General features: G+C 36.7%; 1 protein-coding gene across 11 annotated transcripts; it reads right to left on the reverse strand.

Moving 5' to 3' along the window:
• Window positions 1-11,552: 11,552 nt before the first annotated feature.
• On the reverse strand, window positions 11,553-99,671 carry Pum2 (pumilio RNA binding family member 2). 11 transcript variants are annotated; one of them, XM_058578379.1, is made up of 23 exons: window positions 99,319-99,388; window positions 77,453-77,521; window positions 76,378-76,502; window positions 75,447-75,517; window positions 70,405-70,513; window positions 66,848-67,035; window positions 66,167-66,336; window positions 62,144-62,414; window positions 61,813-61,906; window positions 55,131-55,256; window positions 51,267-51,409; window positions 49,540-49,672; window positions 43,360-43,503; window positions 42,963-43,253; window positions 38,447-38,683; window positions 22,511-22,778; window positions 21,641-21,770; window positions 20,147-20,281; window positions 18,483-18,620; window positions 17,785-17,910; window positions 17,456-17,577; window positions 16,284-16,476; window positions 11,553-14,535 (listed from the first exon to the last, which is right to left on the reverse strand). In XM_058578379.1, exons 6-23 carry the CDS (start codon window positions 67,025-67,027, stop codon window positions 14,404-14,406), a joined length of 3,033 nt encoding a protein of 1,010 aa, XP_058434362.1. In that variant the 5' UTR covers window positions 67,028-67,035; window positions 70,405-70,513; window positions 75,447-75,517; window positions 76,378-76,502; window positions 77,453-77,521; window positions 99,319-99,388; the 3' UTR covers window positions 11,553-14,403. The 11 variants fall into 11 exon arrangements, with proteins under 11 accessions (XP_058434362.1, XP_046297281.1, XP_058434359.1 ...); XM_046441325.2 differs by lacking the exon at window positions 75,447-75,517; XM_058578376.1 differs by lacking the exons at window positions 75,447-75,517; window positions 76,378-76,502; window positions 99,319-99,388 and adding an exon at window positions 99,624-99,671.
• Window positions 99,672-135,044: the final 35,373 nt, after the last annotated feature.

Raw genomic sequence — 135,044 nt, forward strand, 5'->3', positions numbered from 1 at the left:
GGTAAGTACAACTCCTTTGCAATTTAATTTGACCCTCTGAATAGGGGAAGGGTTAGTACCACCCTCAGAGATTTGAGGAGTGGGTGAGGCACACCGGCTAAGGAGGTAGTAGCTATCCACAGTGGGAGGTGGGGGTGTGTGCATCTCAGCCACACTGCCCTTTCTCCCTGTGACCTTGAGCAAATTCCTGAAGCATCTGAATGCATTCTGCATCATGCATGGAAATTGCTTTGCATTGTACCCCGCATAAGGTGGGACCTAGAAATAACAGAGAGAAGTGTTTTAAAGCCCGTCAGGGGTCAGGGGATATGAAGTGGGTTCTAAAAGGATTCCTGGGCTCACCAGCTGGGTTGTATAAGTTCTAGTGTTTTTTTGGTGCATGTACCTGTTTGTAGCACAGGTGTGCACATCTTTACTTATACATCAGGTGTGCCTCACCTCCAGCCCCAGGATGCACATACAAATTTACATAACACATAAGTGACTGAGATCCTCCAACCTAAGGTGACTGTATATTTCATTGATGAGACCATAGGGGGCAGAGGTTTCAAAGTGACAGCTCTCAAAGCTACATTTGTCTATAGGAGTGTTTTTCCCTTACAGTGATAAAAAATAGAAGGTGACGTGGGGGGCGTATTTCCATATAGGAATTGCACATGAAAATCCAGACTTCTGCTAGTCATGGTGGTGCAGGCCTATAATTCCAGTTACTAAGAAGTTGAAGCAGAACATCATAAGATAGAGGTTTGTGAGACAATTTAAAGAGACCTTGTCTCAAAATAAAATGTAAAAGGGGATGTAGCTCAGTGATAGAGTGCTTGCCTAGCATGTATGAGGCCCTGGGTTCAATCCCCAGTGCAAAAAAAAAAAAAAAAAGAATCCAGACTTCTAACTGTTGTCTAGCAGAATCAGGAGAACTAGCACACTGGACCACATCTTACCGTGGCAAGGATGAGCTGAAGTCACGAGTCATTAGCTCATCACTACTTCCTGGGCCCTCAGGGATGAGTCCCAGAGCCTGGAACCACAATTAAGTGTGCTGGCTCTGGCAGCAGACTGTCTGGCCCTGCCATCGAGTCATACAACCTTGTTAAAGATCACATGACTCACAGAGTTGTAATAGGAGTGGTCTGAGTCCATTTTTTGCTACTATGACAGAACACCACAGGCTCAATAATTTATAAAGAACAGAAATTTATTTGGTTCATGGTTCTGGAGGCTGGGAAGTCCAAGATGGAGGGGCAACATCTAGTAAGCATCTTGCTGTGTCCTCCATAGTAGAAGGCAAGAGGGGAGAGAGAGAAGAGAGGACCCAGCTTGTCCTTTTATAAAGAGATAAAAGACTTTATCCCATGCGTGAGTACGGTACCCCGATGACCTTTGCACCTACAAAGGTCGCACCTCCCAATGCCTTCACGCCATGGATCAAGTCTCCAGCATAAGAACTGTGGGGACACAGTCAAAGCACAGCCAGGGTGAACAGGATTGAATAGGAACAGTACTCAGTGTCTGCACTTATGACGTATTCTATATATTTATTCTATCTGAATTTATTATTATTTTATCTTGTTTATTTTTGCTCTTATATTGAAGGGTGCAAGGAACCTTCCTCAGCTGGCTCAGCTTGTCCTCCCCCAGGTCTTCCTCTGTTGGCTGATAATCCCTGAAGACCACAGTGGGTGCTGGAAGTCTCTCCTGGGTCCTGATGTCTCCCCTTGGCTGGATGCTGACCACCAACACACCCATGCTCGCAGGCCCGATGGGGAGCAGTGCCATCGCTGACACAGAGCCCCTGTGAGCTCTTATGGGCACCAGACTTGGTCATCTTCCCATCCTCCTTTTGGAATCCTGTGGCATGGAGTGTTGGTGAAGCTGGAAGGGAATTGCTTTGGGTGTGATGACTCAGCTGCAGGGATGCTGGACCAGGAGATAGCCTCTGCCCTCCACCTTCTATGTGAGACACGCTGCTTAGGCAGACAGAACCTCATTCAAGATACTGGGCCCAATTGGTGCCAGCAATCAGGCCAGGTGAGTTCAGAGGGGGCCTTCAAGAAGTGGGGAGACTCCGATGACTTGTCCAGTAGAACAGAGAAGGAAGGGCACTCTGGGCAGAGGGCACAGCATGAGCAGCACAGGGAGGCTGGCAGCAGGCATGCTTCACTGGCCACCTGTTGTTGGACCCCTTCTGGGAAGGTGGCGTGAGCTGGGGTCACACAGGGCTGTAAAGGCCATCTCTGGGTGGGGACCACTCCCATAGGCAGTAGGGAGAAGGGCAGTGATGGTCTCCTGACTGAGCTGGGGTGGCCCAGCCGCCTTCCACTCCTCTAGACAAACTCTCCTGTCTGGGGAGAAGCGCAGGGGGAGAGCCGGAGCCCCTGCAGAATGGTCTCCTCATCTCCATCTCATTCATCCGCCCGTTCACTCACTCAGTCCTCAAAACTTTCTTTAGAAAATAGGCCCATTGTTTTAAGAACAAGATTAACATTTGCTTATCATAAATCCAAACAGTACCAAAGTATATAAAATAAAACTTGAAAGTTCCTTTCCCCCAAGTTCACTCCTCAGGGTGACCACTGCTGTCAGGTTATTTGAGGTCTTCCAAATTGCTTTCTTCTTTTTCCTTTTCCTCTTCCTTTTCTTCTCCTTCTCCTTCCTCTTCCTCTCCTTCCTCCTCCTCCTTTTTTTTTGGGGGGGTGGGGTACTGGGATTGAACCCAGAGATACTTAATCACTGAGCCACACCCCCTGCCCTTTTTAAAAAATATATATATTTTTAGAGACAAGTCCTTTCTAAGTTGCTTAGGGCCTCACTAAGTTTCTGAGTCTGGCTCTGAATTTGCAATCCTCCTGCCTCAGCCTCCTGAGTCACTGGAATTACAGGCATGTGCCACTGTGTCCTATTGGTGGAGGTTTATTTAGACTTTTTTCTCTGCATTTATATATATCAATGGTACCAATGTGAATGTACTATTGTGTGTGTTTTAGTGTCTTCTGCAATTTGTGTTTTTGACTTAGTAACATGTCTTAGAAACATCTGTCATCTATAGGCCAGAGCTAAATATGTTAACGGCTGCTTGGGAGTTTGGGCTATTTGGGCTGTTTCTTGATTTATTTAGCCTTTCCCTTCTGATGGAAGTCTGTGTGTGTGTGTGTGTGTGTGTGTGTGTGAACTTTTTATTTCCATGCACCTAGGAATACACAAAAGTAGATGATATGATGATTCTCCATATATCCATCACTCACATCAACAATTATTCATGGTCAACCTTATCTATATATAGTTTTTACTCTTCCTCATCGTATTTTGGAGTGAATCCCCTTGACTGTATGATTTTATCCATAAAATAGGTCACTAAGTATCTCATTAACAAGAATAAAATGCCCAGTAGGTGTTTAAATTTCCAGTCGCTTCATACTGTCACACTTTTAAAATTATAACCATCCACACATGGAAACCAGTTGACATTTTTCTTGTCTCTTAATCTATAGTCTTTTCGAGTCTTTTTCCCCCCATGTAATTTATTTGCTAGACACAATGGGTTGTTTGTCCTGTACAGTTTTCCACGCCTTGGATCTTGCTGAGCGTATCTCTAACATATGATCTAGCATGTTCCTTTTTCTCTGCATTTCCTGTATTAAATCTAGGCATGTGATCAATTCAACTTCTTTTTTTTTTTTTTTTTTTTTTTTTGTGGGAAGCACTGTTTCCTGGATGATTCCTGGTGTTTTTCAGTATCAACTTCATAGAAATCTAACTTCCTTTCACCTATTACTTAACCACTCAGTGATACAATTTGTATAGAAATGAGGATAAACATGATTCTTTTTCTTCATTCACTCATTTACAAAATAACAAACTGTCTTACTTGTATCTTCTAATGGTAACTAATCACTGTGGTTCCCCTCCCCCCTTTAAGTTTCATTCTGATCTCATGCCTTTAAACATATTTGATGTGTTTCACCCTCTGCAGTTATTATCCTTATGAATGCTGGGATTGTTTCATCTTGGGCCTCTGGGGGGCATCCACAGGGTGGTTTTTACATGACCCAGGTCCTCTGAAAGCTTCCTTGCTTTCTGGTATGACCAGATGTTCATTACCCATCTTGTAGGTTTTCTACTCAAGATCTGCCATCAGCCATTTCTCCCAGACTATCTTTTAAGTAGGAAATTGTTTATCAAGATCATAATCTGGTACTAGAGGCGCTAGTTGCTCCTGGCTTTGATTCTAGGCCTCTTCTGGGATGAGATCTCATATTTGGAGGATTTTGAACCTCCTCTCTTCTTACACGTGTATCTGCTTACTTACTCCCACACAGGGTGTCCAGTTGTTAATGACCCCATAGGCCAGCTTCCCCGCCTCCTCATTATATCCAGAATGGACCCAACCCTCCCAGCACTGCCGCCATCTTCCCACCCCTGCCCCATCATTTTTAAATGTTTTGGTATCAAAACAATGCTGCAAAACATTCTCATGTGAACTCCTGCCTACGGCGAACAAAACGTTCTAGGGCAAAATAGACAGGTTGCATTGGAGGAGATTCTGAGAACTCTGCTAATGCTCTCTCAAAAGGCTGTGCTTTTAAATTGTTCCAAGTGCCTGTTCTGAGCCAGGTCCCGGAGGTGCACCATGACTCAAGCAGAGCCCTGCCTGGAAGGGCTCGTGGCTGAGAAGAGAGGTCACCAGGTGATGTAGGGGGATTCAGGAGGTGGGGCCCAACACTGGGGGAGGAGGGAGCTCAGGGAAGGCTTCTGGGAGGAACCAGTATCCAGGTAGAAACCTGACTGCAGAGGAGCAACTGGCCAGGCAGAGGAGCAAGTGGGAAAGGACGTGCCAGGTGGACGAGGGTCAGCTATCCAGGGCCCTGCAAGGGCCAGGACCATCCACTCACTGCTGAGTCACAGTGTCCCCCTAATGCTTAAGGCCAGGGAGAGTGGCACAGCAGAGAGTGAGATTGATGTGGTAAAGGGCCTTCAATGCCAAGCTAAGGCATTGTCACCTGTGAATGTCACTGTAGCAGGCTGTTAGAGACAATGGCTGCTCATATTCAGTTGAGGAAGTCTGAACCAGGAGTGGGGTGGAGAGAGGGTAGGTGCTGGTGGGTGGTGTCAGGAACTCATACCGGGCAAGTGCCCACCAGGAACTTGGCCCTGTTTGAGGAGGGGTACTCCTCCCTTTCTCCCTTCCTTCCTTCCTTCCTTCCTTCCTTCCTTCCTTCCTTCCTTCCTTCCTTCCTTAATTAATAGGCTAATTTTTTAAAGAACACTTTTAAGTTTTTAGAAATATTGAACTGAAGGTACAGTGAGTGTCCCCTAACCTCTCCCCTAACACAGTTTCTCCTTTTTGGGGGGGATGGGATCTTGCTGTGTTGCCTGGACTGTTTGAGGGTATGGTCAAACTATGGCAGCTGCTATAAACAGTATATGTCATTTTTACATGGCTACAAATTTTCAGTTTATTTGGATGAATACCAAGAAGCAGAATTATGGGGTCACATGGTACGATCCCCTTTTCATTTCATAATATGTGAATGCATTTGCATTGTAAAAGGTCCAACAGTGGAACTACTGCCTTGGCCCCACCCCCAATCTCATACTAACCATATTTTACAAGGAAAATGTGTGACCTGGAAATATAAGTTACTTCCTTCAGGCTCCACACCAGGAAGATGGGGAACAACTACCCGCCTTCCAAGTCCTTGGAAGGGAGATTCAAAATGCTTACCTGACCACAGGTGTGTGGGGGGGGACCAGGTGAGACAGAGGAAGTACATAGACAGGGAACCTCAGCTTTGGGGTTGCATTGACTTCTGGAAGTAACACCTCACTCTGAGACATGTCTGTGGGTAAGGTGTGTGCTCTCGGCAGAGAGCCCTGGATAGGAGATTCAGGTTTGAGGGGACCTTGCCTGGTGGCCCTCAGGAGTGGAACCCTCAGGCAGAGGAGATGGAGGAGACACAGCTCAAGGGTATGCAGGACATAGGCTGAGTGCAGAGCTGAGCATATTGGGGACACAGGGAGAGGCTGAGGGCAGAGGGCTCAGGAGAGCCAGCCCTGGCCTAAAGTAACATCCTACCTGGGGCCTGACTGTCCCACGATGGTGGTCCAGGTGCTGGTCAGTATATCTTTCCCACATGATCTAAGTCAATAAATTGGGAGGTGAAATGACCTATTTAAATGAAGCCTGTGGACGCCAGGCCAGTCGGTTTAAAATCCAGTTAGAATGGTGGTCAGTGGTCAGAGTTGGGGAGATGTAAAACGAGTCTCACTACAAAAATCCTCCTTTTTAACTTGTACCCTGTTGTTGGGATGAGTTAGGAGCCTGACCTGCTGTCACCTGTGTGGCTGAGAGGGATGCCTTTTAGTCTGACATCTCTCCAACCCAACCCAGGAATGCTGACCCCTCAGAAGACCCTGAGAGACATCAGGGAAAAGTAATAGCCTGAAAGGTGGGTGAGAGGTTTTCCCTCACTCCCCAGGCTGTGCTGGCCAGAACCCAGGCCTGACCCTGGGCCCCTATACCATGCAGGGAGGGCACTGACGAACGAATAGAGACAATGAAGGAATGGACTGAGAGGGGCCTGTCACTTATTAGGTGATAATGTACATTTGTCCTTTGACCAATAACTGGAAATTAAGGACAAGTTTTATCTCATCCAGACCACTCATTCATTCACTCACTCAACAAATATTTATTAATATTTAGCCCTGTCTTCACATGGCTTTCTGTGCATGTTTGTCTTTGTGTTCAAATTTCCTCTTATAAGAACATTAGTTGTATTGGATTTAGGGACCACCCTAATACAGTGTGATCTCACTACAAAAATCCTGCTTCCAAAGGGCTGGGCACTGTGGCATATGCATGCAATCCCAGTGGCTCCGGAGGCTGAGGCAGAAGGATCTTGAGTTCAAAGCCAGCCTCAGCAACAGTGAAGCGCTAAGCAACTCAGTGAGACCCTGTCTCTAAATAAAATATAAAATAGGGCTGGGGATGTGGCTCAGTGGTCAAGTGCCCCTGAGTTCAACCCCCGGTCCAAAAAAAAAAAAAAATCCTACTTCTAAATAAGATATGATTTACAGGTTCAAAGTGAACATCAGTTGTGGGGCAGAGGCACCCAAAATTCAACCCAACACACCATGAATCACATTTACTATTATCATGAGAGGATACTATTATTCCTTCTTCACTCATTATTTGGAATACTTCTATAAAGAGAACTTATCAACTCTTTGGTTTCTTTGAGTTACAGTCTATACTAGAAAGTCTGGTCTAAATGTTTGCTCTTTCCTTATTTAATTATTTTACAAGTAATTAATTGGTTCTCAAGCATCTCTAAAAATGATCCATTAAAACAAAAATCTTGATGAACTCATGGACTTTTGATGTGTTTCAATCTATTTGCAGTGATTATTTGGTGATTAATAATCTTAACAGTGGCCAAAAGTTCCTAGTTTTGGCCAGTGGTACTCCTTCAGTTTATATTCTGGGTTCTTTTGACATGACCCACAGAGTTCTTAATAGTTGAAATTTTCCAAAGTTGGATATACGAATATATCCTATTCCACTTGCTTTTCTAACAACATGTAATTGCCAACCCTCCATCCAGAGGTGCAGTCTATATTCCCTCCCCTTTTAGTGCACTTTAGTGACTCTCCCTACTGAGGCTGTGTGACTTTGGAGACTAAGCCAAAACAGGCAATTCAGTTTCTGCTTAGTCTTTGCCCCCTCCACCTATCTTGTTCCCTCCACCTTTAGAACCTAGGTCCCATGAATTGGGAAACCCCAGGTTACATAGAGAGGCCATTCTGACTGACAGCTCTCACTTAAGTCCCACCTGATGGTCAACATCAAATGCTGGACATATGATGGTGAGCTGTCAGATGATTCTAGCCACTTTGTGTGTGAGTGTGTTCATTTGTTTCGATGGTCCTAGGGATTGAACCCAGGGACACTCTACCACTGAGCTACACCCCCCCAGCTCTTTTTCTTTTGAGGCAGGATCTGGGTAAGTTGTCCAGGCTGGCTTTGAAAACTTGCCATCGTCCTGCTTTAGTTTCTCGAGTTGCTGGGATTACAGGTATGTGCCACCATGCTTGGCTCTAGTAGTTTCTTGAGTTCATTTATCTTCAGATTTCTTCAGACTTCCTTGGCTAAACGTTTTTCTCTGAATAGCTTTTGGGCTGAATCCTTCAGGTTTTGATATATAAGACTCTCGCTGTTATTAATTTTGAAATTATATTTATTCCAGATTAGATGAGTTCTTTAATTTATGAGTTATTAAGAAGGCTATTTTAAAAATTTCTAAGCTATTTTTCTAATTCATTCTAAAATATAGACTTTTCTAATAGATACAGTTCTCTCTCTAGAATATAGTTTTGATCCCCTTAATTCTACTGTATTCTACTCAGTGAATGTGTCCTGTATGATTTCAGCTTTTTGGAATTTATTAGCCTTTTCATTATGGCCTAATAAATACACTGAAAAAGACTTGGAAGTTACATTGTTAGCAGCTGTTAGCAGTGAGTGGGGGAGTGGAACTGAAGGGTAGTGGAGGTAAGGGGAGGGTTTTTTGTACTTTGTGTGGTTTTGATTGAATTTTTTTTAACCATAAGAATTCATTCAAGCAAAACATATTTTTTTTTTTTTTTTTTTTTTTAGTGCCGGGGATGAAGCCTAGGGCCTTATGCATGCTAGGCAAATGCTCTATCATTGAGTCACACTCCCAGCCCAGTGTAGACCATTGAGCAGAGCAGCTGATGAATCCCATAATGGCCCTTGATTGAGACAGACCACTTAAACCTGGCATTCTTGACTTTGGCTCTTTCTTTTGGGGAGCATTTCCTAAGTACCTAACAGCAGGGTTCAGGCAGAGAGAAAAGCATCTAGTCTGGATTTCCAGAGGTTCAATCTGGCTGGAGAAACCCACAAAAACAAGGGATTGCAGTATTTAGCCATCAGAGAATCAACACATTTTACCTGAAGTCATGATCCCCTGTATCTGTCTAAAGAAGTCTCCAGGGACTTCCAGGGATGATTTAGAAGAGTGGGGCAAATTGGCTCATCAGAGTGAGAGAGAGGCAGTAGGGTTCCAGATTAGCAAATGAAGGCACGGACACACAGTTAAATTACAGGTACATTTTTCAGTATTACTATATCCCATGTAATATTGAGGAGATACTTATAATAATAAAATTAGTTGTCCACCTATGGCTTTAGGTGCCAATTAATCCAGGAAGGAAAGAGGATGAGGAAAAGAGGGTTAAGAAGACGGGTTCAGTTTGGGACATATTTGGGGAAGATGCAGTTGGAGATGTTGGATTTTTAAGACTTCAGGGTCTGGGTCCTAGGAAAGAGATTTGGGTTGGCTAAGGTATGACTGCTAGGATATAAGATGGCGTTGGGGGCAGTCATGAAATTACTGTTGAAGCCACTGAGTTGGTGGGTGGGGATTCTTTCCTTGTGCAGGGAGGTACGTGTATGTAGTGCCCAGGAGCGATCAGCTATAAGTAATTAAAGGAAGAACACTTCTGGAGCTTGAGAGACTACCCAAGGTGCAGGGCAACTCGACTTTGGGAAGCCCCCCCCAACCCCCAGCAGGATGGTGGGAGGGCAATGCATGCAGCTCAGGCCCGGCCGGCCGGGGGCGCCTCCACTTGGGCAGACTGCCGAGTCAGGCCTGATGAGTAAACTGAAATCCCAAGGGTTGAGGGTGTCTAAGGCGACTTGCACCCGGCTGTGGGGGAGCGGGATTCTGGGTCACCTGGAGACAGCCCTTTCCTGACAGCTTGGACCTCCAGGTCCCTTCTTTGTTCTGCACCCTACCCGGAAAGGGAGTGGAATTGGCATAAAGTCATCCTCCCATTCCAGGTGGCGACCCTCTTCCTCCTCAGATCTCAGGTACCCTCCACACCCCACTCCCAACCCCAGACCAGAACCATTTTGAAAGGCGTGGAACAGAGCCGCTCTCAAACATCCCTTTCTTCTCCAGGAGGACCCCGTCCCTGGTGTAGGAGAGGCCCAGCAGGTGCTTTTCAAGGCTTCCTCCCCTAAGAGGCCTGCACGGGTGATTCACAGTGCCAACTATGCGGTCATCCCTGTCTTCCAAATTCTGTTGCTTTACCCACCCTGTTGGTGGGTTCTTTGCAGCACTGCACCCTTCACTCCCCTGCTCAAGAACCTGGGATGCCTCCCTATTGCCAACTACAGACTTGCTTATATTCCAGAACTTCATTCTGTTTCTTCCCCAGAGCTGCATGCTGCATGCTCTGGAGCTGTATCAAAGCATCTAGAATACCACCTGACACAAAGTAAGTGCTCAATAAACCTACCCCAGCCTCCCGGTTGTCTCATCCTAGTTGATTTCTATAGCTCCACCTAGCTTTCACCCTGAGCTGCACTGCCTACAGTGAAGGCAAGGCCCTACCCAGATTTTCAGCAGCTTTCCAGTCACTGCTGGGGACCCAGGCCACTCCTGTAACATGTGTGAGCAAATCACCTCAAGCAGCCCTTGACTTGCCATAGAAGTCACTGATGGTTGGGCCCTAAGGAATTAGTAGGCAACATTCTTTAATATCTTCTGACTCAGAAGGTGACACCTGTGATTTTTAAGTATATCTTCACTTTGTTCAGGCAGATGCTGAGAAGGAATGGCTCAGGCAGATCTTTCTCAATTCAGTGCTTGTTTTGCCTAGAAGTCAAATTAGCATAACTTTTTTGAGCATTGTTATTGTGGTTTACTTCAGGTGGATGGACACACACTGAAGGTTGTTCTTCACTTAGCTATAAACCTGTGGCTCAACTCTGCAAACACATTAATGAATCATCAGAGATAGCTCTTCACACTCAGGAAACACTGATTTGAATGAAAGGCTTCCTTGGTGAACATAAAATTTATGCTGCAATGTTAACCAAGGAACTGGAGAAATGCCCTATGGAGGTACTCAAGTTCACTACCACACACCAGCACTGGGTTCCCCAGGGTCGAGTCCTCGCCAGCTCTGAGGTCTGTGCACAGCAGCCAGGCTCCAGGCTCTTCCTCAGCATGACAGAAAACGTCCTGACTCAACTACCTAGGACACTAGGAAAGTGGACAGTATCTTTCTTAGGTCGGTAAGCTAGGGTAGAAAGAAGGGGTAGTTAAGAATAAACCCCAATCAAGATAAAACTAAACTTGGGAAGAACCCAACTTGTATTTTCTTTAACCTCTGCCCCAGGTTCATGGGGAAAGGAAGCACATACCTGTGTGTGGAGGTATGGGATTTAATTTTCAAAATACGCTTTAAGATGTATCATTTCCCTAATCAGGAAACAGGCTCTGTTTCATCCTATGAAGAATGTAACTAATTATTGCATGCAATTATAGTCAGGTCTAATATATTAATCAAAAGATGGGATTAACACCACCAGAAGGATGTGACCCCAGAACACCATCCACTGGATAAAAATATTGTTTTCTTTAAGTCGGAATAAACTTGAATGGGCAATCTTAATTATAACTGAGATGCAGAGGGTTATGCAGAGGGTTATTTTATCTAGAGAAAAACACAAGACCAGGTTTATTTCATACAATGTTATTCACACATTTTTCATTTTCTAATTTATACATAATATACAAAGAAGTGAAGATAACATTTCAAATGAACCAATAAGAGCCAGGACTTAGACAAACTGGTCCAGAAACAACCTATATCAAAAGGAGACAAAGAGTTGTGGTTCTGCCCAGTTAATTTCTTTATTCTGAAATGTCAGACTTTACTAAAATTCCATGCCAACATAGTAAAAGGTAGAATAGGGAATTGGGGTGGGCAGCAAAAATGGCAGACCATAAAATTTCCACAAGAACAGGAATTTTTCTAGAATATACTTAAGTATTGGGAGGGTTGAGTTGTTAGCACTGGGAAACATGGAAACAACAGGACCCCTAGAGGAGGGTTGTTTCCCAATGTAACATTCTCTAGGACTTGGAATTTTTTAAAACTGCAGCGATAACTGCCTGTGCCAACAGAGTATGGTAAGGATAAAGGCAAACTAGGAATAACTGTATTAATACAGGAAAGTCAGTACCAATCTCCAACAAGGAAAGCTTTGATCCTGAGACCAGGGACTGAAAGTGGAAAGAAAGGTTTGACACGGGGTCGAGACTCTTGAGGCTGGCAAAACAAAATTAGGAAAGGATGGAGAGAGCAGCTTTTTAAGGGACTGAGGAATACTGATAACTATGAAAAGGACATGCTGATGAGCCAGTGTGACTGAGAAGGAACAGTGAATAACAAGTGGTTGGATTTAATGGCCTCACCAAGGAATGTCAGGTTAGAAAACTAGAACAACAACATCCAACATAAAAGGTATTCCTGGCACCCCAATGTTTATGTTATTTTTTTAAGGTTCAAGATATGAATGGCTAAGTGATAAAATCTTTAAATTCAATAATATTGTGCTCAGAAGATTGCTTTTCTTCTGCAGACCTCTAGTAAAAAAAATCCTTTCCATGTTCAACTCATGACAGAGATAGCATGTTCATTTTAGTTTTCAGCATTAAACATAAATGGGTCAACATAAATGTTTATACAAAATACTGACTTCAACAAAATACAAAGCACTTTCTTTATCTTTCAGAAACTGAATATACAAAGCAAGTTTTTTTCCAAAATATTTTCATAGGCAAAGGATTAAAAACGATTTTAATTATACACATATGGTCACAATTTTGCCTTAAAAAGATTGTTGGGAAATGTACATAAGGCCGCTTGTAAATGTACATCATGTTACTGTTATAATGTCTTATGTCCAGAGAAAAAAACGTTATCATACAGATTTGCTCTTACTTGGGAGTAGGCTATTCAAAAATACAGTACTCTTCTGTACAAAGAAAAAAAATCACATCACATTTTAATAAGATGGAAAAAGCATTGGCTTCCTTGGTAAGCAAATATCTCAGTCCAATACTTTCTATTATGCACAATACCCTGACTTCAATTGAAAATGATCCAAATCCAAGCATGTCCGTATTAACAGAGTCAACAACTATGTTATAAAACAAAATGTTTCTCACAATAATAAAAAGAAAGGTGGTTCATACATCTGAAACCATATAAAGATAAAAAATTTTTAAAAAATCACTCTCAATTTGGAGAAATAAATTTACATTATACAACACTATATTGCCAGGTCAAAGAGGGCAGGGACATAAATGTACACTAAAATGCAAATGTTTCCCAAAGAGATAAAACAAATTCCATTTACAGCATGAAGGTTTACAAATGTACACCTGTACAACCAAGGAAAGTGTCACTACTAAATTAGCAAGGCTTTTATAATAAACATTGAAACAAGATTTCCTTTTAAAGTGTAAACTTACATCTATTACTACACACACAATGCATATATTTATAGGAAGCAAAAAAAGCTATCTGAATATGTAATCATGCTTAAATGTTGAGCTATCAAATTCACTTTTCAGTGGCCCCTTTTCACCTCTGTTTCCTACTTTCTGCATCTACTAGGAAAAAGCAAAATAAAGCTCAACACGTCCTCAACATGTCTGTAATTCTATAAGAAAAACAAAATACAAATTTCCACTCTTTCTCATTGCAAACCAAACTGAAAAGTTAATGTGAAACTTCTCATTTAGTGCACTTAACTGGATGGAAGTGTCACCATGATTTTTTTTTCTCCTCTGTTTCCTAACTCTTACAACAATTACATATGTAAGTATATACAATACTTCTGTACATTGCCAGAGACATTATAGGGCAGTATTTGTATTAAAAACCACATCAACCGTAAATAATGTTAAGTTCCTTTTATCTCAAATCATTTTATTCTTGTCTTACTTGCTGAGTTTTTATTTGCATGATAGTTTGTGAATTATCAAAATACAACTTAACTTTCTCTTTTTAAAATATTAATAATATTTATGCAGTTGATTGATAAATCTGTTATAAAAGGCTTCACGCAAAGGAAAAAAAAAAGGACTATAATTCTATATACATCTCTATAAACCTGTTGTGCTGTGGGGTTGTAGACCTACCAGACTGCAAGCCAGTTTTTTAAAAGAATACTGTACTTTTTCCTTTAAAAACTATTTTTGTGACTTTACAAGGTAAAAATTTACAAAATATGTGACAACTTTTTTTTTTTTGATACAGTTACATCATATACAGGCATTCTGTGCTTTGCCAGCAATCCAATCTGATAGGTCTCCATTCAGGGCTGAATATAATTTATAATTCACCACCCCCACCCCCCAAATATACACAAGAACCTTAAAAAATTTACAAATGGATGAATAAAGTCAATAAATAGTTTTGCATTAAAAAAAATTGAAGATTCATAGTTGTGTTTTGATAATTCACAAAAGAAATATTCTTCTCACATAGTTAAATCATCTTCTTTCTTTTTTCCTTTTACAGCATTCCATTTGGTGGTCCTCCAATAGGCCCTAGATCTGGGCTATTTTTCAAATAATATTTTTCCAACTTGGCCAGTATATGCTTCCCATATGTGTATTTGCGCAAAGTAGTAATGTGAGGTCGAATCTGAAAAACAAAATATCTGCTTAGGAAATCTAAGTTATTTTAGGTTCTTAGTTGTTCTTGTTGTTGTTCTTTAAAAAAAATATACATATATATATAATAAATATATATATTAAAAAATATATATATATAGTTGTAGTTGGACACAATATCTTTATTTGTTTTTATGTGGTGTTGAGGATTGAAACCCAGTGACTCGCATGTGGTAGGCAAGTGTTCTACCACCGAGCCACAACCTCAAATTTGGGTAATTCATAGAAATAATCACAATTTATAATTTTAAATTCAAAACAGTTCTGATCCATTCAATTTCTCCAAATATCTGCTCTCAAAACTGTTAAACGAATAAACAAACCACTACTTTTTAAAACGATGTCACATGCAAATAGAGAAATACACAATACAGTGGGAAAGTATCGTGAGGGAGTAATAACATTCTTTAAAATCCCTATCTCTTATCTTTCCTTCCAGATTGGCAAGGCTAAAAATAAATAATACCTGGATTAATGAGCATAGTATAGTAAAATAGGCACTCTTCTCACATACTAGATAGGCAGACACATAACTTGCATGAGATTTTTTGAGTGCAACTTGGCAGTATCTATTAAAATGTAAAATGTTTACATGCTTTGACCTAATCACTCCATATCCAGAAATCTACAATACCCAAACATTTAATTATGCAAGTTTTTTATATAAATACTTATAATCTGAGTTTTTAAACATGATGTTGGCTTATAAAGCACCAATAAAATTTATGCAAAAAAGAGACAAAAATAAATAAATACATACTTATACTAAATAATCTGAGTTTTTAAATATGATGTTAGCTTAATAAATTATGTAGCTGTTAAAAATAAGATCAAAAAGAAATGCAGGAAAAAGAAAAAAAAAAGATCAAAATTTTATTTGTACAATTTTAAGCAGAAACACTGAAGTAAAAAAACAGGAACTTTAGTAGAAGTTAAAGGATAGTTTTTAAAAACTGGCACTATAATTAGCAGTAATTAATTATTGTATATTAGCTAGTAATTGATCCCCAAACACTTTTATGGCAGGAAGGGATCTAAAGCCTTTAAGTCCCAAGTTTTCAATTCCATGAACATAATAATCATTTCAAAGTTATCACGGCAGTATGTTTGTTGCTCAATTAAGGTTTTTATAGGTGCTCTGCATCTGAGATAATGGAACAAAATGGGTTAAGAGATCATTTCCCCTCTATATGATGAAATCCAAAGAGGATATAAAATTTGCTTCTGTTTCCTAAAGAAATAAATTTAGAAAAAGTTCCAGAGCATTGAATTATTATTTCTTCTTCTTTTTTTAAAAGTTAAGTTTTCCTATAGCCATTAACAATTTCTTAAACAGTCATTAGATTCTAGGGAGAAAACAACCTCAGAAAGTATTAGGAGGTATTACTACATGAGGTGAAAAATCATATTAACCCAAAATTCTCTTTGGAAAGACTTGACCAGTTAGTAGGAAAACCTAATTACATTTTTAAAGATCAATGTTCAGTTCATGACTATGAACTAAATAAGAAAGGGGAGGTAAAGAATAATGTTAAACATAGGTAACAGCATTCATGTGGATTTTACTGAACAGGTTACCTTAAGAATTTAATAAAAAGAAAATCAACTGTGGAAGGTTATCCATGGTTTTTTTTTCCCTCTCCAGTTATAGCACATACAAAGAAATTATACCTAGGCAAGTTTAAACATGTAGCCAAAGCCACACAAACTATGTATTACCTTGTGCATGATTATCTTTCTCTGAGCAGGTTCAGCCATGTCAATCATCTTCTGAACCACATAATTGGCATACTGATCCTTCATCATGGTGTATAAGGCACTGTGAGGACCATCGTTCTGGCAGCAAACTTCATCAATCAGTAAAGCTCTCTCAGCACGGGAGGCGTGAGTAACACACTTTTCTACGACATTGCTAGAAACACAATGACCTTGTTATTTTTTTTTTCTTTATAGCAAGATGTCTATGACTTTACAAAGAATTTGCTCCAACATATTAGAAAACAGAAGAGGCATTAAGATGGGGTTTTCTTGTTTTACAATTACTTTAAAAACAGGAATTTGGGCTGGGCCATGTGGTGCACACCTATTTTAGGCTGAAGCACGGCCACAAGCTCCAGGCCAGCCTGGGCAACACAGCAAGACCCTGTCCCAAAACAAAATAAAGTACAAATTAGCACACGTGAGGCAATGGGTTTGATTCTCAGAACCATGTAAAAATAAGTAAATAAAATATAGGTATTGTGTCCATCTACAACTAAAAATATTTTTAAAAACACACACACAAAAAAGGCTGAAATGTAGCTCAGAGTAGAGCACTTGCCTGACATCATGAGGTCCTGGGTTTGATCCTGGGCACCAAAACCCAAAACACCCCACCCCTTTGCTACCATCAAGAAAATGGCACCATAGAATAACCCACCTTTTGACATTTGCAAATTTAATTATGAGTGTTAAAATTATAATCCAAAAAAGAAAACCACATTGATAATAAAGTCTGACTTTCAAAAACATGCACTGAATACATCTGCATTTTCTTACTGGTCTTGGGGATCAATATTTTCTAAATACAGATTCAAAAGTGGAATAAATGTGGATAAAAGCAATTAGTTATGTGTGTTTAAGAAGGGGAGAGAGAGAAAAAAAAAAAAGAATGTTCTGTATGTACGTTTTCTTTTGAGAGTTGTATTTTGCTATGTTGCCAAGGCTAGTTTCAAGCTTATGAGAGTTCTATCCACTGTCCTGTTCCAACATTCTGAGCAACTTTGTCTATAGGTATATGCCACCATGCCTGCCTTTATGTTCTTCTAAAAGTCACCAAGAGATGATCCTTCAATGATATATACTTTATGCATTCCTGTTGAAAAAACTGAAATTAGAAAATATTACAATACCTGGCAAATTTGTGTTGACTCAGAGCTAACACCTTTCCTCTGATTTCAGAAACAATTTTGCTCTTGTCTTCAGGCCGACCATGTTCTAGTACATGCTGAATAACATAATTGCCATACTGATCCTACAGACAGATATTTAAAAATTATTTCCTATTAGCTGTTTCTTTAGAATAATTATGATTCCTTAAAAAGATGTTAAACATTTGTCCCCAAATCTAGAGGATCAAGAACACAATAAATTCATTTTACTATTTAATAATAAATTATATTTCTTAAAAAAAAATTTTCCAAGAACATACACACACTTCAAATTATTAAAGAATTCATACCTGTACTAACTGCTCTGTATGTTGGTGAAGTTCTTCCAAGATGGGTAAGGTCTGTTCTGCAGTACAATGCTCTAGAATACGTTGAATTACTCTGCAGCCATAAGGATGGGTTGAAAGCACAAATACCTTAAAACAAAATAACTAAAAATTAAACTTCTGATATTTTTTAACTGTTTTAAAAGGTAGACAGATTTCTGATTCACGTTTACTACAACCTCTACCATGACAGCAAAGACTGGGAGGTTGTGGGAGAGTACTGAATTTATAGATAAAGATATTCTGACTGAAAGGAACTTAACCAGAAGATTGAGGGTATGTGATATTGTTGAAGAATGGAGGAAGGGTAGTTTAGAGCTGAGTGTGTACCTTCTTATTAAAACCATTGAGACTTCTCCTTAACTCCCTCTCCCCAGGAAATTTGGAAAACATCGTGCTTTATAATTTTAATAGTGATTATCTTAACTTCTTAAAATAATACTACCAAACTACTAAGTTTTTCAACTTGTGTGTGTGGGGGGCAGCGAGAAACACTATCTAATGACTACAAAAGAGGCAGAAATTAATGTACATCTACTGTCTTGTCTCTTTATTTTTATATGCACATGCTGGTAATATCTTGAGACTCAAGAAAAAAATGTTAATATTCAAAATCTAAAATAATGCCCCACTAACAAATTAGAAGCCAAAAGCAATCTTACTTGTCCTTTGAAAGCATCAATGATGAACTGCAGTGACTGTGGCTGAACACATTCAATACATTTTTGTACAACGTGGTTTCCGTTCTGATCTTTCACACATTTGAGTACATGACCATCTAGCTCCTTTACCATTTCACTCTGCAAAGATGATGCCATTTAAAATTAACTAATCAAACAACATAACAAGATTAGAAATACTTCGGTGAGTAAAACATTATACTCAAAAATATTTCCTGTTTGTTAATTTTTTTAATATATGAAAAATAAAAAATATTCCCTGAAGTATAATTAGAAGAAACCATTGAAACTGAGAATTATTAAAACATACTGGAGGACTGTAATGCTGATGATACATGTTGAAATATAACCTAATAATGCTGAATTTGCATGGCAGACAAACTACTATCTTCACTGTATACACCTTCCACTAATCTTTCTTAGCTGGTAAAAACACACTCTTAGAATTCTAAAGTTCTGTCCTACTTAGCCTCTCTGCAGTCCTCAAAAAGGAATTATTATTATTATTTGTGGTGGTACTGGAGATGAACCCAGGGACACTTTACATGGAGCTACATTCTCAGTCCTTTTTGAGACAGGTCTTGCCTTAGCAACTTATTGCCCAGGCTAGTCTTGAACTTTATATCCCCTTGCCTCATTCTCCCAAGTACCTGGGATTACAGGTGTGATCTACCAAACCTGGCTTTCTTACGTATTTTCAATGTTGGTATTTGTGTACACATACTCACACACACCCATTTATCCATATTATTTTTGATTCTAAAATTTATTTTTATTACATGACACAAAAATTATTTTTTAAACTTACTAACATTACCTTCTAAGAAAAAAATTTCCTTAACTATGTTTTCACTGTAATATAGAAATCATTTATACATAAGAGAGTTTGTGGCAATTAATGTCATAGTAAAAGTATGTTTAATCTCATAAGAATCCCACTCAGGGTCACTTCATAGGGTACACATGCATATATGTACAAAAACACACATACTTAAAATTTTGTTACTGGTGCATCATAATTATACATAATAGTGGGATTCACTTACATATTCCTCTACATGCACATAACAATATAATTTGGTCAGTTTTGTCCCCCAGTACCCCCCTTTCCTTTTCCTCCTCCTTTCACAGTACGTATTTTAAAATTCGGAGAATCAGCATTTATCCTTATTCCCTACTTTCAATATTCTTGTCTATTTCAAATAATTTTTAAACATTATTTTGATGTTTACAATAAAAGTACCAGGAGTATGTGACTAGACTTGCATTAACACTTATTTACATTTTCCACCCATTTCCTCATTTAATTTATATGTGTTTTCTTTAACATATCATGGGCTGGCACTGTAGTTCAGTGATAGAGTGTTTGCCTAGAACACGGAAGGCCCTGGGTTCAATCATAAGTAGCAACTATGACAAGCAAAAAAACATGCGTCATTTAACATTATTCTTGTACATAGTAAGCACTCAAATACCTTCAATGAAAGATGGAAAGATATAGAAGGGAATGGATGGAGAGACCAAAGATCTGCTCTGTAACTTTTAGAGAGTAAGGAGTTATTTTAGACTTATCAAAAAAATTTAGTCTAATTTTAGAAATATCTAAAAATTGAGTAAAATATTACAAAATTTTTTTCTTAACTTACAATTACCTGCTGGTCAGAAGAAATAGACTCTAATGCTTTTTGAATAACACGGCAGCCATACATCTGTAAGGCTAAAGGCAGAACATGACCACGAATTCGAGTAGCCAAGGCTAGTTTTTGATCCAAACTTCCAAACTGACAGAAAAGAAAGTATCATTAATATAAAGTGACCATATTAATTTATTAAACCTGAATAAGATGCTTTGAAATCTGTTCAATCTGTTTTTAAAATATACCTGTTTTTTATTAGTCTTTAATAGTCTTTATTAAAGTTACGCATCTTCATTTCTAACACACCCCCAACATCTTTAATACATGAACTTTGGAGCCATTCATTCAGACCACTAAAATTTTCTTATCCAGGTAATTTTCAAATAGTATTCTGATACAATTGAAGAGAAAAACCTGTTAAGCTGTTCTACAACAGATGTTTTAGGTAAATTACCAAATAGAACACACAAATTCAAATAAAGAATACAGTGGTATTCACTAACTGGTTCACCTAAGACTTATTCCTAAGATTTTACAATCCTAGGAATTAACAAACTTTAAAGTAGGTCCAAATGTATAAAATTTAAAAAACTAACACATACACACACATCTACACCCAGCCCATAAAGTACACCATTTTAATGTGTATAATTCAGTGGTATTAATTATACTCACTCTGTTGTACAACCATCAATCATTCTGTCCAAATCTTTTGAATATCTTCAAATGGAACTGCCTTACCCATTCAACAATAACTTTCCATATTTCCCTTTCCTCCCAACCCTCATCTACTATATGTTCCTATGAATGTGCTTTTGTAGATTTTCATGTAGGTGGAACCCTATGTTTGTCCTTTTGTGTCTGGTTTATTTTTAGCTTAACGCTTTCAAGGATCTTCCATGCTGTACCATGTACCAGAAGTTCTTTCCTTTTTATGGATGAATAATATTCTGTTGTTTTGTATATAAAATTTTGTTTATCCATTTATCTTGCTGATGGATAGTGGATCATTTCCTAACTTTGGGCTACTGTAAATAATGGTACAACGAACACTACTGTTCAAGTTCCTGTTTTCAATTTATTGCATCATTTTATATTCCTATCAACAATGTATGAGTGTTACTTCTCGACATCCTTACCCATACTTGATATTTTCCTTTCTTTTTAAAAAAATTATAGCCATTTTAGTAGGTATAAAGTAGCATCACATTGTGGTTTTGATGTACATATCCCCAGTAATTAAGAATGTTTAGGCATCTTTTCATGGGTTAATGGCTATTGGTATTTTCTGTGGAGAAATGTCTATTCAAGTCCTTTATTCATTTTTCAACTGGGTTGTCCTTTTTGTAGGACTTCTTTATATTATATTTAGATATAAAATCATTATTAAATATATGACTTGCAAATATTATTGTATAAAAGTGACTGTTATCTATGTTCAGAGCTTTTCTCAGCTTTAAGTATGTGGATTATAATTGAGTACAAATATGTATGCAGGCTTACCTCAAAAAATTTCTGTATAACATAGTTGCCAAAAACATCTGTCATTAATTGATAGGCTGCTTGTAAAATTTCATTAAATACCATCTGTCGCTCGGCTGGAGTAGCTCTCTCTAACTTCTGCTGTATGAACCTATGTTGGGAAAAATTTTAAACATCACGACAATGAATTGAAAATAAGCTCAGCAAAATCTATTTCTTGAGTATTATACTTCCCTCCAATCATTTTCAGAAATATCAACACACTTTATATGTATATAGCTTAGCTTGTAACAAAATATAAATATTATGAAGTGTCTCTTTATAACATCTTAAAAAAACTATTAGATTAATAAAAAATGAACTTAAAATAATCTTTGTTTAGTTCTTTTATAGTAACATATTTTAGAATATAAAGAAAACCTTAGAAATAAAATTCAAACACAAATGAATTACTAAGTTAGTCACTGTAGGTGAACCTTGTAACTTAAGAACTTTCAGTTACAGGGAGATAAAATTTGTATGCAACTATCTAAAATTACTTGTTTAAGGGCTGGGGCAGCGGCTCAGCAGCAGAATGTTTGCCTGGCATGCCTGAGGCACTGGGTTCGATCCTCAGCACCACATAAAAATAAAATAAAGCCATTCTGTCCATCTACAACTACAAAAAAATTAACTAAACAGAACAAAAAGCAACAAAAGTATTTAACTACATATATATTTTTATAATTTATCCTAATGTGAAAAGAAAAAATATAATCCATGTTGGTTTTAAGAGCTTCCATTGTCAATGCAGGTTAGCTAAGCCAAGACAAGAAAAATTTACACTTTTATAAGATAGTAATTTTCAAAGCAAAAATAAAGCAGGAAGTATCACGAATTATAAATACCTACCTAGAACCATGCTGGTCTTGAGAAAACTCAACTATATGTCCAATCAAGTCTCTAAGTTGAAGGTTTGGGAAGCGGTTGTTTCTGAAATCTTCCAATAATCTACTGCGGCCAGAAGGCATAATATCAGACCTATTATACCGAAGCCGAGAAGGAGGAAAGAGCTGGCTGCTGGAACTAAATAGACTGGAAGTGCTTGAAGCACTTCGATATTTTGCTTCTGCTCCAGGTGCTGCAGAGATATATCGTCCACTACCATTTGTCAGACCTCCTACAACAAAGCAGCTGGTCAGCAGATATTTTTGACAAAGTTATTTCTCAAATAAAAGTTACTTTTGTAATAAGCTAGCAAACAGATTAAAGTATTGAAGTATTAACGGAATAACACTGAGTGTTAAGTCTGTACTCTTTGAGAAAACATTAAAAATACATTGTCATATATACTTCTAGTAAAGACAAAACACCTTTTGTTAACTCAATGTTTGGAGCTTAAAAAAAAAAAAAGCCACACAATATTAAGTAATGATTCAAAGTATACACAATTTTAAGAGATTATTACATTTTAATTTAAATATACTCTCCATAAAATACTATTCTTTTGCAGACAAATAGTAGTAAAAAAACAGCAGTTATTCCCAGAGCTTTAATCACTTATGATGAATAAAAAAGCTGGTAACTGATGTCCTAGTCAACATAATAAAATTAAAAGGCAGTCAATAGAAACAAAAACAAATACAAGAGGGAAATTATTTTTATTATAAACAATTTATAAGTACTTGACAGTGTCCTTTTAAAAATGAAAATGCAAAGGCCATTGCAAAATGCAGATTTTAGTAGTTCAGAAAAATCAAATCCACCATCACCTGTTATTATATACCAACTCTGTTTAGAGTACAGCCATATAGTCAGTCAGTTGGAACCATGGGGAAAAGATGTTCCTAAGGACACACTGTCAGTGCAAAGCCATACAGAAACATTAAAGGCCAAAGGAATTATGAAGGTAGGGAGCAAATAGGAGTTTAAATCCGAGAACAAATAGGGTTAGAGTACTCTTATTTGACTCTCTGTTCTTACTGCCCTAGCTTTAATTTTTTCTACAGCATATTATACATTTGTTTATTAGAATCAACTCCTCCAATGTTAAGTGGCATCAAATTACATCGATCAACAGGTTATATAACCTGGCATGTAGAACAATGTCTAACATATAGCAAGTGGGTGCAAAATATTTCCTGAATGACAACTAGAAGCATAAATATTTTATGTAGCATGGACTGCCTAAGGTTTCATTGTAGCATATCTTGTTTAAAATGTGTGTAATGAACAGTTCATCTTATACAACAACATCTTTAAATAACAAATTCTTGTTTTTTCTTTCTTCTACATGCTAGCCTCAGTAACCAGATGAAATATGCAACTAAGAGTTCAGTGTTTGAATATCAATTTTATCACTACTTCCGACTCTTCCAGTCCCCATTACTTGCTTACATAATTTCATGAAATGTTCGTAACAATAAATAATAACTAGCCCACCTGATCATTTAACAATGCAATTAGCATGACATTTAAAAACCCTACTTTAATCTGGTCTTTATCACATCCCATGTCACCGGGTTTGCGCTAGCATCCTGGCCCTTTTTGTAGGGAAGAGTAGTTTACTTTCCAATGTTTTTACACACATCAATTTTATTTCTCTTTCAAAGGCTATTTTGAAGATATGGTAAAAAATCTACAGCATCCTGTTGAACATATCCTCAAATCAAGTTTTCAAATCTATTTCAAACCTATTTCTCATACAAATTTCCTTGTAATACACTATTTCCTTGTTGTACACTAACTGTTCACTTTCACCCCCTCCCCAACCCCACTAGGTATTGAACTCGGAGGCACTTAACTGCCTGAGCCACATCCTCAGCCCTTTCTGTACTTTTTTTTTAGAGACAAGGTCTCACTGAGTTGCTTAGGGCTTTGTTAAGTTGCTGAGGCTGGCTTTGAACTCACAATCCTCCTGCCTCAGCCTCCTGAGCCATTAGGATTACAGGTGTGTGCCTGGCATACCTTATTCTTTACTAAGATTTTCAATACCAAATTAAGAAATGCATACTTACCCCAAGAAATGACCAAACCAATTTTATTTGGTATCTTTCAAATATCTACCAGGAATGTCTCCCATATCTATATTTCTTTAATTCTGTTCTATCAGCTCCTAACACCTAACTCCTGATGTAATCTTTACAAGGCGATTGTTTAATAAAGCTAAAGCTGCCTTGAGTTTTAAAAACCTTAGACTTTCAGGTCTAGAAAAATTAGCCTCAATTATAAAATAAGAAAAATTATTTTACCCAGTAGGATACCTGCCTTACGTTAATTTTTACTCAGCATTTAAAACCCAATTTATAATATTCATTAAACATTTTAAATATGGTAGTTTAAGCATTGAAAAAAGGTCATCTAAAACCTTGGGGTTAAGGAACATTCTAACAAAACAATGGACTATACCATGTTCTTCAAAAACAAAAAACAAACAAACAAAAAAAAAAAACAAAAAAAGGGAAGGTATAAAAGACTAAAACAGTTCAAGATTGGAGAACCATGAAAAATAAATGTAATACAAAATCACTTAGGGATTTTGGTTGATTGGATAACAGGCTCCCAAATCAATCTCCCTCCCTCTCTTTATAACAGACATTGGTAATGCACTGGCAACACTGCATTAAAACTGGCTGATTTGATAGTAGTACTGTTCACATCAATCTCCAGACTGTGATAACTGTGGTTACACGAAAGACTATCCTCATTTTCAGGAAATATATACTGATGAATTTATAAATACAGAACTTTATGTCTGCATCTTCAAAGAATCAGAAAAATACAATTTGTGTTTTGTGTGGAGGGGATAGGGAGATGATGATAAAATGAACATGGTAACATGATAACTTTTGGAGAATATGAATGAAGGATATCCTGGGATTTTTAAAACACAAGTTGTGTACTTTTCCCATGATGCTGAAATTATCCCCAAATTAAAAACACACAAACCGGTCACCCATATTTATACTTCTGATGTTCGTAGTCTAAAAGAAGGTTATGTTCTGTACCAGATGTGCTAGAGGGATAACAGGTCCTTTCATCATTTAGTCTCTGCCACTACTTACTACTTCTTGATCACTATGTGAGTAAGAGTGTACAGGACACAAAGAACAGTACTACAAAGATGAGATCACTAGGGTGCAAAAGTAACAAGACATGTAGCTAGTCAGCTAAGACTTCCAGGTGAGCACTCATCGCACAATAGTGTGCTGCCCATTACATACCATTTACATAGGTATCTTTCAAGTTCACTCATGATAATTTGTTGACAGTAAACACTTCACATTTTTACTAGTAGAAATAATAAGACATAGTTTTTCATTAATTTCTTTGAGAGATCTACTGTTTTAGAATCTTTCCCTATTAAACACCAGAAGCCAAAAATATTTAAAAATATAGGGAAAAACATGGGAGAAAAGCAATGCAACAACTGAGAAACAAAAAGAATCTGATTAGCCTTTGTATTCTAACCTCTTGGGATTGCAAAGGCAGGTCCTCAATCTGTGCGACAAATCATTATATTCTTTTTAACAACCAATTGATGATAAATAGGAAAACAGACTTCTGAGTCTTAGAATTACCTTTCTTAGTTTAAAAAGAAATCTACCTGATGGCTATTCTGATAGAAGAATCTGAAGAACAATGAATTAGATCAAAATAATTTATTTAAAGGCTAATTTTACAACATGTTTTACTACTAATTTGAAATAAAAATGGCTATTCAAGTAGATTTGGAGTCCTGCACAAGGCACAACTCCATATAGGCCAAAAGGGAGAGTATGTTTCATAAGGCAAGGCTCTGGAATTCTTCATAAATAAAAAGATAATAATGCAACATAACTAGTTTAGTTGCAATAAGCAAAGAATCAATGACACAAAATGGATAGCTGGGGGAAAATAACCCTAAAAGTAGTCTACTTTATGGCATTAACTTCATGCCTAGCCTGTAGAGGTCCATTTAGGGCTTTTAGTTCAGTATTTTTTCTCTAATCAATTTTCAAAAGAAGTATTTGAAACATTTAAAGTAGACTTCAACAACCATGGATAATCTGACTTTCTGCTACATCTGTCTGCATGTTGCTTGGTTTTAGTGGTAAAACTCAAAGTTGAGGAGTGGGGGGAAAAAAAGACTCCATAGCAGTATTTCTCAATATGCACACAAATGACTTTGGGATCATGGTAACATATTTCTAAATACTCATAGTTTATAGTATAAAGTAGACCTTGGGCCCAAAGCATATAGTAATTTATTACTTTGTTGAGAAAGAAAAAATTATTACTTTGTTGTGAAAAAAAACTATTTAGAGTATAATTCAATATACTCCCTGGACATTATACATGGCCTTTTTATCCTTCTGTACATAATTGTTTTAAAGAGGCAGCTACCACTTACTTAATATTCTCTATAAGACTGTGATGTTCTTCTACCTTCTATCCATTACCCAGTTGGCTAAGAGTTTGTTGGTGGAATAGAGGGCCAACTCCATAGTGTTGTTTTGTCCCTCCTCTAAAATATGTTCGTTTAAGTTCGAATCCCTTATACCTGTAAATGAGATATTATTTGGAAACAAGGTCTTTGCAGGTGTTACCAAGTTAAAATGAGGTTATACTTGACTAGTATGGGTTCTATCCAATGACTGGTGTTCTTACAAAACAGAGACACAGAGAGAGAATACTATGTGCTAATGGAGGGGAAGTGATTTATCTACAAACCATAGAAAAGAGAATTGCCAGTAACCACCAAAAGCTGGAAAAAGGCAAGAAAAGATTTATTCTCCAGAGCCTTTTAGAGCATGGTTATACCTATCATTGATTTTAGACTTCTAGACTTCGGAATTGTGAAATAAATTTCTGCTATTTGAAGCCACCCAATTATAGTATTTGTCACAATAGCCCTATAAAAGTAATACAAATGCCATTTTTTTCAATTAAAAAAAATCATATATTAGCTTGAATACTTAATGTTAAGAATATTTATAATACAATACAAATGCTTAAATGAAGATACTGAAGTCATTATGATTGATTAAAGTTAAAACAAAGATAGTATTTCTTTCCAGATTAATATACAAATGACTCAAGCATATGGTTCCCCCCCCCATTTTTCAACACTCAAAAAAATTTTATGTATTGCATTTAAAAGTATAAAATTATTTTTATGTTTCTCTAAACTGGCAAGTATTGGTAATATTATTTTATGATACTTTAAGGTAACACTGCTATACAAGAATGTCATTCTCCTAATAAACCTGAGACAAATGTATCTCCATTTTACATGTGTGACAACATACTTAAGCTGAATAACTCATTCAAGGAAGCATTATGTAGTAGATTGAAAATTATTTACTTTCCTTTTTTGAAGTACTGGGGATTGAACCCAAGGGTTCTCCATCATTGAGCTAAAATTCCAGCCCTTTTCATTTTGAGACAGGTTCTTATTAAAGTCACCCAGGTTGCCCTTGAACGTGTGTAATCCTCCTACCTCAGCCTCCCAAATAGCTGGGATTTCAGGCAGGCCCTATCATACCTGGACTACACTAACAATTTTTAAATGTCTGAATGATTCACTCCGCTGTATTTAATGAAAAATATTTAATGTCATATGCCACCCTTGGAAAATGCTTAGAGATATATTTTAAATATTGTTACCTAGATATTTTCCACATAGAAACCAAAATTTTATTTTGTTTTTGGTACTGCAGATTGAACTGAGGTATTTAACCACTGAGTTATAACCTTAGCCCTTTCTATTTACTTTTATTTTGAGAAGAGTCTCCTAAGTTGCTTAGGGCCTTGATAAATTGCTGAGGCTGGCCTCAAACTTGTGATCCTCCTGCCTCAGCCTCTTGAGTTGTAGGTAGTATAGGTGTGCACCACTGTTCCTGTCAAGAAACCAAAATTTTATTCAGGGAAAGGCTGAGGGTACAGCCTTCAAAAAACAAAGTAATCCTCGTGCAAAGTATAATCTTTCATATCATTTTAATAGGCTACTATTAAAAGCATAAACATGTCATTAAGATATAAACTTAATGACAATATATAAGCAAACATAAGATATAAACTATAAACCAGAGTTCAAAATAAAAATCTATTGCTTCTATTCTTATTATGATTCTCTTCTAAAAACAATTAAGAAACCTTACCTTACAGTCTCAAATAGTTGAACTTAAGCACAAAAACAAAGGTAAAGGGTGATCGTCATCACAGAAGATACTTAATATACTCTTCCCTCATTCATCAAAGATCATATTTAACAGATCCAGTTTTAATATAAAAACAATATAGTCTTCAGTCTAGTACTATATCATTTCCATCAATAACTTTCCTTGCCAATTTCCATTATTCTGTCAAAAGGGGTAGAGTTTTCTATGGTTTTAAAAATTGTCTGGATTTTATAATTTTTGTGACTGATGAACATGAGAACACTTTAAAAACCTAACCTCACCACTTGACAAAAGAGTAAGTACTGGGTAAGCTTCTACTAGCTGCCTAATATGGGCACATGGATAAAAGTTATTTCAGCCTTTCAGATTCACTGGACTTTTCTTTGGTTAAAACACTGGGTAATAGTTAATAAACCATTAAATTTTATCTGTATTTTCTTTTAAATACTGCTACTGAGACTGCCTTTCCTGGTTGGGGAATAAGAAAATTGTAAAAGCTGGGAGTTTTCTCTTAAATCATGACTAATAAGGACTTCAGCCATTTTAATTAAAGTTCCCTTCATAAATTAGGACTACTGGGAAGAATAATTTAGATCCTAGACAAACACTGGCACATTTATTTCTTGATAGGGTTGTTATGATGGGAAGAGGGTTGAACTGGGAAGATACTATGAAAAATCTTAAAAACCAAGAAACACACTACAAACACACACACACACAGACACTTCCACCACTGTCACAAAACTTCATTTTCTTAAGTGCAACAGTTCAATATCCCTAATAAAAAACCAGAAATCTGAAGTCCAAAACAGTGCCAAAATCATGCCACAAGTGGAAAATTTTTGTATTTCCACTTGGGACTGCATATGAAGGGTCTCAGTTAAAATGCAGACACTAAAAATAATATATAAAAGTATCGTCAAAAAGCATGCAAAAGGTACATAGATTCCATCCCCAAGATCTTTCACTATGTCTAAGTAAATATGCTAAAATCTGAAAGAAAAAAAAAATCAAGAATGTTATCTGAAGAATATGGTCTGACATACTTTGAGAGAAAGTATATTGATTGAGAACCAATAATCCATTAATGTAAAAACAAAAGTAGCCATTGTTTTTGATAAAAAACAGATGTGTTAATAAAACAATGAAACAAAACCACCTGAATTCAACTACCTGAACATTCATTAAGATCTGACTACTCTTGAAGTTGCAGAGAAAGGTCTGGGACTTCTGGTTTCGAACCTGGCAAAAAATAAATAAATCTAGAACAATTCTAATGTAATTCAATTGGCAGTAAATTTGCTACAAAAACCATGAAAGACAATAATTTTATGGAAAGAATTACTGATATTAAAGTATACTTTATATACTATACTGTAGCTGTTGTTTTTGTATATGCTACCAAATTACAAACTTGATCATAATACATAAGAATAGTGCTTTCTCTTTCTAGTCAAGCAGAGAGGTTGGCATGCAGGCATTTGATATTGGTTGAATTAATAAGTAAAAACTTTGATCATACATAAAAGTTTTAAAAAGGTAGGCAATAAACCACATAAAAGATGAATACATTAAACAGCAATGAGTCTCAGTAATTATGAATAAAACTTGCTATTTAGATTCTATTTAACAATATTTTAAAAAATCACATAAAGGTCATCATCTTTAAGAAAAATTTGAAATCTGAAATCCAAAATAATTTAAAAATTATACTTAAAGAGCTCTTAAAATACTTTTTAAGGTTAAAAAAACCCATTTATATATATTCTGGATTAAGGGTTAATTATTAGCAAGTAAAAAAACAAGAAGACAACACACCAACATTCAAACTCACTTCTTGCATCAGGTCACAAGAGGTTAAATTATATTTTACTACAATGTTATAAAAAGTTCAGAAAGATTCTAAAATTAGGAAATAAGATTATTTTAATTCATTCAGACAGATATTAGACTGAAACAAAACCATCCTTCAAGAAACAGAAAGGCACCTGGAATAAGAAAGATTGGCTTGGGCTCACAATTTTTGTTTTGCCTCTCAATAATTTCATGATCATAATAAGCAAGTCACTTCCTTTAAGAATGAACTCTGTGTATATATGTGATACTTTGTAGTGAGAAACAGAAGCTAAGGTTCATTTTCTCTCATCTGGACACCAACTGCTCCAGCCCAACGTGCTTTTCAGACCACATTTTTCATATACACTGGAGTGGGACCTGGGTTACAAAACAGGTAATTAAATGAGCAGATCTATTTCTAGATCCTCTTTTTGTTCCTCTGGTCTATTTATCTATCCTTGAATCAATACCATAATCTTAGTTACCATAGTTTCATAGGCTTTGGTATTTGCCAATATTAACTTCCCTAAGTTGAACATTCAAGATTTTCTTGATTATTCTTGGTTTAGCTTTTCCATTTACATCTTTTAATTATTTTTGTTAAATGGTATTAGGGATTGAACCCTGGTGTGCTCAAACTCTCAGCTACAATCCCTGCAATCTCCAGCCCATTAAATTTTTTATTTTGAGACAGGGTCTTTGATAACTTGTCAAGGCTATTCTTGAACTTGCATTCCTCCTGCCTCAGTCTCTGAAGTAGGTGGGATTACAGGCATATGTTAGTTACAACGCCCAACTTCCACTTATATTTTTAAAAATCAGCTTGTTAGTTTTTCTTTTTAATACCTGAAAAAATTTTGAGGCAATACTAAATATATATATATATTGACTAGAAGAAATCTGGAATCTTTATAACACTAGTCTTTCAACCCATACATATGGCGAGTCCTTCCATTTAAATCTTCTTAAAGTTTACAGTGTAAAGAATTTGCCCTTCTTCAACTGGATGTATTCCTAGGTACATCACAAAGAAACAATCTTATGTGAATATATTCTCTACAAATAAGATACAATTTTCAATGTCATCTCAGGACACATGCTGTTTTCATTTTAAAAAGTTACTTGCTGAGGCTACAAATCCCTTATGAAGCAAACCCACTTTTTTTAAAATGGAGTTACTTTTTGGTCCTGTGTTTGCTTGGTGTACATTAAGTACAGAGCAATGATATAAACTGGTCTGTGAATTGTTGGTAGATTAAAAAAAAAAAAAAATCAGTTCTTAGAAGTCATAAATTTTTAACATAAACCTGTATGTAAGAATCATATTTTTGAAAAGACTCATATAATCAAATTTATAGTTTGTACCTAAGGTATGTAACAAAATGTAAAATTTTGCAAAAATTGATAAAAAATGGTAAATCACAAAGTTAAAATTTTCCATGTAAGATATATAGATTTACTTCACAGCTTAGTGAAAGTATAAAAAGTTGAGAAGATGAAATGCAAATGTAAACAATAAAATGACAGTTAATGGTATAGAACTGAGGTCAGCAAAATTTAAGAAAAAGTTCCAATTTGCAAAATATATACTGGAGGCAACATTTCAAAGCACACATAAAAGGAGGTTGCACTTTTTAAATTTTCTACCTTTCATCGCATAAACTACACCCTGTCCCTATTTAAAATATGCAGTGGTACACAGATTTCATGTTAATGGAAGGCAGGAAGGAAGAAAGAAAAAACATTAGGGAGATGTTGGAGAACAAAGTCAGAGACTCATATAAAATACATGGGATTCTGAACTTTCAGGCTAAACAGCAAGTCAGACACTGGAGTCAAGTTGTATGTAAATTATGATTTTTTTTCATTTGGTATCTTTTCATGTGACAATCTTTTTTTTTTCCTGTATTATGAAAAGTGTAGCTTTAGGTGGGCATTTCATTCCAACAAAATGCACAAAATCACTATGACAAGCAAAAGTTATTGCTACACAATTACAAACGGTTCACTTCCTTTTGATATCTATATAAAAGAATATCCCCTCACCCTAAATGCCTAGGACTAGAAATGTTTCAGATTTCTGAGTTTTTATATTTTGGAATATCTGTATGGAATTTACTGTTTGATCATCCCAAATCTGAAAACTTGAATGAAATACTCCAATATTAGAAAATTTTTGAGTGTCACTTCAGTGCTCAAAACATGACTCTGATGCCAAACTACAGGGTTAGCCCAAGTATTTTCTAGTCTTTAAGTTTGTGATTAGCTTAATTAAATTACTGGTGACAACATTCTTAGACACTGAACCACAGAGTCAGATAATGAGATTAAAGGGCAACAACAACAACAAAAAACCCACAAGGGTAAAAAGTAATCACTGTTAATCACTGGCAGAAAACCAATCATCAAAAATTCCTCCATTCAAGAAATAATTCAATTTCTTCATAACATATTTCCTACTAATCAGTAAATAAATGACTGTTAGATCTATCAAAGAATTGCAGTAGTGTTTTAATTTGTGGAAACCTATAAACAATAATCTGTTAAGATGTGGATGTGCCAATCTCTGAGCTGCCCATTTCAGATGAACAAATATTTGGACTTCAAAGGTGCTCAGATAAGAACTTTTACATAAATCTCTAGAATTAAATTTAGAAATAGACATAGTAGCCTAGCAATTATATATATACTTTAAGAATAACTTAGGCTACAAGAAAATAAATGGTTTCTGAAAGGCTGGTTAGAATATATTACTTATGTGCTTGGTAAAATTGTTCAATTCCTTATAGAATAGCATAATAGAAAAAGTGAAGATAATATCAGGAGCCAGAAATGCAAGCTACCCTCAATTTTGTCTGAGCAAGTCCCTTAGGCTCTGATTTTTGATCCCATCACTGAGACAATCTATGTCCACACTAGGATGAAATGAATACGAAGGTATTTCAGAAAACTACCATGTGCTCGGGAGTTATAGGAAATCTGACCTGAAGGACAACAGCATTTTCAGTGATAACTTCAAAATAATTTATATTGTTCTTTGCTTTCATTAACAAACATACATAGAACAGAAAAACAGCACATGGACTTATAACCAAGTTGGTCACAAGGCCAGCATTTTAACAAATAACAAAATTTTTTAACAGAAAAAGTGATACTAAGATTTAACATTCTATTTTTAATATAAAATATTCTGATTAGGATTAAAAACGGGTTACAAAATTTTCCAATCTATAGCAAATTTAAACACACTATTTATTTACTGTATGTATGACATTATCTTCTGAACTGACAGTGACCTTTCAATAAATGAATCTCATTGAGTTCAAAACTCACATTACACTTTTATACATCTTTTTCTTAAGAAAAAAAGCCAGTTGAAAAATGTGTATTAGAGGAAAAAGCCAAAACCTAAGTTCAGAATGCTACTTTGTATCTAAAAAGTTCCATATCAATCTAATTACTATGAGAACAAAAATCAGGGCAAATCAGAAATCATCAATTACATAAAGAAGAAAAAGCTGGCTAGTTACAGACAGAATTTTTAAAAAATACTGGAAATACTCAATATTCTTCATAAAAAGTACAGATGTTCCTTGACTTATAATGCGGTTACATCCCAACAAACCGATCATAAACTGAAAATACTAAGTCCATAATACATTTGAACACACAGGTTATGTGAACACCCTAGCTTAGCCTCGCTCATGCTAAATGTACTCAGAACACTTACACTGGCCTACATTTGGGCAATATCAACTAACATAAAGCTGACTTCATAATAAAGTATTGAATATCTCATGTATATACTGAAAGCAAAAAACAGAATGGAAGTATGGGTAGGCACACTTTTGTACCGCTAGAAGATGACTAATAAAACAACTTCAGGCAGAAAATTTCTCAATCTCTTGTGTTCAATATAACACGAGAAGAAAACAATTCATTTAATGTTGAATGTTAAACCTAAAGCCCAGAATTTTACATTGCCTTGTGCATTTCAGGTTAAATCACTGAAGTTCTGTTTCTTTATGCTTCTTTCCTGACCTCCAGTAAGTTAAGTGCTGTTTTTTAAAAAGTAGTCAACATGGGAATCATTCAGAAGGGGCTCAAGTGGCCAAAGATGGTATAATTTTAGGGTGTTTCTCAGAACACAATGGACTAAAACAATTTCCTCCAAAACTATTAATCTGTAGGTAGCAATAAGGATAAACACCCATGAGTCATCTTTAGAGACTGCCAGAACATCGACTATTATTCTGAAAGTTAAAAAATAAGGGAAAAGAATCAAACATTATCCTCAGTCCTGTATGAATTGTCTTTCAGGTTAAGCTCATAATTAATAAGAAAATTTTTTAATTTTTCAAAATTTGCAGATACTAAGTGCAAAAGAAATACAAAATTAAGAGTATAACCAATTTGCAAGCTCTGAAGAAATATTTAGGGAATGATCAGAAGTTGCTAAAATGATCAGAAGATTTGGCTGGCAATTTTACAATGGACACAAACAAATGTGTAAGAGAGAACGCACACAGAACCACATCTTGCCAAAATAAACCAACCAACCATGTTACCAAGTCTCTAGATCAAATCTCACTTACAGAAAATATAGACCGACAGGCACATGTTAAACACCACCAGTGGGAAGCAGTCATCAAACTCAAAAATGTGGGAAACTCAACAGGACAAAGTTTTTAATTTTTTCCCTAATAAATAAATGGAAAGAAAAAAAGGAGAAACAATTGCAGATTAAAAAAAAAAAATCAAATAAATGCAATGTATATACTTTATTTGGACTCTGATGCAAACAAAACAACTCTAGAAAAAATACATTTAAGTAAATTAGGAAAATCAGATAGTAAATTAGGAAAATCAGAGAGTTAATGAGAAATTAATTTTAAAAGGTATATTTTTTTAAAGTAGAAGACTAGAATTATTTTTTAATACTTCAATACATTAGAAAACAGGGTTGCCAAATGCTGAATGTTTTCTCTGATATAAGGAGGCTGATCAATAGTGGGGTTGAGAGGAGGAGCACGGGAGGATTAGTTGAACTCTAGATAGGGCAAAGGGGTGGGAGGGAAAGAGAGAAGGCATGGGGGTAAAAAAGATGGTGGAGTGCAATATCATTACCCTAAGTACATGTATGAAGACACCAATGGTGTGAGTATACTTTATGTATAACCACAGATATAAAAAATTGTACTCTGTACATGTAATATGAATTGTAATGCATTCTGCTGCCATATATAACAAATTAGAATTGAAAAAAAAAAAACAGGGTTGCAAATCTCAACAGAAATGTTCTAGGTTATTATAAAAAATTAACACTCAAAACTTATAAGCTAAATAATTGTTCCTCAATCAAAAAATGACTACTAGTCTTCCCGCAAATAACATATGTTGAAAATACCTACGCTTTGGGAAAAAATGAATCATCTATTTTGTAAAGTCAGACAGAATGTTGCTATTAGAAATTTCTATGAATTTCAAAAAACTGACAATCAAAGGGAGGGCTGGGTTAAAAAAAAAAGTTTCATTATATACTTTGGGAATACAGATCTCAAGGCCTACTGATAATTATAATGATTATAATGTTCATCTCTTAAAATACAATCTCATAAGAGAAAGTACTAGAATTCCAACCAATTCTAATGAGACAGATAACTTATCTATATTGTATGCATGTCATACATATGTAGGCTGAGTAAAATGATTTACAAAAATGAATGTGAATTCATTTCTAGTATAATTTTATGTCTCAGAATTTTTGAAGACTTGACTCAAAAAGTCATCAGTTTAAGACTTGTCTCAAAAAGAAATCCCTTTCAAGGATATAAAATTTAAATAGATATTTTTTAGATTAGGGAGTGTGGACGCCTTCTATCATGAACAGTATGAAAAGAGAAAATTTATGAAATCTGAATTATTTTTAAATTGACAAACTATTCTTTGTTAATAACATTGTCAGCTGTATTACAACTAAAGCAAAGGAAAATTAGAAGATTACAAAGGAAAATAAATAATACAGATAATTATTATTTGAATCAGAGCTGTGTGTTTGAATACTGAATTTCAAGATGAAGGTAAACTAAGGAGTTTAACTATGGATATAAAAAGTACTAATCTGTAATAAAGAACTGATGGTTCAAGTGATTATTTCCCCAAACTAACTAGAATTCCTTTCTAGGCAAATAGTAGGCTAGATTCTTTAGAGAAAAGGAGAGAAGCACTTATCTAGATTCAGCTTGATCTAACGAGGTATCTAAAAAAAAATTTATATCCAATTTCCAAGCTCGCTATATAGAACAATGCCATTTACAGAGGCTCTGAAGCACAACATAAGCATTAACAGTCGAATGGGAATCTGATCTGAAACCTATCTATGAAAAGATGACAGGACATGACAAATATAATCTTAACAATAAAACACAAAACTAGTATGAAGATCTATTCTTAGATTTCCTGTGCTCCAAATTTTTGGTCCATTTTAAAGGCATGTATTATGGGATGAGTAGGAGTGTCTCAGTAGTAATAATAGGAGCAGAGACTGAGCAACTCCAGTGACTAAGAAGAACAGATGATAAGATATTAGGCTAAAAACCAGTCATATTTGGTTAAGTCCATATAAATAGTATAGCAAAGATGATTTAGGACTCCATCTCAATAAATTAATTCATTGTATATATTCAATATCTCCAAAAGAACAAAGATCCAAAATTGGGAAAGAAGAACCATAGCCTAAAAAAAGAAAAAAAGGAAGGAAGAAAGCAAGGACCGAATGAACCTATCTCACTGTGCAATAATATAAACTTAAATGATGATTATGGTAACATATAACTTTATTATATGGACATTTACTGCATTAAGAGCTTAAGGAAAAAAAAAGTTATACCCATATGATTGGGAGTGGCGGGTTCAACTGACTTTCTAACTTAGATTCTATCTGCTTAAAACAGCAACATTATTTCTGAAACCATAAGCTAATTTAAATCTTTCAAAGCACATAAAACTCAGCAACAGAATCTTTCAGTTTCAGTTGAGGTAATTAGAGTTAAAAAAAAAGAATTTAAAATCTAATTTTTTTTTCATGAGGGAGAGATTCATACAGAGCCTCTCATGTCCAAAAACCCTTCAAAATACATTGTTATCTAAACAGATAAACACTTCCCAAAGAGGGATAAAAGGTAACTGTAAACTTGATAATCTGGGAGTGGGGACAATTTAAAAATAGAAAGTTCTATATATTCCAGTTTCAGGGGTATAACAAGCCTAAAACTTTTTTTTTTTCTTTAACATACTGAAAGTAAGAGAAGTACATGGCCCAGGTCCATCAACTTCTCTAACAAACAAACATACTAAAATCAAATCCCTTGATGTAACTCTTTAGAAAAATGGTTGAGCATTTAAGGGACAAAGCAAAAACCACTGCACTAAACTAAATTATTTAAGTTTAATTTCTGTGTGAAGTAGTTCAATTACTACTTTTCTTATGGTGTGCAAAACCTTTGATAGTGAAATTTCTCTTTCACTATCATGTAGAAACAACTCCTCAGATGCTCTAAAACACACAAATCAAAATCACAGACAAGGAAAAAAAAAAAAAAAAAACCACACCATTGTACTCTGTAAAAGGAACATAAGATACAACAGGGGGTCTTTACCTTACTGTACATTAGACCCTCATTTTGGATTTTCAGGAAAGTAGAACTTTTTCAAAAGGCTAATATCTAAAAGCAAAAGCAATTTGGCATGTTTTATCCAACATCAAATATTTCACATATATTATAAACACACACACAAACACACATACATGTATACATACAAATAAAAAGGGTTTTGGTTTTTTTTTTACCTAAATGCAAACTGGATGAGGATCCATGTGATGAAAGTGATGGCGGTGGCGTAAGTGAATGTCCTGGAGTTTGGCTTGGCAGAGGCATGCCTATTGGACTTGGAGAGGAGGAAAATCCCAGACTATTGTAAAATGGTTGCCCTATGGGTGCTAGGCTGCTACTAGATCTTTTGTACAAGTCAGAGCTAGTAGATAGAGACTCTCTCCTTGTGGCACTACTACTTGCAGAACTGCCAACTGAAGAAGAAATAAAAAAAACCCTAATTACATACAGTGTTAACTGAATAAAACCTATCCCCAACTCTTGCTGGGCAATAACAGATGTGATCACAATAATTATTTTTAGAAACATTCTGGAGAAGATAATTACTGTGATAACGATATGCTAAGTTATTAATCATAAAAGGGTATAAATGCACCCCAATAAAGTAACCAAATACTTAACAGAGCAGTAATGTTTCATTATTTCACACATTCAGCACTGACATGTACGATTACTGTGCTTTAATACCCTGGTATGATTTATAAACCCTGAAATTGCAAGTTGTTTGCTTTAGGACACACTAAAGAATAAACTCAAATAAGGTTTAACTTTTGGTATTATCCTAATCTATGGAACCTGGTTCTTACACTTTAACTCAATGCCAAGAAAAGATTATGCTAACAAAAGGAATATTAATACATTTCCTTCACCATTTACATTTGATTTGGCTGCTGCGTTCGAAACATAGCTCTTTATAAGCCCATATTGGCCCGAATATTAGTCAGTGTGTAATACAGATGGGAGCTAACTCCTGAGTACTATTCATACTATACATTCTCCGTATTCTTCAACAACTAATATTACAGTATATATATGAAACTGCTAAACATTCTCTTGGGAAATTAACAATTCTCATGACTGTCACCAAACCAAAGACATGCTTTCACTTCCAGGACTCATCATTCCTAAGGGTCTACCTAGTACTGGCCTCTTTGAGTCCCTTACTCAAAAAATTCTGCTTTTTTTCGTGTTTTTTCTTTTTTTTTTAATAAGATGAAATACAATTTATTGTATCTCATATTCCTTATTACATTACATGCCAAATTCTTTTACTTCTATTAACCTAATTTTCTTCCTTTTTCCATTCCACCAAAAAAAAAAAAAAAAAAAAAATCGCAATAGAACCACAAATCACCCTACCACATAGGCGGTTGGTAAGCTATGCACACTCAGAAGATCAACCCCAAATCTGACTGTTAATCAACATATATTTGGATAATCAATTTCTTTAGCAGGTGTGTTTGAGGGCTGTTCCAAACTTCCAATTTTCAAGTTCTCTTTAGAGTCCATTATTTAAGTATACCTTCCTTCCTCTTTCTATGCACTCGCTTCTTTTAACTCAATGTCTTTTACATCTAAAGAATTTCTTATTATACTTCTTAACCTGCCAAATAAGGTTCTAAAAGGACAAGCTCTATATTCGGACCAATATGGCAATTCTTTTCAAGGAATTGTAAGTTTCTATTAAATCTTGGATTTCTAATCACAAGTCATACATGTCATACAGACTATGAATTAAAGAAAACAATTAGCCGAGTACATGATGGGTAAACCAAGTTAAAGCTTATAACATAGATAGGAACCAAAATTACATTGGTTTTGCCAAATTTAAAATTCTACAATGGACAAAGGAAAAAACAAAACAAAAAAACAAAACCCAAAACAACAACAAAAAACCAGGCTTGTGCTACCTACCATATTAGGCACAAGAATATAATGCTATTCAACCTTTTATATCAGCTAATGCAGTCTCTGCAAAACAGATCGTGCTTTAATATAGCTTTTCTGGAGTTGGTTTTGACAAAATTGGCAATGTATGATACATTAACTATGCTAATTTAAAAGGACACTGTCAAAGCAATTTTTCAAAAACATTTGTATTAAATACTATATTTTAAATTCCTATTTATTTCAAAAAATAATTTAACTGATGAGGAAAAAGATATCAGCTCTCTAATGAGAGCATCAGCATTATCATTCCTCTGGCAACTAACGAAAGAAACCAGTTTGACATGTGCAGTATTTCTTTCTTCCAGAAGGGAAAAGTCAAGCCAAGCATTCAAAAAATAATTTGAAAATTACTTTAAACATTAAAAAATTGGCTCTTCAGGCTTTATTATGTGTAAAATATCTGCAACTTCATTACATAAGAAACAAAATCTACCTAAAATATCTAAGGTTAGACAGATGATGGAAATTTTAATCATTCATTAACTATGTATAAGACATTAAATTACAAACTTTTGATTATTAATAGTAATTTAAAAATAAAGGTCACAGGATGATGATTTAATTCATATATTAGAATGGCTAAGCTTCCTGGTCAATTATATTACAAACTTGGGAACACTGTTCAACAATATTTCATCATATAGGTAAAAAAATGATTGTGTGTGTACATATGCACACAACTCTATTATATTTTAGCTTTCAAAAAGTAAATTTACAATTGCTGCAATGTGAAATGGCAGTGGACTTATCATAAGGGGACATATGTGCAGCACTTAAATGAACTCTCAGAAAAAAATCCAAGAGAAAGGAGAAGATGATACACAGCATACTAAGTGACTATTAGGGGTGGCAACTGCTTAAGCCCTCTTCAAACAAGATACAATGCATCTTTCGGGACCTGGACACTGGAACTGAGTAAGCAATGCTTACAAATCAGGAAGGCATGAAAGTTAAGTTTTTGGAAAAGAGGCAACTGAAGGGGACAAAATGTTCATGCCAAACAGTTCCAAAGCATAGAGGAAAAATTGAATAGGGGACCTTCAAACCTATACCAGACCATCAGTGACATACTAATAAGAAAGGGAACAGAGCTTTTAACAGCGCTTTACCCCCTGGACTATTTTGGTTCAACAAACTCAAGTTTAGGAAATAGTTATTTCCACAAAGTTATTTATTTATTTATTGAAGTTATATGTTCTTTCCGTTTTCATCAGAATATTTAGAATTCTTTGGGGAAAACATATCAATTGTGTTACAATGAGTTTTATAGGAATGTTCAAGCTGTACTGCTAAACTCCAAAAGGAACAAAAAAGTAGAAAAATTAAAAGAACAAAGAGCCTCCAAGTTCTTATGCCCACTCTTTAGAAAATTTTTTGTCAGGCCAAGTATGACCATATTTCCTTAATGTTTTATTATTAGAGAGTAAGCATTCTGTACCTATAAGTTTACAGATGTTCTAGGCCACCTCTCCTGTAAATATGAAAGATAAAAGAGCTCAGAAGACACTTCCTCAAGCATCTGATGACTGACATTATAGTTTGTCATTTTCCACACCAGAGAACAATGTAAATTTGATGTGGTAGGAATACAGATAAGAAATAGATATTAAAGATTCTAGGACATGTGGTTGTAGCTCAGCAGTAGAGCGCTTGCCTAGCATAAGTGGGGCACTAGGTTCAATTCTCAGCACCACATAAAAATAAATAAATAAAGGTATTTTTAAAAGGGGAGGGGAGCTTGGAATGTAGCCCAGTGGTAAAGTGTCCCTTTACCTGGGTTCAAGCCTCAGTACAAAAAAAATAAAAAAATAAAAAAATTCTACGACATGATGTTACAGAAATAGAAAATCTTTGAAGGTCCAAATTTAATCTCTCTGCCTTGTGAAGGCTGTCAATTTTAAGGGTAAACTGTTTTTTCCTTATGTGAAGACATTTAAAATTATAATTTCTTGAGCGTTATTTAAAGCCAAAAGATACAGTTTTAAATAAATAAATATTTAGTGACAAATGCCAACTTTTAATTTAAAATAAAGGTAAGTACACTGGTAGTTTGCTTGATTCTTTTCTTTTGCAGCAGTGGGGCATATATCCCTGAGCTACATCCCCATTCCTTTTGCAAAAATTTGAGATAGGGTCTCCCAAAGTTGCTTAGGCTGGCCTCCGTTTGTGATCCTTCTGCCTCAGTCTCCCAAGTAGCCGGGATTACAAATGTGTACCACCATGCCCAGCTCACTGTTAACTTTCTAGGGGCTTATTTAGAATGTTTCACTATATCAAATATATTTTAGGCATTATGCCAAATAAAGTAAACCACATGAATCTCAAGCATTTAGAAGGAATCATTTCATAAACACACAATTATTATTTTTATAACTCAAATTTTAAGATGGTAAAGTATTTCCTCAAATATTAACATTACATGGAGAATAAGGAAGAGTAATAATTAGCATGTAACACCATTTGAAACAAACCTTACTAAAATGAAAAATACAGTAATAAATTCTTAAAGCTGTGGGAAAAGGAAATGTATTATATTTGAATGAAGGATGTGCTGCTAGAAATGAGCTAAACACTCATGGCATTTAAAAGCCGTGCAGCAGACATTTTTCTTTTATAAAATCAAATCAATAATCAAATACTTTGTGTCCTTCCTATACTATATGCTATTATTGCTTATCTTAATATTAAAAACACAAATACCTCATGTCTACTTAGCAGAGCAAACTCATCTTACAAACTTACCTGATGAACCAAATCCACTGAGAGCTGAGCCTATAGCAGCACCCAAAGAACTACCACTTCCAAATCCAAGAGATGTACTTCCAGGTTGACCAGGTCCATGAGAAAACAAAGAACTGCTCTGGGAGCTATTAGTCAAAGAACTGCTCCCGTAAAATGAATTAGACTGCAGATTAGTGCTTGGCTGCTGCTGCTGCTGCTGCTGAGGTGGCTGTGTGCCAATTGGCCGAAACAGACCATTTGTACTGCCTGTAAGACTGTTTGCAGTTCCTCCAGCTGCTGCTGCTGCTGCTGCTGTAAAACAAATTTCCAAAAAACTACTTAGAAAATCATTCTTTTAAAAAATCATATCTCGAACAACCAGAAAACGATTATCCTTCAAGATGTTAGTTATACTTACCAGCCTGTGCTGCTGCTGAACTAATTAAAACAGGTGTTGGAGCCATTAATCGAACTGGAGCTCCAAGGCCAGTTCTTGCTCCAGGGCCAACCACTAAGGCACCGGTCTGATCATAATAGGCAGTTGGAGCTAGTACTTGATAACCTAGATAACATAAAGTAAATGTTTACTAATAAAAACACTTACTATAGAAAACATACGTTTATTTTCCCCTGCATTTCTGTTTTTTTGTCAACCACAACAGCTATTTTGTATTATCAGTATAAAACCCTTAAATACCTACCATACGAAAAACAACACATTTAAGAAGGTGTTACTAAAGAAAATTACTAGAATGTAATTAAACCTTTTTTCTCTAAATTTTTAAGAGCTACCTTCAGCAAAAATGCCTTTCACTTATGAACCACAAAAAAGAATTATTTTCCTTAATACAGAAACTATAGGCTATCAAGGGTTGACAGTAGAAAAATATAACCATTTAGTCACTTGTGATAGCATAGGTAGGAAGAGTAAAGCAACACTACAAAAATGTTTATTATGAAATTTCAGAAAAGTTCTAAACTAACTTCCTCACTGCGAACATTCCCTTAGATTTTCATTTGTAAGCATCTCTCCAAAAACCTAAAATACAAACTGACAAGATACCTTAAAAATCGTAATTGTTAGCGGGCACAGTGGTGCACACCTGTAATCCCAGCAGCTTGAGAGGCTGAGGCAAGTTCAAGCCAATCTCAGGAAAAAAATGAGGCACTAAGCGACTCAGTGAGACCCTGTCTCTAAATAAAACACAAAATAGGGCTGGGGACATGGCTCAGTGGTCGAGTGCCCCAGAGTTCAATCCCCAGTACCCCCTCATCATAAGTCTATATGTAAAGGTTCTCAACTGAAGTTTGAATAAAATCATACATGTATTAGTTCCGTTGTAGGCTTGAGCACAAGGCAGGTAACAATTCTCATTATTCAGAACTACAGGAGAGTCAATTTTACCTCCTAGCAGCCCTTCTCACAGAAATCCCTCCTCTGAACCCAAGATTATTCAAGTAACTATTTTGTAAGTACACTACAAGTAGAGCTCTAGAGGAGCTATAAATAATGATGGCTACTTTATGGGGAATAAAGCTTATTTCTCTCCTGGAATTCAGGTTGAAAAAGGGCGCCTTACACAGTAATAATAATTCACACCTGTCTGACAACTATTTGTGAGAATGTATTGGCAATTTCTAATAAAAGTTTTCAAAAACAGAATATACTCAATTATACTCTAACACCAATTCTTGAATTTTATTTTGTGAACACTATGCTGAAGCAAGTCACTGTAAAATTATAGTTATAAGGCAGTATGAAAATGTATTCAAACACAGTGGGATAAGTTCAATTCAATAATAATAAACTGTGCTGGGATAAACACTGCACTAAGGTTGACATTTTCATATGCATTTTAAGTAAATATAGCAATTCTGACCAAGTATAAAGCATTAGCACAATGCTAATAAAATATCCACATTACTAGTAATCTCACACTGTAGATGCCAATTGATAGTTTTAAGGGGTACACGTGTCCTAGTCCTAAATTCACGACATACAGAAAATAACTTCTGTTCAAAAATATCATTGTTTATTAAATCCTAATTAAAAAATAAAAGTTAATCCATACGAACATTTGACTGCAAATAATCTACTGAAAAATTAAACAGCATATAAATCATGCTTAACAAGGTAGTATAAATTCTCAAACAAAGGAATTTGCCTGTAGTCCCTAAGTTTATTTGACCTCCTCAATCTTTCTCAAACCCATTCATTCTATTGCCACTACCCTATACAACTAGATCCATGTGGTCTATTCATGCTCTTTTGCCCCAATTCTATCCCCCATTCTCCAGAGTGATCGTCCCCCCCCCCATATTTTTAATTGGTGCTTTAGAGTTGAAAATAATGGTGGGATCTGATGTTATGTTATAACAATATAATCCTGGCCAATATCATTCCCTAGTACTTTCCCTCTTCTCCCTCTCCCTGTTCCCTTTCCTCTACTGATTTTCCTTCAATTTTCATGACACCCTGCCCCCACCTTTTTTCTTCCCCCTTTTCCCTATCTAGCTTCCAAATGAGAAAACAATATGCCCCTCGACCTTCTGAGTCTGGCTTATTTTGCTTAACACAATGTTCTACAGTTGCATCCATTTTCCTGCAAATGAAAATTTCATTTTTCTTTATGGCTGAATAAGACTCCATTGTGTACATATACCGGTAACATTTTCTTTATCCATTCCTCTGTTGATTGTGGAGACCTAGGCTGACTCCACAGTTTGGCTACTGTGAACTGTGCAGCTATGATCATGAGTATATAAGTATCGCTATATAATGACTTTAAGATGTTGTCTTTCCCTCTCCCATTCCCAACTTAGCTTAATTTATTGTTTATACATCCATTCACTTGCAAAATATTTATCAAGTAGCTACCAAATGCCAGGGAGTCTTCTGAGTATTGGGATATAGCAAGGAACAATAAAGAGAAATGTCTTTACTCTTGATATTACTTTCTACTGCAAACAGACCAAAAGAAAAAAAAAAGTCAAGAGTATGTTAAGTATTACAGAAAATCAGATAGGGAGAGTGGAAACGAAGTACTGAGTAGTCATAGAAGTTCTGATAATTTTAAACTGGGGGTAAAGAAGAACCTCTATAACAAAATTATTTATGAAGAAAAATTGGAGAAGAGAGAACATAAGCCAGTATGGCTGAAACAGAGTGATAGAAGACGATTAATCAAAATGACTGATCAGGGGACAATATGAAATAGGAGAACCTGAACAGAAAGCTAATCCAGGTGAGAGATGTAATGGTGACCAGATTAGAGAAGAGGGAAGAGTTAGATTGTGAGACCCAGCAGCTAGATATGAGACTAGACTTGCAGTGTTAGGAAAAAAAGGAATGAACTGTTCTTCCTATGTTTGGCCTAAGTTTTAAAACAATGGAGTTGCTATTTACTATGCAGTGGAGATGGGCAACACAAGGCATTTACCCAGTCTACATTTTTGTAATTTATTAATGAGATTCTGCCTAGTATCTTATGATTATTTAATCTTCCTGATACTAGTTACTTATGGCTTCTGTCATCCCACCGCCCCCTTACCCAAGTACTGAGACTGAACCCAGCAGCTCCCTGTAAGATATAGCTCAGTACACAACTGAACTATATCCCCAAGCCTTCTTTTTGATGAGCCGTTCAGAGGCTTACAACTCTGAGTCTTTTGAAAGAAATAGTTTTGAGATAATTGATCCTTTTGATTGCATGTGTGCTATTTCATTCACATCAGCATCTCTTTATTATGCTCTTCTTTATGTTCTTTGGCTTTATTCTCCTCTTTTTAGTTTTCTAATGGATACACAGTTCACTGATTTCTAGTCTGACATATGCTTTAAATCTAGACATTTCCCTTTTATGTAGTTTCAGTTGCACTCCACAAGTTTAAATTTTAATAATTTACTGTAATTCAATTCAAAAGTTTCTAATTTCCACTGTATTATCCTTTTGTAACTGTGATTGTATGAGTGGTAAGGAAAGGGAAGAAGAGATCAAAGAGGGATAATACAGATGGCACAAACAATTAAGCAGAAAGATTAAATACAAGACAATGATCAGAATGTGAAAGATAAATGCAAAAGATAGAAGGTAGAAGAGTTAAGAATAAGACTTGAAGAAATATCAATTTTCTCCAGTGAGCTCTTTTTAATAGCTTTATACTGTGTAGATGAATATGGAAAGCTGGAGATACTTCATGAGGAATGGAAATATAGAAGGCATTAAAGAAAGGCTTTGAGTGTGGGAATCATGTGAACAGCCCACAAGGTACTGAGACATACAAACACTAAATCTAGTAAGGTTTCTCATGATTTTTATATTCTTATTTCTAAAAAGGCTAAATGTGGTAGGCCAAAAGGTTAAGTAAAATAATTTACTGTAAAGACATATCCTACAAGTTTTACCAACTTTTATCACTACTCCAAAAAGATAACAGTATTAAAAGAATGTTTTCTTCTAGAATTACAACAGAGTTCACTGTGGAACAAAACAAAACAAAAACAAAAAATAAAGCAGAGGCTGAGAATATAGCTTTTGTCCAGCATGAATGAAACACTGGGTTTGATCCTCACACTACCAAAAGAAAAGTTAACAATAAAGAGGTTTCTCACAGAATAGAAAGAATAAAAGTGAATATAAAAATAAATTCTAAGATTAAAGTTGATAAAATATAACAGAAATAATAAGTAAATAAGAAATAATAAATAAATAAGAGAAGAAATAAGATTGGAGCTGGGGTTATGGCTCAGGGGTAAAGAGCTTGCCTAGCATGTGTGAGGCACTTGGTTCGATTCTCAGCACCATATGTATACAAATAAAGATCCATCAATAACTAATAAAAATTTTAAAAAAAGAAAAGAAATAAAGACTATCAGCTAGCTGAATATGAAGAAAAAAGAACAAAGACATTTATAAGAAATAAATATAGGACCAGCATCAAGAACCTAGAATGATTAGTAATAGTTTACAGGCAGCAGCAAATATACATAGGACAGAAGCATGTTCTGAATTCCAGGATCCACTGAGAACCTAGTTAGACAGGAAGCTCTATTGTCCTCCATGACTCCCCTATCTATGGGTAGTTAAAATCTAAGAAGAACCATAGTAGTCTTAGTTTTAATAGCTTTCAAAAACTCCTGACTCACTTCTTTTAAGCCCTGACTCCAGATGCCTATAATAATGTCAGCTTCACAGTCCATTTCCCAATAGGTTGCTTATGCCAAGGTTTCTAATCTACAACGGCTCCACAACAGTAGCTTCCCAGGAAGGAAATATGTATAGCTGTGGTAAAAGAATAAAATTCAAGAATGCCCCCTAGTCTACTATTATTGGTACTTCAGGGATAAAAGTATGAAACTATCTTTTATCCAGAGAACTAGACGAGATGTTAGACTCAGACCTTAGAATTAGAGAACAGAATAAATGCAAATTACTATATACATCCTTAAAATAACACATAGAAATACGTGTCTGCATAAAAGAAACTTTTGATGTTATTAAAGATCTTTTCCAACACACTGAACACATTTTCTAAATGATCTGAAGAGAAAATGTCATAATCTTACAATTAATGGAAATTGGAATCCACATTTCATTAATAAGTAATCCCTAACACAGAAGTAACCACTCATATGTCAAAAGTGAAAATTAGAACACTTACTGATATTCAAATGTGGCCTTTAAATTTTACCTTTACAACTAATAAAAGGGTTGGAGATGTACCTTAATAATAGTGAATGAGCCCCTGACCTGTAGCAACTAAAAAACAAACAACCCCCCCAATAAAACAAGGGGTACAATCCCCAGGATCCCCCCCCCAAATTAACCACAGTATTAACAAAACATCCTGATTATGCATTTTGGTCTAAAGAAAACATTTCCTTCCTCCACTATTATTACAGTAATCTATCTATCTAGTTTCACCAAAAACAAATCAAAAACAAACCACTCTAATTGCCCTTTTAGAAAAGTTGTACAGCGGCAATAGACAGAAATTTTATAGTGTGATTTTCTATACATTAGGTCTTCATAAGCATATTAGAGACAATGTTGCTATCAGATTATAAATAACAATAGTTTAAATGGGTATAAATAGGTTAAACATGATCGGACAATGCTGAAATTAGAAATATTAGTTGCAAACATTTCAATATTGACCAATTAAATGACTATTCCCACAAGGTAGGAATGGCAAATAGATTTTTTGTCTTATATGCCAACTCTAACCAACTGGTTTTAATTTCTAAGCATTATACCAAAAATTCTGGGCTAGGTTCAGTTGAAAAGATGCTGTGGTTCATGTTACAGAGAAAAAGAATTTGATATACATATCTGCTATTCAAGTCACTGAGTCTCATGACCTCAGTATTGATTTCAACTATTAGCATGTGAGTTCTAAATAATCTTTTAGAAGGTAGGTAAGACTTCAAAGACACTTCTGATTTATTCACTCTTCAGGATGGACAGACCACAAATATCATTTTAAATCTATTCAAATATCTACAAATTCCAGCACCCTGCAAAAAACCAAAAAAAAAAAAAAAAAAAAAAAACAAAAAACCCAAAAACCAAAAAACTACAATTAACCAATTATATACCTGGCATGCCTGTAGCAAGACCCTGACCAAATGCCAAAGCTGGATTTGCAGCTGCTGCAAGTGATTCTGCTTGCTGCCCTTGCTGACCCTGATTGGGAGTAAGAGGACGCTGGCCTGCTCCAGCACGAAGAACCTATAAAGGACAGATGGCTTTCTTTAAAGCATTATCATATAGTAAAAATTTACCATAGACAATTATGTGAACACATTTCATACAATGAAATTTATATTTAGCATGAAAATTACACAATACTTCACATAAAAAATATCACTGGCTCTTGACAACTTTAACAATCAATAAAGCAACATGGAGGTTCTAGAAGGTCTGAGGGTAAAAATTGTTTCTAATATCAATATTCTTACCAAGGTGGTGGTGGGGGGGAGATATGGATATTTGAGATTTGAGAGCGGGGAGGAATGAAAATGAATGAGTAAGACTAAAAAAAATTAAATTTATTTTCTAAGATTGAAACTGAAACACAGGAAGCTTATAGGAAGAAACTCTGATGATCTGTTATGAGATTATGATACAGAGCAAAAAATTCAAATCAAGTTTTCAAAATTCACAAACACAAAACAAAACAAAAAACTAACAGCTGCTTTTTAAACATAAGTTAAAACTTAAGTGGAAAAAAAAAACCCACCAAGATAACATCAAAACAAAGTGAAAAGTTCTGGAGGCAGGTCAAGTTTTACTACTTTGCTTCGCACAGCTGTTTTAGTGCTGATACACAAGCATGATGAGCTTAATCATAAAGTTCACAAACAATTCAGGACAGAGTAGATAAGTAGATTCACTGTAAATTTACCACATTCGTCAGCAATACACACAGGTGTGTTAAGTAATGACAGGTTAAAAATAATGTATTAAATAATGCTGTGATATGATGTACAAGGACTAACCCAACAGAGCATCAATACAGTATTAAAATATAGTAAAGAAAATTCCGAATAAAAAACTAACAGTCAAGTAAGCAATGCCATTGTATTAAGTTGCTTCTTTGATACAAATATGATGAATGTTAACAGTCAGAATTGTGATATTTACCAAATAGTTTGTTTGCATTTATCTAAGAAAGGGGTTGATATAAAAAATCTCATGATAAACATTTTCTTTCTGTTTTAAGAAATTAAGGATGAGGCAGAAAGATAGCAATTTGAGGCCAGCCAGTGATACTTATTAGCAAAACTATCTCACAATAAAAAGGGATAGGAGGGGCTGGGGCTATAGCTCAGTGGCAAAGGGCTTGCTATTTACAAATAAAATAAAGGCATTCATTCTGTCCATCTACAACTACAAAAGAAAAAAAAAAAAAAGGGCTAAGGATATAGTGGTAGAACATCCATGGGTTCAATCCCCGGTATGGTGGGGGGAAAATAATAATAATGTACCTAATAATCTAATTTTACATTGGAAACATACTAATATTTAAACTTGTAATTTAAATACCTGGATAAAAATGAAGGTGTAATTATTTTGATAGTAACATTATTACTGCACTTTTAAGTGATGAAACTTAAAAATTGCTAGATATTTTAATAACAGAAATAAAATATAACCAACTCTTTGAATTCATATAATACTAATCAGAAAAATATGCAATAAATAGTTGTATACCAACTATACGACAGCTACTATGTTTCACAGAGGAAAAAAGAGAGAGAGAGGAAAAAACACCTTTAACACCAAAGAATTCTCAGATATTATTTAATGAAGGAAGGCTTACCTGTTGCTGTCCAGGCTGAGCTTGTGAGGCTGCTTGCTGATTGGCTGTATTGTTTGCTGCAGCTGCAGCTTGTTGCTGAAATAAGTTGGCTGGATACACCCCCCATGGAACACCATAATACTGAGGTGGAACCACGGCTGGACCTAAACCCCATCCAAACAAAACAACAAAAAAACCCAACAACTAGATTTTATATTACCACTGGATTATAAAAGGGGACAGGTATAAAACTTAAGAGCAGAACATGTCCTTAGACTCTTCTACCCACTTACATGAGCTATATCCTTTCTCTTTTTTCTGATTCTATTAAGAAGCAAATATCATTCAGGTTCGGATTATTAAGAGAGGAAAGTATTCAAGAATGACAGCTATGGTTTTTAATGGAGATATGCACAGCTAAATACTACCAATAAACTGACAGGACACTTAGTCTTATATTCAACATATATATACTGCCAGTTATGGCCTGATACAGACGAACACAGATAACACATTCAGGGAACATTGGACAACAAAACTTGTTAGACTTTCTTATGGTCAATTTGTTACTTCTCTGAAAAAGAATACTTTCTGATAACTGAAATGAATTACATTCCCCCGCCTTTTGCTTTTCCAAATATAACATAAAACTAGGGTATATTTGGGTACCAAGCTTGCTACAAAAGTATCTGAATTGCAAGCATTCAATTTAAAAATATTTTCATATTTGAAACAGAATTAGCCAAAATTCTCACAAAGAAATAGCAAATTATGTGAAAACAAATGAGACATCCATGTTTATGTAGTTAGAAAAATGAGACTAGTGAGTCAAGACAAAAACTAGATACAAGCTCAGAGAAAACCTGAGGTAAGAAAGCAAATTAGAAAATACAAAAGAAATTGTTCCTGTTCTAGTACTTTGTTCAAGATATTTGATTTGTGAAGAGCGAACAGAATTAATTATATGCATAATAATGAATTTTTTGGGCTTTCAAAGATATCATTAAAATGAATAAAATATCATGATTTCTAATTTATACAACACTCTAAAATTTTATTAGTCAAAATTTAGAACATTTGCTTTGTATATATTAAAAAGTCAAATTCTCAGTTTCCCTTTGTTATAGAAGAAAATGAAGCCAAATAGTACTGACCAAATAAACTAACATGAAAAATTATGTAAACTTAAATGCAAAAAGTATTTCTAAAGAACACAACCTATAGCATGGAGTATTAAAACATTAAAAAAAAAAAAATCTTAAGTTTCAAAATCCTCAAACTCCTAAGAAAAAAAAGTACACATTGTAAAAACAATAGAGTCACACATCTACCTAGATCCTCACTCGCTAACATGGCCAGAAGCCACTTGTGGGTACTGAACATTTTAAAGACAGAAAAGACCAACCAAGATGAGCTTTAAGAGTATAAACTTACACAAGATTTTGAAGACAGCATGAAAAAAAATCTATTATTAAAAAATATTCATTATATGCTCAAATATATCTCAGATCTATTGACCTAAATCAAATGTATTATTGAGATACATTTCACCTATTCTGTACTTTTACAGTGTGGCTACCAGAAAATTTTAAAGTTCATTTTCTGGCTTACACTGCATTTCATTGTATAGCACTGCTGCCTGAGCCCAGAATGTGTAGTATGCCTATTCCCAAACTAAATGACCTCTTAAAGTTGTTACTTTCAGTTCCATAAGTAAATGGTTTTCTGTATGGCATTATACCAGCACTTTATGTACTAACATCCAGTTAAACGGTACTAGAAAAGATCACATTATTGAACTGCTCACATTATTGAACTGATATATATTTCTACACCAAAGTCACTGACTACGAGAAGTTTTAGTCTACTAGTTAAGTATCGAGCAAGATTTTGAAATTAATATATTTTGCTCACTTTTTAAAAAAGATCTTGAGTTTGAAACTTCAACATCCCAGGAAAAGTAGACTGTTCAACAGGCATGATAACAAATAAATAAATACCTGGTATTATATTAAAAACATCAGGTTGATAAGTGATAATCACTTCAGAGATGATATCTTTGAAAGACAAAAAAAAAAAAAAAATAGCCCCAGTCTCAAGTTTTAGAATATAGCCCATCAGCAGACTCATTCCAACAAACACATTTCTAAGGCCAACAGCAACCCATTCTTGCCTTTAAAAACAACGTAAACCATGCCTAACTCATTTCTGTCTTTGTAGTCATTTTAACCTAAAACAAACATTTCCCAACAACCTTACATAAAATCACAAATAGCACTGCTCACTAAGACTGTGTCTGAGCACCTCACAACTCTTCCTCACTGAAATAAGCAACAAATACATTAGGGGTGAGTATGTGTGTGTGCGTGTATGTATGTGCGTGCGCTAAGGATTGAACCCAGGGCCCTTGTGCACGTGAGGCAAGCACTCTACCAATTGTATCCCCATCCTCAATACACTAGTTTTCATGTCAGGTTTTTAAAATTTTTAAAATTTTAATGTTATATATGACAACAGAATGCACTACAATTTTACATTACGCATAGAGCACAATTTTTCATATCTCTGGTTGTACACAAAGTAGAGTCACATCCTTCATGTCTTTATACATGTACTTAGGGTAATTAAATTAAACCCCTATCTCTCACCATGCATAAAACTTAAGTGGAACAAGGACCTAGAAATTAAACCAGAGACACTGCGTCTATTAGAAGAAAAAGTAGGCCCAAATCTCCATCATGTCGGATTAGGCCCCAAATTCATTAATAAAACTTTTATAGCACAAGAATTAATAACAAGAATCAATAAATGGGATGGATTTAAACTAAAAAGCTTCTTCTCAGCAAAAGCAGCAATCAGTGAGGTGAATAGAGCGCCTACTAATTGGGAACAAATTCTTACCACACACATGTCAGACAGAGCACTAATCTCTAGAATAAATAATCTCTAGAATAAAGAACTCAAAAATTTTAACACCAAAACAACAAATGACCCAATCAATAAATGGGCCAAGGAACTGAACAGACACTTCTCAGAAGATATACAGTCAATCAAAAAATTTATGTCAGATTTTGAGTGGTAATCTTGGGCTTTGAAAACTTTCAGGAAGTTCGTTTTCAACTCCATCCTACCTTTTCCCCTTCCTTCTGGTACTGGGAACTGAACCCAGAGAGGTGCTTTACCATCAAGCTATACCCCCAACCTTTAAAAAAGATTTTTAAAAAAATTTTAAGATAGGGTCTTGCCAAGTTGTTGGAATTACAGTTGTGTGCCACAGCTCCCAGCTCTGTCCGACACTTTTTTCCCAGCTGGCTTGCACATTTTAACATTACTCAAGAAACTTTAAGATCTATATTCTTTCAAGGCTTCTAAAGATCTTATACTACCCCTGACTCAGATATTCACACTACCTACCTCTAATACGTTACTTTCCATTGTCTCTGTAGGTATTAAAATGGAGATGCACAATCAACAATGGAAGATTTCTAAAATTAAAAAATGAAAATGCAAAACAACTACATAAAGGAAAGAAAAATAAAAGGGTTATTGCTTAGGACTTTCCATGACATTACAATTGAATAAAAATAAACTCCCAGAGGGGCTGAAGCTGTGGTTCAGTGGTAGAGAGCTTGCCTAGCATGTGAGAGGCACTGGATTCGATTCTCAGCACAGCATACAAATAAATGAATAAAAAAATAAAGGTCTATCAACATATATATAAAAAAAATTAAAAACAAAAACAAAAAACTCACTGAAAATTTCAATCCATTCTGGATGTTTCAGTTTTTCTTAGGAATCGCAAATTGCCAAAATAGATAAAAATAAAGCTTAATCCAAAATTAAAACTAAATTCATAACAAACAACAAAGATGAACGATAAATTACCTGCTAATGTTGCTGCTGCAGCCAATCCTGCTGCAGTATATGGATCGGTCCCCGGAGGAGCAGCACTAATAATATATGGATTTGGCACAAATGCAGCTGGAGCAAGGCCTGCTGAGAACACACCAGCTACATTTAAAAGGAGGAGAAATAATGAATAAAAATGCAAAGTATATTTTCTTCATTAAGTAAAAACATTTCTATTCTGAATCTGGGAGGGGGAAGCAAAGCAGCAATATAATGGTTCAATTTTTTACTAAGTGACCCTGGGTATGTAACAGTAACTGATTCTAAAGTTTTTTGTTTAAGATGCCGGTATACCTTCAGTTACCCTGTATGATTTTTTGTGAGAATTAATTCCACTCCTTGGAATACCCAGGAGTACTACAAGTGTATGTTCACATTTTTTTGCTTGTTTGTTTTTAGCCTTTACTAAATATAAAAGTGAACTTAAAGTCACTTTTTTAAAAAAAAACTCTTCTTTATTTCCCTATTAACTTGAGGACAAAGTCAAAACCACTTAGTATGAATCAGGAAGTTTGGCAGACTTCATTCTGGTTATAACACCAGTTTTATTTCATTTTATTCTACAGCTCATTCATCCCATCAACCCTTTCCCAAATTTAATATCCCTCCTCTCTATGTCCATAGGACTTTCTATACTGTTTTCTAATTGGTAATTGACTTTTATTGATGGATAGAGTGCTTTGTCAGGACAGATCGAATCCTCCTTCCTTGTGTTGAATTCCTAAGCCACAGTATAGCTTACTAAAGACTGAATGAGAAACTACTACTGAACAGTAGTAGTTTTAGCTTTAAACACTTACTATGTCCTACTACCCTACAGAACTTTTAAATTCTTTGAAAATGTGTTGTCCGGGTTTTCTCTTCTGGAAAGTAACTGAGATAAGTGAATAGTAAGGGAATAGTGAATAAGGATGTATTTAAAGCTTAAGGAGATCAAGTTTGTTCAAGTTTAAAAGATAATGGGGGATTATAGGTATAAGTAGATGAATGTAAACTAATTTTACTCAAAGGGGAAAAAAATGTAAAATATATCTTATCTAGGCCTTAAAAAAAAAAAATCAAGATTCTGAAACTACTTTAAAACCTTATTAGCTTTCAAAGTGTCCGACTACGATCCACAAAACAAAATACATTTAAGATCAACTTATACATAGAGAATAATGCCACAAACAAGTCCAGCAGAAAAGATTTTACTGGGATTGAAGATGAGACTCAGCCGTAAAGTGCTTGCTTGCCTAGCACACGGAAGGCCGAGGGTACAATTCCCAACACCCACAAAAATTACCTTTTGCAATTCCAATACTCTATATTGTGCAGCTCTTAATTTATTACTTTCCACATTATCTGTTTGATTTTTTTAAAAATATAGGCCACAACCCACAATAGTGACTTCATGTACAAGTACAAACAGCCATTTTCAAGATGTTTTATAAAGGAATTAAAAATTATAGTGTGGGCTCAGTAAAATCCCCTTCATTTGCTCAGTCATATTCTTATTCTCATCTGTCAGGAATTTCTTTATCATAAGAATAGAGAATTCTATATTAGTAAAAACTAATACTAAAAAAAATTCTACAAGCTAGGCCATCCTTGATGGAAAAATATTCTATGGTTTACCATAAAAAAAACATTATTTTAAAGCATTAAAATTACTATTGGAATCTATCAATTACAAAATAATTGGCTTATACCCTTCTCAATTTTTAACATTTGATATTATAGTCTATAATATTTTAATATGCTTTTTCCACTTGCCAAATAATCATAGATCTTTAAGTCATAGACCATATCTAGCTCATTTATTTAATGGCCACAAAGTATTTATGCTATTGTATAGAAGAAACATAAATAGTCTACTACAAAAATACATTTTGATGGTTCATAATCTCTTACTATAAATAGTTTTTTTTTTAAACTATGTGGGTCTCTATAGTATCATAGTCTTATGAAAATTCATTTAAATGGGCAAAAACACATAAATTCTTAATCCATTTCCAGACTATCCTCCAGGAAATTGTACCAATTTACATTTCTATTAAGAATATTGGTGGATGCCACTCACACTCTTGCCAAAATAAGACCAAAATAAACTTTTTAAACAATTTCCAACCTGATACGTAAAGTAAAACATTAAAATAAACAAAAGCAACCATTTTGTTTTAATTTGTGGTTCTGATTCTCAATAAAGTTTTTTTTAATATTTTTTTCTCATTTAAATTTCCAATCCAAAAGGAATGAGGCTCAATTATCCTACCAAGCTATTTTCCAAATAAACATTCTTTATTTATTGATTTGAAATGTCAAATCAGATTAAAATTCATGCCACCACAATACTCTACACACACAAACACCCACACCCACATATACACATACACACAAAATTAAGATTGTTTTTGTTCACTAAACTACTCGTATATTCTTAGGCTAATACATTGTTTTAATCACGGTAAATAACAATAAGCAAGTCCTGCTCCTAAATTTTAGCTTTCCATTAATTTTCTAACACAAACATCAAATTTCTAAGTTTCAAACAAACAAAATATCCTGTTGGAATTCTGACTAAGCATTCATTAAATGTACAACCAGAGATATGAAAAACTGTGCTCTATTTGTATAATATGAATTGAATTGCATTCTGCTGTCATATATAACAAATTAGAATAAATAAAAATAAGAGTCAATTTTGGGAGAAGTGACATTTTTACAATGATGATGCTGAGTTTTCCCCCAAAAGCCTGTGTCTCCATTTTTTCAAGAGTTCTAGAAAAGTTTGTAGTTTTCCTTACAAATGCCTGATGTATCTTTAGTTATTCCCTATTTCACTCTATAGCTTGTCATTTTCATATCCTTATTACTATGCAATGATTCAGTGTTCTGGAAGATTTTTAAAATTTTACTTCCTAGTTCATTTTGTCTTAAATAATAACAGCCAGGCAGTTATGCAGTCTACATAGAACTATTTTTTTTCAATAGTTTTTACTTCCAAGATCCAGAAATGGTTCATTTTGCATCATTTTCTGATGTGAAGACCTCTAAGGATGTTTGACAGCTTAAGGCTTTTTTATTTTTTAATGTTCTGAATGTTTTCAAAGTTCTTTTTAAAACTTAAAGTCCCTTTATTTTTATACCTCGAGTGTGAACTCTGTTGCATGACTGTTGTAGCCGACCTTCCTTATTTATTATTATTTTGTTTGAAACACTATCTTTTGTGAATTTTTCCTGCATTCACCTGTCCATATTTGGTATCAAAAGAGCCTCAACTATATCCTAGAAACTAACCTCCAAATCAAGCATTCTATTAATAGTTTGGGATTCTTAATTTATATAATTAGCATTACTCAAACTCTAATCCTGGTAGTTTATTTCTCTTGTAGGTCTTCACAGGCTTTATTGCCAATTACTGCTATCAGTTTTCATTCAATGTCCTGTGTTGTAAAAATTCCCAGCTGTCTACAAAACCTTATCTTTTTCTTTGAGCTCACAAGCAGATGAGCAGAGTGTCAATGTCTGTTTTAAAAATATATTGCATCTATTATCACCTTTTGGCCCACTCTATGGGCTAAGTGCGCCCTGTTAATCCCTTAATTTTTTCCTTCTTTTACAAATTAGCTAAGAACAGTCTGAACATATTTAAATGGTTGAGGAAAAAAATCGCTAAAAGGAAAGTATATGAAATTCGAATTTTAGTGCCAATAAATGATACTCATTCATGAAACATTTATGGCCACTTTCATGCTACAATAGCACAATGTAGTAGTTGTGACTGAAATCATATTGCCTACAGAGCTAAAAATAGTTACCAACCCCTTAATATATGAAAAAGTTTTATCAACCCCCATCCTAGCATAATCTTTACAGTTGCACTGACAAATGTGGCAGTTACTAGCCCATATAATCCCTGGGCATTTCAAGTGTAGTGTAACTTGAGATTAGCTCTAAGTAGGATAATGCATACCTGATTTCAAACACTTAATATGAAGAAAACAAAATTTCTCATTTATAAGCTTTCTACTGATTATTTTTTGAAATAATAGATATAATGGGTTAAAATAATCCATTAGTAACAAACAACTCATATTAATTTTATGTATTTTTAGATTTTAAAATCTGACTACTAAATAACTAAAACTACATATTATATTTCTATTGGATAATGCTAAATGAGCCATTAGCCAGCCAAGATATGACTGAGCAAACTTTGATAAAATGTATTAATTTTTACAATCAGTCCTTTTTAACAGTGGAACTAAGATGTGGTGGTCTTCTTAGATAAGTTATGCTTTCTTAGAATAATTCTATCTCAGTCAGGTTTTCAAATTCATTTGAATTATCTATATGGTTTCAGAGTTCTTTTGCCACATCTTTGAAGGTCATGTAAGTCTAATATTACTTAATGTATTACATGATTTTAAAAAATAGAATATCTCTAGAAATTCTTTTTATGAAGCAGTATGTTGATTCAAAACTTAAAAAAAAACCCAGCAAAAATAGAGACTAAAGTCACTTTAATAATGATGCAAAAGGGGCTGAGGATGTGGCTCAAGTGGTAACGTGCTTGCCTAGCATGCGTGAAGCATTGGGTTCGATTCTCAGCACCACAGAAAAATAAAATAAAAGATATTGTGTTCACCTAAAACTAAAACTAAAGAAAATAAAACAAATGATGCAAAAATCTTAAATAAAATATTAGAAATTGAAAAAGAAAGCTAAAACAACAAATGAATGCATACAAGTCATTTTTATTTTAATGAAAGCATGATTTAATTTTAGAAAATACCATTCATTAAATCTAATATGATATTCAAGATCTTTCATGCATGCTTAATGAATGACAGGAGGTTATTTGATGGCAAAATAAAATATTAAGAATAAATATTTAAACTTATATGACAAACTTTAAAGCACTCATGAACAACACTAAAGCAGACCTGAATAATCAAGTAAAGAGACATTATGCCCTGGATAAGAATACTTAATATAAGGATACTAATTCTCCATAAGTTAATTAAAAAACTTAATCTGATCTTCTATAAGTAGATAAGTTGATTCTGAAGTTGTTATGGGGGGAAAAAAACCCCACAATGGTAAATTGGCAAATGATGAAAAAAAGTTTTAAGATTCCAAAGAGCAACATTAAAACATATCATAAAGCCTCAAGTAATATAAACTGTGTGTTGCATGAACATACAGCAACCAGTACATTTTTAACATTATGAGAAGAAAGGATTAAGTACATGGATAAAAGGAATTTAGGAAAAAAGACAAAAGAAAACAAGGCCTGGGTGGATGTTGCTATTAAAGGTCAACTACAAATGTGGACACCTTTGATTACAAACAAAAGTGAAATGTGGGACCTAGGAAACCTTATTGCACTGATACAAAACAATAAGAAATTAAGGGAAGAGAACAAACTTAGCATTATTTACCCTTCCTTCCACAGATTCTGATAGAGTATTCACAAGTTCTTTAACTAGAAAATAACTGAAGTTTAGTTAAAGTCAGATAAAATAAATAAGGTTCCACAACATCTACACATGTAATAAAATGACTAAATTATATACAGTACCAGTGTCACATTACTGGTTTTGATACTGTGCTGTAATTAAGATGTAACCATTAAGGGAAACTAAACAAAGGAGTACGGGATCCTTTGCACTCTCTTTGTAAATTCCCTGTGAATTTATAACTATTTAAAAATAAAAAGGAAAATCCCCTACTAGCAAGGTTTATATGCAGTTACAAGATTTATATGTATTAATAAGCAATAAAGATTTGTACTTGATGGGAGGATGGAGTAAGGAGAACAACAAAAAACCCAATATAAACAATAATATGTGCCAAGCTTGAACTCTAGTAGGTTGCAAATAAATAATTCACAAATCTAAAGGTCAGAGATCATATAACTTAATGAAAGAAAATATTTTGAGAAATTTTCTTGGAATTCCTATTTCTAAACAATTTTTAAAATGAACACTTTTACATGAAAGTGAATACAAATAACCACACTTGAATGTCCACACATTTAACTCTAGCCTTCACATGGAGAGTGGGGGTAGGAGGACAACACAACACTTAAGCACTGATAACTTTTATCAAGTTTGAGATCTTTATTTAACCAATGATGAAAATAATCAGAGTAGGGCTTGGGGATGCACACTGGTAATTCCACATACTTGGGAGTCTGAGGCAGGGAAATCACAAGTTTCAGGCCAGCATGGGTAACTCAGTGAGACCCTGTCTCAAAATTAAAAATAAGCCAGGTACAGTGGTATGCACCTATAATTCCAGCAGCTCAAGAGGCTAAGACAGGAGGATCACAATTCAAGGCCAGCATCAGCAACTTATTAAGGCTCTATGCAACCTAGTGAGACCCTGTCTCAAAATAAAATAAAAAGGGCTGGGATGTAGCTCAGTGGTAGAGCACCAGGGGTTCCATCCATGGTAATGCCAAACAAAAACAAACTAGAAATAATTCTTCCTCTAATTAATACTCTTGCCATATAATCTATTACTGTTGATCTCAACAGGATGATGGGATGTTTCAAAAATAAACAAAATAGCACCAACTGTTAAATGGGAAAATAAAGAGTAACAGTCTAATAACTTTAAACAAGATTTTTCTAACACTGTAGTCAAAAAAAGCAATTTACAGACTCACCTATATGTGGCTGCTGAGCTGCTGCTAATGCATACTGCTGCTGTTGAGCTGCAGTTAACTGCTGAACTGTTAGTGCATTAGTTCTCTGAAAGAGCTATTAGGAAAAATATTTAATACAAATATTAATTTCAAAATATTTCACATCTAATTAGAACGCTGTGAATAAAATATTTTAAACACGTATCAGAAGCACTCAAATGCAAGAACATTTTAATCAATAAAACATTAAATGTTCAAGAAACTCCACCATTCATATCAATGCCTCATACTACATTGGTTATATACCAGTATATAGTTACAAGGACTTTCTTAAAGAAGGTGTATGATTTACCTGCTGCTGGGAATTGTACTCAAAGAGGCCTACAGTAGCTCCTGAAGAGTCCATGGGTACCTGGTTACCAGGATAGTCAAACTGTAAGGAATCCAGACCAACTTGTTCCATGGCATCCAGATTCTGAGTTTCAGGATTTGAAAATTCCTCAACAAGTGGCTTATTAGCTGTAGGATTAGGAAGAGGACCCAATCCTTCTGGGGGATTAGTATTGGGGCCGAGGCGCTCAACTACTTCAGTTGGAGAGGCTTGACGACTTCCAGGAGTACGACTGGAAAAAAGAAGAAGAAAAGCATTATGTGTAAATATAAGTCAAAAGGTAAAATGAGAAAGTAATGAAAATAATGAAAAACAAATAGTTATAAAATATGAAAGCAAATAAGGCATTCTGAGTCACTAATCATTTCATATCTCAGGTCCACTTCCTTATCGAGGAAAGATGATAAGGAATGATGATAAATAAAGGACCTGGTGGTTCCAACTAACAACTAACATTCTACTCTTTCCCATTTTCCCCCTAATATAACTTGAGAGGTGACATGGTTTCAGCCGGGTATGGTGAGATTTTCTATAATCCCAGCTATTTGGGAGGCTAAGGCAAGAGAATCACAAATTCAAGGTCAGCATGAGCAAGGTAGTAAGACCTTGTTTCAAAAAATAAAGAGTGCTAGGGATGTAACTCAGTCATAAGAGCACCCCGAAGTTCTATTCCCACTGCCCACCACCCAAAAAAAGATGACATGGTTTTAGTAGTTTTTATATTATTAATAATCACTCTCCTCAGTTTCAATATTCTAATGACCAACTCAATTTTACTGGTAGGAAAAACTACATAGAATTATGATCTAGGCTAATACAATCTGAAACCTTTGCCTCAAATCACAGACAAAATGAATGGTAGGTATGAAAATAAAACTATTATGTAGCAAATGTGGGAAAATTCAAAATCAAAATCCATCCATCATTCTGCTATCCTGCCCACCAGCATGTAATTTTGTCATAACATCTTGCTTACTATTATTTAGAGGAAAAAAAATTGGCCATAGATCATTATGGTCTTCATGACTTAAGAGGGTGAAACTTGCTAGACAACAGAAAATGAAACCAAATGAAGACCAAAAAGGCTGACTCTTGACTCTTTTAAATATGACTTTTGAGTAAATCATTTCATATCTCAAGTCCATTTCTCTATCAAAAAAAGATGATGAGAAATGATGATAAATAATGGACCTGGTGGTTCCAAATAACAATAAAAGAAACGGTTTATGAAAGTCCTCTATGACAGGTATCCAGAGACCATCTTTATCATACCAAATTGTTTCAGTCTAAATCACCAGAAAGAAATGTAAATGTATAACATATGTATCAAAAATTAAGGCAGGGCACACAGTAGAACATGCCTATAATCCCACAGACTCAGAAGTCTGAGGCAGGAGGATTCCAAGTTCAAGATCAGACCCAGCAACTTATCAAGACACTGTCTCAAAATTAAAAAAAAAAAAAAAAAAAAAAGACAAAAACAAAAAACTAAAAAACACCACTGGGGCTGTAGCTCAGTGTTGGAAGGCCCCCTGGGTTCAACCCTCATTATCCCCCTACAAACTCTTTTGCTGGGCATGGTGGTACACACCTGTTAACCCCAGCAACTCTGGAGGCTGTGGCAGGAGGTCTGAAAGTTCAAAGTCAATCTGAGTTTCAAAAAAGGGCTGGATATATAGCTTAATGCTAGAAAACTATGGGTTCAAACCCTATCATAAAAAAAAATTTAAAATAAAAATACAAAACCTTTCTCTACTATACTATGGCCTCTTTAATTTTCTCCAAGAAATTCAAGTTAGAAACAAATTAAACATCAGTTTCTTTGCAAAAACACTCTTCACAGTCTCAATTCTATCCTTACCTTTTTCTAATCCTCATTTATAGTCTGTATTTTCTTCATAAATATTTATACAGAACCCTTTCACTTACAAAAAAGAATCAGTTTACTGTTCTGAGAACCATGCATTCATGGTATGTTCAAACATAAATATAATTAAGTTAATGGCAATAAGTATTTTACCTGGCTTTTAATGCGAGTTGTTATGTCCATCTAACTCTGTCCCTAAATTCAGGTGCTCCACAATGACGTAAATATGCTAGCATGCAGAGAGCAGTTTGCAAAGCCAATACCCAACTATAAGAACTCTTCTCCAGATAGTTAACTGAATATACATTTTATTTAATAATCAGGCATTGTCCTTGCAATATTAGATGATTTTAAACTCCTTTCCTCTTTAGCCATATCCACTTGCATGGGAAAATTTCAAAGTTTCGTTTTTTCATTTGGACCATACCAGAAAAAAAAAAAAAAAAGAAAGGATTTTGTTTAAAACCAGCCAATTAAAAAACAAAACAAAACAAGTTTCCTTGGGTCTTTCATTCATTTCAGTTCTACTATAGGAATGTGTACGTTGATATGTCACTTAACATACAGATTCATGACATGCTGACATAGTGATCGTGATGGCCACAGCTATTTTTTGAAACATTTTTTATATTGCCAAGTAATGATTAATATTGTATTTAAATTAATTAATGGTTTTAAACACATATCCAAAATAAAATTTGAATGCTTATAAATTTGGTATTAATATTTTAAGGGGAAAAGTAAAAACTTCCACACAAAATAACTCAAATACCAAAAGCAGAGGGCATTTAAAAAAAAAAAATCATTGTACTATCAGTGGTGCTCTTGCTATAGTTAGTGGTGTATTAACACTTCAATTATAAATGTTTAATCTGAAGGGTTTATAATTAACTGAATATTAAGTGCACACTGTTTACTAAAACTTAGGAAAAGAGCAAAATCAGAAAATGAAAAGGTTTTAAACAGCACAAAATTTCGCATTAAAGAGGTTTATAGGTTTTGGATGCTTTTTTGCACTCTGAGCAGATAGAAACACTGCTGCTTTTAAGAAGTAATGTTATTCTGCTTTGGTAATTTAAGGTAATAAATGCAACCCACCGTGCACCTAAACGCTTGTTATCTAGCATTCTATGGTTCACAAGATCACAAAGGAACTGTTCATTTTCAGGTAAAGTCTTCAAAATATCTGATTACTATAGTGTAAAAGTATATGAAATCGGTATAAAGTAACAATTCCCTAAGATATAAAGATATACTGTCTAATTTAGTGTCAAAGGTTAAAGAAGTACTAAATGCCTAAAGACAACTACAGCTGGATATGGTGGCACATGCCTATAATATCCCAGCTAGTAGGGAAACTGAGGCAGGAGGATCACAAGTTCAAGGCCAATCTTGGCATATACGCAAAATCCTGTCTCAAAAGCAAAATTTTAAAAAGGGGTGGGAATGTAGCTCAGTGATAGAGCACTTGCCTAGCATTTGGCCCTGGGTTCAACCCTTAGTACCATGCACGAGAGAGAGAGAGAGAGAGAGAGAGAGAGAGAGAGAGAGAACACTAAAAAAGTGTTAAGAATTCTGAGTTTGAAGCTAACTTTAAAAAATATTTTTTAATATTGTAGATAGATATAACAACTTTATGTGTATATATACACATAAAAATATATGTATATACATATAGAATTTATATACATAAATATACATTATATATAAATGCAGTGTTGAGAATCAATCCCAGTGCCTCACATGTGCTAGGCAAGCACTCTACCACTGAGCCACAACCCCAGCCCAGAGCTAACTTTTGAAGTCTCTCAAGTCTCGCTAAATTCTAACAGAGGAAAAAGTTCAAATTTAGACTATATCAGCAGAAAATTAACAGCAGCTTCTGATACTAATCCTTCAATAGAATATACTGCTTTAGATCATGTTTTGAAGATGTATTTTTAATTGTTCATAATCATTAACTATTTTTTCTTATGAAAAAATAATTGTCCAGATTAACACCAGGTACAAAGGAAATCAACAGAAGTTGGAAAAATATCAAAATCAGTCACATCAACTAATTGTAATAATCCTTAAAAAGAGATAACCTTTTCTTCTCAAAAAAGTTAAAATCTTACTTAAAATCTTTGCAATCGGCATCCATTCCATTTGGCAAACCTCTGCCATTTATTTTAGAATCATCATCATCTCCTTGTTTAAGATCTCTGTTTTGGTCCTCCTCAAATGGAGAAGCCTTGCCTTTTTGATCTCCTTTCTCAGGTCCATCTGTTTCAGCATCTCTAGTGCCCTGAGGAAAAAGAATCTGTTTGATTCTGAATACTTAATAGAACACACAAAAAAAGGCACCATTTGGTGACCTAAAACTACACTATCGTGCATGTAAACAAGAGAAAGCATTGAAACTTATTTTAAGTTCATAGTCAATTATTTTAGCAAACGCAAAAAATTTGAGTACAACTAGTGATTTATAACAGAAGGGCTAAGGCAACCTTAACTATAGCGGTGCTAGAAAAGCAGTAACACCACAAACTAGATTAAAATATTTAATGCATAGGCAATATTATTAGTTACTTCCAGATCAAGAAATAAGTTTTAATTTGTGCAAAATGTTTTAAAATTAACGTGATTTTTGTAAAATGGTTAAGATTCATGAAGTAGACAAGTGAAGAAAACAAGGGTCCAAACAGCTAATAAAATTTCCTTTAACTTTAAGAAGGCAGGGAAAAATAAACTGACTTAAAAATAAAATATAACCAAATAACAAACATTAAAAAAAAGTCTTTATTCAAAATACTTACAAAAGTTCCTTTCCTGAAACGAGAATCCAATTTATCAGCAGGAGAAGAACTTAGTACATATTCTACCATGCTCACGCCAAGGCCTCCACTTTCTGATCGCGGAGACAATATTGCATTTACTTCACTGTTTCCATGAAAACCCTGTCCAGATCTTCTCTGTACCATAATAGGCTGGGACATTGAATGATCTGTTTTGGAATAAAGATTAGAATTATATATTTGTACTTTCAAGTTAAACAAAACAGAGTTTCACAAGTATACTAAAGAAAGAAAAATCAGCACTTCATTTTATTTTGAAGATTATTATTATTATAATCTTGTAAACAGCTTTTCATTCTGTTAAGAGTCAGTGGCTGGGGCACATCTCTTGAAAATACAAATGAAAAGAACAATTTAGAAAAAAATAGGAAAAGCCTATAGAAAGAAAAATCAAACCAAAAAGGTTAATGGAAGTAGAAATATTAATCTGAAAGCAAAGTTGCTTATAAGCACTATGTCAAAAAGTTAATATTCTTTTGGTGAGTCCTATGAAATCAGTTTTTTAAGGGAAAAAACAGAAAACACCTTCCAAACTGGCAGCATTTTCATAGTTCATACTGCTGTCACATTAGAAACATGAATGAGTTGGGAAAAACCAATAATACCACAGTATTTCCTTGGTGAAAAGGCTAAATACCACCTTAAGCTTTTATTTAAAAAACACCTCTTTTGACAGTCAGGGCTTGGGGAAGCCTATAATCCCAGCAGCTTGGGAGGCTGAGGCAGGAGAATCAAGAGTTCAAAGCCAGCCTCAGCAACAGCAGGCGCTAAAGCAACTCAGTAAGACCCTGAAATAGGGCTGGGGATGTAGCTCAGTGGTTGAGAGCCCCTGAGTTCAAGCTCAGATACCCCCAACCCACCCCCAAAATAATTTTCTAGCTGGGCGCAGGGGCAGATGCCTATAATCTCACTGATGGGAGGCAGAGGCAGGAGAATCACTAATTTGAGGCCAGTCTCAGCAACAAAACACTCCTCGGTCATTCCCTGGTAATTCTCAAAACAAAATTATTCACCTGATACAAATTCTATTTTTACATATTTTTATGATGAAAGGAAAATAAAATAAATACAAATAAAATTAACACATGGGAGGCAACATTCAAATAGTTTTTGCTGAAATCTTTTGAAAGGAACCAGTAAGTTACTAGTTACTTCTGGTTCACTCACAAACAGGTACAATACTGGATGTTATGTCTTGCCCTTCAACTATCCAGGTTGAGCATCACTGTGGTATTCAATTACCATTTCATTTAACTATAATTCATAACTTTGAATGATTGCTACTTTTGTTGAACTATATTAAAACATTTCTATTTCACTATGTATATACAGGAGAGATTAGCCATTATATCCTTTCATTCAAACATTAATCCACAGTTTAAAATACTGATTTACTGACCCTTGTACGCTAAGCATTATGCTACATTCGGAAAATTCAACAAACAAGATAATCTCTGTCCTCAAAGAGCACAGATTTAATAGAAAGCAATCATAATAGGATAAAAGTGCTTCAATAAAAATAATCTAGGATATTATGGCAATAGAAAAGATGGAGCTTTGATTCTTCCCAGTCTTTGAGTGAATCCCAAAGGAAGTTATATTTAAGCCAAATATGAAGGGTAAAGAGTTTAAAGTGTGGGGGAAAGTGAGAGCAATTCAGTTACAGAAATCCACTTTTCAAAGGCCTGAAAGTACCAGGAGGACACTCTGAAACTGATAATCACAAGTATATTGATTTAGCTGATATTATGGTTTGGATGTAAGGCGTCCCCCAAAAGTTCACATGTGAGGCAATGAAACAAAGTTCAAAGGAGAAATGATTGGTCTACAATCTTAACCTAATCAGTGAATTACTCCCTGATGGGATTCACTGAGTGATAACTGGAGGCAGGTGGGGTGTGGTTATGGGGTTTATATTTTTATCTGGAAAGTGGAGACCTCTGCTTTCTGATCACCATGTGATCTGTTTCCCTTGCCACATTCTTTCACCATGATGTTCTACCTCACCTGCAGCCCCAAGGAATGGAGCCTCTGAAAAACTATAAGCCTCCAAATAAACCTTTCCTCCTCTAAAGTTGTTCTGGTCGGGTTCTTTAGTTGCAGCAGAGAATCAGCTGACTAAAATAGCAAACAATGAGTATGGTATACGAGTAGGTCTCCTGCACCCATTGAAAATCTTAGAATGACAAATCCTTTAGAACAAGGAATGTATTATTCATATTTGTATGTGCTTGAAATCTAATAAATGTTTGTTAAGTAAATAAAATTCCATTCATTTCTAGTTTTCTCATGTTTTTTGGTAAAAGACTAATATTCATCATCAAAATTTTAATCTATGCAACTAAAACTTGGGAGAAGTGATAGAAGAACTGACTAAAGTGATAAATTTGATATTTCTTCTATCTTCCATCCTGAAAATAATTTTTCATTTCCATGTTCTGCTCAGGATGCTTTGCATGTGAATACTTTATGGGTCTAATATGTTTCTGTTCCCCAAACCTGGCATATTACCTGTTTGTTATCACTAAACTGAAAGAAAATTTCCAATATTTTAAGGAAATACCAACCTAAATTAGCTATTACCAAAAGTTTTTGATCTATTTGATTGAAAATGAAATTAAAACTTCTTTTAGATCTCCCTAACCTTTGGGTTTTAGCTTTTAGGCAATAGTTTTATTGGGGAATTTGGTTTTTTATTACTTTGGGCATTTTGCATAGGTAAAGCAAGCTGCATTAAACTCAGCAATAAAAAGAGAAAACTTATTTGTAAAATGTATGTTAACAGTTCTGTCTGTACAACTCTCAAATTTTACTAATCAAGAACATTTCCAAAATATAATGGTTTACAACTGTGTTTTTCAATTTACCAATAAATACTGACACTCCTATAAGTTATATTCCTTACATGCCAGTACCTTTTCTCCTTAAGAGTTTCTTAGATCAAACTGTCTCCTCACTCCTTTTGGAAATCAAAAACATTCATCTGCTCTTTTCTAGGAGTTTTATGTCACTAAGACAATTAACTTCCTTTCTGGGTGTGGCCAATGTCTAATAAGGCTTAACTGAGCAACAACTAGATAAATCAGTCATTGTCATACAAGACCATTTAAAAGTAAAACTTCTTATGGTTCAACAAATAGGTCCTCTATTTTAGTGGTAACTCAGAATTTTATAACCAGAGTGAATTAAAAAAAAAACAAACCAACAAAAACCTTAAGAAGGCCTTAATGTGATAAACACATCTAATCAATTAACTGTACTAATCAAGTAAGTATGCCACAGACAAGGGTTAACTGCCACAAGAAAATGTGAATTATAATGACTTACAAGATCCTATTTTTCTCTGAATACTATTTAGGGATAGGCAAGGCTTTAAAAAACAACAAAAAACACTGAGGTAGAGGGCTGTGGGGGAAAGGCAAGTGACACCCTAGGGCCAGGGCCAGGGTGGGGACTGGAAAAACACAAAACAAACATTAAGTTTATTCATAATTCTCATGCATACAACAATAACTTACGAGAAGTTCCCCATGCAGTCTCTCTCCATTCATCATCCCCAAGAAATATGCCTTTTTGTCCATCTTTTGTTGAATCATCAGGTTCCCAAAACTTTTTGGTAGGCAAAAGCTATTTGGGAGGAAAAATTTACATTTAAATTTTATTCTAATTACAAAGAATACAAAGGGAATAACAAACATATCACTAATAGTACACATTAGTTTTTGATGCTAACAAAAATGAGAATGATGTTTTCTAAATTTTCTATTAACAGTAAAATAACTCCCTGTTTATGTTTATGTACTGGTTCTAATAATTCTGAATCTAAACAATAAATCAAAGTCCACTTCTGACTACTGTTTTTCAAACATTTTTCTTATGTGGTTTTCTTTATATGTAAATTTCTTCAAAATGCCTATTAAACTTCTTACTCAAAAAGAGATCATTAAAAGAATGATTAACATTTTTCTTTTACTTTCAAGAACTGCCTTTGGACAACCTCCTATCCTATCCTACAACATCCAGGATAGAGAATATTTTTTCTTTCTTACTTCAGTCATTCAATGACAGTGAATTTCACAATTCTTACTAGCTCCTGAATACTATGAATCCACCAATTCCAAATCAGAAAGCTATAGATAGAAAACACACACAGAAAAAAACCTACAGATACTTTTGAAATAACAATCTTAAGGCCCTATGCTAGATAGTCTACATGGTGACATACACACCATGTAAAAATTGAGTTGATAAACCATTCACTGATTAATCAAAATGTATAATTCCTAGCTATTCTTTAATATCCATTCAGGTCTTTCCTTGCTACTATACCTGATGCTCAGGAGACAGCTTGGCATATCTGTTTGAATATACAATCTTTCTGAGACATACATTTGATATTTTAAATAAGCATTCATAAATAAGACACTCTCAGCCCATAATTAGGTGCCCAGTCCTTCAGTGCTAATAATCAAACCTGTATATACTTCTAGTAAAATACATATCATACTAAATTGCCTATGTGTGCCTCTTTAAGGGCATGCTCATCTCATCTTCAGAGCTCATAAACATATAGGCTATAATATAACTAATACTTGAATTGAGGTCTGAGAGAGAATATACTGGGGGGGGGGCACTAGAGGTTGAAAGTGGGAAGGCAAGGTAAGGAAAAAAAGCATAAATAAAATACAGTCAAGCACAAACAAAGGCAAAACTTTAGAAAATGTAACATGTGGAGAACAGCATATAAGAGAAACAGATGTTGGAAGGCCAAGACTTAATACTGGTAAAGCTAACCAGGTCAATTATGAGGACTCTTAGGAGACATGTTAAGTAAATTGGATGTTATACTTAAGTAACAAGAGAAATCAAGACAGGGTGGCAAGATAGCTGTTTTGAAAAACAACTCAAGTTGTAAGGAATAAGAGATAGAAGGGGAAAGACTGGAGACAAAGAGACCAGTTTAGGAAAATTACAATAGAGTCAAAGCAGCAAGAACTGAAATAGGGTACTACTAACAGAAAGAACTGAGAAAATAAAATGGATCTGAGAAGCATTCTAGACAGTCAAATTTGGACCTGAATATGGATAATGGGAAAAGGTGTACAAAAGGGATACAACCTTAGTAGTTGGATTAAAAAGATAATGATAGGTGTCATTTACTAAAGTTAGGGGGGTGGAGGAGTTTGTGGTGATGTTTGGAGTAGATCAGGAGAAGCAGCTCTGAAGATAGGGGGATAATATCAATTTAGCCTTGTTCCCATTTCACAGATCTTTTGCTAAATAAGCAAATTTTTAAAGGAAACAAAATTCTGTTTTTTTAAAATAGAAAAGTTTTTGCATTTAGGATCTTCTTGGCTATGAATAATTATAGATATTTTACACAATCATCTACTCTTACCAAAGTTCACAGTAACTAAACTACAATAGCTCCATTCCTTCAATTAAAAAAAAAATCACTATAAAAGATTCACATAAATATTCAAACAAAATAAAAAGCTGATAATACTAATATTACAGCATCATTTGATATATTTAAATAAACATTTATTCATAGGAAAACCCAAATTAATCTCTTAAAAACATTGCATAAGCAAGTCATTTCAGAAGGATGAAAACTATCCCCGAAATAAAGAATTGTTTTGCCCATACTTCATGAAGAAAAACATTTCAGTGTCAAAACAAGAATAACAAATAAGGAATCCAAAATAGGTATAAAAAACAGAAACATGGGGGAAAAATCTGTTAACACTTACCAAGTGTGAATATTTTTGCAAAGCACTATACTATGACTCTCTTGTTAACACAATTTATCGTGCATAGGAAACAAATTTAGTAGTTAAACTTAATACTTCTACCAAAGATCTAAACATTCTAGAACTTGCTTTCTGTGGCAATTTAGACAGTGATTCAAATACTTTTCGAGAAACCACTATCTTCTGACCAGGAACAGGTTAAAATGGACTAAATCTAAGAGCAGGCAACAATTCAGAAAAAAAGATCAGTTAAAAAAGTTTTTAGAGGTTAAACAATAAATTGATGTAAATTTGCCCCCAGAGATTTTTCTTTACTATAGTAGAAATATAGAAAACAAGGCTTAAAATCCTTAAATATCTGTAAAATACATTATTCACTACCACTTTTTATTTATTCCCTAATTCACAGAAACTCTAAAGTAAGGTCAGTATACTCAGTATTTCTTGTCAACCTGACCTATCCTTCATCTCAGATACGACTGAGTGTACATACAATGTTCTTTACTTCAAAAGTATTTATGGCTTGCCTTCCCCACTAAAAAAAAAAAAAAAAAAAAGCACCCCAGCACATTGTATCAAAAATAAAATTAAATCACATTCCTGCACTAATAAGAGAAAAAAATTCCCACTTTAGCATTTACTGAATTACACTTATACATCAGAGTTCTCTAATATAAACAGTTACATAAAATCCTAAGACAGCCAAATAAAGATAATCCAAGGACTTAGAAGAATTTAAAACTAAATGCCCACATTATTGTTTTAAACTAAGTGCTCATATAACATCATCCAAACTAGGACACTTTTGAAAAAAGGGATGCTATTATAATAATTATATCGTAACAGATATGTAACTGGATTATCCTGGGCAAATCATGATGAAAGGTCTCTCTACTTAAAATACAAGTTCATAAAAGACAAAAACAGATGCTAAAACCCAAGTTGTACAGAGAACGAAAAACAGAAAGCAATTTCCTAAAACCTAAGAATGGTGCTTTTCTGGATTTCATTTATTTTATGGATATAATATTTTAATATTTTTAATTTTTTCAATTCATATCACTTCCCCATCTTCTCCATTCCCAATATCCCTTAATACTAACCAACTAACAACAAATATAGACATTTCCAAAGGAAAATAGCATTATAAATAGTCAAGACAGGCAGGAGTTCAAACTGCATTCAGGTATTATTATGTGGTGTGGCCTTGGGCCAGTTAATTATTCTTTCTGAACTTGTTTCCTTATCTCTAAAGGAAAGATAATAAGCTCTGGTCATAAAAGTTATAAAACTAGAATGAAATAACATAAGTAAACCACTTAACACAACCAACACACAGCAGTTACATAAATATTAGAAGCTTTTACAAACCTCAAAATAGAAATCTTTTAATATTATGAGACAACCACTCGTCTGCAACATTAAACTGGCTGATTATTTCAAAGAATTATATTATTCATTATAAAGATTTTGTCTAAGAGCTGTATGCCTTCTTTTTTTCTTGAGTCAGTTTGACTATTCTAGGGGGGAGTTAAAACCCTATTATTTAGGAAAGACAGTTGCTATAGTTACATTCTGCATAAGAAAAAAAGAGTCAAAAGTTAAATTGATCAAGGTTATACATATAATTAGTAAATGGCAGCAATCGGATTGGAAACCCTGTATCTGTTTAATTCTAAGGTCTTTCTCTTTACATTTAACTACCACAGAGTTCTTTTCAATTATAGTCTAATTCATTGATATTTCTGAAAATTTCCACTAGTTAAAAATGAAAGCAGTTTAAGATACTGTGATATTCTTCCTGTTATCATGGACAAACTTTCAGTATAGAATTACTGAGACAGGATTTATATAAACTATGATCAACTTTTTAAACACTATCCCTAAAAGCTATCCATAACTGCTCAAAGTTAGAGCATTTGAGAGATGTATGTGACTCATACAACACATTATTTCTATTTGTGCTTCAAAATAAGTCAATCTTACTCAAGCTCACAGCCCTAGTGAGAGATCTGAGAAAAGAGAAGTTTCATTACTACCCTATCTAATGTTTTACACTTTACCATACCTAGGATCTTGATGCAAAAATTTACTTTAAAAATTACTGTATCAGAAAAAGGAAAGAGCATTATTTATCATACTAAGCTATGAAAATATTCTCAAAATTAAACATACTAATTCAATGATTTTAAAGTTAAACTCTGGATTCCCTAAAGAAATTTCAGGCAGGGTCCTTTTTTCCATTATGTAAAAAATAAACAAGTACCCAGTCTAATAGCCTCGAGATGACAATAGGAATGTGCCTCTGAAGTGCACTACGTATATTAACAATGCTGAATATCTCCTATGCATGCTTTGCTCTTTTTAATCCATGTGACATAATGCAAATCAGCAGAACTTTAGACAAAATTTGCTATTAGGCTTTTAAAAAAGAAAGGACAAGCATGAATAGATGAATACAAATCTATTTCTATTTCTGGATGAACAACCAAGAGATCGTCCTTCTGATGATGACTTGTAAAGCTACTGTGATCTACAAAAAACAGTACATTTGAAATGAATCCTATATGTAGATGCAGTGCTTTGTACATTAGAAATTTACAACACTTAAAATATAGTAAGCAAAACTTTATCATAAAAAGAATAGAACAATCCATTAAAAAAAGGATTTTGCATTACCATTAAAAAAAAAAAAAAAAAAAACCAAACAAGCAATTTTAGAAAACACAAGAGCCAGAAACTCAAGGCTGCTTTTATTTATTCCAATGAATGAATTCTGGGATAAAACAAAACCAAAAAAACCTCACCTGTCAGGAAAGGAGAAGACTGGTGAGAGAGAGACAGGCAAAGAAGGAAATCCCAGAAGGTTCCCTGCTGCCTGTGAGATGAGGAAAGATAGAAAGGCTTGTGGGAGAAAACCCAGAGACAGAAATCTGAGGTTTCTTAGTTATCTTTTAGAGGTAACAACAGTAATTGGTAAACTATTATGAAAAAAAAAAATTCATAAAAACAGTTTATTTAAGAGTACATTTTTACTGGCTAAAGGTCACAGATACACTGACTGGTTGCTATCCAACAGGTAGTAAAAGCAATCTACACCTAAGTGACTCCACTTTTGTTCTGCATATCTGACATGTCCATTAATAAAGTCTGGATTTAAGTTTATATAACATACATTCAAACTAGCTCCTCTTTTTCTAAAACCTTTTTGCATCCCCAAATACTCTTTTAACTACCGTTTCTAATGATGACACGTTTTGGGATTATAAAGCTCTTTAGATTTATCAAATATTAGTTAGAAAAGGGGAAAAAGAATCTATTTGTAAACACATAAACAATATACATTTGGTAAGTTAAGTATAAGTATCAGAATTAATGTAGGAATGTGACTTTACTTGCTCTTAAGAAAGAAGTTCAAGTCTGTCACAGATTAAAAGGCTGAAACACTGCTCAAACCTGCTTTTAAGATACATCATTCTATTTTTCTAAAGACCACAGAAACAAGTGGCAAAGAAAGAATATAAGACCTTTCTGCCTCTTTTGTTTCCCATAATGTAAATAATGCCTAAGCAGGTCACTGTGTTGCAGTGAAGGTATAGATTTTTTAAACAAACAAACAACAAAAAAAAAAAACCTTATTTCCTCTTTCAAATTTATCTTAGGGCCCAGAATTTTACCTTGTGCACTGGACTAACAAATTTATTTTGGTAATACTTAAGCTTAAGCACCTTAACTCACCCTTAAATCAGTCCTCTGAAAATGACAAACTCTTTGGAAAACGCTGTTCTGAAGAAAGGGAGGGTTAGCTAGCTGCAGGGTGCCCTCTTGTGGCCCAAAGGAGTGACTGGACTCTTTTTCTGCATCTGAAGAGCACAGCATTGGATGGAGTGAGTCTCATGGCGGTCTCTAATCTACCAAAGTAAAATAATCTCCAGGTGCAAGCAGTTAATTACACATCTTAGGTCTGTTTACTGTTATTTTCTATTACCAAAGTCCACACTACGTTAGTATAGTATAGAACATGACAAAAATAAAGATGACCACAAGAGTTTCCATAATCAAAATGTTCTAAAATTTCATTAGGTGTTTGGAAAACTAAGTATTTTAGCTGACTTAAAATATGTAATGGTGAGGTTAAATTGATGCCTCAAAGAAAATCACAGATTAACAGGAATGATAAAATTAATTTTAAAATGTGGAGTACCTATTATGCTAGGCATTCAAAGCTAGCAATTTACAGGAGAGACAAATATAAAACAAACTGTAACCAGTAATATAATAAAAGTATTTATAAAGATCTAGGGAAAGTCAGATGAGAAAATAATTCATTCTACTATAGATAGCAATGGGACAATAGTAAGTCTTTTCAGTAGAGTCCTGTCAAGAATTTAGAAGTTTATTAAGCAAACAGTTTTGGTGAACAAGAGAGATTTTGGGAAGGGAGAATAATGAACAATAAGCAAACACAGCATACATACATAAAACGGCAGAACAAGGATAAAGGAAGTTTTTCTTCTGAGTAAAGCTAATGATGTATGATTCATTACCAAAATATAATACATCTATCCAAGTGAATCAAATCACACTAAATAAATCACTGAAAATTACTTGCTATAGGTTTAAAAACAAAGCAGCTGAAAAATCACAACTACACAATTACACACAACCAGAGATTTAAAATAATAAAATAAAACCCATAAAGTTTAGAAAATATAACCACTATTTTTTCAAGATTACAGTTTAAAAAAAATGAGTCTTAACAGCTCAAATAATTAAAGGGAGGTATAAGTTCTTGGTATTAGTAAATATTTACCTCTCCCATTCCCCGAGATTCTAGTGCAAGAGCTTGAAAATCATGATTCATTTCATCCACAGATCAAACCTGTTGAATAACAAAACCAAAAATTAGAAAGAAAATTTTTAACAAAGTATAATTGTTTTTACATTATATTGCTGCTATTACTAATATTAGCATGTGATGGGCAAGAACAGATTTCTCTGTGACAGGTTTTCCTATATAGAGTACATGAGAGTAATCTACTTTAAAACTATGAGGTCAAGAGTTCTTGAATTATTCTGCATGCTAACAGAAAACTTTATTCTTGAGCAAGAGATGAAATCTGGGTGTGGTGAAGCACAACTATAATTCCAGCAGCTTGGGAGGCCACAGTAGGAGGATCCTAAACTCAAAGCCAGGCATAGCAACTTATCAAGATCCGGTCTCAAAAAAAAAAAGGGGGGGGGGGCGGGGGATATGTGTGGTTCAGTGGTTAAGCATCCCTGAGTTCAATCCCTGAAGAGATGGAAACAAAGAAAAAGCAAGCTCAAACATTGAAATTGGTGTATTTTTATGTTTTCCTTTATATTATTATTTTGTATTACTTAATCCTTTTAAGATTTTCCAAAAATTCTCTGCTTTTTATTATTTGTACCAATATTAAAATTAGTTCACTCAATATTTAAGTAGCAAAATACACTCAATCAATAGATTGCTTTAAGTGTTGCTTTAAGATCTAATTCTAAACGAAACATATAAATTATTGTGCGAGTAGTTGTAGTATGAGTACTACAACTTAAGAATAATTCTTTCCCGTTATCTTCAAACTAAAGCCTCTTTCTATATCTTTCCATTCCTGAGAGTCTAAAAAGTGTTTTCTACCTTTTATATGTGATAGTGTTGAGTCAGTGGCTCCTTGACTCCCACATTAATAATGCTGAGGGTGGGAAGACCACTGAAGACTAAACCACCACAAATTTATAGCTTTCAAATTCTACTGGGAAAATCCTCTAATTTTTCCCAGTCAATTCTTTCACTCTTAAAAACTCTAGTGTTTGATATATGAAAGCACGCCTCCCTTCCATTAGTACTACTCTCTGTTCCTACTTTGTCTATTATGACAACTATTCTTTTTAATTTCCTAGGTCTCCAGTTGCTTCTTATCAAACTCCTACTTGTCTCCTCACTCTTTAAATGCTACTGTTCCTCAGTATGCTGCTTAAGATACTCTCTTCTCTACCCTTTGAGAAATATCTCATTTACCACCAATGCTTTGAGAGCTATCTACATGTTAGCCCCTAACCATTTGTATCTCTCAAATCTCTCTTCTCTTCAAAATTTCTAATTATCTATTCTTCCGTTCCCTAGATATCACAGGAAATTTCAATTTTATTATTCTTTCTTCGCATTTTTAATTATTTCCTTTCTTACACTTAATGTCCAATCATTTACCAAATTCTGCTAAGTCAAACTCCTACCTCACTTAAATCTATCCATAATTTATCTAGCAAGTATGGTTGTTGAGACCTCAATCTTTACCTAAATCAATGCAAATCCTCTTCCCATCTTTCCATCCTACAATCTAATTTCCAAAAATGTCATCAGTCATCTTTCTAAATTGTACTCTGAACAAGTGACTCCCATATTTTAATCTTTCACTAAAGATAAGGCTCAAATTCCTTATTATGGTTATAAGAGATAGAACTGGATTCAAACTGTATTTCTGATACCTGGAAGTTCTACAATTCTGGACAAGTAATCTAAATTTTTTTTTTCTCAACTTCCTCTAATGAAGACAACAGCAGCAGCCACCATATAGACTTGACTTGCTTTAACAATTAAGTAGATAACAAAACACGTAAAATTTTGACTGGCACCTAAGTATTCAAAAGTCAGCTATTAAAAAGAGCTTTCTTCTATTCATCATACAGTGTTGGGATAGTAAGATATAAACATACAAAACCATTTTTTTTACCTTACACCTTAACATAAAAATTAGTCAAAATGAATCACATGCCCAAATATAAAGCCTAAAATTACAAAACTTCTAAAACACACAAGAGAAAAAGCTGGGTGACATTATAATGAATATATCAATATCAAAAGCAAAGTCCATAAATAAAAAACCACATTGGACATCATTAAAATTAAAACTACTATCTACAAAAGACACTGTTAAAATAAGAAGACAACATCCTAGAAGAAAAATATCTGCAAATTATATATCTAATAAAGGACTTATGTCTAGAACATACAAAGAAATTTTTAAAAAGAGGAAAGAACAGAATCAAAAAATTGGCAAAAGATCAGAACTGATATAATAACAAAGTAGATATGTAGATAGAAAGTAAGCTACTCTTTTCTCATGAACTTGCTGGAAAAGCTCTTTAACAGATCTAACAAAGTAAACATTTCATTCATTCTTCCATTATTTAGTAAGCTTTCACCAAGCACTTTCAAGCAAGATCTTAGAGAAGAAAATGAACTCAAACAGGATCACTGTTCGGAAAGAGTTTATGTAGTTTCCTACATTGCCTGGTAATGGTAAAGTAGCTTGCATCAGACCAAAACTATCTACTAACTATAAATTTTAGAAACAAAATAAAAACAAACCAATAGAAAGCAATGGGAAACAAGTACTAAAAAACAGAAAATGGAAGACAGTTCACTTAAAACAAAGAATGGGTACTAAGGTTTTTTTATAGCCTTTTTTTTTTTTTTTTTTGTGGTGCTGGTGCTGGTGATTAAACCCAGGGCCTCATGCGTGCAAGGCAAGCACTCTACCAACAGAGCTGTATCCCCAGCTCCAAGGTTTTCTGTTTGTTTTTTAATGTTTTGTTCTGTTTTTTTTTTTTTTTTTTTGGTCTGAGGCCATGTCTGGGTATGGAAGTGGGCCCTAACTTAGCACAATTGGTTTTACCCATTCAGATGTTAAAGAAAGTGAATAGTAGAGAAAATGTGGGCTGTATTTGATTTTCTTAACCACCAGAATAACTATATACAGATAAGGAGATAACTTGAACATCTCCATAGTTTTTTACTAGTACTGTCACTGTAATTTACTAGCTGACTGTTGATAAGAAAGGGTCAGTGAACTTGGACAAGGTTAAAAGATAAATCTTACAAGTAACTGGAATTCTAGAAAGAAAAGAGAATAAGAGAAACAAAACAAAACCCTGAAAAAACAATTTAAGAAGTAAATTTACAAATTCAAGAAACTCAGTGAATTCCTGGCAAAATTAAAAAAAAAAAAAGGAAAGAAAAAAAATCGCACATGTATGCCTGTAAAAAGCAAAGAGAACAGAAAATCTTGAAAGCAGTCAGAGGGAAAACAACATAATTACATAAAAGGGAACAATAATTTGAGCGACAGCTAACTTCACACCAGAAAAATGGGGCCTAGATTATACAGAACAAAACTTTAAAGTGCGAAAAGAAAAAAATGCAAGTCCAGAATTTTCTATCTGGTGAAAATATTCTCCAAGAATAAAGACAGTGATAATCATGTGTCACTTAATGATGGGTATATGTTCTGAAAAAAATAAGTCGCTGAGTGATATCATTGTGGGAAGATCACAGAATATACACAAACCTAAACGGTACAGCCTCCTACTCTTAGGCTACAAACCTGTAAGTGTAATGAATAATGCAGCCAACTGTGATACAATGGTAAGTATCTATGTATCAGAAATACCAAAATATAAGAAAGGTATAATAAAAGTATGGTATCAAAGATAAAAAAAAAAAGATGCATCTATATAAGGTACATAACTACAGAGAGAGCTTGTGGACTGAAAGATGCTGGGTAAGTGGTGAGTTAATGTGGAAGCCTTACAATATTGGAGACATTACAAACAAAATTAACTTGGGCTGCACTAAATGCCCTTTCCTTTCTTCAATAAGAAATTAAACTAAGCTTACTATAACTAATAAAAGTTTCCTCTTTAAAATTTAGTTTAAAACAAAAACATTATACAGCTGTACAAAAATAATTTATGTCCTATTCTATAAGCTTTCTTCAGTTTTCCTTTCTCTTTTTAACATTTTAAACATTTGATTAAAAACTATGACATAAACACACATTACCCTAGGATGATCAATACTGTTAGTGAAGAAAAATCTAAATAAAGCTTTGTTTTTAGTTGACTTTAAAAACCACTAATTTTGGAGGTCATGCAGCTGAGTAATATATCATTAGCCTCCCACTAACTTGGCCATAGATGACTGTAAATGACACCTCTGACTGGAGCAGCCTGAAAGGTTAAATCTGTTGCCTTTCGCTACCTCCTCCCCAAAACAACTGACTGCAAAATTAGGTATTTCTTTGAAAAACTAAATGATACCAATCATAAAATTTACTTATCTGCAACTTTTCTGTAGATTTATAGAATTTAAAATACCTGGTGGTCTTCAGTTTTGTTTTTGTGGTACTGGGGATTGAACCCAAGGGCACTCTACTATTGAGCTACATACACACCCAAATCCATTTTTTTATTTTGAGACAGGGTGTAAATTGCAGAGACTGGCCTCAAAATTGAGATTCTTCCTCCTTCAACCTCCTGAGTCACTATGATTACAGGCATGAGCCACCAAGCTCAGCTGAGGGTCTTCAGATTTTAACATCAAAGTATGAGCCAAGAATTAGCTAATCTTATTTCCTAAATAAAATCATTTTAGTTGGTATGCAGGCGCACACCTATAATTCCAACAGCTCAGGAGGCTGAGACAGGAGGATCTAGAGTTCAAAGCTAGCCTCAGCAAAAGCAAGACACTAAGCAACTCAGTGAGACCCTGTCTATAAATAAAATACAAAATAGGGCTGGGGATGTGTCTCAGTGGTAAAGTGCCCGTGAGTTCAATCCCCAGTATCCCCCTAAAAAGAAAAAAAAAAATCACTGTATATATAGTGCAACACTACATCGTGTGCCCAGAAATGAAAAGTTGTACTGTAATTGTGTACAATGAATCAAAATGCATTCTGTTATCATATACACCTAATTAAAATATATAAATATATATAAATTTATATATAAATATATATATAAATTTTAAAAAGAAAAAAAAATCATCTTTAACTTTGCAGGACAATCATGTGTACTAAAAAATTATAGGAGACAGAAACTGATCATTATCACAAGGATATTCTAGAAGAGAAAACACAAGCCGCCCTGGATGACTTAGACCCTGTTCAGTACTTGGCTTTCCTGCCCATTGCCCCCACCCCCCAAAAGCCCTTTGTGCCCCCAGAGTTCCCTAAGAAGGCCTAATTAAGACCCCATTTTTGTTGCTGTACATAATCATGAGATTCACTGGTTTGCTAGCTTTCTAAAAAGCCTTTTTTCTTGCCCCAACAACTTGTCATCAAGTCACTGGCCTTTTTCAAAGTGGTTAGTAAAAGAACCCAGGTTCAGTTACAATACCAGAGTCTTCCACCTCTTGTCCCATTGGTGTGTCGAAGGGGCAGTAACACTCGCAGAGTTGTTATTTCCTATGGTAAGAATGCTTTCTTCTAGACTAATTCCCAAATAGTGACTGTTGTTTTTCTTTGTTATAACTTCCTCATACCTCTCATCTTTACTTCTCTCAACAATTTTGCATATAGGATCATAGGAGATACATACATACCTAAAATAGCTTGTCTAGGGAAAAAATATACAGAATCCCTTTGGCCAATTGAAAACATAAATCTATTGTTCTGAAATTCTGACTCCTCCTTATACCTTTGGCAAAATCTGGAGGCCTGAATACTATTACAAATGTTAAACTATTACAAATGTTAAACAGCAAGGTTTCTCAAAGGTACACCATTGGCACTGCAGAGAGATGAGTCTTTGTTGTGTTTGTGGTGGTGGTGGTGACAATGGTGCTGACCTTTGCACAGTAGGATATTTGGCAGCATCTTTAGCTTCTACCCACTAGATGCCAATCATGCCTTTTCTCTAAGTAAGACAACCAAAAAAAAAAAAAAAAGTCACTGCACTTTGCCATATGCTTTAGGGGTATGGTGTAGTGGGAGGTAAATCATAGCTGGTTAAAAAAATCACTGCCCTTCAGAATTAAACTTCCAGCATTTTTCATAATATAACCTGTTCTATTATTTCCCAGAACTCTTAACTTTTTTACTTACATTTTTCGCTTCCCTCCAATGAAGAAACACTTCAAAAATTCTTGAATATACAATAAGCACCCATAGTTCTTTAATACTTAATCTTTGATTTTATGTTCTTGGAATATTTTTTCTCCCTTATGAGACAGTTTTTTTTCTTTCTCCCCATCTTGGTTCTTTTTAGTTATTCATGGCAGTAGAATTCTGTTTGATATAATTATGTAAGCGCGGAATCTTATTCTAATTAAGACCCCATTTTTGTTGCTGTACATAACCATGAGATTCACTGTTGTGTGTTCATTATGTACAAAGAAAAATTATTTTGGATTAATTCCACTGTCTTTCCTTTTCCTACCCCTCCCCTCCCTTAATTCCCCTTTGTCTAATCTACTGAATATCTATTCATCCCTTCTCAAGGAGACATCATTGTATATGTGGCCGGTGGTTGACCAAAATGTCATTCCATATGCAGTGCATGACTGGATTGTGAAATATACAGTTTGAGCTTTTTGCTCTGGAAAACTATGATGGGATAAGTGACTGACTGGTACCTGGGTGCCCTTGGCCTCAGGACAGGGACTGGTGGCCAGGGGACCAACATGTGATTAGAGGGTTGGAACTTTCAGTCCTACATACTCCCACTTCAGAATCCTCTGCAGAACTGATTGCTTGATGTATGGGGAAATGTCCCCCAAATATGTGGAGTCACGGATAATGTTCTGCATTGTGAGAGTACAGTAGGGAAAATTAAATATGGTTTTTCCCCTACAGCTTATACCTTGGTGTTAGAAGTGCAAGTACAACACTGGCTTACAGAAACACATGGTTTGGGAATAGAAAAGGTGAAAGGTTGAGGGGTGAGAAACTTTTGATTTCTAGGTGGCTCCATGTATGGAAGCAACAGCTATTCTGTGCTTGGTTACTAAAGGTTGAGTTACCAATGGAATTTAGAGATAGATCGAACTCCCAGGGAGCTGGCTCACTAGAAATTTAAGGAAATGCAAACTAACAGGATAAAAGCAAAAAAATAAATAAATAAATAAATAAATAAATAAGATATATATATATATATATTGGTATCCACAACAGCTAAAATTAAACTAAATGAAGTGCTGGGTCAGACCATGATGCTAGACCAACCTCAGATATCAATGAATCTGAGTTTCAGTCACTAATTCCAAAACTGTCTTTTATTCTACACCTAAGTACCATCAGCTTCCTGAGGAGCAACTACTAAAATGAATTCTGAGTAATTAATTTAGGAGCAATAGTTTTTTTTTAAAATAAATATTTGTTTTTAAATGCTACACAACAGGAGAGCATATTAGGACTCACACAGGACCCAAAGCTCACTATGGCATAATCATAGATAGCTGGCTTTATGTGATCCAGACACACAGGAGTGCCAAGCCAAAGTTAACCATCAGGGCTTGGTTTTTAACTTTTTCATTTATAATACTCCCACCATTTTTTTTTCTTATAATGAATGGGAATTTCAGATTTCATCTAAATGGAGGTGATTTTATTATTTTTCAATGGCCAGGGTAGTTATAGGGAAATGACTTTAAAATTTTTAAATAAACACCTCTGCCTTCCCTACACAGCAGCTCTTAAGATTTAGCTTTTCAGTTTAAAGTGTTACTATGTATTTCAATCATGAGAAGAAAATGTGGGCAAGTCAGTAGGACAAGAATAAAACATTTTTTCAATTCTCCTATAATAATCTTCATATTGATAATAATAAAACTGAAAGGGGAAGGGAATCACACATTTGCTATTAAGTGGTACTCAAAAAAATTTTAATGAAATGTCAATCTTCTGTCTTTTAAGCTATAAATGTTGGTATCATTAAATGACAAAGTTAAAATTTGGACATGAATTTAATGACTTTACAAGTTGAATGACTGATCTTAGGGAGACAATTCTTCTAACAAGCAATAGAACCTTTCTAGTAATTGGTTACATAATGTTGAATTAACCATTCATTAGAAGAAAATTTATTCAGGAGTGTAAATTGTCTTCAACTTATTCTTGTGTCATTAAAGCTTGAAATTCACCAATATTATTTCTTTTAATGAACAACTAGAATTTACCATCATAGAAACTTTTCTATGATCAAGACCCAGCATAATCTTGAGGTAAATTTGAAGAGTTTTTTGAGATTCTAGATTGTTTCTTGACATAAGAAATGGCAATGTCTCATTTTATTCAGTCTAAACATTAGCTAATTTATCTAATTTAGCTGGAAAATTATTACTGATTATGTAAGAAAAATAAAGCACCTCAAATAACCTGTTTAGGTCCTGTGATGGTTTGCATACTTACTAAAGCATAACCCAAATGGTTTACAAATAACTTGTCAAGAACCAAGAATGTGCATTAATATTATCTATTATATCACTGAGAAAACTGATCTTTCTGTCAACTTTTCACCATATGCCTACTATAAAAATAAGCCGGGGGCTGGGGATGTGGCTCAAGCGGTAGCACGCTCGCCTGGCATGCCACGTGGGGCACTGGGTTCGATCCTCAGCACCACATAAAAAAATAAATAAATAAAGATGCTGTGTCCACCAAAAACTAAAATATAAATAAATAAGCCAGGAAGTGGTGAAAGCATTTAAAGCCACAATAAAAGGTATTAAAACACATAACACTAATCATATTTTCATTAGTCTTATATAATTAGTTACACTCAAGATAGAAATTAAACTCTGCAGTCAAAGGGACTTGCCTTCTAAATGTTCAATATATAAAGAAACTCAAAATGAGCTCTTTATAAAATTCGAATTCAGATCATGAAACCAACTCATATCTGGATAATGACTATATTTAATAGACAATGTTGCTTTAATAGAAAGACAATAAACAATGTTCTTCCTCAAATCTTTTGCACTGCTAAAGACATTTACTAAAACAAATGACTAATAAGTAAAACTTCCCATTGGCACTACTTTCCAACTGATCCTCTATTCCTAGAGCCTACAGTTACTTTTTTTAGCAATTACAAAAACAACAAAATTACATAAAAACCTAACTGATGAATAAAAATGGAAGTAAATTAAGTGACTTAAGCTGCTTATGACATATTCCTGGCAGTTATCCTCCTTGGACAGTTTTTAATAAACCTAACCATTGAGCATCAATGGCATCCATTACTAAAATCCTAAAGAAAACTTTCTTCCCAGCATGTTAAATATTTTTGTAAATCTGCCAACAAAAATCAACTTATTTAGTAATTCATTATCCACATGACAAATCCAATTTAGGTATTTATAACAGAACCTCATGTATCATTCAGAGCCTGGTGTAGTGGGGCATGTCTGTAATCCCAGCTACTTATACTTAGGAGGCTGAAACAGGAGGATTGCAAGTTTGAGGCCAGCATCAGCAACTTAGCAAGACCCTGCCTCAAAAAGTAAAAATAAAAATGATTTAACATTCGAAGTTGTTACTCATTATCAACATCTAGTAATTTGAGATTTTTCTGAAGGCAAAAACTGAATCACACTTTCCTAGAGTCACTGAATAGGTCACTTAGTGCTACAATTTGGATATGGAAAATTGCCCCAAAGGCCCATGTGTTAAAGGCCTGATTCCCTAGCCCATGTGGGGTTTTTGGGAGTGAAGAGACCTTTAAGGGGTGAAGCCTAATGTGAAGAATTTAGGTCCCTGGGGGCATATCCTTGAAGTGTATTCTGGGATTCCTGTACCTTTTCTTCCTTTCTCTTTGCTTCTAGGCTGCTCTAAGGTGAACTTCCTGGCTTGCTATGAGGTGAGCAGCTTCCTCTGCCACACATTTGTGCCAAGATGTACTACTGCCTTGCCATATACCCAAACGCAACAGGGCTAACTGACCATACTGAAATCTTTAAAACCATGAGCCAAAACAAAATCTTCCTTTAAGTTGATTATCTTGAGTATTTTGTTAGTTAACACAAAGTTAACTAACATTTAGTTGAAGAATAAATGTAAAAGCTGATGATGGGGTTCTTCCTTTTCTACTTATCTGTGTACTCCATGGGGAGAGAATATATGCTCATTTCACTAGCAAACCAAAAACACTACAGGGTTGGGGGGACAGTATTATTAGCTCAATGGTATTGAAGAAAAGTCAACTTTTATGTTTTGAACGCAATTTGGCATAAAAGTCAGTGTCGTCAACATACACATTCCTAGAAATCAGAAATCTCTTTCTATGACCAATTTTCTACTGTCTTTTTCCAGCCCAGAGGCTTGTATTTTCATAAGTCCTCACTATTAGTAAGAAAACTTAGGCTTTTAAATACTCCTTTAATATGGAAAAATGCATACTCCTTTAAAATATGAATATAAATTTTAAAAATGGAAATAAAAATTTCACACAATGTTGAATATGGATGATAGATATTCAGGGGTTCATTCTATTTTGTCCACTTCTAAATTTGAAAATTTTTACAACAACAACAAAAGAAAACCACATGTGGCAGAAGTATCATAAAGAACATGTGAATGAAGTATTTACGCTGGGCCTTTAAGAATAGGTACATAATTCAGAGAATATTCACTTTTTTATTTTAAATACAAAGCATGGATAACTTCAGCTTGCAGAGGAGACTACTCTCCTCCAGGTTAACTGGCTTAGGTCCAAGCTGTTCTAAAGAACTTAATTTCACTTACTTCTTCCTCAGTCATATTTCTGACTAGTATGTGAAATTTTCCCCTACATACTGATTTCCAAATAAGTACAGACTTTTTTTTTTTTAATGAATTTGTAATCAGGCAATTTTCCCGCCAAAAACAAAATATATGGTGCACTCAATATTAAGCCAAGAGATCACACCAAATACTTTATTACCTAATTCTCATACTATGCAGCAAAGTAGGTATTGTATTCCTACTTTACAAATACAGAAATTGTGGTTATTTCCCTACCTTAACAGACAAAGCTACTAACATGGCAAAGGATTCAATATTATCAAGACTCCAAAAGGCTCATGCTCTTTCCCATACCAAGCACAAACTGCCACAGGTGGTAAGAACTTTCTCCCTATTTCCCTTTAATTTACACTATACCAATCACCTGGATGGCTTTTTATTATTTAGCTCTTTATATGCAAATCCCACAAATCCCTCAAAGTCTGGCTCAAATAGTTATGAGGAGGCAGAAAGAAGGATACTGAGAGTAGGAAAAACTCTCCTACTATTTCAGGAAGCTGAGCTTGACGGCCTAAGTGTGTAATCTCAGCTACAGGAAGGAGGATCCCAAGTTTAAGGTTAGCCTGGGCAATTTATTAAGACTGTGTCTCAAAAATAAAATTTAAAAAGGCTAGAGATGTAGCGCAGTAGTAGACTGCTTGTCTATCATGGATGAGGTCCTGGGTTCAATCCACAGTACCAAAGTAAAAAAAAAACAAAACTCACCTATCTAAAAACAGGATACAGCACGTACATATGTACACACATAAAAAATAATCAGAGTGATGTTTAAAGATTAACAGAGGTAACATCTGTGAATTAAGACATGATTGTTACATTTTACAGTATTTTAATCTTAGCCTATTTCCCCCAGACTACTTGTGTTCTTGAAAACATTTAAAATATATACCAAACACATTTACACAGTTTCCACTGCAATGTTAACTTGAAAATCAACGTCCTCATAGGGTAGTTAGTAAAATGCTACATCTGAACACTAAAAACAAGTTTCTCTCAAAGGAATATGTATGTTACTACCATATGCAAACAAGACTATATTTTTCCTAACATAAATACTGCTGTACATACCATGTATCATGACTTATAAAGGACAGAAAAATCTCTCCTCAATAAAAAAGTATCACTTAAAAATATTCTCATTTAGTTTCATTTGTAAGTTTCCAGCAGTTTTAGAGGCAATATAAAAGAATTTACATGTATACTTAGTACCTATTATATCATAAATATCTCTAGCCATACCTTCATGACAATTGGGTTTTAACAAAGCAAAAACAGCACTGTAGATCTAAGTATTCTCCCATCACCTAATTTTAAGGAATAGTTACATCTTAATTAATTCTGCCTTTGTCTTTTGTTATACTCCTCAAACTGAAAATACGGAATCAAATGAATCATATATTTAAACTCAAATATATTTGACAGTATGCCATTATATATGTGATTCATATACTTCTGAAAATATTTTGATATTGTTCTTTGAAGACACACCAGGAAGAGGCAAATTTTAAAAATGTTGTCATTACTCCTAGTACCCATGACTATCACTGATATGAATTCGGAAGATACCAAGGGAGGCCAAAATACTCCCAGTTCTGCTGTTCTGTTTCACTTCTCACAGCAATGCACATAAGACAGGATTAATAACTAAAGAAAGGTAACCTTTGGTACCTAGAAAGTTTAAGCATCTGGGGTCAAATATACCACAGTAAATTTGGGCTGGATCAAAATTACGGCTTTCTTAGTACACAAGATGAGGACCTGTAATTGATTCCCAGAAAGCCAAATGCAGACATTTTGAAACTTTTCATGTGCCCCTCAAGAATTATAAACACTACAATTTTAAGATCACTCGTTCTCAAACCCTCACATTACATCAGAATCTAGATTGCTAGGCTTTTAAAAACCAGAGATGCCAGGTGCGCTGGTATATGCATGCCTGCAATTCCAGCAGCTCGGGAGGCTGAGACAGGAGGATCTTGAGTTCAAAGCAACCCTCAGCAATGGAGAGGTGCTATGCAACTCAGTGAGACCCTGTCTCTAAATGAGACCCTGTCTCTAAACAAAATACAAAATAGGGCTGGGAATGGGGTTCAATGGTTGAGTGTCCATGAGCTCAAAACAAAACAAAAAACCCTACAGATGCTGAAATCCCACCTGCCCAAGGCACATGTATAAATTACTCTGGGTGGGGAGATAGGCAGGCACAGAAATTTTTTTAATCTGCCAGAGTGACTAAGGGATGTAACCCTTACATATTATTACGTGGCTAAGGAAAATATACACAACGTTGCAGTTTTTCAACTTAAAAAAAGTTGGTAATTTTCCTCATGGTATAAAAGAAACCAGAATCAAAAGATCTAGATTATAGTTCCAAGGCTGCCTCTGGCAGAAAGAACTGGGATTACTTAAACCCTCTGATCATATGTCCAGATTTGCTATCAGAAAAACCTCCCTCACAAGGTTACCAAAGACCAAGAGAAGTAATATATTGCTTCCTGAAGTATTAATGACTGACCACAATAGGTGAACATTTTTTGTTTGTTTAAAATCAATATAAAAATCTTTTGACCCAAAAGATTCTCTTCTGGGAGTTTACCTCACACAAACAGCAGTGTCAAAATAACAAAATTGACTATTATAAGAATATTTACTACACCACAGCTTACATGGTTTAAAAAACTAAACTCAACAATAGGAAAATGATTTAAAAACAATAAAAGGTCATGCACTAAAAGTTATTACTAAAATTATATGTACAAATACTCAGCTAGGTGCCTTGGCACAGGCCAGTAATCTCAGGGCTTGGGAGGGAAGCTGAGGCAGAAGGATCACAAGTTCAAAGTCAGCCTCAGAGCTTAGTGAGACCCCATCCCTAAATAAAATATTTTTAAAGGGGTGCGGTTGGGTGGAGGGAAGGAGCTGTGGATGTGGTTAAGTGCCTCTGGGTTCAATCCCTGGTTTAAAAAAAAAAAGTTATATGTACTAATATTTTAAAAGTCCATGGTGTTAAGTAAAAATACCATGTTGGCTGATATATATAGAACCCCATTTTTATTCAGGAAAGGGAGGGGGACAATATATGACTCTTGTGGGAAATATGAATAAATACATAATTCAACTTTAGTAAAGGAGAAGACTGCTGGGTCTGTCTTTGTATTTCTTGTGTTGTAAGGCTCATTAATGTTAGGGAAAAAAAAAAACTTTTTTTTTTTTTTTGAAAAAGGTCCTATATCAACCATAGCTTAAATGCACTATAGTTTCTGAGCTTTATCACCTAAGAGTGATAGTAGAAATATTGTGCTATTTTTAGTTCCTATTAGTACCAGGCTGAATGCTTAACAAGTGAAAACTTGTCTCATATGGCTATCTAGTAATTTGCAACAGTTACATATTATCAATTAAAATACAGAAACAGAAAAATAACTTAAGCAATGTTAATTAGGCTGTTTGGATGGTCAGAGATAACTGGAACAAAATAAAAACCACTTGAAGCAGCACACTCCACCCCCACCCTCCGGCAATGCTAGCGATCAAACCTAGGATAGTTCTGTGCTAGGTAAATGCTCTACACTGAGCTAAACCTCTAGCACTTTAATACATTTTTAAAAGGATGCTCTCTTTAGAATTTTTCAAAGCATGGTCTTTATTCACTAACTCTGTTTTGGTTGGTTTTTTTTTTTTTTTTTGGTACCAGGGAATTGACTAGGGGCACTTAACCACTGAACCCCAACTCCAGCCCTTTTAAATTTTTTCGAGACAATACAAGTTGCTGAGGCTGGCTTTGAACTTGAGTTCCTCCTGCCTCAGCCTCCCAAGCAGCTGGGATTACAGATGTATGCCCCGGGACCAGCACCAACTAATTTTTCTGCAATCTGTACATGTGGTAAAAATAAGAATTCATACCCTATTTGAACCAAATGTATGATATATGATATGTCAAGATCACTGTAATGTTTTTGAGAACCAATAAAAAAAAAAAATCAGTTCCCTGTCCAATACCTTTAGAATATGCTGTTTCCCTGAATCCCTAACTCTCTGGCAAGCTGAGCACATGCTCAACCTCCCAGTCACTGTTAGTATCACAATGAAGGTTCTAAGAAGGCCTCCAATTAAAATTTTAACTTTAACCCAGTATCATCTTAACTCTTTATGTAAATACCAACACAAAAAAAGAACTTAAGTAGTATTCCCAAAACAACTTACAGAAAAACGAATGTGACCTATATTAAGTATTTCAACTTTCTTGTGTAGGCTAGGTAGAACAGCGATTCAATTTTTGTCTATAAAATTCCTAACCTGTGACAGCTAAAGGCTTTAAAATGTTTACTATGACTTATGAATAGTCTAAGAATATACAAGTTATACAAATCTTTGAATTAAGAAGAACCTTTTTGATGATGAGTATAAATTAAAGTTTTTGTTTTTTTAAACAACACTAGAGAGTGAACACAGGGCCTCACACATGCTAGGCAAGTGCTCTGCCACTGAGCTATATGCCCACCCCTTTTTATTCTGAGACAGGGTCTTGCTAAATTGACCATGCTGGCCTCACAGAATTCTCTTGCCAAGAATAGCTAGAACCACAGGCATGAGCCACTGCACTGAGCACAAATTTTTATTTTTAAAGTTCCTCACGTATTCAAAGACTAAGTCTTGAGTTTGTGATCATTTTTTAAATTTTTTAAAATTATACATGGACACAATATCTATATTTAGTTTGTTTGTTTATTTATTTATTTATTTATTTATTTATGTGGTGCTGAGGATCGAATCCAATGCCTCACTGGGCCACTGAGCCACAACCCCAACCCAAGTTTGCAATCCTTTGTTTCCCAATAAATCAAACCAATTTTCTAAAGACACTTAAGTTTAAAAAAGGGAAAGTTGTTGCTTAGAAAACAAAAAGGACCGAGGATATAGCTTGGTGATAAAGCACCTGCCTAGTGCATGTAAGGTCCTGGGTTCAATTCCCAGTACCACAAAAAACCAAACAACAAACAACTAGACAGACTGGCTGAAAAAGAAACCAAATGAATCTAGTTATTTTCAAGATTAAGTAGCAAACTACATATTCATATATTTTTTTAAAGTTTCTGTGGTAGAAAGACTCTTCAGTATAACTTAAGTAAAATTTACTCTCTATTCATTTAAATGGAAAATGTCAACAACTTACCTCATAAGAAATACACACAATAAAACAAAAACTAAATTCTTGTTTAAAATAACAAAGCAGATACTAAGTTGTTGAGGCTAGTTTTGAACTTGTGATCCTCTGCCTCACCTTCCTGAACTGCTGGAATTATAGGAGTGCATCACCTCATCTGGCACAAAGCAGATACTGAATAACAAAAGTAGTACATAAACTCTAAATTTACTATCTTACTTCTGATGATCCAAGAAGAAAAAAACACTGTTATATACAACCTCATCCACAAAAAGAAATGAGACCAATTCCCTAAAGGCAAATTTATTCCTAGCATTAAGCATTAAAACAAAATTTTTATATGGGATATTATAAAATACAGTTGTAAATAGAAAATACCTTCAACAACATTCCCATAACAGATACAAGGTTTCATAATCTAACTATTCTTAGTCCCTCCAGAAAGTTATATACCTAATTCCCAACATAATCTAGAAATTCCATAGCTAATTATGTAATGAGTTAAAAGAGAATATGATCTAAATCTTCCTAAATTAAATCCTGATTTCCAAAGTCTTCAGGACTGTTCATATTAGATGAAGCCCTTCATTCTGATGGGCTCCTATCACTCTTTTTGACAATTCTACTTATATATCTGTACTTTAAACTCTTTGTCAAATTCCCCCATCAAGATCACTTTTATATTTTAGTCTCTCTGGTTGAATACCATTTCATTCATCTCTTGGCTAAAGTAACTTCTGTATACTTTTTTAAAGATTCAGCTTTACCCCTTATCAAAAGCTTTTCCTGATCCAGCATTCTCTACCAAGGTAAGAACAGCACCTTTGGGGCTGGGGATGTGGCTCAAGTGGTAGCGCACTCGCCTGGCATGCGTGCGGCCCAGGTTCGATCCTCAGCACCACATACAAAACAAAGATGTTGTGTCCGCCGAGAACTAAAAAATAAATATTAAAAAAGAAATTCTCTCTCACTCTCTTTAAAAAAAAAAAAAGAGAGAACAGCACCTTTGTAACATCACCTCCATGGTAAATTTTTTCAAGGCTACTGTGTTTCAAACATTTATTCTATCAAGTAGATGATAATGATTTTCTTTACCCCCGTCTTTATTTACATTAAATCAAAACACTGACTTGTCACCTAATCTAATCCTCTTTTCCTTTCACATTTTATATTACTTTCTTTTTTTGTATTTGGAGATATAATGTGTAGATATAATGGTAGTGTACTGCACTATAATTAAAAGCTTAATTCTTTTTCTACACTTTACTGTGAATTCCTCAAGGTCAAGGACCATATTATCACCAAAACCCAAGGACAATTTGGCACAAGATAGGCCTACAACCTTAAAAATGTGTGCAGGTTTTGGTAGTCCGTCCTGATGGAGAGATACAACTTAACAATATTCAGACTAACAAATATACTGGAATGCTCTTCAAACAATACTCCATGAATATTTCCTCCGTAAGAATTATAATTTAAAAAATGGCCATGTATCTTTAGTGAGAGCCTAGAGTACTTCTATTTTTGCTGATGTAAAAATCATGTAATTTAGAAATTAAAAGAACTGGGCATGGAGGCCCACACCTATAATCCCAGTAACTTGGGAGGCTGAGGCCAGCCTTAGTAACTTAGCAAGGTCTTAAAGCAACCTAGGAAGGAAAGGCCTGTCTCAAAATTTAAAAACAAGGGGCGGGTGGGAGGGCAGCCTAGGAATGTGGATTTGTGGATAAGTGCCCCTGGGTTCAATCCCTGGTACAAAAAAAAAAAAAAAAAGATGATGAATAAGAAAAAGAAAAAGAAACAGGTAAAACCTGGAGCCATCATCCCTCTCTTAATGTCAAAACTAAACTGGTTCATGTTGAATTGGTGTTAAAGATTTTTTTGAGTTTTATTACAGAAAACTTAAATGCTTTCCATTTAATTACACAGACAGTTCTGGTAAAATACTATGGAGATATTCAAGTTATCTCCTTTTCTGTATATAGTTTCTCTGGTGGTTAACAAAATCCAAAACAGACCATATTTTCTCTACCTACAATTTGCTTCATTTGACTGCCTAGTAAAGGTCTCTACTGCTCATTTACTTTTTTTTTTAACATTTAAATGGATAAAAAATTGTGCATAGTTAAAACAATCTCATTGATCCCTAATAAGTCTTTCAAAACAATGCCTAAAATCAAAAATCAGATTAAAATCTAGAATTCGTATTCTTCAAATGTCTACCACTAAAATAGAAATCACAAAGATCTATTCTCAAACCAAGTCCTCTACATATTTATTGGTGTTTTCAGGAATGAATATATATATACTCACACACAATCCTTCCTTTCTTTCCCATTCCACCACACATTGTAGATGTTGAGTGTTAACATTCTATTTTCCTAGATATTATTAACTAGATAGTTTTTAGTACCATTGTATAGCCAAGCCCACCAACTCTTTTTTCAAGGCTACCGTTTCAAATATATATTCTGTCAAGTAGATAATGATTTTCTCTACCCCTGTCTTATTTGCATTAAATCAAAACATTGACTTGTCAACTATTCCTCTTTTCCTTTATCATTTCATATTACTTTCTTTTTTTGTATTTGGAGATATAATGTGTGCATATGTGGATGTTTCTTAGTACTCACGTCTTATGCCGTTCCACACGTGACAGAATAAAGAATTTAAGTGAAAACCAGAGATATGTAACCTGAAAATCAGTAGGATTACAGTAGCTAAATATGCAGACTGAAAACAATCCTCTTGCCAACATGCTTGAATGACCAATCATTTTAAATTCTTTAAAACACAGCAAAATATAAAAATGAATCCTCCAAGAATCAAACAAAACTTTCCATTAAAAAAAAAAGGTCAATGAAAGACAAATGTTATCTACAATTCCAGTAAGAATTAAAATCACTCTCTAGGTGATACTTGTTAATTATGCCAAATGTTAATTTTTCACTTATAAAGAAGTTTGATCTTTTGACTTATTGGAAGGGCAAAAAAATCACTTAAAAACTATTAACTGTGTCTCTAAACATAATGCTATCTAAAACTCTTAAGAAAATTCATTTATCATACACCTTCATCTAGTGCTTCATTTACTGTAAAAGCTTGAAAAAATCTCTCTCCATAAATGCACGTTTCAACATACAAAGCACAAAGTTTTTAATGAAAACTGTTTTCTGTCTATATACTGTCAGAGATAAAAATCACTATTAAAATATTACCTTCTGAATAATAGGATTCGAGGAAACTTTTTTCCTACCAAACCAGAATTCAGAACTGAGTAAAAGACAAAAAGACTGAGGGTAATGCAAGCATCTCCTTTACTCCAGATAGAGCCACAATGGAAGGCTTAAATTAGGTATACACCAAGTGGGTTTCCTAACATCATGTCCCCTAATTATTCTAATCCAGTCATGAGTAGCACTGGACAACTACTGTAGTCTCCTCTACAAAAAAGGGAGTCTATCCCTTGTGGCTACAGGAAGAGGCAAAACAAAGTTTTCTGCAGGGGCAGGCTCCCAAAAAGAAAGGGAGGAAGGGCCTCAGTCATACTGGATCAGTTCCCTCTTAAAAATTCACCAAACGGAAGAATGAGAAGGAAGGATAATAGGAGGCAAGTTAGACTTGTTATGCCTTTTTATAAACAGCAAGAAACCTATTTAATAGGTCACAAATCAATTTGCCCAGATAGAAGTACAATTTTTATCTTAATCACACCTGTTAGCAAAATGGCCTCAAGCTGTGAATTCAAGTCAAACAAAGCCATGTGAGATTTGAATATTCAGATACTGTAGTTTATTATTTTTTTTAAAAATTCTGTTTAACTTAGTTGTACTCATTAATTTTAATATGAAAAAATACAGAATATTTTCATATCCTCGAAACTCAACAAAATCTTTAAACCACAAAATACATAAACCTGAGTTCAGCAGATAGGAACCAACCTCCACTTAAAATTATGAAGACTTTGTCAGTGACTTCTTAATTTTAAAAAGGAGGCAGAGTTGGGATGTAGCTCAGTGGAAGAGCTCTGGCCCAGCATGTGCAAGGCCCTGGGTTCCTTCTATTTCCAGCACCAGGAAAGCATAAAGGAGGCTGGCTGTCTGATCACAAAGATTGGCTCTGAATGTCACCACCTGGCCCAAATTTCTGCTCATAAATACTTTTGCTAACTTGGATAAGTGCATATTCAGGGAGATAAATTATCTTTAACCATCAGAAAGATTTGTAAACAAGTTTGGAAAATTTAAGAAAAACAAAATTCAAATATCAATATCTGTGTTGACTGAATTGTATACATTTGTAATGCCTAAGAAAATTCAGCCTTGTAAAAATCAATTTAAATGTATTTAATTTTTGGATTCTTTAAAAAGAATTTTGAAATCTCACTGAACATTGAAATATTTAAGGGAATTGTGAACTCTAGACAAATTAAGGAGACTGTTAAAACTAAACCACTAAAATTGTTAGGGGATTTAAATTTGTTAATGGCAAATCTACCTGGAAGGTAAAAATAGCTAGACTTATACAGGAACCCAATAATAAGAAAACTTAGAAGGAAAAAAAACCTGAACTTAGTCTAGGAAGGTTTCTGATATATAACTTTAATTTTAGTGTAACTTTTTTGGTGTATTAAATAACTGCCCTCAAAAACACCAAACCAAAAACAAAACTGGATAGATCTACACAACTTAATTTCATCAAATATTGGAATTTGAAAGACAGTCTTGACACGAGGGAAATACCATCAATTATTTACTAATGAAGTAAATCGTTTTAAAAAAGCAGAATGGATACTACGTGAATAAAAACAAAAACTTACTAACCAATTAAAAATATTCATCATTCTATTTTTAACAGGATTCCTGGCCACAATTTCTTCAACCATACACTAACACTCCTGGTCACATGGTGAAGAGTCACCTATGCAACACAAACCTAAGCAAGGAACAAGCCCTGAAAATTCTAAGGGTAGTTCTTTATTATTAAAATTGCTTTCTTGACATACAATATCTTTACTGGTATTATATTTCTCTTAAGCGTTTTCCTTAAAGTCTTTTAATCAAAAAAATTCCGCCACTAGTTTTCTTAAGTAATAAAGCTCAAAGTACCAAGTCTCGAGGTGATTTGTCTTATTGCACCTAACATGTCGGCGACTCATGCCCTTCCCCCAAAAGTTTAAACATTAGAATGTAAAGCTAAGAAGAGTGGGTTTTCTCCCGCTGTGTTCTCAGAAGTAACACCAACCTGCACGTGTGTGGCCATAACTTTTCACAATGGATTCCCCCCCAAATTTGACCCCATTCAGACACAAAACTACTGCTCAAGTACCTGAAGCCGCTTACCTTGCCTTTGGTTTTGATTTACATATTTTTCTGAGTATGGAAATCTGTTCCTCGAACAAAACAGAACATTCCTTACGAATGGCACCTAAACAACACGAACCCGAGTCACTGTTTCTTTCATACCCACATCGGTCTGCCCCAAGCTCCTCCTGGACGGCGGGGCCCTCGAGGATCCCCACACTTGTTTTCACGAACCCACTTCTTCCTCTTCACTTCCACCTCGCACTCTGCTCGCGATTCACCCAGCCTCCCCCCAACTCTCCGAGCCCCGAGCGCCGGGGCGGGCGGCGGGCAGACTCGGGGTCTCCGGCCCCCGACGCGCGGGAGCCGAGCGAGAAGCGGTGGCGGCCCTGGGCCCGGCCGGCGGAGGCGCGGGGGAGGCGGCGGGAGGGCCGCGCCGCGCACACCCCCTTCCGGATCCCCTCCCCCTGCATTGTGCGAGCGGGCCCAGGCCGCCGTCGGCACGGGCGCCCGCAGGCCCCGTCCGCCCTCCCGCCGGCGACCTGCTCCCGCCGAGGCCGCCACACAAAGCCCGGAGCCAGCCCCCGCGGCGCCGAAGGACGAGCGAGGAAGCACGCGCGGGCTGACTTACAGGGCTGCTGCGGCCGCGCTGCCTCAGCCGGGAACACCGACCGTTGGGCACCGGCGGCGTCGCTCTTGGCCGTCCTCCCCCTCCTCCGCCTTCGGTGGCGGCAATGTCTTCTTTCTCCTCCTACCTCCCTCCCCCCCACCCCACCTCCTCCTTCTCCTCCCCCTCCTCCTCCTCCGAACCACCGAAGTACCGAGGGTGAGACACAGAGACTCACAACAACATGGCTGCCACCGCCGCCTCCCCTCCCCCCCGCCCACCGGGCGTGCGCAAGGCACTCCGGGAGAAAGGGGAGGGGGAGCACTCACCGAGGCGCGGCTCCTCTCTGAGGTCTGCGTCTCTTCTCCCGCGCTCCGGGCGAGGGCCGACGGCAGCTCTGCGCGTGCGCACGCTCACGCTCGCGCTCCCCCGCCCTCCACCTGCGGGCTCGCGGTTAAGTCTGGGCCTTGGCTACTGGCGCTTTCCTGTGCCCAGCCGCGACTCCCAGTGGGGCCACGCGGACGGCGCAGGCGTGGAGTTTCGGAACGTTGTGTGCCGCTGTCTGCTCGCGTGGGGCCTGGGTTTCCGAATTCGCTCACCCTCAGCTGCCACCCCTGTAGTTCATTGTTCTCCCCCAACTGCCGTAGGTGTCGGCGCTCACGCCCCCAACTCGGGGCTACTGCGATTTCGCCTTGGGGATGCTGGTTCCCACAAAAGCTGGACGTTAATATAAGGCTTTAGTTTTGACCCTTTGCCTCTCCCTCCACCCAGATGTTGGAGATGCATGTGGGTTGAAAATTGCACCCGTGTAAGTGAACTGTAACTCTCCTGGTGGCTGCTCCCTGAGCAAGCGGATCCATCTCTGAACAAATTGTGGGCCCCATGTGTTTGACCAGTTTAAGTACAAAGGTAACAGGGGTCTCCAGCTTGTTCACTGGTTCTTACTTGAGCTGTATATTCACCACAGATTGAATGCATTCTCCTTCCCAGTTTACGGGCTAGTTGGAGACTCCAAACCTGCCCTGGTGAGGCGTAGCCAGAAGTGATTACTTAACGGTTTGGACCCAACTTGTGCTCACTCCTTGTCACAACTGTAGTGTGGGAGATCAGGGGCATGGGCACGCACGTATGGAGCTTGTTCTCTACGGTTTGCACAGTTCCCGACTGACATTCTGTACTTCACAAATATCCAGGGCCTTGTAATTACCTTGCTTAGTGTACAGTTTTCACCAGGCAACTTTAAGCTCCACCAGGGCAAACGCCATGTGCATTTTGTTCCATGTTATGTCCCCTAGTGCCGCTTAGATTTTTTAATAAGAAATGACTGACATCAAAATCCATCTGTCTTCATTTTGTGTTGCTTTAACAGAATGCCAGACTGACTAATTTGTAAAAAAAAAAAAAAAAAAAAAATTTCTCACAATTCTGAAGGCTGGGAAGTCCAATACTAAGTTGTTGCCATTTGACAAGGGCCTTCGAGCTGTGGCATCCTATGGTAGAATACCAAAGGCCAAGAGAGAATGGGAACTGAACTGCTTTTATAACAACCCATTCTCTAGATAATACACACACCCTTGATAATGACATTAATCCTTTCATGAGGACAGGGCACTTATGACCTGATTACCTGTCATTAGGCCTTCCCCAACCCTGTTGCTTTGGGGATTAAGTTTCTAACACACGAAATTGGAGACCCATGCAAAGCATAACATCATCTCAAGTCTTCACCTCCAGCCTGAATTTCAGGCTTCTAGATGTTTCCATTTAACCATTTCTTCCTGTCACAAAACACATTAAGAACGAAAGTTACACCCATCCCTTAAGCCCAACTCTTGCACTATCTTCACCTACTCATCCCCCAAATCACTCCTCAGAACCTGCCTTATTTCTTCCTCTTATTCCCCCACTCTCCACACAAATAACTTTGCCAAACCTTGCAGATTTTTACTTCCTAAATATTTCTGTAGAGACAGTGTCTTCCTCAGTCTTCCCACTGATAGAAGTTTCTTTCCCAGGTCTGAATTTCTGTAGTGGGCCTGTAATCAGCCTTCCTGTCTCTGGTCTCACTCCCTCCAATCAGATCTGCTCACTGCCATGTAAATATGCAAATCCATTTCATGGCACTACCTCCTTCAAGCATTTCATCTCCTAACATCTGCATTAACATTTCCCATGTGTGCTCTGTTCATTGTGATAGATGTTGTTTTAAGAAATGCCCCACAACCAGGCACAATGGCACACTACTGTAACCCCAGTGTCTCGGGAGACTGAGACCAGAGGACCACAAATTCAAAGCCAGCTTCTGCAGCTTAGCAAGACCCTATCAAGAGAAAAAATTAAAAGGGATAGGGGTGTAGCTCCATGATAGAGCACCCCTGAGTTCAGTCCCCAATAATGGAAAAGAAAAAGCTGTCCTGTCATCAAATGAGTGTGGGAGGTTCTGGGACATATACATTTTGACTGCCTTCTTCCCTTTCCATTGGGCTGCTAAAGCAGAAGAGTCTACATACAGTTGTTTAATATGGGTGGAAATACATAGACCAATCAGAGGCTATCCCTTAGAATATGGAATTGGGACCAAGAGACCCCCAATATCACTTAGGAAGTCACTTGAATCTGGGATCTTTTAGACTAACTTGCCCCAGCATATAAGTAGAGAACCTGTAGAGAAGAGTGGAATTGAGAGAGAATAATAGAGTCCTGATAATGTTTCACTTCTACTTGTTCCTCTGCCTGATTGGCTGCCTCTGCATTTGGAATCTGAAAACATGACTGGATCCTTATAACAAATTCTGCTTTTTTGCTAAAGCTTGATAAAGTGGGTTTCTGCTACAACCAAGAGTTCTAGCTGAAAGCCATTCTGTGCATCATAGTTATTATTTATTTGATGCTTAGAGCATGCAGATACTTGTCATTTAATGCTGCCAGTATCCCCAAAAGCAAAGCTGGCTATAGGTATTTGCACAAGGCCTCAATTAGAAGGGTTCCTTCTATAATTGATTTAATGCTCTTTCACATCCCCAAAGTCTTAATGGTTTTTGGAAAAGCAGCCCTTCATTTTCATTTTGCACTGAAATTTGATAATAGCCTGTTCTGCCAATGAAGTATTATCTATTTGAGAAAGGTTTCTTTACTGCAGGTAGACTCTTAGCACCTTTAAAATCAAAATAGGCCTTCTAAATATCCAAGTGAAGGACATAGTATGCAACTTCCCAACCAAATTTGACCCTAGAAGACTCCTTTTCAGAGAATCTCATGGTTTTGTTTTCTGTAGGACACAGATTAAAGCCCAGCCCTTTATTGATCTGACTCTGCTTGTCCCTATCTCTGTAGCTCATGATTCCCTCTGCAAGCAGTTTTTTGCTTCTGTGCCTTCACATATGCTTTGCAATCTGCCATGCTCATTAAGCACTTCTGATTATAATTGGCTTCTCTTTAGATTTACCTACAAAGAAAGAATGTACTCCTCGGCTAATATTAATATTCTGTGTGCTTGGTAGTTAAGGTGGACATTGTAATTGACACCTCAACAGCCATTCTAATCACCTGGGAGCTTGTTAGAAATGGGAATCTTGGCCCCTTGCCAGACTCACTGAATCAGAATCTGCATTTTAACAAGATTCCTAGGCAATACCTATACACAATAAAGTTTGAGAAGCTTTAGTAAGCCAATTACAATAGTCCCGTCACGCTTGCTAGAAATCAGTTCTGTAATGGGTGTGCCATATCCATTTTGAATCACTGAGGCACAAAGAGGTGCCAACTTGGAGCCTCTGGGGAAAGAAAGCCCATCTTTCTCTCTCTCCTGGATGTAAACATGAACACATGTTGCCTCAGTTCCTGCTGACAGGCATCTTATCCAAGAGAAATCAGGTTGTGGCTGAGGCAGAGACTACTAGTAACCTAAGTAGTTATTTGTTCTCTCTTTCTTCCTTACCACTAACTGGTCCTGATGCAGATCCTCCTTTGGGGTGGAGGAGTGACAGAATGGAGTATTCTGCCTTTCCAGTCATAAGCCTTACATCTTGGGAATGTGTCTCTGTGGCCTGTTGAGTCAAGTTATTCTCAGCCAGAGTTGCACATCTAAATCACCTGGGGAACATTTAAGACCTATCAATTCCCAGGCCCAATCCCCTGAGATTTTTGTTTAATGGGTCTGGGCTGAAGCCTAGACATTGGGATTTTTAAAAAGCTCTTCAGTGGTTATAATGTGCAGCCATAATTGAGAACCAGCAATTTAGACAGATCACATCCAAGAGCATAATGCCATTTGAATATTCCTGAAGCAAATGCCTCCTTCCCACTGAGACAGTTTGTGAAACTTCTTATAAACTCATTTTACAACTGTTATCTTTATAAAAATTATATAAATCCTTTATAAAAAGTTCCAGAAATACAGAAAAGTTCAAATTATCTCGATTTTACTATCACAGAAATTAAATTGTCCATGTTTCGTGAATAGTGTTATTATACAAATACGGATAGAAGGATGGATAAAAAGATACATGAGGTGACATTAGTATTCATAGGCTTCTTCTGCAAATGCTATTTTAAAAATACAGTGTCAAATTTATTTTTACTCAAATTGAGCAAAAAAAAAATATTGGAGAAACTGCTCAGATGCATGTTACTTCACAGGAAAAAGTGATTCATAAAAGACTTTTCAACGATTAAACAAAATTATAAAAATCATTAGTAGGGCTGGGGATGTGGCTCAAGCGGTAGCGCGCTCGCCTGGCATGCGTGCGGCCCGGGTTCGATCCTCAGCACCACATACAAAGAAAGATGTTGTGTCCGCCGAAAACTAAAAAATAAATATTTAAAAAAAAAATCATTAGTAGGACAGAATACCTTCAAACTATATGTTTCAACATTGGTTAGTACTGAGTTCCCTGCCACTGAAGATAATTAACACTCTCACTGTCTGCTACCTCTTTCTCAGACTTCTAAGTTTTCCTTATATGATTTTTTTTTTTACTCTGTCATGCTTTATATATTTATTTTTTATTTTATCCATCATTTCTTTAATGGTTTGTCTTAATTTCAATATTTACTGTATTTGCTCTTCACTGGTTCTTTATTTCTTACTTCATTTTTATTTGGTTAGATGGATTTTATTACATATTAGTTAGCCTTTACCTCAACAATCATTTATTAGATCACAATTCTGTGGCTTGGTGAATTGGGCTGAATTCAACTGGGAAGTTCTGTGGATCTCTCCTTGCTCATTTACACAGTTACCATTGGCTAGCGGCTTGGCTGGGCTGGATGGTTGAGGTCTAACTATCAGTGAAGGTGCCTTACACATCCCCAGCCTCCACACCAGCTTGTTTACATGGGAGCAGAAAGTGAGAATAGAAGTTGTAAGACCTAGGCTTGGAATTCATACAGTGTCCCTTTTTGCCGCACCCAGCACGCTAGCTTCATACTAGAGGTTCCAAGCATAGACGTCAACTAGTGAGATCAAAATAAACACACATAAACTCAAATTACCTTTTTCTTTGACCAGGTCTGAGACGGCTCTCCCTCTGGCTCCTGCCTCGAGCCACCTGGTGGGGCAGCGAGGTTACACAAGAGACTATCAGGAGAGAGAGAGAGAGAGCACACCAGTGGATGGCCTTTTATTGGGGAACAAGAAATTCAGGGAAAAATTCCATCCAATGAAGGTCGAGGGGGACAGCATTCCAAGGTCAGGGTCAGTGATTGGTCTCAGGGTCAATGGTCAGTCACACCCCCACATGGATGGGCTCTCGCACCTAGAAAGGGTGGGGATTAGTTCTGACACAGTGTAGCCAGAACGCCTCACACCCAGTCAGGGAGGTGCCCAATCACGTGCGAGAATGGCTTCCCACACCTTTTGCTACAGCTTATTGGTCAAAACAAAGCATAAATCCAGCCCTGATTCAAAAAATAAAGAAACAGACTACTGTTTGATGGAAGAACTACAAAAAAAGTGTCCATTTGCAATTTTTCATGACAGTCTCATACTCACTAACTTATTTCGTGTTTGAAAATGCCTTCCTGTTTTATTGAAATAACAAATATTATTTGGTCTTGCTTTAAAAAAATTATCCTCAGAACTTCAACACTGCTCTTATGAAAATGTTGAGGCTAGTTTGATTTTAACCTACGTAAGGTTTTTTTCCCCTACTTAACCACAATGTGTCTCAATATTCATCATTCTCTAGATTTTCCTGGTGTTACAATATAACCCTTATATTTGAAAAAATAACATCATTTTAGGGAAATTTTCCAATAAAATATTTCCAAATATTATTTTCTTTGATCTTTGATAGATTGTCTACTTCAGGGACGACAGTTCTTCTTATTTGAAATATATTCATCCTCCACATAGATCATCATCTAATTGCTTTAGTATCTTTGCTTTTTTCTTCTGAGATTACAGTGATTAAATCAATCTTCTCTCCATGTTATTAATTCAGTTTGTGAATTAATAATGATTCATTGCCAAATTATGCAGTGGTGCAAACTCATAGTAATGTTTTGATTTCAGTGTTATCCTAGTCCAGTCATCCTTTTCATCTCATTCTGAGGTTTTGTCAAGTCATTTGTACTGATTATCATTCTGTTGTGTCTCAGCTCCACACTTGGCAATGTTAAAGCTGGGATTCTGCAAACTACACTTTACCAGCTAGCTCCTTGTCAGTGGACAGCCGTAGAGACATTGAATGCTGGCAGCCAGCAATTGAAAGGCAGGGAAAAGGTCTCAGAATGACCTCCAAACAGCACATCACCCCCACTGCAGTAGCTGAGTACCATGTCTAACTTTTTTGCACACTCCTAGAACTAGTTCATGGTACCCTCTCAGAAGGCTGAGCAGCAGCTGAGAAGTACCCCTCCTGAGAGTCTAGGACCAAATTCCATGAGCTGATTTTCTAAACTCCTGAGCAATCAGGAGCAACAAAATCACCCATTCTTTGGCAGTATATGTCCCAGCTGCATGGGGCTCCTCCTCCAAGTTTATAAATTCGGATACCATCCACCTCTTTCCTTTGTCCCCCCAACTCCTGCACTTTGTTTTTCTAGGAGTGGTAGCTCTTACTGCAGTTATCAGCTCAGTTACTTCACTGACCCTTTTTGTTTTGTCAGTTCTTGAATGCCCATGTAACCAGTTCCTTGTGTTAAATGCTCTCTGTTAAAATACTCAGTATGATTTCTGCTTTCCTGGTTGGACCTTAACTAATGCATAATCTTCTCCAACTTTTTCTATTGAAGTCATGTCTTCACATATAATATCATGTGAAGTCATGTTATTAAATTCGTTTCTACAATAAGCATCTACAGAAAACGTGACTTTTTTGGTAAAATAGTTGCTCATACACCTTTATTATTAAATTTTCTGCATCTTTTGTTTGTTTAAATGAACCTATTTTAGATGACATTGCCAACGCTTATTTTTGAAACAGATTTATTGATATATATAATTGATATACCATATAATTTATCTATTTAACATGTACTAGTCAGTGGTTTTTAGTATGTCCACAGATAAATGCAACCATCATGAAATATTTTAGAATATTTTTTATCACTTCAAAAACAAATAATAGGGCTGGGTTTGTGGCTCAGTAGTAGAGTGTTCACCTAGCATGTGTGAGGCACAGGGTCTGATCCTCAGCATCTCATTAAAAAAATAAATAAGCAAATATATTGTATCCATCTACAACTAAAAAATAAATCTAAAAAAACAACAAATAATATACCTTTAGGCTATTGCTCCCCTATCTCTCCAACCCCTATTTCTAAGCAATCACTAATCTTTTTATCTATATAGATAATTTGCCTATTCCAGACATTTTATATAAATAGAATAATATAAAATGTGATATTATGTGACTGGCTTCTTTCACTTAACATAATCTTTTAAAGGTTTATCCATGTTGGAGGATGTAGCAATACTTTATTCTTCTTATGGCCATATAATATTTCATCACATGGCTATTACACATTTTGCTATTAGTTCATCAATTAATGAACATTAGAGTTGTTTCTACCTTTTGCCTATTATAAATCATGCTGCCATGACTGTTCATGTACAGGTTTTTGTGTGGCATGCCTTTGTTCTTATAGTATGGTTTCTTTCAGATGCGGTTCTTTCTTTTGTGTGATATGTTCCTCCCACTCTGCTTAAGGTATGTTTGCTTAATAGAAGGGTCATTGTTTTTTGTTTTTATCTTGCTAATCAAAGTTAGCAGGAACAGGCCTCACACACTTTCCTTTGAGCTAGTACAAGTGAAATCTTTTTGTTGGTTGTTTTGTTCACCTGGAGCCAGTGTATCTTCCCTTCAGAGCTTGAATTTGAGTCCTGAGTTTAGTATAGGTACAGCTACTTCTCTGAGTCCTGAGGAAACTGTGGTGGTGGTGAGGGGGGAGAGCTTACTCAGCACTAAGTTAAATTTTTGCTGGAGAACCTAGATTCTGGACCTAGATCTTAGTAGAGCTCTTCTGGAACATTCTTTGCCAAGGCCCAGTGCAGCAAGTCACAGGTCTATTTCATTCCCATGGGCTTCAGCATGTTCTGCCAATTAAGAGTACCCTTGAAGATGTCAATCTAGATTGACATCTGCTTTGCTTCTTGGTTTGTCCCACCATAGCAACCTGGTATGTTAGAGTCCCATCTCAATACTAAAATAAAGCAAGTATGCTGAGCCAGGCAATGCTTAGCTGCCGTAAGTCTCCTTCTTCTTCCAAGACAGAGCCTGATTGCTTCAGGATTTGTATATCTGCGCCATTTGGTTTATATCAACTTCTCATTTCCAAATTATGAGGAAATTTCTTAGTGTCCGTTGTCTGATGAACTTCCACAACACTGAATAATACCTTATTCTTCTTCAAGTGAAACTCCAGTCTAAAGTAGAGGATTTCTCCAAAGCTTTTATTTCCAATTTCCACATGTTTTTCTATCATTCTGATGGTATTCTAAGGAGCAACATGATTCGTGCAGCCTTTAAATCCTTTGTTCCAAAGCCTACACCAAATAAAGATTTTTGCTGTGGGCCAAACATGGACTATCTGTTGTTCTTCCATGACATAATAAAACAATGGGGATCTGATATCTGTGTTGTGGTTCTAGGAACATTTTTTTCTAGTTTACAGAGGCTAGTGCTGTTATAATCCTCTATGTTCTGTTGACTCTCAAGGAGAGACCAACCGAATATTAGAGGGAAAGCCAGAGGCATTTCCCTGAGTACAAGCCTGCCTGGATAGGGTGGGTTTTCCCAACTTGTTATGGTTTCTCAAGGGGGAAATCCTGGCTCTTCTTTACATTTGAGCATAGCAAAAAGCTTGGCTTTTCTTGGCTTACAATAAAGATTGTAGGTTTTAGACATGGAAATCTATGACCTTATCCAATGTCTCTAAGGCAAGAGCAAAACTTAACAGAGAACTTATCTCATACCCAACACTTCCTTAATTCCCAGAGCACAACCTGCATACCATTGAGGTGATTCTCAGCTTGTGAGAAGGTGAGTCAGGGAATCAAGTTATGCTTTTAAGTTAAGAAATAAATCACCATTAACCCATGGTGTCAAGGAAAACTTACTTGTACCTTCTACTTTATAGATTGCTAGGAATGGACATTTTGGAAGTAGTTTGTGTTTTTTGTTTGTTTTGTTATTAAACTGGAGATACATTCCTACAGGGAAAAATATATATAAAATACTGAAAACTTCCTGCTTCTGCAGCAGGCTTGGCTTCAGTGTTCATGATTGCCTTGTACTGTATATAAGAATGGCTTTTCTCAGCTTGCTCGCTCTTCCTTCCTTCCTTCCTTCCTTTCTTCCTTCCTTTCTTTCTCCCCCCCCCCTTTCTTTCTTTCATGAGAACTGAATTCAGTGGCACTTTACCACTGAGCTATATTCCCAGCCTTTTTTTTTTTGGGTTTGTTTGTTTGAGACAAGGTCTTGCTAAGATGTTGAGGTTGGTTTCGAATTTGTTCTCCTCCTACCTCAGCCTCCTGCGTTGCTGAAATTACAGGCAAGTACCAACACCATACCGGCTTCAGTCCTTTTTCTTTTTTTTATTTTGAGACAGGGTCTAAGTTGCTGAGGGTCTTATAAGTTGCCTCAAACTTGCAAGCCTCCTGCCTGAGTTGCTGGGAGCAGAGGTGTGTACCAATGCATCTGTCTATTAGTCAGTTTTCCATTACTATATTGAAATGCTTGAGTTTACTTAGCTTGTGGTTTTGTAGGCTGCAAATCAAAACAGCACGGGTGCTTGGTGAGGAATCACATGACCATGTCACATCACAGTGGAATGCATCTTGGTGAGAGCATGTGCAAGAAGGAAAGATCACATGGCAAAACAGGAAGCCAGACAGTGGGGAGGGCCAGTCTTGCTCTTTTATAACAATCCTTTCATGGAAACTAACTCACTCCAGGAGACCAATATCAGTCCCTTGCAAAGTGGTGCCATCAATGACCTAATTACCTTGCACTAAGCTCCACCTCGTAAAGGTTCTACGACCTCTCAACATAAGATCTTTTAGGAACACACTCAAACCCTATCTAAACAATAGCTGAAGCAATTTAAGATATCCCTTCTGCTGGATGTGATGGCACATGCCTGTAATCGCAGCTACTCAAGAGACTGAGGCAGGAGAATTGCAAGTTCAATGTCAGCCTGGGCAACTTAGTGAGACACTGTTTCAAAATAAAATTTTAAGACAAGACTGGAGATATAGCTCAGTGGTAGAGCTCTCATGTAGCCTGTGCAAGGCCCTGGGTTATATCCCCAGTACCACGGGGAAGTGGGGGGGAGAAAAGATATTCCTCCCATTGCCCAAGTCACAGAGAAGACTAAATCCAGAAAAAAACCAGTATGTCGGGGAAGATAGAACTACCCCACTGTGTGGCCTTCTCAGGTTGAAAGTAGAATTTTCATTTTATAGAGCATTTTATAGAGCATATTAGAGAGAAACCAAGCCTCTTTGGAATATAAATGTAAGCAAAAAGGAAGAATCCTTGACCATGGGAGCAATAGTTTGAAGCAAGAAATAAATTTCCCAGAGCAAATTCCACCATGTGGGACTATCTCAGTGTGGTGCCCACCACAGAGGACCTGGAAGAATCCTTAGGGAGAGGAAACCTGAGAGGAAATAACTATACAATTGGCTATACTACTTGTGGATTTTCATCTCCTTCTGAGTGAGGAGAAACTGGATTAAACCCTCTGTATAGCATTTATAATTTAGTATCTATGAGATTTTAGAGTAAACCCATTATGGTTCTCATTCAGGGAGAGAATTCTTCATATACAAGTTTCCCCAAAAAACCTCAAGGTTTTGCCATAGAAGATATTGAAGCTGAATTCTTACTGAATAATTCATGTCAAAAGCCTAGAACATACAGTGGTCAAAACAAGGTGAGTAATTGCCTTCAGGCTGCTATTTTACCAGGATTCTTCTGGGTGTGCTATATGGTATTTGCACATACCAGTGCATACCAAAGTAGCGCCTCTGTGCATGCAACGCACTCATGTGCACTTGGACCCACCCACATACCCACCATCAGCAGTATGATCCTCACTGTGTCCACCAGAATGCATATTTGTAGTGTTACCAGCTTCAGTGAGCTAGTGACCACTTTGCCTAGGTCCTTGTCATGTCATTTCCTCACTTCCTGATTTTCATCTTCTTTTCAAAAAATACAAGATCCCAGGGTTGAAAGCATTTCCTCTCTACAGCTTTGTTGTTCCTATTTTCTCAGATCTGATTCATCCCTGGAGTCATCCTTGACTTTTATCTTCCTCTAAAGCCTTGCATGCAATCCACCAGAAATTCCTGTTGGCTCTGCCTTTAAAATGTGTCCATTTCCCACTACCTCCACCATGACCACCTTAATCCAAGCCACCATCATCCCTGAGCTGGATTACTGTAAAGCCCCCTGTCTCACTGCTCCCAAACTCACCTAATTCTAGCTTAGTTCATATACAACCAGTGTATCCCCTTTTATTTTTTTATTAGATCTTTATGGCTGTACATGGTAGTTAGGTTCATCCCAACAAACTCAGACATGCGTGGAAATCGATTTCAGTTCATGATCACCCCTTTTCCTTCCCATTCTCTCCCCACTCCTTCTGCTACTCTAGTAGACTTCCTTTTACTCATCTATTAATATATATTTGATTGGTTCTTTCTCTCCCCCTTTTTTTATTTTACTGAGGCTTCCACATATGAGAGAAAACACTTAACCTTTGAGTTTCTCAGTTTGACTAATTTTACTTAGCATGATATTCTCTATCCATTTACCAGCAAATGCCATAATTTCTTTCTTTTTAATGGCTGAGAAGAACTCCATTGTACACATACACAAAACACACACACACACACACACACACTCTCACACACATATATATCAGAATTTCTTAATCCACTCACCTATTGACAGGCATCTGGGTGATTCCCTAATTTAGCTATTGTGAATTGTGCTGCTATAAACATCGATGTGGCTGTGTCACTATAGTATGCCTTTTTTAGATCTTTGGGATATAGCTGGGTTCTATGGCATTTCCATCCCTAGTTTTTTGAGGAATCTCCAAACTGTTTTCCAGAGTGGTTGTAGTAGTCTTCAGTCCCACCAAGAATGTACAAGTGTATCTTTCTCCCCACAACCTTGACAGCATTTATTGTTGTTTGTATTCTTGATCATTACCGTTCTGACTGGAGTGAGATGAAATCTAGTTGTAGTTTTGATTTGTATTTTCCTGACTCCTAGAGATCTTGCACATTTTTTTTCATGTATTTATTGACCTTTTTTTTTCTGTTGAGAAGTTTCTGTTTAGTTCTTTTGCTCATTTATTGATTGGGTTATTTGTGGTTCTTTGGTGCTAAGTTTTTTGAGTTCTTTGTATATTCTGGATACTAATCTCTTCTCGGAGGAGTAGCTGGCCAAGAGTTTCTCCCATTCTGCAGGCTCTCTTGTCACCCTCTTAATTGTTTCCTTAGCTGTGCAGAAGTTTTTTAGTTTAATGGCATCCCACTTACTGATTGTTGGCTTTATTTCATGTGCTTTGGGGTCTTGTTAAGGAAGTCAGTGCTACCACCTATATGATTAAGTGTTGATCCTATGTTTTCTTATAGTTGTAAATAGTTGTAAATTTTCTGGTCTAAATCCTAAGACTTTGATCCATTTTGATTTGAGGTTTTTGCAGGGTGAAAAGGGTCTAATTTCATTTTTCTACATGTAGCTATCTAATTTTCCCAGCACCATTTGTTAAAAAGGGCTGTCTTTTCTTCAAGATATATTTTTGGCAACTTGTCAAATATCAGATGGCTGTAGGTTTGTAGGTTTGTCTCTGTGTCTTCTATTCCATTGGTCTTCATGTCTATTTTGATGTCAATACCATGCTGTTTTTGTTACTACCACTCTGAGGTGTAATTTTAGATAAGGTATTTTGTGCATTTCATTTTTAAATTCATGAATTGACTTTTTTCACACTTTTCAACATCTTTTTTATACTAACTTTTCTTTGCATTTTTTTTCTGATTTTTTTCTTTTTTCTAAAGGATTTTCTTTAACATTTTTATTTCATTTATTTATTTGTAGTACTGGGGACCAAACCCAGGGCTTCATATATGCTAGGCAAGCAATCTACCAATTGGGTACATCCCCAGCCCTATTTTTATTTTATTTTGAATTGACACAATAATTGTACACATTCATGGGGTTCAGTATAATATTTTAAACACATATCCAATATGTAAGGATCAAATCATGGTAATTAGCATACCTATCACCTCAGATATTTATCATTTCTTGGTTGTAAGAACATTCAAAACCCTTTCTTCTACCTCTTTTGAAATGTGTATATATATCATTGCTAACTATATCCACTTCACAGTGCTGTGGAACACTAGAATTTACTTCTCCTATCTGAAGGTAATTTTGTAACTGTCAACCAACCTCTCTTTAGGCCTTCCTTCCTTTCCCAGTGTCTGGTAAGCACTATTTTACTCTCTACTTCTATGAGATCAGCTCTCAGCTTTCACTTGTGAATGAGAATATGCAGATTTTTCTTTCTGCGTCTGGCTTTTTCCAGTGTGTTCCTTTCATAATGTAAGTTGGGTCATGCCACTTCTCCACTCACAACCCTTCATGTCACTTGGAACAAGTCCAAAATCTCTACCATGGCTTCATGATCTAGCTCCCTGTTACCTCTCAAATCTCTCTGACCTTCACTCAAGCCACATTGGACATGGTGCTGAGCCTCAAACATACCAGATACACTTGCTTCATGGTCTTTGTGATTTTAGTTCCTCTGCCTGGACCCATACATAGCTCGCTTCCTCACTTCAGGGTTCTGCTCAGATTCCCTGAGACCACCTTCTTCAAATGCTTTTCCTCAGATAGTACATCCACATTCAGATCCTCTCCAGCCATTTTCTACTTGCTTACTCTGATTTTTCCTCTTAGCACTTGTTATCACCTTAAAATGTTGTTTATTCATTTATTGTCATCTCCCTGCACTACAATATAAGCTCCACGAGAGCAGGGACTTGGTTCTGTTCCCTGTGGCTCCCCAGCTCCTGGACAGCACTAGAGCAGGGGTTAAGGAGAATGAAGGATGAGCTCATCACAGGAAGGTGTCTATTCCTCCTGCCTAAGAGTCACAGGGGAAATAGCTTTGCCCACATTTCCTCAGAACCTGTGTGACACCATGCTTCAGAAGGCCTCTGCCCCTTGCATAGTGCTATCTGCTCTGCTTCTGTCTTCCCCACAGGCAGTAGCTGCCCCAGGATAGAGAGGCCGAACTATGGCAGAGATGATGCCATGAAGCATTTAGGATGCTGTTTGGAGGAGTGCAAGTGCCATGAAATGAAGTCACCTAAACCAGTCTGATGAGAGTGAGGTCAGGATTATATCCAGACTGGAGATTCATGGGGAGTCCCAAATCTCACTCTATTTTCCTTCAGGGGAGGCAGAAGTTGTGGCAGGTGCAGAGCGTTCTTGCTGAGATACTGTAGGGAACTGGGTGCCTTCCCAATACACAAAGCACCTGTTTTCCATAAAAGCAGCTGTTGTGGGTGAGCAGGCTTTACTTCCAGAATCCTGCATTCATTCGACAGACATTTACTGAGTGTGCACTATGTGTCAAGCACCATGTGAAGTCTTGGAGGGACTGTTCTAGGTATTGAAGTTTTCTGGGAATATGGGCCACAGGAGCCCAGGGAAGGGGCTCCTGGTCTACCACGAGAGTGATCACACACCTTAAGTTTTCAGACTTCCCTTTTGTCTCCCTGGGGGAGGCAGCTGCAGGCAGTGAGTATAGCTGTCTCTCCGCATACAGTGGAGAGCTGTGTTTCCTATGCCACTAAGACTGCTGGTGACCCAAGGAGGCCTGTGCAGCCTCTGGAGGTTCTTTCCACTGCTCCTCATCATGGAGACCCCTCAGCCCCCTCCCCCAAATGCTGCAAACTCCCTGAAAGACTGATAGATATCTCTATGTCCTGTTGCGCTGTGCTTTGGCCCCAGAGCTCCACCTGCTAACATGCTGGAGCCTGTCCCTGGCAAGGGCTCGTGGCTTGCTGCAGCCAAGGAAAAGGGGACTGTGCCAAAAAGGAGTGCAGAAAATGGTGTGGGATGTGTTACTTTTGGGCAGAGTATTTGGGGTGGGGGTGCCAGCCAGTTCTATGGTTGAGGAGAGCTCCAATACAGACATAAGAGGGCCAAACTATAAGCCAGCCTCGTTGAAAGCTTGGAATAGAACTCAGGACCTGACACTGGAGTCTAGGTGATAATGCCCAGGGCCAGCTCTGACAGTGACAGAAGTGCCCCTGAGTGCCAAAGGCCTGGAGAGTGTGGGGGATCCACAGAATCTTCAAAGGGGCATGACAACTCTGAGGTCTTATGGGTTGGCCCAACCCATCCACCTTAGACATGGGCCATCTCAGACTTCCAGTAGGATTCTGGCTGGACTTGAGTGATGGTTGTCTTCTCCCTGGGGACTGGAGAGTGTGGAGTCACCTGTAAACACTTGAGTGTGCATCTGAAACAGCTGGGTGAGGCTAAAACTGTCAAGAACTGGCATGACCTCATTTCCAGAATTTGGCCTTTCCCATCCACCTCATTTTGAGTTCTGGTTATGACCAGCCTAGTGGGGCAGGGATTGACCTCACCAGGAGAAAGAAGTGATGTCAGCATTGTTTCATTTCACCTCTAGGGGTGCTCCCAACACTCCTTTCTCAGACTGAAAGGAGGAGTTTGTGCCTATTTTCAAGGGAAGATGCATCTTACAGACTTTCAGAGAAACCATTTCTATATCAGAACACTGGGAGCTCTGAATGCAGGGCCTTGGTTTTTCAGGGCACAGTCCTACCAAGTACTTTGGAGAGAACCCAGACCTGTTGCAAGGCTGGCCAGACATTTGCAGTCTGGCTGCCAGGGCCATAATTGAGCACCATTCTGAGTAGAGAAGCTAGTGAATGACAAGGAAGAGTAAATCATGGGCCTCAAAATACCTGAAAGAGGAGCTACTGATCTGGGCTTTCATTTCAGAAGGAAGAAGGTGGGAGGTGGCTGGGGACTTCATTATTATTCAAAGTTAGGGTTTTTTGTTTTACCTTATTTGGCAATCACAGGTTGCTAAGGTCTGGGCATTTGGGTGACACAAGCAAGAATGCTCCTGTGCTGAAGTGGTAAAATATTTTGCAAAATCAGGGAAATTTCTTCCAGGAGTCCAGCATCTCTGGCACCTCTGCTCAGCAGCTCTGGAAACTTGGGAAAAAGCATTCTTAGTACAGACTCTCATTTTCACTAGGGTTATTGTCCTTAAAGGAAGAGGTAAGGTGCCCCTGGTTACAGGATCATGAATAAGGACATTGACAAAGAAGAGTAGGAGCAGGAGGGACACAGGATTCTGTCACATAGCTGACGGAATGATATGTGAGCACTCAGGAAAAAACCCTGGGATCTACCCCTCTTGTAATACTGGAGGGAAACTTTCAGGGCTCTGGAGTCTGAGGCAGGCAAGAATTGCAAAACTAACCTATGGGTGCAAATGTAACTTCTCCCACTTGGGTTTAACAATTGGGGGAGGTCAGTGTTAGGACTAGGTTAGGACAGTCACAGCCAGCAAGCCTCAATGTCCTTCTTCCTCCCAAACCAAGAAGGCTCTGAAGTTGGGCTGAGCCTCAGAGCACTGGCTCCTTCCCTTTGCCCCATATTTTCCTGGCAGCTCCCAACTCTCCAACCTTACTCTCTACTTGCATTTAAAGTGCCCAGGGTCTGCTGATCAATGGCGTCAGCCTAGCTCATATCTACATCTTCCTGTAGATGAATGGGTCATAGAAGAATTAAGAATCCTATCCCCTGGTGGGTGTGGACTGTTTATATATTAATAAATCCTCACCAGGGGGATCTTGGAAATTGCTGGTTTCTTACCTCAGACATCAGGTAATTTCCTTTTCCCATTGACTCCATTCTACCCCCCCATTTCCCATCTTCTCTCCTCTCTCCTCACATTCCCCCCGACCCTGCTGTTACACCCCGTACACTAACACACCCTATAAGTGCTGATCTGAGTAGAACAAGCCCACATCATCTAGCTTCTATTTACTGGGCTTTTGTGGGGAAGATTCAGATAGGGGTGGATTATTGGGAAATTCTATTCCACTGGGATATTCACTGGCACTTCACCTATTCATAAAGCCCCTTCACAACATGAACAACAAATAGCCAGCTAACAACTGGTCATTATTGTGCTCTAATAATGCCTATCTGGGACAGTTTCTTGTTTGCTTTGCCAACTCTAGACACCATAAGCTAAACCACAATTAGCAATTGAATTCATTTAACTTGCCTTTACAAGACCCTAGAGCCCTGAAAATTTGACTTACACAAATAATTTCATTTATATTGCATGAAAAAAAATCTTTTCAGTTATTTGGGAGAGTTGAAAATCACCAAAATACCTCACACAGTCTAACATTAGTCAATTAAACAATGATCACAAATTCTATACAGCTCCACTGTCCAATACGGTAGCCACTAGTCTCGTGCCTAAATATATTAATTAAAATGAAGAAAAATTAAAAACACGATTTCTCAGTTGCTTGAACATCATTACAAATGCTCAAGAGCTACACATATCTAGTGCTATTGTATTCGCACAGTTGCAGAACATTTTTGGTATCACAGGAAGTTTCATTGTATGTGGCTCTGTTTGGGGGTTTCCCTTTGGCATTTAATTCAGTCTCTTCACCTTAGGGAATTGGTGAAACCCTTATCTAGATGTGATTAATGAAAACATGTCTGTTCTGGCCCTGTCTTCATCTTCCTGGTTTATAATCCTGATGCTTTCTCATCCGTGCTATCAGGCTTAGAATGGTCACTTCTTGAAATCTTTGCTCATACACCCATTTATGAAGACTTCTGTTTTTCCATCTATGATTGCTTGGGATTTACATTTTCAGTACAGAATTCTTTTCTACTAGCTTTTTGTCCTTATCTTATTTCTTGGATCTGGTCTATGTAAGTGTCATAAAAGTCCTCTCCTTCAGGATAACTTGTACTCTTAGAATTTGGGGTCTGCATTTCTCCTACAGATAACATAGGAGATAGCATAGATTACTGCTATGGCTTAGGGAGTGAGTACTAGGAGTTTGTACTAAAACCTCTCTCTTTTTTTTTTTGAAGCTTGGCTGTTATCCTGGGACTATGAGGCTCTACATTTTCACAAGTCTGAGTCAGTGAAGTGCCAGACAGAAAGTCAAGGGCCCCAGAGCCAGTGTCTTTAGAGTAGCCTGCTTGTCCTTTAGTTCAGACTGCCTTGGGCAGCTGTAGTTACTAGCTCTTACAGGCCCTGCAGAGCAACTGCCTCTGCTCAACTGATGGGGAACAGATAGACATAAGCTGTGGGAATATGAGGGTAAGGGAATAATTCCATAAACTGGGCTCTCATATGCTTTCACTTTTAGAAAGCAATTTGTCTGCACCCCTGCTTGGCTTAAATCGACAGGATATATTATATTCCTCAGCAAACTACCTTTTATCTGTAGGAGAAATGCAGACCCCAAATGCTAAGAATACAAGTTATCCTGAAGGGGAGGTCTTTGTGACCCTTACATAGACCAGATCCCAGAAGTAAGATAAGGATAATTTCCTTTAAACATAAAATCTGTAAGAACAGGTTCCAATTAGAACTACTCAGCATGGGCCAAAGTGACCTAGAGTTGGTCTGGAGACTTGAAAGTCTGATGTTATCCTGCTGTCAGTCAAAAGTCAAGATGTGGACCTGGGTAGAACTCTCTGGAAACTTCCCTAGGACCCCCAGTGAAATTGGAGAACAGGAGAGGCATGTCATTTCTCTCCTCTCTAAAAGGACCTACTCGTTTCCTTGAGTCTATACCCTTTCCCACTTTCCTATCCCTTCTAACTCATGCCTGTTACTCTGAGTGACATGTCTGAAATCTTTTTGGCTTGATTGCAAGGGTAAAAGGGAGCCTCCATGCTGCTTCAACTTCCTGGAAAGCCTCTGCCTGGTAACACAACTAGAAACAGCTTCTGTTGAAGTCCCGGGATGGAGAGAATTAACAAGACATAGTGGTGTGGAGTCAAGGCAAGGGCTGGGTGATGGGGCATTATGGAGGAGTGAAATCGACCTGGAAAATGTCTATCGTGTCTCTCATCAGCTCTGGCGCCTTCATGTTATGTGTCATGCCTGGCATTGCTCTTGTCCACATGGGCAGATGTAGGGCCAGCCTCAGGGTCTGGGAAGCTGTGTCAGGGCCTGTATGCTATGCTGAGTTAGCACACAACCTGGTTCCTCTCTGGGCGTGAGGAGGTGCCCTACAGTTACACCTTACATTCCCCTGGCTCATTGCCTGCCTTTCTTGTCACCTTCGTGTTGGTCCTAATAACCAGCCAGCCACAACTGCTACCATGTCTCTGAGTTTCATTGAGTGTGTGCTGGCTCCCTTTAGCCTTCCTCCTTACTGCCCCAGGCTGTGGGCAGGCTCCAAGACTTCAGGCTGGACTGCCTCCCACACTGTGCTGAGACCATTCTCACACTGGTTGGGTTCTACCACCCTGTGCTGAGCTGTCCCAACATGTCCTCACTGGCTCAGGCTTCCACACCCCATGCCAGGCTGCCCTCCAGCAACGACACTCCCCTTACTCTACCTGGGCTCTGAAATCCCAGGATAGGTCACTCTTCACCTGAAACCCAAGCTCTAGCACCACTACTTTTGGGGGCGCAGCATCCCCCACTCCTCCCTAAACATGTGCCTTTTTGTGTGTGCGTGTGCCACCAAATGGCTTTTAGGCTGATCTGATTTGCAGGGAAAGGAAAAAGAAAGAGGACTAGAAAGAAAAAGGATTCCTTTATTTTTAACACCTACTAACTTTACTTGTGTAATTATTGGCAGTGATTGTTTTCTGTCAGTTTGCCCTGGTACACAGTATGTCGAATTGCCTTTAATTTCAGGACCATTTTCTTGCACTATTTGTTCACTTCTATTGTTTTGCTTTTCTTCGTTGGGGACTGCTCACATGCTTGTTGGATCTTCATTGTCTGTCTTCTGCATGTACTGATTTCTTTATAATTTATTTTAAAACTGAATTTCTAGGGTTGGGGATGTAGGTCAGTGGTAGAGCACATGCCCAGTGTGCATGAGGCTCTGGGTTTAATCCTCAGCATGGCAAAATTTTTTGTTTTATTTTATTTTATTGTCTAGCTCTGCCCCCCTCTACCCCGCCCCAGTGCTAGGGATGCTCCAGGGATTCGCAGGAGGTCTGCCTTTTCTTCCTTATTAGCATTTTCGTAGAGCTAGAATATCTGTTAGTGGGGAACAAACCTGGGCTCTAATAGACACTGACTGGAGTCACTTTCTGTTCTCACCCCTATTATTTTAAATTATCCTCTTCTTGACAGTGCCAAGATCTTATAAGTGGTGAGAGTTTCTAATTGTTTTATGACCATTTACAATTCCCAACCTATAATGTTCCAAGTGGAGCTCCATCTAGGCTCTCATATCTTTCACTTGTCAACTATACCTATACATCTCAGCTGGAATTTCTTAGAAATTCTTAGACATATACATTCCCTTTTTGGAGAGGTGGGGTTTAAAGCTAGAGCAAACAGAGCTATTAGAACAACTAAAACAACCAGAATAGCTAGATTTAGACTTCTATGACCATCCACAGGCTCTAAAATCCCTTCCCTACAAGAATCACCTAAAATTTATACTGAATGCTCAGTCCTTGCTCCTGATGCTGATCCAATAATAAGAACAAAGTTCTGGGGCTGGGGATGTGGCTCAAGCGGTAGCACGCTCGCCTGGCATGCGCTTGGCGCTGGGATCGATCCTCAGCACCACATAAAAAATAAAATAAAGATGTTGTGTCTGCCGAAAACTAAAAAATAAACATTAAAAAATTCTCTCTCTCTCTCTAAAACAACAACAACAGCAACAAACAAACAAACAAAAAAACAAAGTTCTGAAAAGAAAAAAAGGAAAAAATTTTATTGATTTTTCTAGCAAATGAGAAAGGCAAGGACTCATGTCACAGAGGCTGCCATTCTAACTGTGGGGGGCAGAGGGAGGAACAGATGGCTTTAAAAAGGGGGATGTCATCATTCTGCTGCAAGAATGAGGTCACAAAGTTTTTTTATTTATTTCTTATATACATGACAATAATAGAGTGCATTATTTCATAATTATCCATTCACAGCACAATTTTTCGTAATTCTGTATTTAAAGTATGTTCATGCCAAATTATGCCATTATACATGAGCTGTCTCTTTTTTTTGCATTACAATTCTTAATACACCTTTATACCACAATTTATCATATCTCTGTTTGTATATAAGGTATGTTGACACCAAATTCACAGAATACATGTATGAAGATGTGAATTTGGTGTCACAAAATTCTTTAGTCGGGAGAGAATCTGAGGCCTGAGACTCCAGTCACCTAGGTTGTTTTGACTTAGCACAGCAGGTTTCTGTGGACTCCCTGATGCCATAAAGACAATAAATACCACCAGCAAAAGATAACAGACACACCCAGCAAAAGCTTTTTCCTGCTGGTTGCAATTCTTACCTGGAAAGCATAACATAAGTGACCTGTGACCAGTCAACATCCTGTGCTATTCTTGCCTACCACTACAATGATAACCACTGATTTGCTGGAATCTCCTTCCTGTTTTTTTTAAATCTATCCACCGCCCCCCCGCCCCAGCCACCATGCCTTATTCTGGGCGGCTAGAACTCCTGTTTTCTCCCCAGGTGTCCATCCTCATTTTGTCTTGAGTGAACTCTTTGTTCTCACACCTGGTGTGCTTTGACTCGTTTTTCAGGTTGGCACTGTATATATTGTTTACCGTACTTTTTTTTTTTTTGTAGATTTACATTATGTGGCTAAAAGAGTTCTCTTTAGTTCCTTTCCATTTTTATCATAATTAATACCAAATTCTAGCAAATACTTTTTTTCCTGAAGCTACAGACATTTTTCTCTCTTAATTTGTTAATATGGAAAATAGTTTGTTAATAGATTTTCTGAAACTTAGATAACTTTGCATTGGTGAGATAAAAACCCAATCTCTCATGATACATTTCAAAAATATGCTGTTGAATTCAATTTTTAATATTATGTTGAGAAATTAGGGTTTCAATGTTCATAAATAGGTTGGGATTTTAATTTTTCTTTCTTGTTCTATTCTGTTTGGTGGTAGTATTCTAGCCTCATAAAATGATTTGGATGACAATTTCATTTTTTAAATTTTTTCCAAGAATTTTTAAAATAGTGGAATTATCTATTTTTTTGAAATTTGGCAAAATTTTCATGTAAAATTTTTCTGGACCCACTCTTCCTCCTCCTCCTCCTCCTCCTTCTCCTCCTCCTCCTTTTTCTTCTTATTTTTTTTTCTTAAACCTACTTAAAGCTTTAGCTTCTGATTTAATTTATTTAATGATTATAATAGCACACAAGGAATTGTTGTTGTTGTTGTTTCAGGGTTATTGAAAAAATATTCCATAGTGTTCTCTTGTTCTCCTTTTAAGAAGTTAATTTTAGTTGTACTCAATTGTTCAAAAATCAAAATATTTCAGATCCCAGTTCTACTCTTTTCATCCTCTTTTTTTCATCCCTTAGAAAACCAGTTTGGACTCACATAGTGTTTCTTTTTTCTTCTGGCATTTGTATTTCTTAATTATATATAACAGGAGAATATTTCGGACTTTTAATTCTTTTATACTTTCTTTACAACTGTCTTATAACTTTGTTTTTCTCATGATCTTCATAATCCATTTAGATTTTTTCCCCCAGTACTGGGGAGTGAATCCAAGGGTACTCTACCACTGAGCCATATCCCAGCATGCACCACACTGTACCCAGCATTTGGATTTTTTTTTTTTTAATGGCACAAAGGTAAGGAAGCTGGCTGTTCCTACTGTGTCAATGTCGTATGCTGAATAATTTTCTGATTTAAGATGTAAATACATCTGACTGTCAAGCCTAGGTCATGTGCCCACACTCAAGCGGCAGGGGAGTCTGGGGACTTTTTGGGTTTCTACAGTGGGATATAGGCTCTGCTTCATAAAGCAAAGGGCTCTTCAAATATCAAGAGCAGTTCAAATGCTGGGCAGCCAAAAATAATGACAAGTGTCATTGTATGAGATATTTTGCTTTCCTTTTTCTCTTTTCTGAAAGGGACATTTTATTAATGTGTTTTCCTCCAACATTGTTTATTAGGTATTTTGGAGATGACGGGCTTTATCATTTATTGTGTGGGTTGCTGTATGATGATGATGAACTATATTCTAAACTTTCTGAGAAGAATGGAGACCATTAGAGATCCTGGACTCAGCTGAATATGGCAGCTGGAACAATCCTTAGTTGTTTCCCTTTGGGAAATAGGATAAGTCTATCAATGAGCTTTGCCTGTAGAACAAATGACCTTAACAGGCAGTGGCTTTAGACAGTAATTGTTAACTAGTCAATGATTCAGTGGGTCAGCAGTTTGGGCTGGGTCCAGTAGGCAGTTCCCTGGTCCTAGCTGGGCTGGCTCAAGCCTCTGTGGCCTTGCTCCAGTGTCTGAGGCCTCCAGTCACTCGCATTTCTGGCTCCTGGCTCTTGGTGACCAGGGTAGTTAATCATGCGTCTCTCACTTTCTAGCCCATTCAAATAGCAGATATCAGGGCTCCAGGTGGAGCAAGATTCAATGTGCGGGCACTTTTTAAGTCTGCTTCCTCCGAATTTGCTACTGTCACATAAACGGACATGGGACCAAACACCAATCTAGCATGAGAGGGGCCAATGGCATGAGAGTTGAAAAAAAAAAAAAAAAGGTTAAATCTCCAGGAATTTTGCAAGCTGGTTGGTAAGAAGCTAGTACCTTGACATTAGTTATGGTGAAAATATTTACACCAGAGCAACTGGCAAACGTGCTAAACTAGGGCTTTTTCGTTCTCTTTTCAGAGAACCAATGTATCAGTATACTTGATCTGACATACTGTGCAGATCTCCTTGGCTGAGAGTTGTAAGCCTCTTTTCTACCCACTCCTTTGTGTTCATTTGAGGTATGGTCACAGATAGTGGCAGTGACACTGAACAATTGAAGGAGAAGAGACTTAATACAGGACTACCTGAGGACATGGATCCGCCCACAAAGAGGATTTATTGCAGCTGTTTTGGAAATGATGCATGAAAGTGAATGTGGTCTTCAATGCCTTCGAGAGTCACAGTTTTTAAGCAAAATCATGATTAGAATTGCACATATACATAAGATAGGTTGTGCATATATTGAACAGTCAAGGGATACATCCTAGTGGTCATTCACTTTTTTTTTAAAATTTTAATCATCCTTTAATTTTTTTTCTATAGCAGGCCCTGCTTGAACAAAGCTAAGCCACTCTTCATGACATAGTGATTTATCCAGGACAAAGCACAAAGCCAAGTTAATTCAACTGGAGTTATCCTTCAGGATTGTTTTCAAAGTGAAATTGGGAGAGGAAAGCCTCTGTCCTCCCTCTTACAAATAGTGATGTGAGCAAACAGCTGCCAGTCATAATTACCTTTTTGTGGAGCACAGCCAGCCTAAGAGAAAAGCTAACAGAAATTTGCATTAAAGAAAGGAAGAGAATATTGAGGGAGAAGGAAAGGGAATGGCTCACCATGACCCTCCTTGCTACATGCCTACGATATTACTGTATATGTTGCACAAACAGCTGATTTGCTGAAGAGGTGATGGAGGAGAAGAGCAAAGAAGGGATGAGCACAGCTGTGCAGAGGCCAGGATCAGGTTCATGGGGAGTGGAGTAAGGGGGACTGGCTACAGTGGTGCATACCTGTAATCCCAGCCACTAGAGAGGCTGAGACAGGAGGATCGCAAGTTTGAAGCCACGTCAGCAACTAAGCAATCTAGACCCTGTTTCAACATAAAAGATAAACAAGGATAGGAATATAACTCAGTGGTACAATCCCCTGGTTTAATCCCCAGAACCAAAACAAAGCAAAGGATGGTATCAGCAAGGTCTATGAAAGCACCAGAGCGTCACCGCTAGACCTCCAAGGGAGAGGTGACATACTGTGCAGATCTCCTTGGCTGAGAGTTGTAAGCCTCTTTTCTACCCACTCCTTTGTGTTCATTTGAGGTATGGTCACAGATAGTGGCAGTGACACTGAACAATTGAAGGAGAAAGAGACTTAATACAGGGAGGTACTAGGTTACAAATGGTCACCAGGGGTGGAGGAGCTGACCAGAGGCTAAACTTCCACAAATGGCCCCTCCATCCCACCTCCACAGAAGCAGCCTGCCAAGAAAGCCAGCATCCTGCCTCAGCTACAATGCCCATAAAAACACGCCTGTCTCTTTGCACCCAGAAGGTAGGTCCAGCTGCTGAGATTTCAGCTTCAGAATCTAAGGAAAAGACAAATGTCTCAACCTGGCTTGACAGCAGAAACGCCCGCAGCCACAGGAAGATGCACTCACTTCCTAACCTCACTCCTTTGGGCAATGATAGTTAACAGTTTCTTCTGTATCCTTCCAGAAAACTTCCAAGCCCACACAAACATATAGCTCTGTGTGTGCATGTATGTGTATGTGTGTGTGCAGAACAAATGGGATCACACTATTGGTCTGGTTGCTGACTGACTTCAAGGACATCTGTTTGGATGCCTTTTCTAAGAGAAGAATCAAAGAATACACTGTTTTTTGTAGGAAGATCTCCCTAATCCCCAATTTTAACATGCAACCAGGGTCCATGGGAGTAAATGTAAAATATTTGGCAATGACATTGGATAATGCAAAAGGCACACAACTTGTTGAGGATCCTTTGAAATCAAGTATTCTTTGTAAAGTTTGGATGTATATATGCATATCTTTTTCCTTTAGAAGTACAAAGCTCCCATAGTTTATGAAGGCGAGAATGTATATTTACTTTTTTTTTTTGGTACCAGAGATTGAACTCAGGGGCACTCAACATTGAAGCCACATCCCAGCCCTATTTTATATTTTTATTTAGAGACAGGGTCTCACTGAGTTGCTTAGTGCCTTGCTTTTGCTGAAGCTGGCTTTGAACTTATGATCTTCCTGTCTTAGCCTCCTGAGCCGCTAGGATTACAGGCATGTGCCACTGTGCCCAGCTTATTCACCAATTTTTTTTTTTGCCTTTGATGATTCTTGAAAAATTCAAAAGCGAAGGATAGTTCACTGCTGCTGTGCCAGACACTGTAATATAGAGTTCATAGGATTTGCTTCTAATTATAATTGTCATCTTTATTTATTCACATATATTTCATATCCACATAACATATGTTCACATATTATTTAATTATTTATATATAACAAAAACTGTAGAGTTATCCACTGATTTTTAAAAAGGCAGAATTTTATAGTTTTGTCTAAACATAACTTCAAAGCTTTCCAGAGCAAAAAATAAATACATTATTCTTTTAACAACAACAACATAAAATGAAAAAAATCCCTCAAAAACTAGGGCAAAAAAACCCTAAAGAGAAAAAAAAAATTGAATCTAAGAGTAAATGGCATCCATAGGCCTGATTTCACACAAAGGACAATCAGATCAGTATATCACCTAGTCAGTGCCACCAAGTCAGACTCTGGAGTTAATGATAAAAGACAGAAAAGCCTAGATGGTGTAACAGGAACTGTGTGGAAAGACAATGAAGTGCCTCCAGTCTCATCTCACTTCCCACTGGGCCCTGAAATGGGCCAGGGAATGAAGTGACAATTGGCTGAATGAAATCGCTGAGGGTCCTGGGTTGGTGTCTTGGTTCCAGTGGCCCTGTTTTGGGCAGCTCCTTTGTTTTTTTTCATCTGTGGTGCTCTGATCCTGGCGCCACCCTGGGTGGTTCATCATCCACCCTTAGTGTAGCCTCTGCAGTGTGAACCTCAGACTAGGGCACAGGCCAGGGAGATCCTGCTAGGCTCTGCTGTCCTGAAGTTCTGAAGTCAGCGCCCAGGTCTGGGACATGAGCTCCCTGCCAGGAGTCTGGTGGAGCCTGGCTGGGCAGCATAGGAGTAGGTGAGGCATACAGTGAGGAGCTGCAAGGGCAGCTGGGCTAAGACAGTGCAGGGCCCAGTGAGGCATTTGGGCTTGATTCTAAGGCAAGAGAGTTTCATGGCAGCTATGGAGAAGAAGTGGTGCTTTGGAAGAAGAATCTGGCTCTTGGTACTGAAAGAAAAGGAGGGATGAGGGCAGCTGTGCAGGTGACCTGGATAGTAGCAGCAGATTTGAGGGGTCTAAGACTCAAGTGAGGGGGGAAGCTCAGTCTTCTTGGTTGTGGGTGAGGTTTCAGTGAGTCTAAGGCTACAAAACCTGTGACTAGGCATTGCAGATTGTGTTACCTGGGAAGAAGTCTCTGAGTATCTTAAAGGTTGACCTGTTGATTGTTTCTTCTCTTAGGATCAATACCTGTATAAGGGAGGGGATGGAACTGAGCAGGATAGGGCAGATGGAGAAGATGAGCTGCAGTTCCAGCCTCAGAGGAGACCCTGGCTGACATTAGGGAGCTATAAAACTGGGATGACCCTACAGAGTCATGTCAGCTCTACAATGGTTGGATTTTTGTGTTCCCACATTGCTTGGTCCTTGGATGTGGACCTCTCTGTGAAGACAGAGAAGACCTAGGTGAGGTGGTTCTCTGTAGCTAAGGAATCTTGACTTCCTACTGGCAGTGATTTAGTAGTTGGGGAATAAACCCCTCATTCCCAAATGGGACCCTGGTGGCCCACCACAGTGTACACTATATCAAGGAAACATGGTGAGGCTCATGGAGAGTAGAAATGCCAGAAGGAAGACAGAACTCTGGAGAACATGCTGAATTTGTGGAATATGCACAGAAGGGTAATTGGAAGTATAGGCCTGAAGCTTTTGAGGGAGGTTAAGGACAGGAAAAACACATTTAGCAAAAAGAGGGGGAAGTCAAAGAAATCAATGTGATAGTTGGAGTCAGAGGAAGAGGACTCCTAAGTTGATCCATCTGGCAGCTGGTCCCCAGAAGGGCCTCCCAGAGGAGCATTTGGAGAAGATGAGTAAAGAGCTATGGGTTCAGGAATTCCCAGACTGGTCAGTGCTTGAGTGAGCAAGCCCTGGTCTCACTCTACCTGAAAGAGCTCTCAGGCACTAACGTACACCTTGGGTGGAAATATTGACTGTGTGGTGAGAAAGAGGATGGCCCAGGGGGTGGGAATGCTCTCTCCAGGATGCCTCTCTCCCTTCTCCCTACTCCACCTCTCATGCTCTCCTCCATCTCCTCTGCCCCTTCTCTTCTCTGAGGTGCTCTCCTACCCTCTTCTCTGTGCAGTTCTCTCTCCTGCCATCCCTCTGAGCCCACTAGAGGGCAGCATCTGCCAGTCCAGGTCCCAGGGTCCATCCATCCTCTGGGACTTGACCTGTGTCCTGCCCTCTGGTAGGGGCACAAGGCCAAGATGACCCACAGACTCCTGGGATGCTGTTCTCTCAAGACTCAGTCCTGTCCATGTGGGCCCCTTGTGGTGGGAAATGCTGTGTTTGGGACAGAGGGCAAGAGCCACTTCTTCTTGGTCCTGCCTTTTGAGGCATAGACACTATGGCCAGACACTCTTGCCTGGACAGATGGAAACATGGGATCAGAGAAGTCCTGGGACCCAAATAAAAGACTGAGAATGAGCCATCATTTCCCTTGCTCTCTTGTGGGGCTGAGTCTTAAGGAATAGGGGACTGGGCCATTTGTGTCTCAGGGTGTTCTTGAAAGGATTTTTTTTTTTTTTTTAAATACCACTATTGCATTTGCAGGTAAATGGATGAAGTTGGAGAAGATAATGCTAAGTGAAGTCAGCCAAAAAATCCAAAAAACCCCACAAATGCTGAATGTTTTTTCTGATATAAGGAGGCTGACTCATAGTGAGGTAGGGAGGGGGACCATGGGAGGAATAGACAAACTCTAGATAGGGCAGAGGGAAGGGAGGGGGCAGGGGGCTGCAATGATGATGGAATGTGAAGGACATCATTATCCAAAGTACATGTACAAAGACATGAATTGCTGAGAACATACTTTATATACAAACAGAGATATGAAAAATTGTGCTCTATATGTGTAATAAGAATTGTAATGCATTCCGCTGTCATGTAGTTAAAAAATAAAATCAATTAAAAATAAATAAATAAATAAACAAATACCACTATTGTCCAGGATATTGAAAGCCCAATGTCAATCCCTGGCCTGCTCCATGTCCCCTCACTCTGGACTCCTGAAAGGCCCCTTGTGATCAGAGGTAAGGGAAGCTGTGTCTGAGCAGCATGCTGGAGTCAGCCCTGAAGGCACAGTCAGGCCAGGAGAAACTGAACTTTTCCAAGTGAGAGGAACAAAAATGGAAGGACCTGGTTGGGGAGGGGGTGTGCTGGGAGGAAGACCTAGACCAGCAGGTTGGAGACCCCACTTGTAGGCCCCAGCAGCAGGCCCTCTGTACCATCTCCCAACCTCGTGGTTTCACAGGGGAGGGCCAGCTCCTTTAGGTTCACAGAACAGCCCCCTCCCCCAGGTCAAGGAGGGCTGAAGGGGCTTAGGAGAAAGTCACTGGCTCTGACAGTGTCCTGTAGACCTCTGGATACTGGGACTCTTTGAGCTTCAGGACCCCAGTGGTCTCATTTCACTGAGAGTCATCAAGGTCACGTTGATGAGAAAGGTCCGGAGGCTTTGTGGATGTTTGGTTTTTCTGAGTTCTCCTTTGTTGTCTTCAAGTTTGTTTCCTTTTGGTTATTTTCTCTTTCTTTAAATTTACCCAAACAGATGAAACAGATGACAATTCCAGTAGCTGGCCTAACCTTCACCAAATTCTTCTATCTTCTTCTCAAGTCGCACAAAAGGTGGAACGCTTGTCTGTGGAGAGCCTGCTAGTGTTGGGAGATGAGGGGAATATCAGGGATTGTACAGTAATGTCTTCGAGTCTTTTGTAAACCCTACTTTTTGTATGTCCTCTGGTTCTCATTTCTAGGGACTCATCACAGACCTTCTCCCATAAAGAAGTAAGGATTTCAGCTGGGCGCAGTGGCACACGCCTGTAATCCCAGTGACTCAGAAGGCCAGCTTCAGCAACTTAGTGAGGCCCTAACTCAAAATAAAAAATAAAAGAGGCTGGGGATGTGGGGATGCAGGGATGTGGCTCAGTGGTTAAGCACCCAGGGTACCAAAAGAAAAAAAAAAGAAAGAAAGAAAGGATTTCTTCAATCCATAACAGCTCACTAGGTTTGCTACCTTACAGCAGAAGTGTGCTTTATGTAAGAAGAGGTCCATACAAACAAGAGGGGGAAGCTGACCTCTCTGACCCAATAGAGTGGAGTGAGGATAACAGAGATGGGAACAATGAGAGGTCAAATACTTGTGTTTGGACTTTTCCTGCCCTACGCTAGTGGAGATGTTAAATAGGTACTAGATTGAGAGGAAAACTAAAAGCAGAGGAGCTTGTTACCTCATTTCAGATGTAGGACTTTGGGAAAAGACTGATGCACAGGCAAATTAAAAAACGCAATGGACCCTGTGCATGTCTGTCTGGCATGGTTGTGCAGGAGCAGGGCCTGAGCTTGTGCTCCCTGGGTTCCCACATGCAGAAAGATCTAGATGTTCTCCAGGGTGTCCTTGGTAGCTGTGTGGAGAATCAGCGAGCTGCCACGGTAGAAGGCAGTGTGGTACCAGCACAGTGGGTAAGGGATGGCTAGTTTAAGCCTCAGGCCAGATGACTGTCGCTGAGCATCCTCAGGTCCTACACTAGTATTAATGAGGCAGGTGTCCCTCAGGGAGGGGAGAACCACTAGGACCCTGCCTGAGCTAGACCAGGCTGAAAACTCTGCCAGTCATAGACCATAGTGATGGGTGCCCACCTGATACACAGTGAACAGGTGGATAAAGCTCATTGTTGCTACATCCATAGGACCCAGAGGCATAGCGATGTCCTTCATGCCTACTCCTAAGGCCCTTCTCCCCCAGTGCTATGCAAATACCTAAGAGCCTACTTGCATGCAGATACATTCTGGGGAGGAACAGGGAGGAGCTTTTTGTGGTGTTCACTGTTGCTGTGTATAGAGTTACCACTCAGCATAGCTGGAGTCCAAGGTGAGTCTGTGGCCTGGACCCAACTCTCCCTACATTCAGTGTCATGACCAGTAAAGATGATGGAATTGGATCATGTCATTTCTAGAGCTAAACAAGAACTGTGTGTGGGGGTGAGGGGCTCGTGAGGGGGTACATGCATGCCTCATTTGGGCTACGTTAATATTTAGCTAGTATTAGATCAAGGGTTTACATTTGTGACCAGTATCTTCTATGTTCACAGCGCTGACTTTCTAGGCATGTGGTGGTGTTCATTATGCAGTGGTGGAAGCCAAGGTCAACAGATGGGGTTCTTTAGAAGCTACAAATGCTGGCTCTGGTCTCCAAAAGAGGTCTCCCCCTTCTGCCCTCCCAGAAGAGCGGCATGTGATTGACAAGTGGGCTGACTCCCAGAGGAGCATAAGCAGTCCTGGGGCCTTGGGTTACTGGGGGGAGAACCACAAGAAGAGACTGGACTTCCTGCTACCCGGGTGAGGGGGAACAGAGGCAAGTTTCCCTTGAAGCTAAAGAATGCAGCATTTCAATTGTATACAATGAATCTAAATGCATTCTACTGTCATATAAATAAAATTTTTTTAAAAGAATGCAGCATTTGCACACATCCTCCAAAAAGATCTTTCTTTTCATATGAAAGTAACTGAGATAAAATTTATATAACATTAAATTAACCATTTTAAGGTAAAGTTCAGTGTTTTTTAAAAATTCATAATGTTGTATGACCACTAATACTATAAAATTCAGAAGTTTTTTATCATACAAAAAAGAAACTCCATATCTATTAGTTACTCTCATCTTCCCTCTCCTCAGTCCTTGGCAACCACTCATCCATATTCCGTTTTTATTCATTTACCTATCTCAGACATTTTATATAAATGCAATATATAAATGCAATCATACAATATGTAGCCTTTTATGTCTGACTTCCTTCAATTAGCATAATGTTTTTGAATTTTATCCATTTAGTTACATAAATCAACACTTCATTCTTTTTATGGCTCAATAATATTCTGTTATTTGAATATATCACTTTTTTTTTTATTGAACCCAGGGATAGCTCTACAACTGAGCTATGTTCCCAGACCCTTTTCATTTTTTTATTTTGAGGCAGGTTCTCACTAAGTTGCTGAACTGGGCTTGAATTTGTGATCCTACTGAGTTGCTGGGATTACAGGTGTGCACCACCATGCCTGCTGGCTATACCACATTTTATTTATCTATTCATTTATTGGTCAATAGCCAAATTATTGACTTATTTCCTTGTTGGGTTTTTAAGAATAACACTACTGACAAGTTTAGTGGTGCTTATCTGTAATCCCAGCAACTTGGGAAGCCGAGAAGGAAAATCACAAATTTGAGGCCAGCCTGGGTAATTTAGCAAGACAGCAAAATCCTGTCTTTAAAAAAAAAAAATGTACTACTGTGAAAATTCATGTGAAAGTTTGTGTGAACTGTTTTCAAGTCCCAAGAGTTGAATTACTGTGTGCTATAATTTCCTCCAAAAGTCCATATGTTGAAGGCATGGTCTCCCAGTATTACTGGGAGGTGGTAGAATCTTGAAGAGATGGAGCCTAGAAGGAGGAAGTTGGGTCACTGGGAGTGTGCCCTTGAAGAGGATATTGGAACCTGGCCCCTCCTTCTTGCTTTTGCTTTGTGGCTGCCATGGGGTACTGGCTTGCTCCACTGTGCTCTCTCACCATGATGTGCTACTTTGCCATAGGCCTAAAAGCTATGGATCTGCCCAGCCATGGAATGAAGCCTCCCCAAGTGTGAGCCAAAGCAATGTTTTCTGTTTTTAAGTTGATTTATCTCAGATACTTGTTACAATAACAGAAAGCAAAATAACATCCTGGGTCATGGAATAACTTTCTGTTTAAATTTTTGAGGAACTGATAAACTATTTTTCCACAGTGACTTTGCCATTTTACATTCCTACCAGCAGTGCAGGAAGATTCAAATTTCTCCACATTCTTACTAACATTGTGATTTTGATTTGCTTTTCCTTAATGGCATATGATGTTGGGCATCTTTTCATGTGTTTGATGGTCATTTAAATATCTTGTTTGAAGAAATGTCTATTCTAATCTTATGCCCATTTTTAAAAATTAGGATTTTTTTTATTCAGAGTTATTTATAGATCCAGAGTATTAGAACCTTCTCAGATACATGATTTGCAAATATTATCTATCATTTGTGTTGCCTTTTCACTTTCTTGCTAGTATCCTTTGATGCAGAAGTGTTTTAAATTTTGATAAACTCTAATTATCTTTTTTTTCTTTTGTTGCTTGAATGTGGTGGCATATTTAAGGAATCATCACCTAATCCAAGGCTATGAAGATTTACAAGAATCTTTCCCTCTAAGAATTTTATAATTTTAACTCACATTGGGGTCTTTGATCCATTTTAAGTTAATTTGTGCATGATGTGAGATAGAATTTTTTCATATTCATCATTTCAGTTTTAGTACATGTGCTGCTTAAAGTGAGCACTTGTTCATTCTTTCTTGTATAGATAGCCAGCGCTTCAGCACCATATGTTGAAAAAAGCTTCTCCATTGAATGACCTTTGATGAAAGTCAGTTGACCATAAACATATGGGTTTATTTCTGTACACTCAATTAGATTCCATTTTCCATGGGTTTTAGTAACGATTAAAGAGAGATTTCCTTTGACACCTGACACAAAAAACTCCCAGTGTTTGCACATGGACTCTGTGTATATGTTGGGGCACATCTTTACCATGCAATAGGTAGTCTACAACCCTGCCTTAGCCTTCACTTTCTGTTTTCACAGAAACTTGAGGGAAGATCAAACAGAGGTGAATTTAGAAACTTCTCGGGTTTTTCCAAGTATGTACACACCCTGGTATGGATGTGGCCATATAGATTCTCAGAAATATGTCTGAGGTTTCCAAAACCCTTATTCCCCAAAAGATCTCATTCCCCAGCTTTTCCTTCCAAGAACTTTGGTTAGCATATTGTTTGTCCTGTTATTAACTGCTGCCTGCTGCTTCCACCCTGGCCAAGTTCCAAGTTAGGTGACATAAAGGCAAGCCTTTGAGCTGATCTTCCAGAGATCTACCAGACAGTTAAATAACTAATTAAAACAAATAAAAACAATTAAAAAAACAATAGTTACAATTCTTTGAGCTCCCATCCTGCTTCCTCCAGGACAGTTTCTGATACTAGGAACTGAGGCTGTTATTTTACTGATGAGCGTGAGAGTAGGAGATGCCAGAATAAGTTAAAATGACACAAAGTTCCCTGTTTTTAATCAGAATCCAGCTATTTTCCTAGTTTAGGTACTTCCCTGATTAGGCAAGCTTTTGCTCAGTTTTCAGAATTCTGAGAAAATCTTTGATTCTGACATTTTTTTCCCCTCATTGCTAGTTTGATACAATGGTGCACACTTGTAACCCTGGTGACTTGGGAGACTGAGGCAGGAGGTTGCAAGTTTGAAGCCAGCCTAGGAAATTTAGTAAGACCTTGTCTCAAAATAAAATAAAAAGGGATGGACTTTAGTCATATGTGTCCTTCAACACAGAGAATTTTTCAAGCTAGAGAGAGAGAGACAAGTTGGAAGGAAGAAGGACTTGAGGAAGGACAGGGACTTGATCTACCAGTTGCTGCTTTGAAAATGGAAGATGTGGGTCATGAACCAATAAATATGGGTGGGCTCTAGAATCTGGGAATGGCTTCCAGCGGGCAGCCAGCAAGAAAGTGGAAATCTCAATCCTACAACTGCAAGAAAATGACTTCTGCCCACAAAGCCAATAAGGAAAGAAATGGGTTTTCCCCAAGAACTTTCAAAAAGGAAGACACATACGATACCATGATTTTTTAGCCCAGAGTTTGTGACCTATAAACACAGGGGTTTGTGACCTACAGAGCTGTTTAAGATAATAAATTTGTGTTGTTTAAACTAAAAAAAAAAGAAAGAAAGAAAGAAGGAAAGAGAGGGGGAAAAAGAAAGAAAGAAAAAGAAAGATTGAAAGAAATAAAAAGGGGCTAAGGATGTAACTCGGTGGTAGTGTTATGGGCCAGGCTACGTGGCCAATGACTGAACAGACCCCATTTTACCCTGAGACTCCATGTCTTGTACGAAGTGCTTCTCCCATGAGAAAACTCCACCACTGCTATCCTGATCCTGCTTACAAATGCAAAGTGTTCTGTTCTTCTTATACAATG

The sequence above is a fragment of the Marmota monax genome, unplaced genomic scaffold (assembly GCF_021218885.2).
Source record: "Marmota monax isolate L192 unplaced genomic scaffold, Marmota_monax_Labrador192_F-V1.1 WCK01_AAM20220418_F8-fsc00010, whole genome shotgun sequence".
NCBI lineage: Eukaryota > Metazoa > Chordata > Mammalia > Rodentia > Sciuridae > Marmota > Marmota monax.

What these genes read in the sequence shown, in the direction of transcription:
- Pum2 (XM_058578376.1), bottom strand. Translation starts at nt 77,503, where the DNA reads ATGAATCATGATTTTCAAGCTCTTGCACTAGAATCTCGGGGAATGGGA. An exon ending in GCCGATTGCAAAGATTTTAA is followed by an intron (nt 62,415 to 66,166) that starts GTAAGATTTTAA and finishes TCTTTTTTCCAG; the next exon opens with TCGTACTCCTGGAAGTCGTC. An exon ending in AGTACAATTCCCAGCAGCAG is followed by an intron (nt 61,907 to 62,143) that starts GTAAATCATACA and finishes TTTTCCTAATAG; the next exon opens with CTCTTTCAGAGAACTAATGC.